Source organism: Giraffa tippelskirchi, chromosome 6 (assembly GCF_054371585.1).
Source record: "Giraffa tippelskirchi isolate mGirTip1 chromosome 6, T2T-mGirTip1v1.2.pri, whole genome shotgun sequence".
Classification (NCBI taxonomy): domain Eukaryota; kingdom Metazoa; phylum Chordata; class Mammalia; order Artiodactyla; family Giraffidae; genus Giraffa; species Giraffa tippelskirchi.
The window spans coordinates 11,208,655-11,352,833 of record NC_137280.1 but is presented as its reverse complement, the minus strand read 5'-3'; the positions used below and the strand labels follow the sequence as shown (position 1 = coordinate 11,352,833).

Below are 144,179 nucleotides of genomic sequence, written 5' to 3'. Positions count from 1 at the left end.
GTCAGGAGCCAGGAGCAAAGACCATTGTATATTTTCTATTATCTCACAGTGTTCCACCATAATTTCTGAAAGGAACTGGAAGCAAGGCATCAAGGCATGCTAGTTAAGTACTGGTAAGAACCCACCTCTGACTTGGGAAGAGTGAGTGACCAAGGGCGCCTGTAAGGGTGAATGAACCAAGTGTGTGTGCTCAGTCACTTGGTCGTGTCCGACTCTTTGCGACCCCACAACCTGTAGCCACCAACCTCCTCTGTCCGTGGAATTTTCTAGGCAAGAATACTGGAGTGGGTTGCTATTTCCTCCTCCAGGGGTTCTTCCTGTCCCAGGGACAGAACCTGTGTCTCTTGCATCTCCTGCATTTGCAGGTGTATTCTTTACCACTGCGCCACCTGGGGAGCCCTTTTGAATCAAGAATAATCAATAAAAGTTATCACATTGGCTTAAAATGTTTTAACTATATGTCCACAGATAAATATATATATATATATATATATCTTATATATATGTATATAAACTTTATATACATATATATGTATATATTTTAAGGGCTTCCTAGGTGGCTCAATGATAAAGAATATGTCTGCAGTGCAGGAGATGAAGGAGACGCGAGTTCGATCACTGAGTTGGGAAGATGCCCTGGAGGATGGCATGGCAACCCAGCCCAATATTCTTACCTGGGAAATCCCACGGACAGAGGAGCCTGGTGGGTTCATAGGGTCGCAAAGAGTCAGACACAACTGAAGCAAATGAGCAGGAGCACATATATTTTAGTAAATGGTAAAGAATGATAAGCATTCAATCCTGAATAGTTATTATTTCTGAGTGACACAGAAGCAATGCATTCGGGGAGCAACACACAAGGGAATCCAACACCATTTGGGAGTTTCATTTTTGAAACTGAGTGATGGACACACAAGTATTATTGGCACCATCTGTTCACAACGATATCTAAGTCTTCTAATTTCTTGGTTTTAATGACTACTAAACACTGATAGATATAACCCACATAAACAAGAGCTCTTTTTGGTCCCAAATTTGTTTCTTGTGCCTGATTAGTCTTTTTTTAAATTGTGGTAGAATATACGTGACATAAAATTTACCATTTTAACCACATCGAAGTTTTAATGGTACTGGCTCACATGTGATAGATGCATAAGGAGTGGTAATAATATAACACAGAAACCAAGCTAGTCTATGTGCGATTGTTTCAGTATGTTGGTATTTTGAAGTCACTGGGGCAGGCTTTCTCACAAAGAGAAAGCCTTCATCACGTTTGAGCATCACAGGGGGAAAGTGGAAACCCCACAGGAGCACCTTCCTGCAGTGGCTGATTTAGTGGCTTAAGATCCTCTACATTTTTCACTCTTCTGATCTGTCCAGGGGAGTTAGGAGTACAGATGAGAAAGTGATGAAGACATTTTTCCTTAGTTTTAAATAAAGTGAATTAAGAAAGCTACCTCTAGATTATATTTTTCGTTTGGGAGAAAAGAGTCCCTTTGGAAGCAAATTTAGGACTCTGGTCTCTAAGGAGGAGTCAGGCTGTAAGGCTGCAAAGAAAGGCCTGGCGTGTGGTTGACTGAAAATGTTAACAGAGAATGAACTGTGCTAGGATAGTTTTCTGAATGGTTATCATTTTTATCAGGGCTCCATTTGCTAGCTTCTTAAGATTTCAAGTGGCCTGTTTCTAGTTTTTCTGTTTTTCCCATAAGCACTTGTACTTTTCATGCATGATTTGGCTAGACGTGAAATTTTTCAAAAATAGAAAAGAATTGTTATTATGCTTTATACATACTTGCATGTTCTAAATATTCAGTTAAAAAAAATTAAAGTTGCAAAGGAGAAATAATCTAAGTTGGGGAATTATTTATAGTCAGCTCTCCATATCCATAGTTTTGAATCCACAGATTTAACCAGTCATGCAGCAAAAATATTTGAAAAAAATTCCAGAAAATTTCAAATAGCAAAACTTGAGTTTACCATGTACCAGCATTTACATTGCATAGGTAATATAAGGAGTTCAGAGGTGATTTAAAGTGTGCAGGATGATGTGTGTAGCTTCTATACAATCTGAGCATCCACAGATTTACGTATCCATAATGGGGGCGGGGGGGGCGGTGGGCTCAGGAATAGCAGGGTTCTGAACCAATCCCACACAGATACAAAGGACAACTGTATTTTCTCTCCTGTCTTCTGGGCTGATGTTAACCAAGGGGTTAAGAAAAACAAAATGACTTAATAAGGAAAACGTGTCAATATCACACAACATAAGCTTCCAAATACAGGGTATCATAAGCAGAGTGGCATAATGATGCCTTCAAGGACTAAATCACTTTTCATCTTCCTCATCTGCCATCCTCAACACCTTGGTTTTCATCTACAGCTTGCGCACTCATTGTCAGAGGATGGCTGCCACAGCTCCAAACCTCATACTGTCATACAACTTTGTTCAAAGGTAAAAAGAAGTTTTTGCTTTAGAGTCTTTTTCATTAAGGAGAAAACTCTTTCTCTAAGTCCGCCTGCAGATTTCCCTTTAGTTTCTTTTGGCCAGAGTTGAATCACATGGCTATATCTTAGCTGCAGGAGAGTCTAGTAATGAATATCTGGCAATTTCAGCCTTTAGAGAGGGAGGCAGTTCTACTAGCAAGGAAAACACATTGGGAATGACTTGGGTAGGCAACCAGCAGTGTCAGGCAAGGAAGAAGGTAAACAGACAGGTCTGTCTGCAGACAGAATTTATGCCTTTAACCTCTGCCCAGTGACGTCAACTTAAGATTCTTCCAGCTCTTAAATTGCCTTCCACCACAAACACTGTAATATAACCACACCCTCAAACTCACCCTGTACCTTCCTGCTTCCCATCTTTGCACACAGTTCCCTCAGCCTGGGATTCTGTCTCCTTCCACATCTGCATTTAGTCGTAGAGTCCACTCCTCAAACACTACTGTGTCAGTGGAGACAGTAAGTACTCAAACTTCACGACTCCTCCTTCGGTCTGCTGCAGCTAGGGAACTCCTCATGGGGTCTAGCACGGGGTCTGCAGAGCCTCAAGTCTGGTGAGTCAACCGTTTTGTCCTCTGAGCTACAGAAGGAAGTGTAATAGAAAACATTTCCCGTCATTTGGTGGTGGTGGTGGGGATTTGAAAGAAGTGATACTACACAAAAGAGCCACCCCAAAGTCTAATGTTATCTTTATTCTGTTTCTTACCCAAGTAATGTAAGAAATTTACCTAAAAGTCATTATTTTCCTCTCCCCAATTGTTTGAATGACTGCTTTAACCCTTTCAAATTCTTTAACTTCTAAGCACTGATCTTTATGGATTTTTAAACTGCTTCTCAAAATTACTGAAAGTTAATAATTGTTGAAACTGGGTGAAAGGTACATGGAAGAATTCATTACACTATTTTATTTTTGTCTATGTTTAGAATTTCCTTAAATAAAATATGAATGGTTCTCCATGTTGAGAACCTTTGAAGCCAAAGGCTATGAATTTAAGAAAAAATATAGTAAATGTTCAGGGGGGATGTTACACATGGGAAATTAACTTCCACTCAATCTAGACACAAAATCTGCAGGCCCCGTGGCAGAGTTTTCTTCTTTGCTTCCCCAGACTCAATGAAGCTTTAGTCTTCCATTTACTTTGGACAGAAGAGTGCCAGTGTAGTGTGTGAACTTATCCTAGCTCATCATAAAGTTCTTTCTTTTTTCAACTGACCAAGGATCAAACCTGCCGCCTCACCCCCACCCCGTCTATGGAAGTGCGAGTCCCAATCACTGGACCCCCAGGGAAGTCCTAAAGTTCATTTTTGATGAGCACTTGTTTTCTTTCAAATAGATAATTCCTTGGCCATTTGGGCCTTTGTCAGGCAGTTTCCACACTTGCTCAAATAAGCCAGAAAACATTCATTTTTAAAAATTAATAATAACTTTGATTCAACTGACACCCAAATTTGGCAACAACGGTTAACAAAATTTTTTTTAGTTGAGATAACAACTGCTCAAGTGATCTAAGTGAAATGTCTTTTCAGTTAATAAACAGGGAACTGCAGAGGCTGCATCTTATCACATTCTGTTGTACAAGATATACAAGTAGAGCTTCCTCCCTGTTTCCTCTCTGAAAAGTTCTGTCTGTTCCCCACGGCTTAGGCTAAATTCTGCCTCCACTGTGAAACCTTCAAGTTTGAAGCTGCTGTTATTAAAAAAAAAAAAAAAAAAAACCACTGTTTATTATAATCTTATCTAACTGTTCAGTTCAGTTCAGTCACTCAGTCGTGTCCGACTCTTTGCAACCCCATGAATCGCAGCACGCGAGGCCTCCGTGTCCATCACCAACTCCCAGAGTTTACCCAAACCCACGTCCACTGAGTCGGTGATGCCATCCAACCATCTCATCCTCTGGTGTCCCCTTCTCCTCCTGCCCCCAATCCTTCCCAGCATTAGGGTCTCTTCCAATGAGTCAACTCTTTGCATGAGGAGGCCAAAGTATTGGAGTTTCAGCTTCAACATCAGTCCTTCCAGTGAACACCCAGGACTGATCTCCTTTAGGATGGACTGGTTGGATCTCCTTGCAGTCCAAGGGACTCTCAAGAGTATTCTCCAACACCACAGTTTCAAAGCATCAATTCTTTGGTGCTCAGCTTTCTTCACCGTCCAACTCTCATATCCATACATGACCACTGGAAAAACATAGCCTTGACTAGACGGACTTTTGTTGGCAAAGTAATGTCTCTGCATAGTAATATGCTATCTAGGTTTGTCATAACCTTCCTTCCAAGAAGGAAGCGTCTTTTAATTTCATGGCTGCAATCACTATCAGCAATGATTTTGGAGCCCCAAAAAATAAAGTCTGACACTGTTTCCACTGTTTCCCCATCTATTTCCCATGAAGTGATGGGACCAGATGCCATGATCTTAGTTTTCTGAACGTTGAGCTTTAAGCCAACTTTTTCACTCTCCTCTTTCACTTTCATCAGGAGGCTCTTTAGTTCTTCTTCACTTTCTGCCATAAGGATGGTGTCATCTGCATATCTGAGATTATTGATATTTCTCCTGGCAATCTTGATTCCAGCTTGTGCTTCCTCCGGCCCAGTGTTTCTCATGATGTACTCTGCATAGAAGTTAAATAAGCAGGGTGACAATATACAGCCTTGACGTACTCCTTTTCCTATTTGGAACCAGTCTGTTGTTCCATGTCCAGTTCTAACTGTTGCTTCCTGACCTGCATACAGGTTTCTCAAGAGACAGGTCAGATGGTCTGGTATTCCCATCTCTTTCAGAATTTTCCACAGTTTATTGTAATCCACACAGTTCATCTAACTGTATTGAACCCTTATTATATGGAGCCAATAGATTGAAACGCAGTTTTCTGCCCACTCACCAAATTCATTTGGGAGGCATGTTAAAAATAAATTCCCTAGTCCCTTCCCTAGAGATCAATCCTATTTTGCTCTGTGGTGAGCCCTGAATCTGTGTTTTAACAGGGTCTTCCCTGGTGGCTTAGAAGGTAAAGAATCTGCCTGCAATACATGAGACATGAGTTTGATCTCTGAGTCGGAAAGATCCCCTGGAGAAGGTAATGGCTACCCACTCCAGTATTCTTGCCTGGAGAATCCTATGGATGGAGCACCCTGAGGTCACAAAGAGTTGTACAGGACTGAGTGACTGACACTTTCAGGTTCACTCCCCTGGTAGTTCTTTAGCCCAGGCAAGTTTGGGAAACTAGGTAGAGTGCTTAAGCCATGGGCCCTGGACACCCTTGAATGCAGACTGCCTGGGTTTAAATTCTGGTTCCACCACTCACAGTGTGGTCTTAGAAAAGTTACTTAGTCTCCATAAACCTCAGTTTTTCTCATTTGTAAAATGATAGTAACAGTAATATCTATCTCACAGCATTGTGGTGAGTTTTAAAAGGGATAATAGTAGTACAAGATTTGGGGGACCTGATTTAAGATAAATAATTGCAAACATTTTGAATTTGCAAATTTTACAAAAACATATGATCATGTGAACACATTACCAGGGTCCCTCCCAGGGCCCTGAAGTTTTATTAGCTTCCTAGAAAATCCTCTGCTAAGTAGCTATTATTTTATTGTGCTCAGGTTTTGTGTGTATTGTTCTCTTTTGTTTCTGTGATGACCCCATGAGGAGAGTATTATCATCTCCTCTTTATAGTAGCAGAATCAAAACAGAAGTTTAGGAGACTTCCCTGGCAGTCCAGTGGTTAGGACTCCATGCTCCCACTGCAGGGGGCATGGGTTCGATCCCTGGTTGGGGAAATAAGATCCATCGTGTTGCATGGCTCACCCAAAAAGACCAAACAAAAAACCCCAGAGATTTAGGGGGGGATGGGATCCTGCCCAAGACTATACCAAAAACAGGAGAATCAAACCCAAGTCTACCATGTGCCAGAACCCACTTGTGCTGTCAGGGCCACATACTAGACGTTCACACTCTGTCCACTTTTTATGTGAATGACCTTGTCAAAGTTAAAAAGAGATAATACAGTAAAGAGACTTTTTAAATTTATTTTTTATTATCACTATAGTTGATTTACAATGTTGTGTTGATTTCTGCTGTACAACAAAGTGACTCCGTTTTATACATTTATACACATTCTTTGCCATTATGGCTTATCCTAGGATGTTGAATATAGTTCCCTGTGCTATAGAGTGGATATAAGGAGACTTAAATTGATTGGCTTTTCTGTGTCATAGTGGAACACCACGAAGCTGGGACTGTTCTCAGCTTTGCAGTCAGAACATCAAGGTTAAGCAACCAATTGTTTAGTTGAACCCACTGGAGGCCAACCGAACATATCATGAATGTGTGTTCGTGGACAATGGGAGGGTGCCTACCCAGTCATCAGCCCACTCAGGGGGCCAAAGGGCAGGTCAGAGGACAGTTTAGAAAATCTGGGATCAGACATCAGAGTTGGGTGCCATGGTGAGACATTTTCATCAAGGTAGGCTAACCGAATGAATAACTGTTTCTCCACAGGGGAGACACACCTGCCCAAGGAATAGGGGTCAGGAATCAGAGCATCAGCTCTCTTGAGAAAGCAGTGGATAGACAGCAACACGTTCTATTCTGTAGTCCTCCTTGTAGAGTGCATGTCAGCAAGCACAGCTTGTGGATCTATATTGGTTGTGTCTAAAAGCCCAACTCAGCCTGACTTAGGAAATGTGTCAACTCACTTACATGAAAAATCTAAGGGCAGAAGAGCCGGCCTCACCAAAAGTTGGGATTCAGATTATCGCCTCCCCTCCACATGTTGCTGAGTTCTTAGGCTCCACTGGGAAACAAGATGGCTATAGCTACTGCAACCAACAAAGTTCAAGTTCAAATTCCACATGGGAAAAAAGAGCCTTTTCATAATTAGTGGCTTCAGTTTAACTGGCTTAATCACTTGCTCACTTCTGGCCAATCACGAGGCAAAAGAAATGCGACACTCTGACTGCTGTGGTCCTTGATCGTGTGCCGTGATTCTTGAGGCAAAGGTGGAGCCCAGACACTTTGTAGTTTGATGACGGGCTGGATGCCCAAACAGATAAAAGGCACTCTTGCTGGAAAAATGGGGAAAAGAGGCAAACAAATATCCACTAAACCAGGGCTTCATGCCCGAGACATTACAGTACAGCTGAGGGTGTTAGTTTTCTTCTGAGATACACCGCCTTCAGGATACACCCCAGTAAGCTTCTTTGAGCCTGGGTGTCTCCCACAGACCATTTCTTAAAGTGGCAATTCCTACAGTTGACTAATCTCCTTTAAAATGAGTGGTTCAACTTTACCACCCATTATGAAAAAAGTATGATCTTTAAAATATACATATATAATATATAAATATATGAAGAATAAAAAGGTAATTATACACTCTCACCATGTAAACAAAAGCACTATTTGTCATGTATTTCATCCTCGTCTGTCTTCCATGGATAGAGTTGGTTTTATGTCACTGTCTTATTTTCACTGCTGTCATCCTCCTGCACATATTTCTTCTTTTTTCCTTGGCAAATAGGTTATAAACATTTTTCCAGATTATTACCTAGACTTTATGAGTAACTTTTCATGAACATATTTTAAAAGATATTACAAAAGCAATACATTTGTGAGGAAATAACTCAAATACCATAGAAGTACATGTGGTTAAAAAGTAAAATCACCAGATTTTAAAAATGTGGACTAAACTCATGGTGAAATTCCCACTTCCTCATAAGACACCGAGAAGGAATTTTTAAAGATATGGAAAGGAAAAAAAGAAGGAAGTCAGGGAGAGGGAAGGAATGGATGGAAGAAAGAGAAGGGGAAAAGCGAGAGATAATATAGCCACTCTTGAAGAAAAGCAAGGGCCCACTTCATCATGGCTGAGCAGCAATCTTTAAGGAGGTGGAGAAGGGAAACCACACGGTAAGCAGAGACACACCATGAAATAACGTCTACATGGAAACTGGTGCAGTCAGACCACAGAGGTGTAGGGAGAGGTATAACCCAGGGGGTAGAAGGTGAGCTCACCCAGCCTCTGAAAACGGCTAACACCATCCAAAAACCTCAACACAAGGAGGAACTTGGACCTGAGAAAACAATCAGCAGCTCAATGAGAACTCGAAAATTAGGGATTTCAGATCCTCATAGACAACGGCCCCAACTGCATGCTGGAATCACCAGAGAGCTGTCATGTCTTCTGCTCCCCAGACCAGACTTAGCTGCTCCCCAGACCTCGCTAGGTGGGCTTCCCTGGTGGCTCAGAGGGTAAAGCGTCTGCCTGCAACGTGGGAGATCTGGGTTTGATCCCTGGGTCAGGAAGATCCTCCGGAGAAGGAAATGGCAACCCACTCCAGTCCTCTTGCCTGGAAAATGCCATGGACGGAGGAGTCAGGTAGGCTACAGTCAATGGGATGGTAAAGAGTTGTACACAACTGAGCAACTTCACTTCTTAGACCTCGATACCCCCCCAGTAAGGTCAGAATTCCTCAGGATAGGACCCAAGCATCAGTATGTTTACTGTTCCCAGTGATTGCAATGTGCAGCCAAGGTTGATTTCAGCTGTTTTGTCGGGAATATTTCCATGAAATGAAAACACGAGGCTGTGAGACAATAGATGATCATAAGCAAGAATCAGCTAAAGATGATGAAAATAAATGATTGTTGACAGAAAAAAATTAATAATGGTCTGAATATCAGACTGGACATGACCCTGAAGGCGGTCTCTTCAGATGATTAACTTCCCAGAATTCATTCAGCCTCTTTCTTCCCTCCTGCCTTCTCTCCTTCTCTTTCTCTGTTCTTGGCCTTACACCCTGTACGTGCAGTCACACAGCACCGCACAGAAGTCTCCAGACAAGGTCAGCAAAGAAAGTTTCCAGGTGACCAGCAGCTGCAGGTCATGGGAGATCTGTGAATTCTATCTTACTGCCCTGGCTCATCTCTGCCTGAGTCTTGGCAGGATTTGAACTTGGGGCCTGGGAGGCATCGCTGGAACTTTCTGTGAGGGTACACCTGGAGACCTTGGGAGAAGGAATAGTTCAGTAGACATCTCACCATGCCTTCATCTTTTCTCCTCTCCTTCCCCACCTACGAAGGTACAATCTGGCTAAAATGATTAATTAGGACAGCTTCATGACTCAAGAAAGCCACGTGCAGTGTGAATGAAAGGGGGACCTCCATCTCACCCACCTCCCTGTCTCTGCCGACCCCAGCAGCTATAGGAGGGCGGAGAGATGCTTGCCCTCTCCTTGGAGTAACTCAGTATTTGGCTGACACAGCTAGGACTGGCACACACACGCACAAGTGATGATCTTGGTAGACCAGGAGGGGTAGCAGCAAGGAGCTGGCATTCTGGAGACCTAGGTTTGACTTCCAGGCTGGCACTTCCTCCTTTTTATCCTATAATGCCTTGGGTTTGAATCTCAGGTCAATGCTAGAGGCAAATGACTGCACTGAAGCACTCAGAGACTCAGAGTCTGCTCTGGGAGTAATATTACCCACCTCCTAGCACAGGGCTGAAGATTAAACTGGATAACGTAAAGCCACTAGCACAGGGGAGGTGCTCAACAGATGGTTACTCAGTCTGCCTTCCAAAGGAACCAGCCACCACTACAACCATGTCTCAGTTACTAACCAGAAGTTGCTCTCTCTCTCTGGGAACTGAGAGCTGAAACACACAGGTGACGCATTCTCCAAACTGTTTTATAGCCATGAGCTCTTGCTACATACATATATTTTGCATATTTACAATACCCTGTTGATTCACACTTTTAGGGCTGTAAGATCATCTGGATTTATGCAGCTTTCTCCAGATATCTTATATACACTGGATTTAATTTTGCCAGTGATAAAGGGAGTAAATTTAGTTTTGGAGGGCCACTAGCACTGTGAGTCTAACAAGACCTTCTGAAAAATTCCATCCACCAGTAAACTTGGACCTGAGGGATCCTGGGCCAGGCCCTCACTGATAACCCACTAATCTGCATGAGATTTCTATCTGGAAGTATAGCAGACATTCCTAGCAATAAGTTTTTTGGTTCAACTTTTTAATTTTGAGATCACAGGCAGTTTTAAGGGATAATACAGAGATCGCAGGTGTCCTTTACCAGTTTCCTCCAATGGTAACACCTTACAAAACCATAGTACAAGATCAGAACCGGGACAGTGACTTTGAGACAGTCAAAACGCAGAACTTTCCCACCATCATAAGGATCTCTCTTGTTGTCCTTTTAAATCCATACCCACCTCCATCCCCTCCTTAACCCGTGGCTACCACTTATCTGGTCTCCACATATATAATTGCATTCTTGTCATTTCAGGAATGTTATATAAATAAAAAAAAAATTCTACAAATTATAAATGCTGGAGAGGGTATGGAGAAAAGAGAACCCTCCTACAGTGTTGGTGGGAATGGAAATTGGTGCAGCCTTCACGGAGAACAGCATGGAGTTTCCTTAAAAAGCTAAGAGTGAACATGTAGTTCAGTGATCCCATTCCTGAACATGTATACAGAAAAGATGAAAACCCGAATTGGAAAAGATACACGTATCACAATATTCATTCAGTTCAGTTCAGTTCAATTCAGCTGCTCAGTCGTGTCCGACTCCTTGCAACCCCATGAACCGCAGCAAGCCAGGCCTCCCTGTCCATCACCAACTCCCAGAGCCCACCCAAACTCATGTCCATTGAGTCAGTGATGCCATCCAATCATCTCATCCTCTGGCGTCCCCTTCTCCTCCTGCCTTCAATCTTTCCCAGCATCAGGGTCTTTTCTAATGAGTCAGCTGTTCGCATCAGGTGGCTAAAGTACTGGAGTTTTAGCTTCAACATCAGACCTTCCAAAGAACACCCAGGACTAATCTCCTTTAGGATGTACTGGTTGGATCTCCTTGCAGTCCAAGTGACTCTCAAGAGTCTTCTCCAACACCACAGTTCAAAAGCATCAATTCTTCGGTGCTCAGCTTTCTTTATAGTCCAACTCTCACATCCATACATGACCACTGGAAAAACCATAGCCTTGACTAGACAGACCTTTGTTGGCAAAGTAATGTCTCTGCTTTTTAATGTGCTGCCTAGGTTGGTCATAACTTTCCTTCCAAGGAGTAACCGTCTTTTAATTTCATTGCTGCAATCACTATCAGCAGTGATTTTGGAGCCCAAAAAAATAAAGTTTGTCACTGTTTCCACTGTTTGCCCATCTATTTGCCATGAAGTGATGGGACCAGATGCCATGATCTTAGTTTTCTGAATGTTGAGCTTTAAGCCAACTTTTTCACTCTCCTCTTTCATCTTCATCAAGAGGCTCTTTAGTTCTTCTTCGCTTTTGCTATAAGGGTGGTGTCATCTGCATATCTGAGGTTATTGATATTTCTCCCGGCAATCTTGATTCCAGCTTGTGCTTCATCCAGCCTAGCATTTCTCATGATGTACTCTGCATATAAATTAAATGAGAAGAGTGACAATATACAGCCTTGACGTGCTCCTTTCCCAATTTTTAAACAGTCTGTTGTTCCATGTCTGGTTCTAACCGTTGCTTCTTGACCTGCATACAGATTTCTCAGGAGGCAGGTAAGGTGGTCTGGTATGCCCATCCCTTTCAGAATTTTTCACAGTTTGTTGTGATCCACACAGTCAAAGCTTTAGCATAGTCAATAAAGCAAAAGTAGATGCTTTTCTGGAACTCTTTTGCTTTTTCGATGATCCAAGGGATGTTGGCAATTTTGGGCAGAAGAACCAGAGATCAGATCAAGATAATGGAATTAGGACCAACAATAGAAAGATCTTACCAGACCCACTCCCATAATATACATTTTAAGATGACAGGATTAGTCAGAAAGTTCTCAAGAAGGAGAAACATGTCCTCAAGCAGTATACATTGTTGTTATATAATCATTGGTACAGAGCTTAAGGCAAAACATATCCTTGAGCAAGATGAGTTGTTTTGTTGTGCAATGATCAGCTCTGGGCTTAAAGAAAAAGAGGTTTGTCCTTTTCTCCTTCTTGAGAATTCCAGACCCCTTTCTCCTCCTCAAGACTCCCCTGGTGGCTCAGACAGTAAAGTGTCTGCTTACAATGCGGGAGACCCGGGTTCAAACCCTGGGCCGGGAAGATCTCCTGGAGAAGGAAATGGCAACCCACTCCAGTACTCTTGCCTGGAAAATCCCATGGACGGAGGAGCCTAATAGGCTACAGTCCATGGGGTTGCAAAGAGTTAGACACGACTGAGCGACTTCACTTAGTGGCTTAGTGGCTTCTCCTCCTCAGGGACCGCAGACTTCTCATCAACCTGCCTAGGAACTGACTCTCTCAGGAACAGAACCAAAAGACACTCAGAAAAGAAACAGATTTGGTTCCGGTTGGACACCAACTCACTCTTGGTGCAAAGGGGTGAGGAGGTGACCCAGTCAAGAGAGCTGAGCCGTGCCCCAGGTGACCCCCAGTTCCTGACCACTGACCAGTCTCCACAGGTGCAGAGATGCCAGTGTCCTGTTGTAGCCCTGAGGCCTAATGGAAGGACTTTCCAGAGTTCCTGTGAAGATATCTTCTTTCCTCACTTCCATGAGCACCCCTTAAAATAAATCTTCTCTTAAAATAACAGCTCACAGCCCAGTACAGGTGTATAATAAATTAATGTCTACAAAGTCTGGCGTGGAAGAAATATCACCTTCTATTAATAAATTCCTTTTTAATCAACCTAACTCTGATTCCCAAGCCCTATTCATTGCCACCCTCCTTGCCTGTTTCACACTGATTTCCCTATAGAACTTGAGCATTTTATCACAGCAGCTGCTGAGAACCCAGCTTTGCAAAGACAGATGGCATCTGAGAGGAGTATAGTTTGGCCTAATATTGAAATGGAACCTCCTTGAATTAGTAGTGCCTGGTGTTCAACAGGCTTCCCTCAAAAATGTAGAACACTCCTTGAAGCCTCCTTGAGTGCACTGCAGCTTGCAAGGATTCCTTGACTCACATTTGGGGAATGATGGGCCTAGTACATGGTAGGCATTCCATAAATACCTCTTGGGTGAACAATTCAGAGTCCTTTTCCCTGTCAGAGTCATACTAGAATCCAGGAAGCTTGTTGCAACCGGGAAAACAAGAGCCTCTAGCCTGGCCTGGCCAATATGGTAGTCACCAACCCCATGTGCCTACTGAGCACTTGGCAATGGGCCCATCTGGATGAGGATGCACTGTAAGTATGAACTCCATACCAGCTTTCATAGGCCCACAGGAAAAAAAAGTAAAATATCTCAGTAATGTTTGATTACATGTCGAAAGGATAATATTTTAGACATAAAATATATTATTAACATTAATTTCACCTGTGTCCTTTAATGTTTTTTTTTAAGGTGTCTACTAGATTCTAGTAGCTCAAAACTTTGAAATTACAAATGTGACTCGAATTATATTTCCATTGGTCAGCACTAACCATTGTGCTCTCACAGTCAAGGCTGACTTTGTCTTAGTCCAAGAGCCCAGGAGTCTGGAGTGCCTAACTTCTGGTCCACGAGGCATGGGAAGATGGTGCTACCTTCCCCAGCACACAGCACAGCCATTCCCCTGAGGGACAGCCACTGCTTGAGGCCCTGCACCGGCCCCCAGCTGCTAGGCTGGTTTCCAGAAAATCTCCCCGCCATCTCCTCTTTTCTTACACTCCCAGGCCTCACCCACCTCCACCTCTCCGGGGACACTCAGTATCACCCATCACTTCAACAGGCCTAGGCTTTCCTTAAAGGCTGGAAGAGCCCCTGGATTCAGTCACCTTCTCATCCCTTGGGCTTCCTGCTCCAAATGAATCCCTCTGGCCAAAGACACAGAGAGCAAGGCTACTTGCTTGAAAGGAGAACAGGACAGCTAGAGCAGGAAGAAACCTGGATGAATAATACCTCAATACATTGTCACTGTGGAGGTACTTCATGGGCTTGTTTTGGGGGTGATTGCTATTTAAACAAGTGATAGCAAGAAAAAATAGCATTTACTTTTAGTTTATTCATGATGCTATTTAACAAGCATGACAGCTCAGTTGGTAAAGAATCCGCCTGCAATGCAGGAGACCCCGGTTCGATTCCTGGGCTGGGAAGACCCCCCTGGAGAAGGGAAAGGCTACCCACTCCAGTATTCTGGCCTGGAGAATTCCACAGATTGTATAGTCCGAGGGGTCGCAAAGAGTCAGACAGGACTGAGCGACTTTCACTTTCACTTTCACTATACATTAAGTGTCATATCAGGTACCACTGAGAGCTATTTACAAAATACTAATTCATTTAGTTCTCATTACAATCTTATGAGGTAGGTCCCATGTCCCCATTTTACAGGAAAACACTGGGACACAGAGAAATTAAGTAACTTGCTCAAGGTCACACAGCTATCAATATAATCTAAGAGGCAGAACCAGGATTTGAATCCAGGCAGTTTGTCTTTAGATGTTTGAGTCCTAATTACATGGTAATTACTGAGAGTTCCTCTTGAGAACTGAATGTTTTAAATGTAACTTACTTTTACAAACAGAAACTCATTTTCCTTCAGATTGACCTTTAGGATCTCTTTTAAAGATCTTGCCTTTGCTCTCTAAATCGATCTTGCTATGACTGAAACACTTAATCACTTTGAAAATAACCTCTTTTACCTTTTCAGAACCCAGCTTTCCAGGAGAGCTTTCTCCCCGATATTATCAGAGCCATTATTTTTCTTATTTAGTATTTGTCAAATGGCTGCAGTTTGATAGGTGAAGGACTCAAGGTTGAGATGGCCCTATCAGAAAATAAATAACAGGATTGGTTTCACGACCACTGACACCCATTCTTCAATTTGCTGGTGAGTCAGAAATTTTTTTTTGAAATATATATAAAGGACTGTAGAAATAGAAGGTATGGTTCTCTGTCTTTTCCACCATGAGAAACCTGAAAACAGTAGCATTCCCAGCAAAAATGACCCCGACAGAACAGTAAGAACTCCAAGCCAATCTTGGTCAAACAGGTGGGATGGAGAAGGTTTCAGGTGCTTCTGGGCACCAGACCTCTTACAGCAGAAGGTTAAATAACACGTCCTGCTAAGAAGCATCAGCTTCATTTTCCAATTCCATTAGCCGTCCCTTGATTCTTCTCTTGGGGTCAAGGCCATATCAACGCCAGCACTTGGTTCTCTGTTAACTGACAGCTAAGTCTGCATGCCCAATGCCCTATTACCTTTAACCCTGGAACAGCAGGTCTGGATGGGGCCACCAAAGGCCCATCTATGTGGCTGATGTTCAGTTTGTGGCTGGACTCATTTTTGCTGTGATATTTTGAGATACCAATATTTCATTTTCTTTTTTCTTTTTGGCCTTGCCGTGCACAGCTTGTCAGATCTTAGTTCCCGGATCAGGGAGGGAAACCAGACCCTCGGCAGTAAAAGCACGGAGTCCCAACCACTGGACCACCTGGGATTCCCCAATTCTTTTCATATCTTTTGAGACTTTATTGTTAACTCCCGCAAAACAGTTTTTTAAAATTTTGATTAGATGCTAATTCCTCGAGGGCAGAATTTTCAGAATTATCTTTGTAATCCCAGGACTTGGCCAAGAGAGATCAGCATAGAGCTCAACAAGGGTCTGCTGTGGGAAAGAAGGCAGCCAGGCTGCCTCTGTGACAGCACTGTGGTGGGTTTCCTTTTTTTCTATAAATATTTTTCCCTTAGGTGAGAATAGAAGATATGCACCATTTCAAGCCCTACTTTTTTTTCAGTTAACATGACACAGGCCTTTTCCGGTGCGCTATAGTCTGAATGTTTGTGTCCCTTCCCCCCAAAATCAATATGTTGAAAACCTATGCCCAAAATGATGACCTCAGGGGGGGTGTCCTTTGGGAGGTGATTAGGCCCCAAAGGTAAAGCCTTCATGAATGGGCTCAGTGCTCTTCCATATGAGGCCCCAAAGAGCTATCTTGCCCCCTCTGCCACCCATGCTGGCACCCTGATCTCAGGCTTCCAGCCTCTAGAACTGTGAGAATTAAATTTCCGTTGTCTGTAAACTATTTAGCCTCTGGTATTTTGTTCTAACAGCCCATATGGACTAAGACACGGTTGCCATAAATTCGTCTCATTTTGGGTATATATGGTATATATGGTTGATTAATATTCCACTTACGAATGTACTGAAAATTTCCAAGTCATTCTTTTGGTATCAGCATTTGGATTATTTCCTCGTATTAACTATTGTAAATAAAGCTATGGCCAGCTCTTTCATCTGCGTTTTGGCTTAGTTTCTTAGGATTCCCTGAAGCTGGAATTACTAGGTTAAAGGGTATAAACAGTTTTTTGCTAATTTGATAGTTTAAAACACGTCATCCTGTGGTTTTACTCTGTATTTCTTTCCTGGCTAATGGTGCCAAACATTTCTCTTTATCTTTGTTTACTTGTTATATTTCCTCATTTGTGAACAGCCTGTTCAAGTCCTTTGTCCATTTATCTGTTAGGGTCTTAGTATTTTTTTTATCAATTTGCATGAGTTTTTTTCCATTATAAAGATTCTAATACTTGTTATATTTACTAAGGAGTTTCCTTCTTTCTGTGGGCTGTTTTAATTTATAGTGTTTTTTGTTGATAGAGACATTTGCCAGGTTTTCATAATTTAATGAGTTTTTTCCCTCATGCTGTTATTGTTTCTAACATTGAAATTCTTGAAAGAGAGGGTCACACCCAATAGGACCCAATGGGTCCCAGTGGGTCTCTTCCTAAACTTCACTCTTTCCAAAATTCACCTTTATCCAGCTGTTGACTCCAGGACGCTTTGCAAACTGTCTTTGCTAATGTCATAAATGACCTTGTACCACCTTTCAATCCTGTGGCCCCACCTGATGGCCTGGAGGCATCTGGAAGGTGGGGAGCACCACTTTCCACGGCCACTGATGTGGAACCTGCTGTCCACCTCCCTGGCACCATCCACTGTTTCTTGTTGGATTCTCCTTCTCAATCCCCTTTACCAGATCCTCCTCATTCTCCCATGTCCAAAAGTTCTGAGGGATGTCTTGTCCATTGCCAGGTGACTAATCTCATCTAGTCCCACAGCTTTAAATGCTAACTTGATGCTGATGACTCTCAAATTTCTATTGCCAACCTGGACCTCACCCCTGAACTCCAGACTCCAACTTCCTCTGCAACCATCTCCACTTGGATATCTAATGGGCATCTCAAACTTCACATGACTCTCCAAGACTTGTCCTCCGTTCACATCCCAGCAAATGGCAAGCCCACAGATGCTCACGCTGGTAGCCTGAGTTGTCTTTGACTCCTCTCTGCCATACCCTAAATCCGATCTATCCACAAGCTTTATTAAACATGTCTGGCATCCAATCACTCCTGCTCACTTCCACCCAACCTGAGACGCCATCATCTCCCACCTGAGCTATCACTGTAGAATCCCAGCTTTCACTGTTGGCCCTTGTGTCATCTGTTTCACACACCACACAGCCTTTAAAAAGTAAGGTGGATCATGTCACACCACCACTCAGAACCTTCCAGTAAAGATTTTACTGTGTCCTCTATGTCCGTCCATAATCCATCCCCTACCCCGCCTCTCTCTCCTTCCTTGCTTACTCAGCTCCAGCCATTTTGGTTGTGTGATTCCTTAAAGACGCCAAGCACCCTCCCGCCTCAGGGAGCGTGCTGCTGCCCTGGCTCCACCTGAAACGCTCCTCCACAGACACGCATGGCTCGCTGCCTCAGCTACTTTAGACGCTACTCAAGTGTCATCTCATGAGGGACGCCTTCCCTCACTCTGCTTTATTTTTCTCCTTCATTACACTTGTTGTCACTTACATAGGATATACTGTGTCTGCTGTCCATTTCCACTGACTAGGACACAGTCCTGGGGTAGAGAGCCTCAAAGTGGTTCTCCATGACCCCCACCTTCGGGTATTCATGTCCTGAGGGAATGCCCTCCCCTTGAGTGTAAGCTTGACCTAGCGACTTATTTCAAAACAGACGGAACCTGGAAAAGGTGATGGGAGGTCACTTCTAACATTAGGTTACAGAAACCACTAATTATCCTTCCTCCCCTCTCCTCAGCTCTCAGCCCAGGGGACAGGCCCAGGTTGCCAGGAACTGATGTCTCTGGCCAACAGTCAGTGAAGACCTGAGGCTAATAAAATGAGGAGGAAACAGGTCCCCCCAGCAGCCCCAGCTGATATCTTAATTACAGCCTTAGGAGAGTCCCCCAGTCAGGCCATGGCCAAATTCCTGACCCACAGAAACTGGGAAATAACAAATGTTAGTTGTCTTATGACACTCAGTTTTGGAATAATATGTCACACAGCAATAGATGACTCAAACAAGATCCAGTGGGGCCAGAATCCATCCGCTTGATTGACATTACCCCCAACATCTAGAAAAGTGCGGTATGCATTATCCAGCAATATTTCTGAGTGAATGAATGAATTTCAGGACTCGTGCTAAAAAGATGGCCTGTCTTGCTCTGGACAGTGTGGCGTGCATGTGTGAGTCTGGAACTATTTCAGCCATTTTACTTCCATTTGTGAAGCCAACCAGGAGGCCAGGCCAATGAAGAGGGGGCAGAGCCAGGAAAATATGCAAAATCAGAGCCCCAACCAACATACGAGCTCTACGCTACATTTTTTTGATTATCTGAGCAAAGTTTAAGCTAGCTTGGGCTGACTTTTCAATAACGTGAAACTAAAAACATCCTAACTATTACATTTTCTATGGCGTCATTCTCTCCCCTGCCCCCAAATGTTCTTTATCTTCTTTCCTCTGCCTACCTCGTTACTGCAGAGATTACAGTTGTTTACCCAGTTTCCATTCTCCCTTCTTCTTGACCAAAAGAACCACAATTTAGGACTTCCCTGGTGGTCCAGTGGTTAAGAATCCATCTGCCAGTGCAGGGTTTGATTCCTGGCCCAAGAACTAAGATATCACATACCATGGGGCAACTAAGCCCACGCGCCATGGCTACTGAGCCTGTGCTCTAGAGCTCGAGAGCCACAGCTACAGAAGCCCGCTCGCCATAGATCCCGTGCTCTGCAACAAAGGAAGCTGCAGAAATAAGAAGCCGCAGAAATAAGAAGCCTGAGCAACGCAACTAGAGAGTAGCCCCCACTCACCGCAAGTAGAGAAAACCTGCTCGCAACAATGAAGACCTAGCACAGCCAAAAAGGGAAAAAAAATTTTTTTTAAAAGAACCACAATTTAGTTGGAGCAGTAAGAGGCCTAGCTACAGAACTGCATCTCCTAGCCTCCCTTGAAGCTAGGTCAAGTAACTAAATTCTGGCCAATGTAAGCAGAAATTATGGACTAAGTAAGTCTCCTAGAAAGACTTTCTTAAAAGCAGGCTCACTCGGTGGGAAGACAGACTTTTCTCTTGGCCTCTTCCATTTTCCCTCTGCCTGAAATGGGATAGTGGGACCTAAAGTGGCCGTTTTGTGATTGAGGTAAATTTGAGGAGGAAATGCACACATTAAATATGGCGAAAGGAAAAACAAGCACCTGGCTCTCTAATGACGCCAACATACTGAGAGCCCCATCAGAACTTCTGTTATGAGAAAAGTAAAATCTGTTGTCTGTAGTGGAGCTGATGTACCCCTTAACTGTGAACTTCCCCAGGGTCTGTCTTTGTCTTCTCTTTTCAGGCCACACACTTCTCCCAGCTGGTCTCATCTGCTCCCACTGTTTCAGGAACCATCTACATAATAAAGACTCCCAAACTGATGCCTGCACCTTCTGCCTCTCTCCCAAGCTCCCAAGGGACTCAGATATCCCCACTGGGGGGCACTTGGAAGCAGGTGGGGATGGCATGGATTCTGGAGTCAGGTAGGTATCACTTCTAACCCTGACTCTGGTACTCTCCAAGCAACCTTGGGTGACCAGCAGCACCTCTAAGCCTTAGCCTTCTCACCTGTGAAATGAACATAATACCACTACTTTCATAAGTAGGTTTCTATGACAAAAATATACAGAAACAATGCCTGCCATAAAACCATTGCTAAATATGTTTGGTTCTCTCCTCCCCGTCACCCTTTCCATCCTCTCCTCTGCCTACTGTCCTCTCACCTCCAGGTAAATGGCTTTCCTCTGTCTCCCAAGCTAGAAACCGTGGACTCTCCTTCAACTTCTCTCTTTGTTATTCCCCGTTATTCCATCAAAGCCCATCAGTGACCAGATTCTGTTGCTTTTATCCCAGAACCGTGGCTGCACTTTTTTCTCCCTGATTTAAATTCTCACTCGCCCTTGTCTGGCTTATTCCTGTGGCTAAGCACAGGCTCTTCACAACTTATCTTCCATCAGAGTTGCCCCTTTAAAACAAACAAGAAAAAAAGATCTTGGTGGTGCCGGGGGCCCAGGTTTGATCCCTGATTGGGGAAATTTCACATGCTGTGTAGCACGGCCAAAAAAAAAGTTTTGTGTCAACACAGCGTATTGACCTTCCCTGAATTCTTTTGCCTACAAAATAAAATCCAGATTCTACAAACGATCCTCCAAGGTGTCCCCTCCCACTCTCCAGGTACTCACCATTCTCCAGACATATCAGGCTTTCCCTGACTCTGTCACCACACCTCCTGGGATATGTGTGTGCGGTCCCTTAAGCCACACCACCACCATTAATATGTGGCCCAATAATTGTTTGAAAACTTAAACTTTTCTCCCTGCATTTCCCCTTTTGCCGTCAGCCACTCTAAAAGGGTCTGCTCCAGTCTCAGGCAAGCAGCGTTAGACTGCAGACGCTTCCCTTCCTGGCTTTTCCCAGCCCTAAATCAGCTGAGCTGAATAGGGATGGGGGTGGGGAGTGTACATCCCTAGTGGAAACTGACCAGAGGGAGATATTTCCCCCAAACCAAGAAGAGATGCCTGTGCCTGGGGAGAGGAAAGGAGGGCTTCTGGGGCCTGCCAGCAGCAGGGACGTGAGCCCTGCTTTCTAGAAGCACCGGAGGATGTATTGGGCAGTGGGTGGAAACAGTCATGATATCTCAGGGTGATGGAGTCCCACAGCCAGGGTTCTTGTGTCACAGAGACAGCAGCAAAGGGGAATGCAGGGCCCTGCTAGCTGAGTAACAGACCAGGATTTCATCAGAGTCTGGGGTGCAGGCGGAAGCCACAGGAAAGACTAAGATTGAATTTCCTGCAAGCCTAACAGGATGGGGGCTGAGAGTGAAAACGAAGTTGAATGATAAGAAATCATGAAATGGGGTGTTTGGTGCCCTGAGTTTCTTACCTGCTTGAGAAGCAAGTCTCTGCCCATCTTATCGGGTTCCTGCCCTGCCCTGCCCTTGCCCTCTGATCTCTTGCTCTGGTCTTTCAGCCCCAGATTTCTGGCTCCCTGAACTGTGACAGGGAGTTCCTGCCAATCCTGACAACTTCACTCCTGGTTCATTGGACTTTGAGTTTCCTGCATAGCTGTGGACTCTGCTGGCAGTTTGTCCCAGCTGGGCCAGCCTCTGGCCCCCAAGGGTAAGGGTGAGAAGGAACACAGGGCATAGAGCTTTTTTTTCCTCCCTCTTCTCTGGCAATTTTATTTATCTTTCAGGACTTTGCTAAAATGTCACCTCCTAGGCGCCTTCGCTGACCTCCCTAGGAAACATTCTTTGTCTGGGTTTCCAAAACATTTTGCTTCTACCTTTGTGCTTGTCTTATGTTTTTTGTTTTTTAAACTCTTCGGGATATAGTTGCTTTACAATGCTGTGTTAGTTTCTGCTGTACAACGAAATGAAAAAATATATATACATATATGTTTACATGCACATATATATGTGCATATATATCCCCTCCCTCTTGGACCTCCCTCCTACTTCCACCTCCCATCCCACCCCTTTGGCAGCAAACTGAGTTCCCTGTGGTATACAGCAGGTTCCTACTAGTTAGCTATTTCACACACAGTAGTGTATGGATGTCAATCCCAATCTCCCAATTCATCCCACCTTCCCCTTCCCCTCTGCACATATCTACATGTGTGTTGTCTACACCTCCATCTTTATTCCTGTCCTTGCATATGGGTTCATCTCTACCATTTTTCTAGATTCCACACATATGCGTTAACATATAATACTTGTTTTTCTCTTTCTGACTTACTTCACTCTGTATGACAGACTCTAGGTTCATCCACATCTCTACAAATGACCCAACATGGTTCCTTTTCATGGCTGAGTAATAGTCACATGTGTTATTATTTGTGTATTTACATGGTGGCCTTTTCAACAGGAGCCATGTCTCATTCACCTAGCACAATGTCAGCTACAGAATAGGGCCTCACAAATGCTTGTTAAGTGCCATTTCTCATGCAGTGCCCCAGATTCTCATTAACCCTTCTATCCTTCTTTCTTTGTATTGAGTAGGTATGCTTTTGACTACAAGTAACAGAGAACCTGACTACAGTGACTTAAATAGAGATCTATTTTTCTCACTTGGAAGAGAAATCTGGAGATTAGCAACTGAGGGCTGTCAGAGACCCAGCCTCTTCCTATCTTCCTGTCCTGCCAGTCTCAGTGTGTTGGTCATAAATGCTGTTGTATCTCCAAGCACTATATATAAGTTCTAAACAAGAAGAAGTAAGAAGGGTGAAGGGCCAAGTATGACCCTTGGCCTTGCATTAGGAAAGCACAGGTTTTCCCAGACTTCTCCTCACATCTCATTGGCCAGAATATGTCACATGGCCACCCCTAGCGGCAAGGGAAGATAGAAGGGGAAGGCAGAGGAGAAAGTGGAGGAGCTTGGATGTGAACAACGTTCTTGGCTCTCAGCCCAGACCTACTGAATCACACATGCTGGGGGTGGAGCTCACAGTCTTTGTTGTATCAAGCCCCCTCAACAATTCTGATTCAGCTGAAGTTGGAGAACCATAGTCATATATGATGGCCAGTGTTCTGGAAGAGGAAAATCCTAGACTAGAATTCAAATCACTCATTTTTTTACTATAACTTTTGTTGCTGACCAGCCAGGAAACCTTGGTTTTCTGACCATTGAGTTGCTGTGAGGATCAGCTTAAATATTGTAGATGGAAACATCTTGAGAGCTGTAAGTCATGGACAATTATACTGATTTCGAAATTATAAATTTCTTAGTTCACAGTTTATGTAGCTGACACATTCAGCAGATTGCAAATGCTTAGGAAAAGCAAAACTACCCATAAAAGGCATAAAAAGATAGAAAAGTTATGACAGTAAGGGACAAAAATAGAAATTGAAACCACAGACGTTCAAAATACACTGTTATCAAAAACAAATGTTTGCAGCAGTCCCAGTGGTTGCTGCTACAGGTGGTTTCCATGAGAGGAAGGAGGACATACGTAGTTTCAAAACAAATATTTTGGAGGATAATGAAATGGAGCATTTAGGGGAAAGGGTTGGTAAGAAGATGTGGAACAAATGTAAGGGATTTGGTGTTCTGCCGTTTGGATTAAACATACTGAGACCTCATTGTCTGGGTTCCAAGCAGAGTGTCCATGCCTCGCTGTAGTAAAACCTGCTCACTCAATCTATTTATTCCACGACAGTCTCCCATGTAACAGACACTGAGTGGTCTCTACCAGTGAACTTGGCCAGTTCATCAGCTGCTCACTCGGCACCAGGGAAGTCACAGTCAGATCTACATTTGCCTTCAGATAATCTTCTCAGGGTAGGAACTGGCCACGATTAAAATAGCAAAGGTGTACCAACACTGGGGATGTGACCTGTCTGCTCAGGTGAAAACCACAGTGTCAGGAAGGAAGTGCTGACAACTCTGTGAATACAGTAAAAATCAGTGAATGTACAATTTAAATGAGGGGAATTTATGACAGTTGAACTATATCTCAATAAAGCAGTTTAAAAAAAAAAGAATGAAGTGTTTTCACTCAGAGACCCCGTGACATAGAGACTGTGAGCAGCTTACAGACTGTGTGTTCATGTGTCAGTTAACTTTGTACAAAATGTGAAGCCAAGGTTTATTTACTGATTGATTTGTTTAACATCTGGGCTCCAACACACACATGCTGTGATAAGAGAGCTTGTAAAAGCAAAATCACAAAGCCACGGGTTCCTTGGGCTTATAAAAGAGGGTAGCAATCTGCATGTGAAAAGCTGATGATGTAACTGGCTGAAACTGGTGGTGACCTGAAGCCCAGTTCAGTTCAAATAAATAGGCCAGTTCTGGGTCACAGATTCCAAATATTCAACCTCGGTGGAATTGGACTTCCTGGGGGTGTTTCAGCTCATTGATTAGTCGGACAGAGCCTCACCTACTTCTCCTCCTTCCCTTTCTGTGGACCCAAGACCACCCAGCCCACCCCTGAGTGCAGGGCTAGGAGGTGGCCGGGACAGCTGTAAGTCCATGCATGATCGTGTTTACTCCATCGTGATCCTCTGCTCCTTTCCTGGGGAATTCCTACAGTTATTGCTGGTATTGAAATGTAGCTGGCGAGACCATGAGTCTCTGGGTCGAGTGCAAGCCCCACCACTCACAAGTTAGTGATCTGGGTAAGTCATTTCACACCTCTTGATCCCATCCCCTCTCAGAGCTTTGAGGACTTTGTACTGAACCCCTCTCTCCCTCACAGTGGTCTCAGCTTCTCTGCCGTGCCTTTCTCACCAGCAGTACCAGCGGCTGGAACTTCTCCCAGAGTAAAAATCCAAAATAAAGACAAAACCTCCCTGTCTCACCTGTCACCTCCAGTGCAGCCCTTTGCTCTCCTTCACAGCAAAATTCCTGAAAAGGAATTGCTTAGTGATAAGTGCCCCCTTGCCCTGAAATCCATATGTTGAAGCCATAAACCCTAGCACCTCAGAATGTGACTACATTTGTAAAAGGGTCTTTCAAGAGGTGATTAAGTTAAACGGAGGCAGTCTGAGTGGGCCTCTGTCCAATATGACTGGTGTCCTCACCAGAAGAGAATATTAGGACATAACACAGAGGGAAGGCCACCACCTGCAAGTCAGGTGAGAGGCCTCAGGAAAAATCAACCCTGCCTGCTTATACCTTGATCCTGGACTTCCAAGTCTCAAGAACTGTGAGGAAATAAATGTCTAGTGTTTAAGCCACCCAGTGTGTGGCACTTTGTTATGATCCCTAGCAAATTGATACACTTAGACCTTCTGCCTCTGCTTCCTCCTCTCCTAGTCTCTCTCGGGATTTTCCCTCCTCTTGTTAACCTATTCCAGTCAGCATTCCATAGCCACCAATCCACCAGACCTGCTCACTCAACGTTACTGCTGGCCGCCATCTTGCTGGATCCAGACGCCAGGTCACCGTCCTCATCAGACTCGGCTTCTCTGCAGTGGGTCACGCTTGCCTTCCAAAGGCATTTTCAGCCCTCGGATTCCAGGTTATTTCACTCTTAAGTTTTCATTCACCCCATCGGCTGCTCCTTCTCAGTCTTCTCGGCTGAATATTCCTTCTTTCTGTCTTCTAAAAGTCAGAGCCCCTGGCCAGGCTTCAGCCCTCTTCTCTGTCTATAATCTTTCCCTTGGTCATTCCATTCAGTTCTTTGGCTTGAAGTGTTAATAAAAAGCTGATAACTCATACATTTGCATGAGCAACCCCTACCTACCTGTTCCTTGAGCTCTAGGCTCAATATTCAACTGTGCAGAACATTTTCCCTGAATATCCAAAAAGCATTTTGGACTCAAGATGTCTGAAACTCCAGACTTTAACTTCTCATCATATTTAGAATGAAATCCAGATTTCTCATTCCTGCTTGCAAGTTCCCTCGTTACCCTTTGGACAGCATCTTCTTCCAAAGCCCCTTCCCTCACCACACTCTCGGCACTCTGCTGGCACTCTATGCACACCAGGGGTGGCCTTTACACTTAGTATTTCTTGTGCCTCTACTCCAAGTCACTGCTTAGAGCGTCACAAGGCCTCTAAGCCCTTTGCATCACTCAGGGCTTGACTCAAAATTCACCTTCTCTAGAGGCTTTTTTTGACTGTTGTCTCAGTATCATTCTCCTGAAGGTTGCAGAACTCAGTACACTCAGGTTACACTAATAACATTTTAATAAGCTCCTACTATAGTGCTGAGCATTATAGTAAATGCTTTATATGCATGATCTCATTTACTTATCAGAACCACCTAATGAGACATTCTTATCATCCTTACTTTGCAGGTGAGGAAACCAAGGCTAAGAGAGGTTAAACACAAGGTCATATAGTTTGCACTAAGGTCTGATTACAGAACTGGTGCTCTTAACCATGAAGCTCAGCTGCTTCTCACTTTAAATGCTATTCCTGATTATGGACAATATGGCTTCCAGGAGTTTACTTTCCAGGATTAATTAGTTTCCACTGCACTTGTGTTTGAGCCGGTAAAGTAACTCTGCTGTATCAGTGTGTGCTAGGGAGGCGCTTATTTTCCAAACTCTGGTTTTAAACAATCAGATAATACAAAATGCAGGTTTCATGGGGACATTCAATTCAAACATGGGTCCAGACCACCTCTGTGGTTCCCGCTTATAGACTTATTAAAGAAGATAAGGGTATGTTCCTCATTTTTGTTGTTTGGAGGTAGGCCCAAGTTCTCAGAAGCTATTAACACTTTTAAACTTAAGTTTTTTTCTCTTGAAAACATCCTATTTCCACAAGGTGATAAGAAATAAAATCCTTAAAATAAAATTCTTAGATAAATGTTAGTGTGCTAGTGAGAACAAACATTTTTCAAATACCTACATGCCCCAAGCACTTTTCTGCTTTCACTGTCTCTCTAAGTAGGTAGTCTTTCCTGTCTTTTACAATTAAGGAAACTGAGGCACCAAAAGATAAATGATCCACTATAGCGCAGGAACTCTGCAATTTCCTGTCCCTTCCTTCTTTACCAGATAGTACATGCCACAAAGTGGTTTTGCCTTCCCAACATGATACTGAATTGACTCCCTGAAGCCATTGTTCTTAGGGCTCTGAAATTTAGTCCCAGGACATAATGATAATCACAAAAGCCACTTCTCAGGGACCTATATGCCTTTGTGGCCAAAACCCAAAGACTAACAGAGGAATTTCAAGATCTGGGCCAGTCCTCTTGAACTCGTGGACTTATGGGTCTGCTTAGGTAACCGTCAGATACCAGGTCCTGCCAAATTCTCAGTGACACTGTTTGGTAAGAGAGCAGTGCTATTCCATGAGCACGAGGACTCTTGTGCTTCCAACCTTTGTGCTGGCTCTCCTGGCTGCCTGGGCTGCCTCTTCACCTCACGTCCTTCTGTCCTCAGAGAATTCCATCTGATCATCCTACTTCCCCACCAGTTCAGTTCAGTCACTCAGTCGTGTCCGACTCTTTGCAACCCCATGGACGGCAGCACCCCAAGCCTCCCTGTTCATCACCAACTCCCGGAGTTTACTCAGACTCATGTCCATTGAGTCACTGATGCCATCCAACCATCTCATCCTCTGTCGTCCCCTTCTCCTCCCACCTTCAATCTTTTCCAGCATCAGGGTCTTTTCAAATGAGTCAGCTCTTCTCATCAGGTGGCCAAAGGATTGGAGTTTCAGCTTCAGCATCAGTCCCTCCAGTGAATATTCAGGACTGATTTCCTTTAGGATGGACTGGTTAGATCTCCTTGCCATCCAAGGGACTCTCAAGAGTTTTCTCCAACACCACAGTTCAAAAGCCTCAATTCTTTGGCGGTAAGCTTTCTTTATGGTCCAACTTTCACATCCATATATGACTACTGGGAAAACCATAGCTTTGATTATATGGAACTTTGTTCACAAATTTTGTCTCTGCTTTGTAATAAGCTGTCTAGATTGGTCATAACTTTTCTTCCAAGGAGTGTCTTTTAATTTCATGGCTGCAGCCACAATCTGCAGTGATTTTGGAGCCAAAAAATTAAAGTCTTACACTGTTTCCACTGTTTCCCCGTCTATTTGCCAGGAAGTGATGGGACCAGATGCCATGATCTTAGTTTTCTGAATGTTAAGCTTTAAGCCAACCTTTTCCACTCTCCTCTTTCACTTTCATCAAGAGGTTCTTTAATTCTTCTTCGCTTTCTGCCATAAGGGTGGTGTCATCTGCATATCTGAGGTTATTGATATTTCTACCGGCAATCTTGATTCCAGCTTGCACTTCATCCAGCCCAGCATTTTGCATGATGTACTCTGCATATAAGTGAAATAAGCAGAGTGACAATATACAACCTTGATGTACTCCTTTTCCGATTTGGAACCAGTCTGTTGTTCCATGTCCAGTTCTAACTGTTGCTTCTTGACCTGCATACAGATTTCTCAGGAGGCAGGTAAGGTGGTCTGCTATTCCCATCTCTTGAAGAATTTTCCACAGTTTGTTGTGATTCACACAAAGGCTTTGACATAGTCAGTAAAGCAAAACTAGATGTTTTCTGGAACTCTCTTGCTTTTTCGATGATCCAACTGATGTTGGCAATTTGATCTCTGGTTCCTCTGCCTTTTCTAAAACCAGTTTGAACATCTGGAAGTTCATGGTTCACATACTGTTGAAGCCTGATTGGGAATTTTGAGCATTACTTTGCTAGCGTGTGAGATGAGTGCAATTGTGCGATAGTTGGAGCATTCTTTGGCATTGCCTTTCTTTGGGATTGGAATGAAAACTGACCTTTTCCAGCCCTGTGGCCACTGCTGAGTTTTCCAAATTTGCTGGCATATTGAGTAAAGCATTTTCACAGCATCATCCTTTAGGAGTTGAAAGAGCTCAACTGGAATTCCATCACCTCCACTAGCTTTGTTCGTATTGATGCTTCCTAAGGCCCACTTGACTTCACATTCCAGGATGTCTGGCTCTAGGTGAGTGATCACACCATTGTGATTATCTGGATCGTGAAGATCTTTTTTGTATAGTTCTTCTGTGTATTCTTGCTACCTCTTCTTCATATCTTCTGCTTCTGTTAGGTCCATACCATTTCTGTCCTTTACTGTGCCCATCTTTGCGTAAAGTGTTCCCTTGGTATCTCTAATCTTCTTGAAGAGATCTCTAGTCTTTCCCATTCTATTGTTTTCCTCTATTTCTTTGCATTGATCACTGAGGAAGGCTTTCTTATCTCTTCTTGCTCTTCTTTGGAACTCTGCATTCAAATGGGTATATCTTTCCTTTTCTCCTTTGCCTTTTGCTTCTCTTCTTTTCATGGCTGTTTGTAAGACCTTACAAACACCTCCCCACCAACCTCTGTCTAATCCTGTATCCAGCTTTGTCTTTCTTCACAGCAGCCAGTACATTCCACACTTATCTCCTCCACTAGAGGGTAGCTTCCTGAGGGCTGACACTGTTTTGTTCACTGCGGTTATCTCCAGTGCTTAGTATAGAGTAGGTGCTCATTAAATAATTACTGACTGAATGAATAGATGCTGTAAACACAGCTGGCCTGAAGGAATGAGTGGGTGACATTCAGTCTTTACAGGCTATACTATTCATATCCTCCTCCTGTCTGAGCTACAAAGGGAGAGACATGACGACTCCTACCAGAGGAGTAAACAGGGAAAGAGGCCCCCAAAGAATAGAAATCGAAACCCCTCCTGCCTCTGATTTCATGCCCAAAGCCTTGAAAAACCTGAACACAAATTAACATTGCAGAATGTAATGGATATTTAAGGTAGTTAATTCCAGCAAAAAGAATAACCCAGTAAACCAGTTTTCCTTAAATAGGCAGACTGGCAGGCAGCATGCAGCTTACATAAGGAGCAATCACACTGTCTACGTCACCCCCTTGGAGAAAGGCGGCAAGACACGTTCTGCTCAAGCTGTCCCCATAACCGAATGATTCATGGTTACAGATCCCACCTGGAGCTGCCTCTGGCACATGCGGGCTGTTGGGCAATGACCCAGAAGTAGCCGTGAGAGTGAAGAGGTAGCTTCAGCAGCAGGAGCGACAAAAGACCTTTGCTCACCCTCCTCAGATAACAGCTGCCTTAGTACTGGGACAGGTCATGTCTGTCCCTCCAGGGTGGGGGACGGGTGTTGTCTTCAGCTTCATGGTACCCTGGTGTGTGTGCTGTGTATAGAGGGCTACTCTAGATCATGGATCTCGGTCACATCCACGGAGGGATGACTCTCTACTCTGCTGTAAGGATACATTTCAACATAATTTTAAGTAATTGGACACTTTTTGTACATTCACCTAGAAACAAAAAAGTCTTTAAAGTCGGGACTTTATAGAAACTGTAGAAAGCACACTAGGTCTGGGGGACCGTCGTCAGTCACTCACAATCCACCCAATGCCACCACGGCTCTTGGGGGCTCTGCTCCTCAAAACACTGGCTGTCAAACAAGGTGGCCCCACCTCCCTTCTCCCTCCTGGAGCCTCAGCCAGAACACAGACCCTTTTCATTTTAAGGATTTTATTTCTAATCATCATTCATTTAAAAAACAAATCTGCTAGAGTAACAGAGGTTCCAGAATCCTGAAAAGCTAGTACACAGTGGCTCCAGTATCATTCCTGACTTCTTTCTGAGATGATAACTGGCAGCCTAGTTGCCTGACTTTTTTCATTTCTTTTCCAGAAAGTGGAGTTCACCAAACCTCTTGCTTCCTTCTGTTCCAGGCTTTCTGGAGACCAAGACAGACCCTTTCTTTCTTTCTCTTATGGCAACAGATTTCACTGGAATTCCAAGTGATTGTTTTCCCAAAATGCACAAACAACAAACAAATCTTCTGTCTTTCCCAGATACTTGACATCAAGCTGGACGGATAGTAGAAGCCTAGCAGACGCTGTGTTGATGGACAGATTGAAAATTACCTGAGCAGACTTCACTTTGGGAGTCTCCTCAGTAAAGACTGAATGACTTGTTGCTTTGTTGTTCCGAGGTTGCCCTGAGCAGCCACCCTACAGGGTTCCCCATCTGCAGCTTGGTAGGAAACAACATTCTTTAGCAGCTTTGACGCAACTGGCAGAGTAATGGCCATAGCCTGCCTTTGTTAACAGGAGGCAGGGGCATTAGCTGTATTGTTTCTGGAAGTTGGCAGAAATGTGGCCCTGCCCTGTGGTCCTTCAAAACAAAACTTGAGGTTGAATCTCTTTTGTTGGGGTAGATAAGGCAGTGCATTGAGCTCCATGGAAAACAGACAGGAGGGCTCTGACAGATGGGGAAAGGGTCACCCCCACAGCAGGGGGTCAGCTTGGAAGTGGGTACTATGGCAACCTACTGAGAATTATCCTGTGAATTAAAGGAAGGTTGGATTCACTGGGTCTGCCCAGGCAGGGAACCTGGCTGGGTCTTTGTCAGCCAACAGACAAGAGGCTGGTTTGCAGCTGTGTGATTTGACAGTTTGGTTGTGTTCAGACAGCTCTGTGCTGTGGAGATGACATTACTCAGTCTCACTGTGAGTGTGTGTGTAAACCAGTGGCACACCAAGGAGGGAGGCAATGGGAGCCACCCGTTCAGGCAACAAGCAGTGGATGTGTGTGTGTGTGTGTGAGTGGAGAGAACTTAAAAACAATAATAAAACTGATGAAAATTCTGTTTGCTTTTTATTATTTTCATGCTCTAACAGTTCCAAACAAGGTACAGTGATAAAATACTCTTCCCTCATTGGGGCAGACTTCTCCTATGTCTCCTCCTCCCACCCTTGGTATAACACTGGGATAAACAAGCACCAGGTGGGACGATTATAAATCAGCAAGAGAGTAAACAGAAAGCAAACGACTCCTGAGATAAGATAAGATAAAAGAAAAGAATTATCCCCAAACTCTGCTTTGTGGAGTCTACAGAAGGTTGAGCTGTATGCTAGGGGACTTTCCCTTGTTTAGCTTTGTCTTGGTTACCTATTGCTGTTTTTAAAACTACCTCAACATTTAGTATCTTAGAACAGCAATCATTTATTTGCTCATGATTCTATAGTTTTGGCAGGGCTCAGTGAGGATGGCTCATCTTTGTTCCATGTGATGTCTGCTGGCCTTGGACCTTCCTAGAGAGGTTTTTCACTCACAAGTCTGGTACCTCAGCTGAGACAGGTTGAACAACTAGGGGCCAGTCAGTCATCTCTCTCTTTCAGGCGGCCCCTCCACATAGCTTAGACTTCCTGACAGCATGGTGGGTTCTCCTTATGCGATGGCTGGCGTTCCCCAGAATGCAAAGCAGAAGCCATCAGGCTCACTTAACGTCTGATCTTGGAAGACCTCGAACACTATTTTTGCCACATTCTATAGGTCAAAGCAGGGCCAGACCCAATTCAAACGGAAGAAAAAATAGACTTCATGATGGAGATACTGTTGTGACCATCTTTGGAATCAGCATCTTCCTCAGTGCCTTGGTTTTCTCATCCCTAAAATGGGGAGATAGGGCCAACATGAGGAAGAAAAAATAGACTCGTTTTCTCCGTTGTAACAAGGTACTGTAGGCTTCCACATTTTTGCCTTTAATGATGATAAATCTTATCACACTGAAAAAAGGTAGGTCTCGCTGTGACCTTTTAAGAAATCAGACTCTTAGAATTATCATCACCAGTGGGTTCTGAATGACAAGACGGTCTCTTGGCAAATTCCTAAGAAGAAACGAGATTTGGGGGCATGTAATATTAGCAATGACAATCAAGAGAAAATATGAGGATGCGCCTGATTTGCCAAAATCCAAGTTAATGCCTTGATCTATCTTCTGAGAAAAAAGTCAAGTGGCCCCTGAATTTTGGTTATTACTCCTGGGTGTCAGACGGTCCCCCGTGTTTTATACCCTTTAAAACTAGTATTGCTGGAAACAGACTGGCCACAGGATACCCCCGAGGGTTAGGAGGCCAGAGTCTTTCAGATCCTTAATGTATGACACACCTGTTCAGGGTCTCTATACACATTTCACCCTGGGTCAGAGAACTGCATCTCAGTCCAAACAAAATCCACGTGAGGGGGGAGATACGTCGAAATGACTACTTTGCCTTTGCCAGACAGTGTGAATCCGTCTATACCCATACAGAGCTTTGGTTTGGAAAATATTTTCAAGCCCCGTCTTACATTCCTCTCACTATAAATAACTGGGTGAGCAGGTAGGATCTCTGATAAACGCCCACGGTTTTGTGCTGTGTAAACAGCAGAACAGAGGCCATCGGCTCCCTGGGTCTGAGCAGAGCCTGGAGGGGGCCCTGTCTCCTTCCTCCGGGTTCTCCTGTCTTCTGGAGCAGAGCGCCTCCAGGCTCCTGGCGTCTCGCCTTCAAGGTCTGGTCTCATGGCCTCTTCTGCCTCGCCGGCTTGCATCCCGAGCCAGTAGACGAGGTCAGTCAGCTCCCAGGGTCAGTGACCTCAGCAAGGTGGGCGCCTGGCTCCTGGTCTTAAACAAGGAGGTTGGGTGGGCAGCACGCCTGTACCCACGGGGCCCAGCCCTTCCGTCCCACGACGGCCAAGACGTGAAGTGGGCCAGCCTCACCGTCTTGGGCCTCCATCACTCTCGAGGCCCTTAGCTTTCCTCTCACAGCACCTCTGTGTCCCTGTGTGCCCCCAGACGCTCGGCCCTCACTCGGCCAAAGGGACAGCTGGGGTCAGGGTTCTTCCTCTCCGCGTCCAGGTCCCCTTGGCCCTCACCCTCCGGGGCGGGTCTCCGTGTTGGTTCACCCCCAGCCCAGCCACCCCCCGCCCCGCGCCTTCCGCGGGCCCCTCTCTGCCCCCTGGGCTCCCGGGCGTTGTTGCCCGGGCTTGTTTCTAGCTCCGGAGCGTCGCCCGGCCTGGCGCCAGGTCACGTGCGTTAGTGACAGCCTCTCGCAGGGCGGCCCCGGGGCCCGCGCGCCGCCGATTGGTGGGGCCGGGCCTGGCCCCGCCCCGGGGCGGGGCGTCCGGGCGGGCGGGCCCGACGGGCGGGCGCAGCGGCGGATCAGCTGTTCCGAGGCTGCACAACAACAAAAGGAACGGGACTCGCCGGCGGCGGACAGCGGCGCGGCCTTAGGAGGGCTGGAGCGGCCCCGCGCCCCGCCGTCTGGGCGCCGCAGCTACCTCAGCCGCTCGCGCGCGGGTCCCCGCCGGCTGCCTTCGCCGCCCGTCCAGCCGCGGGTCGGGCCCACGTAAGTGCGGGCTGGGCCGGCGTCCAGGGCCGCTCGCTCCCGGTCGCCCCTCGGGCCGCGGTCGGTGCGCCCCCCCACCCCGGTCTCCGCTCGCCGCCGCGGGCCGGCTGCCCACCGCCTCGGCGGCCCCGGGGGTGCGCGGGGGCGCGGGGCGGCAGTTGGGTGTTTGGTTTCTGCCGCCCCCCACCCCGAGCGCGGCCTGTGTTCGCGGGGCCGCCGCGGAACCGACCTCCTCTTCCCTCTCCTCCTCACTCCGCCTCTTGCCCTCCGCCGTTGGTCTGGGGCTGCCCGCCCGGGACTGCACGTCGGGGGTCGGGGGCCCCGGGCCCCGGAGGGGCGAGCGCGGCCGCCGCCGCCCCGGGGCGCAGCCCTTCGGGCTCGCGGCTGCCCAGGCAGCCCTCCCGGAGCGTGGCGGCTCCGCTACCCCGCGACCGGCGCTTGCCCGCCCGTCGATGGCAGGTTCCTTGACTCCTACTTTGATCTTACCCATCACTGGTGGAGGTTGCACCTGTGGTAGGCACTTTATCTCCCATCGTAGTTAAAATCCTCATCATTTTGATCACTCACGCTCATTGGGTGCTTAGCGTGTACCACAAACTCGGTGAGGATTTTACGTGCATTAACTCGATTCCCACAATAAGTCTGTGAAGTTAGGCTGTATTACAGATAGGAAACCTGAGGGCCCAGAGAGATGGACTTAACTTACTCAAGACCACACAGCCAGTAAGAAGGAAATGGTGATTTAAGTTGAAGATGAGTTTTCTGTAGGGATTCCTTGTTCTTGTTTTTTTTAATTGTATTTCCTAATTACATCTGCTCATTGTCTCCTGTGTTAATTCCAATTTCGAGGAGATTAAGGAGGAGGGCTTCTCCCCCTTTCCTTCACTGAGACAAGAACCCTTTCTGAGTACTAAGTAGTTTTGAGAAAGGAGAGTGGAAAGTGTCCCCTGGGGTTGCTAAACAGAGGTAATAATGAGGAGCAGCAAGATCTGGAAATCACTTGCTTGGTAACTGAAATACCTTTTTCACTGCAGATGCAAAAAGCACTAGGAAACTTTTGCTTTTAAGGCACGGTCACTGTAACCCTGAACTGGCAGCATAATTTTCGAAGGTTCCAGCCTGGAACCAGGACCTTGCTAATCTCTATGACTAAGGTCTGATTTGTTTTTGTATCTTTATCTTTTGTTCTTTTCTGTGAATGCTTCATCGATTGCTCATAATTCTCTTGGGAATGGACCCACTTTCAAACTTCAGGGTTAACAGGCTGTGAATTACCATTTATTACTGTCTTTGTTCACTGTCATTCAAGGCTTCCGAGCCAACCTGGTGGATCCTGGGGAGAATAACCTCCTTGTAGTTGGCTGAGTAGGCTGGATAGAGTGGAACAAGCAAAGACAACTTTCTTGGCTTGGTTTTTCTACAGCTTAAAATTGATGTAAAATTGCTTGAATCAGCACATTTATTCTTCTAACTAGTGAGAGAGGGTGGGATAAAGAGATCATTTTGAGCTGCTTTTTGATGATGATGTGTTAGTTTGGCCACCTGATATTTCGAAACTGTCAAGAAGCCACAACTGTACACATAGTTAGGAGTTAAATCATCAAAGTTGTGGGATTTTTTTTTTTTATGTTTCTGGAGCCGCCTACTGGCAGCCAAAACCAACTGAAAAGTGCAGTTCTCCAAAGTTCAGAGAGCCAGAGTTGAGGCTGGAAGGAGCCTGAGACATCCTGTGCTGGGGGTGAGGGGCAAGAGTGCAGGGTCCTGGGAACCAGCTAGACTTCTGCTCTAACGCGGGCCACACCCCTGAACAGCTCTGTCACTTTTGAGCAAGTTACTTAATCTCTGAGCCTCAGTTTCCTTATTAATCAAATGGGACAAATAAGTACCTCAAGTCTGTCACATACAATAAACATTGAGTAAATCGCAGCTCTGATGACTATATGAACATTTTGCCAATCAAGACTCAGACCCAAAGATGCTAAGTGACTTGATCACAGTCATACACCTGGTTAGAAATGAACTTGTGGTTAATATTTACTGGGTGCCTGCTGTGTGCCTGCTTCTAAGTGATAAACACACTTATTCCTCATGTTGGCCCTATCTCCCCATTTTAGGGATGAGAAAACCAAGGCACTGAGAAGTTACTATATATCCTAAATACACGCAAGTTCTAAGGAGCAAAGTCAAGATTTCAAACTAAGCAGGCTAACTCCAGAGCCACATGGCCTCAAGGTTGGTTGCCTGTCTCAAAAATGAGAAAATAAATCATACCGACAAACTCTTCCCAGCCTAGTAACTCCTTTTCTAAGTTCTCAAACTAGGATGCTTAACCCCGTGAGTATTAAACTCAGCCACCTTTCTCTGCTCACAGAGCATTTCTACTCATGTAATATGAAAGATATTGATAATGTTAAGTAACAAAGCAGGATACAAAATTGTGCATGCATTGGCCTACAGTTGTGATAAAAAAGAAACTATTGGTAGAAGAAAATGCACAATATACTAACAATGATTGCAACAAAGTATGGAATAACAGTTTCTTTATTTTCTAAACTTCCTGTGATGTGGTTGGTTCATTTTATGATGAAGGGAGGGAATGGAGCTATTTAGAGCCAAGGAAGAGGCCAGAGCTGCCTCCTTGAAGTGGGGGGCACAGACACTTTGTTTCTTTTCTCCACCAGGGTGAGACTGCCAGGCTTGCAGGTGCCCCAGACAACAGCAGCGCCTCCCGCCTTGCCTTCATTCCTCTACCTCTTGGCTAAATTCCAGAGCTGTATTTGTAAATTTTTCCTTTTAGGACACTTGCTTTCTCTGGAATTTTCACCTTAGTTTTATCTTTATCCTAGAGTTGTGAATATCAAAAAGTCTGTGAGGTGCTGAGGAATGCAGTCTGAAGTTCTGCTTTGCCTTTTAGCTGCACAGGACCAGCCCCAAGGAGAGCCTCCATTCTTGGGCCGAAGCCAAGGTGAAGAGTAGCAGTGACCTGGTAGGGACAGTCTGGGTCACTGGGAAGATAGGCCATCAAGACATTAGAACAGCATTGTCCAATAGTAATATACAGTGTGGGCTATATATGTAGGTTTGGATTTTTAAGTAGCCGCATTAAATAAGGAAAAAGAAACAGGTGAAATTAATTTTGTTAATACATTTTATTTAACCTACTATATCCCAAATTAAATAATAAGATTAAAAATCTGATTTCTCAGGGAATTCCCTGACGATCCAGTGGTTAAGACACTGAGCTTCCACTGCAGGGAGCGTGGGTTCAATCCCTGGTCGGGGATCTCAGATCCCTCAGAACCTACATGCCGTGTGGTGGGGCCAAAGAATTTTTTTTTAGTTTTTCAATCCAATTGCATTTCAAATAATCGTTCACCTGATGTTCCCAGAGGCCATCTCACTGAACAGTGTCAGTGTACCGGGGTCTCTCCAGCAGCTCCTTGTCCTCTGTGACAGCTACAGAAAGCGGGGCCGGAGGAACTTGGCAAAGTTGGACCAACCTCACTTTAGGAAACCAAGAGGCTTGACTCGTGCTGTCCTGTGGGAAGCTCCTCCAGAGACCCCCTTCCCGTGGCAGAGCCGCGTGCGCTCCATGCACAGGCTGGCTTCCACGTTACAGGAGAGGTGACAGGCAGAGGGGGCAGTTTGGAACCTGCAGCTGCCCAAGCACAGAGGCCCCGGCATGTTCTCTGCCTTGTAGCTGCCGCTTAACTGGCCTGGGCCTCAGTGACTGACCACATGTGGCATCACAGTTGGGGGGTAGGGGCTTATTCAGGACGAGCTAGGGTTCCCGTGGGGTGTTCCCTCCCCACCCAGCAGCTCTCACTGGTGCAGGGCCTGAGTCCAGCCGGGCACTCTGGAGAATTCATCCAGCTAGATCAGCAGACAGAGAACTGTACTTGGGGCCAATAATTTAAGAGAAATGGGGGAAGGATTAAAGTATCTTTTCTCCCTCCTAGCTCATATGCTCAGAACTTTTACATACACCTCAGCCCTGGGATAGCTGATCTTTTGGGATAATCAAGTCTAGCCAACTACATGGCCCACTTCTCTTGTAAATTCTCTTACATGCAACATAAAGTTCCCTTTGAGTTCTCATACTTGAGCTCCAGACTATATGATTGGCCATACTGCTTTCCAGAAGGGTTTTAGGAAGACTGGTTATGCAAGTGACACTTCCTGTTTACCCATTTTTCATAATTAATGGCTGAGGATGACAGATTGTGACCACAGAAGTATTCAAATGTCATTTATTTAAACACATATTTGTAGTACTACATGAGTAGTAGCCTGCCAAACAGTTGTAGTAGTCCAGAGAACACATAAAGAATTGAACCAGGAGTCTCATCACCAACAGATTCGAACCACATCATTTATAGCTAAGGATGATTGTTTTGAAAGTGAAATATCCACAGTATGAAGTCAGGGATTCAGGGCTGACGCTCCCTGGATGATCTCACCCACTCTTATGGTTCCTGTCACCCTCTTTGTGTTGGTAACTCCCAAATCTGTGCCCTCAGCAGACACCATGCTCTTGGACTGCAGAGCCCTAGATTCAGCTCCTTGCAGACATCAGGACTCCCCAACTTCCCCAGTTCCTTGTGTCCAGAGCACACGGCCTACACCTCTGCTGTGTTCCTCTTCCAGTGAACTATCCTACCACCCCTCCAGTTGGCCAGGCCAAAAACCTAGGACATCCTTGACTTTTTCCCTCCCCTTCACTTCTGGTGCACAACGCCCTGCAGGATCCAGTCCCCACGTAGCCTCCAAGCCTGCTGTCAAGACTCCACTGGGATCTTGAGCCATGTGGAAGTGAGCCACATTCTCACTCATCTGCACGTTTCCACGGCATTCTTTCTCCTTCATCTGTTCTTGAGCTTCTCAACCATTCACGATTAAGGTCATGATTGCAGCTGTCCTTCTCTGACCCCTGTCTGTGGATTTGAGGAACCCCCAGTACTTCTCCTCACATGACACTCATCACGCTGGGTTGGTGGGCTTGCCATGGGAGGGCCTTGTCCGCTTCTGTCTCTCCTGCCCTGAGCACTAGGCCTGATGCATAATAGGTACTCAGCAAATATTTGCATAATAATAGTTGACACTGAGAACTCTGTACCAAGTGCCTGGCTAGGTAGGTTGCATGCATTATCTCACTGGACAAGAGTAGGATCAGGTAGCCATCTAGGAGGTGGTGATTGGCAAAGTCAAACCAGTTGGCTTCAACTGGGGTGAGAGTGGTGGAGAGAAGTAGGCGGATTCGAGCTATGTGTGCAGCTAGAGTCCACAGGATGTGCTGCGAGTTTGGGTGAGGGGTGCGGGGGTGAGGGCTAAGTGTTTGGCCTGAATAACTGCTGCCTCTCCTCCTTGAGAAGGGGGGCGACGGGCAGTGAGCCTGAGTATGTTTGTGGGGAAAATTAAAAGATCTTGCCATTTGTTAGGTTTGGTCTGCCCATCAGGTAACCAGGCAGAAATGGGTATATAAATCTGGAACTCTGGAACAGGATCAGGCGAGGCTGGAGTTCCTCGTTAGAACTCACCAGAACTCCATGGGGTAGAGCCCTTGGAGTCGTGTGACTTCCTCACCCTGGTAGGAAACAAGCCACCTTTGAACCCCGGCACAGTGGTCCCTTCCGGTTCTGCTTGCTGGCCACCTGAGTTCTCTACAGTGTGACTTTCCCATGCCCGCTGTAGGAATGGTTTTGAAGGTCAAAGTGTGCTGTAGTTACAGATTTTAATGGAATTAGGTGTGCTCACAATCATACACAAGAATAGAGCAGGAGAGAAAAGGTGCCAGGGAAAGGTGAGGACCTGGCGCGGTCTCTCACTGGGCACAGGTGCTGGGCGCAATTGGCAGCTTCTGACCAGTTGACCATGAAAACCTACCTTTCGCTCTACTTACGGAAGAGTAGTATTTCAGTTGAAATGTGTTACTCAGTCTATCCCTTGTTATAAAAGCACAGATGCGAAAAAGAACTAACCCCTTCCATTGCGCCTTTTGAGATATTTACAGGTTGCATTTGAGTACTCGATTAATGTTTGTAAAAAGATTTTGCATTCTTGTGTTTGAAAGAAGGGAAGAGCCAAGCTGTAGGCTAAGGCCTATGCTTTTTTTTGGTGGGGTGAGGAGATGTACACATTATATAAACATGTGCTGATTTGAAATAACCTTTTTTCTGTTTTATTTTAGGGATGAGGACTCTCCCTGCTTCTCACCTACATTGAATAAGCACTTGTGCACTTTAACCCCCTGTCAGCGGCATCAGGCTGACCGAAGACAGGTTTTGGAAATCTCAGCTACACAGATATCCAGCCAAAGTCTCAATCTTGCCTTAACAATGTTCCAGAGATTGAATAAAATGTTTGTGGGTGAAGTCAATACTTCTTCAAACCAAGAACCAGAATTTAGTGAGAAAGAAGATGATGAGTGGATTCTCGTTGACTTCATAGGTAAGGGTATTCTTAGCCGTTAATCATCACAGCAAAAGTGGAAACTCTTCTATCGAGTTTTTGCATAAGTAAACCAATAACTCTGAAGGCTTTTAAGCCTTAAAAGTTTATAAACAAGAATTTGTCTAAAAAAAAATTGCAGGAAGCTTTCTGTGCCAGATGATCAGGTCAGTGAAACTGATGTCAGCCCCTCCAGTATTGCAGCTCTTGTGCCCTGATCCCGTCAGAGGCACTTTTATAGGAAACCCCCATCCTCAGAGCAGTAACCCGTTTGGTGCAATAGGTGTTTACTCAGCAGAATAGAAACCAATCTTAAAAGCTGTTCTGCCAAACCAACATCATCCATCCCATACAGTGATACACACCACCCCCAACACACACACATGCACGCACGCACACACACTAGGTGCTCAGAAATTATCTTATGATCATTGTGAGTGAATATGAATGGTTTTGTGTCTGATCTAAATAAAGGGAGGCGTGTGAGCATCAGCTAACAGCATCATCTCTTCTCTTTCTGTGCTCTGATGTGATCTCAATGTGTTACTCATACCCCGCGGGACTTCAACAACGTGTGTGGACTACCATCCAGACACTTGCACGGGTTTCTCAGCAGCAGAGGATGAGGAGGAAGACGACATCGGTGAAGAGTCACCTCCCGAGCACCCTTCAGTCTTTTCCTGTCTCCCTGCGTCTCTCGAGTGCTTGGCTGATACGAGTGACTCCTGCTTCCTCCAGTTTGAGTCCTGTCCAATGGAGGAGAGCTGGTTTATCACCCCTCCCCCGTGTTTTACTGCAGGTGGATTAACCACTATCAAGGTGGAAACCAGTCCTATGGAAAACCTTCTCATCGAACACCCCAGCATGTCCGTCTATGCTGTGCATGACCCCTGCCCCAGCCTCAGCGAGGCCCACTGTGGGACTGAGGAATTTCATAACCCAGGCAGTCCCAGGTACGTTACTCTCTCCACAGACATTAGTGAAAGTATGTGCCTAGTGCATAAGGCAGGTGATGGTGTGAAAAGATGAGCTCATTTGAGATTTTCAAAAAAATTAGTTCTAGCATGGCCCCAGTTATGTAATGGAGAGCTGTCTCGTTTGTAATATTCTGCTACTGAATGGAAAGAAAAGACGGGCATTTCTGCTAAGTATCTTAGAATATAACTCTGGCACTTTATAGTCTGGATTATTTGGGGTCTCAAATTTGACAGGAATGCTATATCTTAAAATAAATCTCATGATCTTTGAAGTAGTCCTAATTAGGTCACATCAAATGGTGCTTGGAAACCTGAGGAATCTGAAGCATGAGGTAAATAAAATGGCAGATTTATCAAAGCATTTTGCTCAGAGAGTTCTTGCAGAGGGAAGCTTTCACACCCAAATACTGTTTTGTGGTTATATGGGCGTCCCAAGTGGTCTGAAAGGCTCTGCTTGGATGGCGGATGGGTTGAGGGTCCGAAACAGTTCAGGGAGGCTGTCTGGTCAGTAATCCGTTCCAGAACAAACTCACAGTCTGTGGCCTTTATCCAGGGACTATATTCAAGATTGTTCCCACCCACTAAAACAAAGCCCGTGGCTGCCTTCAGTGGCTGAAAGCCCCGCTGGTCTGTGGTGCATGTTGGTGGGAGGTCCCCTCTGGCACTCAGGCATTTGTAGGGTGCTGGCACTGACTTAGCTCCCTTCATGCCATCACGGGGACAGGTGAACTGGATTTTGGAGCCGCTCTCAGTGCCCCGTGGTTCGGTGCCGTCACCCGAGGGCCTCTTTTTCAGTTGTCCAGGCTCTGACTCGACTAACCAGGCCACTGTATGTGTATCTCCTTCTGTTTCCTGTTTGCCAAATATAAACAAAGTCCATGCAGTTCATTAATCTGCTAACTTTACCAGAGTTTGCTGCACTTGCAACTCTCAATATTGTAGATGTTCTTGAATGAAGATAAACATACACTTGTACCAGACTGAAAAACATTTGCCTATATAGTTACCCAAGCCTTGTATTAGATAGGATCTTTGATGGGAAATGTTACTTTGACTGGCACTTTATTCCATATTATAAATTTATCAAGAGATTAATGTTTCAGGCATTCCAACAGAAGTTTAAAATACAATTTTTTGAGGTGGTTTAATTTCTTTTAATTGCTTAGCAGTTGATTCAAATTAATTTCTTCAGTTCTTAGAAACTCCTCTCACCTTATTTTGATCTCATCTCTGAGGAGTTCCACTCAAGAATTTAGTGTGAAAAAAAAAAAATAAAAAAAAAAAAAAAAAAAGAATTTAGTGTGATTAATAGCCACTTTAAATTACTAGCATTTGTATATTTACGTTTTCAGTATTTAAAGTATGTGTATTTACATATGTATATTCAGTGGCTTCGTAGACAACAGAAGCAGTCCATATGCACTGCAGAAAATTAGAAAGGGCAAAAATCTTTTAATTTTAAATGACATTTTTCTCACTACTGAGAGATGAATACTGTCAAGACTCTAGCGCATATTCTTCCAGGTGGTATTTTCTGGATGTGCCCAGGCATGGATATATAACACCATTTTTAACCTAAATGGGATCAAGCTATAGGTACTGTTTTATAATCTGCTTCCTTAGGCAATGATCTCGACCTTTTTTTTTTCCAGTAAAATTTTTCTTTGTGAACTATACAAACCATACTCAGATTTGCCCACTAAAGCCCTGAATATTTCATCTAGTTTGTTCAAACCAGGATCTAGTTTAGGACCTTGCATTGAACCTGGTTAAGTGTTTGCAATTTTAATGCAGTGAGAATGTTCAGTTTTTATATCTTGTTTGTCACTGTATCTTGTTATATGTTTTGATATAACACTTAGGGTAGTTAATTATGAATAAAGGGTCAAATGGACACACCTAATTTTATATGAATTCTTTCTGAACATAAGAAAGGACTGTAAATTATTACAGTTTTATAATAACTAAAAAATTTTAACATCTTTATATCTGGATTTTAAATTCTTATAAGAAAGGCCCACTAAATCAAGATAAAAATCAGATGTCACCAAAATTAGGAAGATGGCTATGTAGTAAATATCTGTATTTTCTGAGCAAGAAATAAATCATATGCTTTTCAAAAGTTAAGATTGTTTCCACCCTGTGTATCCTTGGAAAGATTACCATAAAGCACATAAAAGTAAGGTGCTTAACAAGTAAAGATAGGCTTCAGAGTATGTACTTTACTGCATTTTAGCCTTTATAAAATATTGTATGTGAAGGTTTATGTGCTATCGTAATCTTAAGTAATACATGTTCCTCTAGTGACCCATAGTAACCCAGTTTTAATAAAGAAAAGTTGACCACATCCTAATAGTAAAATTAAATAGCATTTTAAACTTTACTAGTGATTTAATAGTTCACCATTTAACATTTGTAGGGCCAGGAAAAGCTGCTTATAAGACTCACTGGCACAGAGTAAGTATATTTCATTTGAGACTGTGTGATATGTGTTATCAGTCTGAGCAGGAAGGCAAAGGACTCAAGGCATCCAGCTGTTAAAAACCACTGTCTTTGTTTTGTTTTAGCTGCTTTCTATTAATTTCTTAATGTGACCTGCTTTAATTCTACTATTTAATAAAAATAATATATTAAAAATATAACTGTTTTCCTCTAGCAGTTGTAGGCAGAATATATAACTGCCTTCCTGTGTAAAATAACCCTTAAAAATCTTAAAGTTCTTCATTACATGCTAATGTAGTTTAGAACTATCTGATTAGCTCTTAATATAGAAAATATATAGTAATTACATTGTTTGTAGCCATATATTAAGATTATGTGCTCTCTAAAGGTCTTTATAACATTGTTCTACAAATGCCATTCCAAAGTGTGCCTGTTGTGATATAAATTTAAAACTTAAGAGTTATGTTTTATAATAAGCAGATATCTTACTGAGACAAATTTTAGATGACTAGAATTTCCTTATGCATGTTTCTATTACATTCAGACTTAAAGCTTGTCTTCCTAGAACATTTTGCTTATAGACAGATAAGGTCTGTGAAGCTGCTGTTGGCACAGTGCATTAGTATCAACCCTGCCTCATAATCAAACCTTGGATTGTGACTTGTTACATTCTTGGTTGAGTCAGTTAAAATAATTGTGACCTTAACCCTCTCTGAGCCTGAGTTTTCTGATTAGTAAAATTTAGGAATTAAAATAGTTTTCTTTTAAGGTTATAGGGAGAATCAAAATACATGTATAAATGTGTTTGGTGTGTACCTGAAATTCACTCAAAGTGTAAAGCATTTTTTTAAAGCTACAGTCCACTTAATTTACCACCTGTGGGTGGATTTTATCACATATTTCAATTGAAAGTTGGTGTCTTCTTTCTGCCATTATCAGTCAGTGTGGTCACAAAATAAAAACTTGTCTGACAGCCATGAGACACTGAGCTCTCATTCAACCATAAACAAATTAGTGTGGCAAATTGAATTGCCAAGTAGCTTTTTCAGTTTCATCGATAACATACTGTGTTACGTAATACATGCCCGATTTTTTCTGTTTCAGAGTGGAAGCTGAGAATGAAATGGGGCAGCACATTCATTGCTATGTTGCAGCTCTCGCTGCTCATACAGCTTTTCTGGAACAACCCAAGAGCTTTCGCCCTTCCCAGTGGATTAAAGAACACAGTGAAAGACAGTCTCTGAACAGAAATAGCCTTCGTCGCCAAAATCTTACCAGAGATTGCCACTCTCGGCAAGTCAAGCACAGCGGCTGGGCTGTCCATCAGCCCTGCCCACGTCAGTACAATTACTAAGAATCTGAAGTGTGTTTGGTTGGTTTCTCGTAGTTTGTGCATATGTGTGGGCATGTGCATGTATGGATGGTGAAGATGCTGTCTCTTCACAGCCAACAGATGACCAATCACATAGTTTTATCGGTGTGTTTAGACACTATCTTGAAAACCAGATTTATATGCTGTGTATCACCTAATGCCTTGCTCTTAACATTTGCTTTTTTGTAAAAATTTTTTCAGAATATTTTTGGAAACATATCAATACAATTAGTGTTTGGGAAGGTCTTTAAATCTATTAAGGTGTACATGAGTTAGCAATTTAAAGACATTTCTTCCCAAGTACGAGAATAGGCATCTTTCAATTTCATTTTATTTGGTATTAATCAGTCTTTTGAGTAAGCAGAAATTTATTCTCAGGGTCAGCCATACACTTTATTGACCAGTACTTGATAATCTTTTCTGTATATAATGAATTCATTTTTACACACTAACATGAGCATTAACAGGTGATGTGGTTGCCACAGATATAATGGAATTATGGCTGAACTTTCTTTTGGAAGAAAACTTGATATATTTCTGTGTGTATGGGGTTTTTATTTCCCAGATTAGCCATGCAGTTCATTTTGGAATTCAGGTACATTAAGTAGTAGTGAACAGTGCATTCATTAATTCCGATGTGACTGTGTAACATGGTACAGACATTACAGCATCATGGGACAACAGCGCCCATCTCACGTGCAGAGGGATTAAATTCGACCTGTGAAATTGTATTTGGGGAAATGTGTATCTGTAAGTAATCCATTGGTCCACTGTTTGTTTGGATTCTTTCCTGCAAGCTCTGCCTACTCACCACCTCACATCAGCTGTAAATTCAGAAGTACGTGTCCTGCACTCGAGTGGCTTCCTATTTATATCTGCCCGGGGAAAAGAGATAGACTTTGTATTTCTGATACAGTGATAGATCCTCTGCTGTGGAGCCTGTTCCGCCAGCTGGCAAGCACCGGTGAAGGGGCTTCCTGGTGACGTCTATTCATAGCACCTACATGAAGAGTGACAGGTTGAGTTTCTCGTTGAGTTTATATATATATATTTTAACTTGGGCTTCAGGCAAATTCCTTAACCACTTTGGCCTTTGGTACCTCCACCGAGGAGGGAGTAGCAACACGTACCTCCCTCCCAGTCGTGAGGACCGTGTACTGATTTGAAGTGGGGCTGCCCTGAACTGATCTTTGGGTGAAATTCCAAGTGGCCTGGGCAGCTCTTCGGCCACAACTCCTCTTCAGAGTGTTGGTGCTTGTGAGGCCAGGGTGCGGGGTTCGGTTCACACCGAGGCCAGTTAGCTCAACGAACGCAGAGAAAACCTATTTCTTTATCTCTAGCCAGTCACTTAGTTTTTTCGCAGTTGTGATGGGTTTTGCTGAGCCATCTACACTCTCACCAGTTTCCTCTGAAATTAAGTTGAACACATTTACAATCCAAAGCACATTCTACTGACAGAGCAATATTGCTATCACCTTCATCATCAAAGAGCTTATTTTTCCAATCTCCTCTGCAATCCTAATTGAGTACAGGACTAGACAGCGTTGTCAAGGAAAAAGCAGCATATTAGTTACGTGAAGCGTTGTTTTATTCTTCAGTAGCCCTGTAGCAGTTGGGCACAGGGAACCAGGGGAGGCTTTGCGGTGAAGAGCTGTGCTCTTTTCTGACTAGACTGGGATGCATGGAGCCGGAAGAGGTCACGCAGCTTAGTTAGATGGTGGTGTTAGGTTGTTCCTCCGCTACCGGCTGTGCTGAAGGGCCAGGAATGTCTCTCCAGAACAAGGGTCTAGATCCCCCTTCTCACCTTAGTCCCCTTCCGTCTCGACTACCCCTTTATTTATTTGTTTTCCTCATAGGGGCCAAGTCTGTCAAGTTTTGTCAAACTGAGCTAGAAGTTGTTACTATTTGTGTTTACCAGCGTTGGGAGATAGAGTGTTCGTGAAGGTGTGTATGTTTTATACCATGACTGTTAAAGGGCCGTATGTTGCTAACTTGAGCATAGGTGTAAGCCTCTGAATACATGGGGGTCTCTCTTTTTCACATACTAAATGTAAGCTGTTAGTACCTCATGAGCTCCAGAAGTTCAGCCATGAGAATTTGTTTGGCAGCATGAACAGATTTGTATATAAAACTTCAATGGTCTTTTTTTTATATGTACTAGTATTTTTTCAGATTTCCTGATACCTTAAATACATTGACATCTCTATCAGTTACTGACTTTTCGTTTGCCTTATTTGGGCCAGGTTTTTTATGCTTTGTACCTGGAAAACAATTGACTTCAGTCTCTGCAGTGTTTTTTCAGGGTAAGGCTTACCACACATCTGTGATGTCATACTGTGGTTTCTGCATGGGTGTCTAAGGCTTCTGTCTAAAACTGGCCCCTGTAAGAACTGAAGAAAGTGGTCACATAATGCAGTTAAGTTCTTGGTCATCACGTGTTTGTTAGGGATCGACTATGTGCAAGTTCAGAAGCCCAATAATAAGAGAGAGTGCTATTGGCCTGTTAAGTATTCTTTGAAACAGGGCTGAAATGCAGCTTATTATAAGTTAATTATTATTTTTGCTGTTGTAAATATAAATGGTTTACAGTGTGCTTTAGTGCATATTTCTTAAAAATTCCAGCAGTGAGAAATCAGACCCCTTTGAATTTAGCGCTCGGGTTCTGAGCTGATCATACAGCGTGTTACCTGGAAAGAGTCTGGAATATGTGGTGCACACGGCAGTGCTTCATGAATGGGTGTCTTAGTGTTTGTAATGCACCGTGTTTCTCAAAGTTTGTGTTTTTCATTTTTAAAACATTTTATGACAGATATCTTATGTTTATTACTTTTCTTCCTCAAATAATTTGATTGTGTACTGCACCATACGTTGACGATTAACCACCCATTATTTATCTTCTGTGGGAATTTATATGGTTTGGTTGGGGAGAGGGGAGGCAATTTTTTGCAGAAGGTGCAGAGTGATTGAATTTATTACTTACTGTTCCAGGGAGCTTTTTTTACATTGATTTCCTGTGCGTTTTTTCCCAGTTCCGATGCAAACTGTTTCTGTTTACATACCTTCTCTGTTGTATCAGTACTTGGATTCTAGTGAGATGACCGTTTACTTAAAACTTGAGAGGGCCGTTCAGCATTGCCTAATGGTTTTGCTTCTCAAATCTGTGTAGGACGCTGGTTTGTAATCTTCGTGTCTTCATTGAATCTGAGTGTCTTTGCTATTTCTCTTCTTCCTCAAAGAAATATATTGTCTTGTATACTCTTTTAAGAAAAAAGAGTAAAGAAGGATATCTTTCTTTTTCTCACTTTCTTTCAGTTGGAAACAAAACAAAAAAAAGGACTCTAGAAGATAGACATTTAAATTTAAATAGCTTAGTGGAAAAAGTTTAAGAGTTTCCAATTATTAGTTTTTGTTTTTAGAATCAGTTAAGAGACTGCTCCTTGTACTGGAGATACTAGCATATGTTTGTAATGTTACCTTAAAATCATCTTTATAAGTCCCATACATACTGGTTAAATTCTTTAAAGAGTTGGGCCACTATCATGGATGGTTTCATTGCCATCGGCCCTGTTGATGTATTATAAATGGCATTCTTCTCTACTTAATGCTTAAAGTTTTATATAAAACGCTTTATTTAGATAACTTACATAATATAGTGGTGTCAGCCTTGCCATGTACCAATTTCACTTGAAATTTGACACCAATTGCAGTGGTCTGGGGTAGAGAAGGCAGTCCTGGAAAGCATACAGATAAGGATATCTTTTTCTGTTTGCAACAGTATCCTTTATGTGGGAAAAGTTACTATTCCAAGGAAGGCAGCTTAAGTGGATAATGTTTTGTGTGTCACTGACATTTTTTCTTAAAATATTTTTTAAAATTGTGTAATTGCTAAATGCCCAATTTTTCTCTGTATTTGCCTGAAGTTTTAGTATTTGTTTTCTAGGTTGACTTCTAAAAACCAAACCAGTGTTTGGGGAGGTTAGAAGTGTCTGTTTCCAAGCTTGGTGTGTGTGAGTGGTTTTGCTTGCTTTCTGGTTGTGTTTTCCTCCAGAGGTTTGGAAATCTTAATCAGTAATTGTGTGTATTATTTTAAGTGGCTTTGGTTTTTTTTTTTTCCCCCCTCAAGTAAAATTGTGAACACATTTGCTTTTCAAGGGCAGGCCGTCAGTTCTAGAGACTGAAGAGTATCGTAAGTTGTACTCTGTGCCTTCTTAATGTGTTTCTGGACACAGTTTTTTGTCTTTTTTTTTTCAACAACTTGAAAACTTAAAAGGGACATTTGGTTAGGTTATATACTGTACATCAATCTATGCATAAATGGCAGCTTGTTTTCTTGAGCCACTGTCTAAATTTTTTTCTGTTTTTATAGAAAATTTTTGTATTGATTGGTTCATAGATGGTCAGTTTTATACACAGACTAAACAATACAGCACTTTGCCAAAAAATAAGTGTAACATTGCTTAAACATTGTGTATTAACACCAGTTCTTTGTAATTGGGTTCAGTGGTGTATTTCGCACTACCTGGAGTTCCGGTTTTTAATCTGTCAATAAATAAAATGTCCTTTACCTTCACATTTGTCAGGTTCTTTTATTTTATCTTTATGGTCATTAGTCTTAAAAACTAGGTACAACTTACTTAAAACGAATGCTTTTTAGTTTTACTTGTCCAAAAGATATATTTAATATGCACTTTACTTTAAAAAACTTGTATAAATTAGCATATTAAAAATTTTCAGCTAAAATGAATAATCATTTACCTGAACATGAATTTGAGAATGATCCCAGCGAGAACTTTTTCCTCCAGCCAATCTGTGTTAAAAAATAAATACAGAATTTAATACACTGGTTCTTAGCCTTTTTTAAGCAAGCTTGGTTGAATTCCTAATGGCTCCTCTCCCGGATAAATGCAGACACAATCGTATGTAAACATTGCAGGACAGTATCCCTGGGGTCCGCTGATGTCCCCTGTCATGGCACTCTAGTTCTTTTGGTTTCTGTTGCACAGCTTGCAGGACCTTAGTTTCTCGACCAGGGATTGAACTTGGGCCACAGCAGTGAAAGCACTGAGTCTTAACCACTGGAGCGTCAGTCGTGTCTGACTCTGCCACCTCATGGACTGCAGCCCATGAGGCTGCTCTGTCCATGGAATTCATTCTCCAGACAAAGAATACTGGAGTGAGTGGCTATTTCCCTTCTCCAGGGGATCTTCCCAGCCCAGGCATCAAACCCAGGTCTCCTGCATTGCAGGCTGATTCTTTACCATGTGAGCCATCAGGGAAGTTCCCTAACCACTGGACCATGAGGGATTCCTCTGGCACTCTAGTCTAAATAGGCCAGTAACATTCAGAATACTTGAATAGGAAGCACAAAGAATAACTCCTGTGTGAAGGGATCTTTGAGGCAGATCAGCATTCTAGAACAGTAGCTTACTGCAGGATACATTTTTGTTATCTCTTGAAACTCTCAGCTGAGATGAAAAGATTGGGGGCAGGGGTGAAGAAAAGGGGTTACCCCAAAGATGAAAATAAGGTTATGAAAGTCAATTTGGGATGGAGCGGCGTGAAATGAAAGCACCTACCTGGGAGGGGCAGGTGGAGGGTCGCTGTTGAGTCTTTAGCAGGCTCACTTCTGGGTGACTGGAACGTCAGGGGAATCCAGCAGCTCCATCACAGCTCAAGGGCAGTGACTGCACGGAGTCTAACGTAGGCGACTCAGAAGCAACACGGGCTTGTGAGGGATGGGTATGTCAGGGTTTCACAGTTTGACATCTGCTAAGATTAGCTCCTTCGTTTGAATTTATATTGACCAGAAGACTAGCCACTGCAGTATTGTCTGTAAAATGTAAAATGCTAAGAACAACCTAAATGTTTACACATAAAATAGTTGAAAATATTGTGGTACATTGCATAATGGAGGTCAGTGCTCATTGGTTTTAAAAAATGAGATCAACTCTGAACTGATTTGGAGTGATTTCCGAGGCTCTGAAGTGGAAAAAAAGCAAAGTGCAAAAAGAGTATTTAAAGTAAGATACCCCCCCATGCAAGAAAGAACGGAATATAAGAAAACACATATGTATCTGCTCATTTGTACAAAATACAGGAAGAATAAACCAGCAGCTAAACCTTCAGAAAGAATGTGAAATAGCTCAGTCATGTCTGACTCTTTGCGACCCTATGGACTACAGCCTGCCAGGCTCCTCTGTCCATGGGATTCTCCAGGCAAGAATACTGGAGTGGGTTGCCATTTCCTTCTCCAGGGGATCTTCCCAACCCAGGGATCAGACCCGGGTCTCCTGCATTGCAGGCAGACTCCTTACTGTCTGAACCACCAGGGAAGTTATTAAACCTTCAGAGGGCAGGTAAAAAAGCCGAAGAGAGGAATTGGGACAGGTTCCTTGAGATGAGGAAAGAGCAACATTTCTCTGAGTGTCCCTTTTGTATAGCTTTGGCTTTTAGAAACCATAGTAATGCTTCCAGCACTCCCACAAAATAAAAGATGAAAATCAACCAGGGTGTGTGAAGGAGGAATCTCAAATTTGGAACCAATTACAATTGGACCTATTACAAATGAGAATATAACCACACTGAAGGTGTGGTTAAGTAACTGGGAATTAGTATTTTGAATGGGTACTATTAATATAAGGTTAAAATGAAAAGAACTGGAGACAAATAAGCCAAGTAGTCATCTGCTGCTCACGAAGGTATGAGTTAGCAATTCTGTCATTTTGTGTGTATATTAGGACTGAACATATGAACGAAATATATGGTGGATAATGAGAGCCGGTTTCACACCCCATGACGCAGACACACACTAAAGTGACCCAGAGCAAGGTCCCAGCTTTTGTAATCCCTTCCCCTTCAGTGAAGACTGAACCAGTGGTTGCTTCTAACCAACAGAATATGGCAAAGGTGAAGGGACTTTGTAGATGTAATAAAGTCCCTATCGGCTGATTTTAAGATCAAAAGAGTCTCCTGGATGGACTGAACAATCAGGCAAGCCCTCTGAAAGAGAGTCTAGAGGTCATGGGCTTGAAGCAGTAGAAACTCTCTTTCCATTGCTGGATCTGAAAAACAAGCTGCTAGGAATTCAACAGTCACAAAGACATCAATCTGCCAACAGCCCGGGAGAGCACAGAGGTAGATCCTTCTGACCTACAGAAGCTGAAATAAAAAGGTGGTGGTCTTAGCCGCTGAACTTGTGGTAACTTATTATGTGGCATGGAAAACTAACTACAGGGAATTTCGGCCCAGCGGTTAGGACTCCACACTTTCACAGCCAAGGGCCCCGGGGTTTGATCCCTGGTCAGGGAAGTAAGATCTCACAAACTGTTTGGTATGGCCCAAAGAAAAAATAAAACCAAAAAACGAAAACCAATTACCTTAGTGGAGAAAGAAGTTACAACTAAGGAAATGGGGAAGACTAGAATGGGCTTTAATGGTGCTAAAATGGAATGAAAGGTGTCAGGGTTAATTAATTTTTAACATGCTGCTGCTACAGCACTGCTGCTAAAGTTGCTTCAGTCGAGTCCGACTCTGTGATCCCACGGACTGTAGCCGGCCAGGTTCCTCTGTCCATGGGATTTTCCAGGCAAGAATACTGGAGTGGGTTGCCATGCCCTCCTCCAGGGGATCTTCCCAACCCAGGGACTGAACCCACATCCCTTATGTCTCTTGCATTGGCAGACAGGTTCTTTACCACTAGCACCACCTGGGAAGCCCAATATATGTACAGATAAATATAGTTTGCCCTGAAACCTTTTCATTCCATTTTAACACCATTAGCCTGTGCTCCACAAGAGAAACCACAACAATGAGAAGCCCGAGCACTTAGGGAGTCACCCTCACTCACTGCAACTAGAGAGCCTGTGCACAGTGACCAAGACCCAGCACAGCCAAAAATAAGAATGAAAAACAAAGGTTAAAGACACATTAACATCATGTACTCCTTAATAAGATATACTGAGATGGACGTTACATCACTTCTGTGACAGTCTTGTCAAAAAGAGCTAACCTTGATCCATGAGAAAACATCAGACAAATCCAAATTGATGCCATTCTACAAAACACCTGACCAGTACTCAACATAAGTGTCAAGGTCATGAAAAATAAGAATGAGGAACTGCCACAGACTGTCAGAGAATTAAGCAGACCCAACAACTAAATGCCAAGTGGGGTCCTGGAATAGAAAAAGGACATTAAGTGAGATTCCAATAAAGTTATGACCTTATTATGTTGTGGCTGTTCAGTCACTGTCTGTCCATCTCTTTGCGACCCCATGGACTACAGCACATCAGGCTTCCCTGTCCTTCACCATCTCCCGGAATTTGCTCAGACTCATGTCCATTGAGTCAGTGATGCCATCCAACCATCTCATCCTCCGTCGTCCCCTTTTTCTCCTGCCCTCAATCCTTCCCAGCATCAGGGTCTTTTCCAATGAGTGAGCTCTTCGCATCAGGTGGCCAAAGTATTGGAACTTCAGCTTCAACATCAGTCCTTCCAATGAATATTCAGGGTCGATTTATGTGATATTAGCGTTTATGTCCTGATTATGATATGTTTTTAACACTAGGGGAAGTTAGATGAGGGTATTATTTTTGCAACTTTTCTGGAAGGCTAAGATTACTTCACAATAAAAAATGCTCCAATGAGTGAAGAGACAAGCCATAAAGTGGGAAAAGATGTTCACAACACATAATCAACAAAGGACTGGTATCCAGAATACATATAGAAATCTGATGAAATGTAAAAAAAAAAAAAGTTCAAAAATGTAACAGAAAAATGGTTACAACCCTTGAACAGACACTTCACAGCAGAGGAAACTCAAAGGGCCAATTAATACTTGAAAAGATGCTAAACTTCATTAATTATGACGGGAGTGCAAATTAAAACCATAATGAAATACAATGATATATTCACTTGATTGGCAAAAATTCAACACTGACAGTGACAAGCGGAGGTGGGTCTACTGTTGATACAACCACCCTGTGTCCTGGCAGTTCCATTCCAGGTACAGCCCACACAGAAATGTGTGCTTCTGTGCATTAGGACTCACGTCTCAGAACTTTGCTTTCAGCATTTTTTTCCCAACAGCCAGAAATTGGAAACAACCCAAATGTCCACCGATGGTAGACTGGATAAATTGTGGTGTACTTGTGCAATACACTGCTATGTAACAGCGACAGTGGACAACCTGTAGCCATACACATCAGATAGGAATGATTCTTAAAATGTGAAAAAAAGAAATCACAGGAGAGTGTGGGAGAGCTGGGCTCTAGGAGCTAGGGTTGGAGAAAGATACACTTTTCACTGTGTACATCCTTTTGTATTTAACACAAATGAAACTAAGTAACTTTTTTTCAACTTCTTGGTTCTATTCCAGACCTACTGAATCAGAATCTCCGGAGGATGCCTGGGAATCTGGGTTCTTCAAGCTCCCTGTGATTTTTAGGCAATTGAAGTTGAGAACCCCTGGTGTCAGAAGAGGGAAGTCAGTGGACTGTGCTGTCAGGAATTCCAAGGACCACATCCCAGTCCTCCTTGTCCCTCCCCAGAAGCTAGGAGCCCTAGCCCTTTCCTTGGCAGCAGACATCCCAGGCACAAGATACTGAGCTCTTGAAGGCTGGTTCCCGTTGCTGCCCTGGAAATAAGAGGCGCTGGCCCACCCACCATAACGTTCCTTCTTGGTCTCAGGTGACCAGCCAGAGAAGAGTGTGACTGCTCCCTGCTCCCTCTTTTCTGTCGCATCCTTCTATCTCGATCTCCTTCCTTCCTTTAGTGGTACTGCCTCTGTTTCATTAGACCATGGATGATACGCAGTTGAGAATTACAGTAAGACTTCAGTTCTGTGTCTTTGGGTTACTTTTAGGTCTAAAATACTAAGGTATCCTTCTTTAGCATGCAAATTTATATTTCGAATAAAAACTTCTGCCTGAACATACGATTTTGGATCCCATAAGACTGTAAACTCTAGACCTGGCCTCTCCAGATGGTAGCCCCTAGCCACGTGTGGTTATTTTAATTAGAATCAAATAAAATTAAGAGTTCAGTCCCTCAGTCACAGTAGTCATATTTCAAGTGTTCAATAGCCACACGTGGCCAGGGGATACCATAATAGACAGTTTCAGATACTGAACATTTCCTTCACCCATAACGTTCTCTATGCCTAGCAACAGTTCCACAGCTCCTGTGTAGCAGTCTCGGGCCACTGTTCTGCCATGCAGCTTTCCCCTACTTTATCAGATAACCTGCTTTACAGGCAATGGCACCCCACTCCAGTACTCTTGCCTGGAAAATCCCATGGACGGAGGAGCCTGGTAGGCTACAGTCCATGGGGTCGCTAAGAGTCGGACACGACTGAGCAACTTCACTTTCACTTTTCCCTTTCATGCACTGGAGAAGGAAATGGCAACCCACTCCAGTATTCTTGCCTGGAGAATCCCAGGGACGGCGGAGCCCGGTGGGCTGCCATCTATGGGGTCTCACAGAGTCGGACATGACTGAAGAGACTTAGCAGCAGCAGCTTTACATTATCAGAACTATACAAGCTGTCATCCTCTTTCTTCAGGGCCGCCCTCCTTCCTACCCAGCCTCAACGCCATTTGCATGATCGCACACTTAACTCTGCACCTTCTCTCTTTCAGCCATGCCTCCTCTGCTGATCTCCAACCTGAGGCCAATCCAAAGGCAGGCCTTTGTTTCTACACTCGAGCCCCCTAAGAGCTACTGGAGGAAATCACACAACTGTGGGGATCGGGACCTTGAGACACTCGGGGGCACAAGCTCGAGTGTCAGTGTTGGGCCATCCTATTGTGTGCCCCTGGTCAGCTCGACACAATTTCCCTTCTCTGCTCACCTCAAGACCCCTATCCCAGTGCTATCAAGCTTTAATGTGTAGACAAATCATTTCGGAGACCTTATGAAGAATGCAGATCCTTCTGATCCACTAGGTCCAGGGTGGAGACTCTGCATTTCTTAATGGGCTCACCCTAGAGAAGTATGTGAAGCTGAAAAGTGGATTAGCAGTTAAAGAGCTGACCAGGCTTTGTTTATGATAAACGAAGCCTCTAAAAATACCAGCAACAGAGTCCGACGTGGTAGCTTCCCTTGACAGTTTCTTTCTCAACCAGCCTTCCCAGGACCCGCTGGTCCCTATTATCTCTGAAATTCCAGGAGGCCTTGGCCAAGGTTTCCTGCTTCAAACCAAGCCTGGACCCCAGGGGACATTTTGTCTCCCTGATGAGCCTGGGCTGTGTCGCTGGCACCCATCAGTATGGGAGTCAAACAGATCAGTACGTTGCACTTAGAAGTTTCTGAGTTTCACAGGTCAGGCAGTAGTTTTTGGGGGGGAAGAAAAGTTACAAATATCTACCCAGAAATCCAGAACAAGTTAGAAAGTCTTGGAACTAGGGAACATCTTACAAAAAGTTTTGCTGATTCAAAAACATGTTGCGTTTGGCAACATGTGCTGCAGAATGAATTTGCAGCCCCAGAGTTCTGCAGAAGTATCTGAGGGATTCTTAACACAAAGAAACTTCCGTTAATGCTCTTAAGCAAAATGACGAAGAAATTGACATATTTCATATGCTTAAAGCAATGTAAATAAACTCAAGAATTCTTTCTTGTATACTTTGTCATAAAATTGGATTGGAGAACTTGCGTGAGGTTGTAACATTCAGGGGAGGACTTGACAAATTAAGATGACATCAGTTTCAGGTTCCAACTAAAATTCTGCACCTCCCTCTTCATAGAATCTGTACATTTGACATTTTCTACAATCTCTGTAGTGCTGACACACTAAATTTCTTCTAGACGGAGATTCTTTGTGGCTGTATTTTCTATTTTAAAACCATAAAGTGGGGGTGCCATTGCTAAGACACTTCTTGGTAATTCAAATACCTGGTGATTATACAAAAGTAACCCACTTCACACCCAAAGACTTATTATGTTTACTGTCAATTTTGGCAGAACTGACTTTTACATCTATTTTCCAGTTGAAATACCCTTGTCAGATCCTGGTAAATGTGAGTTCTAGTCATATCCCATAGCAACACCTGTGCTGTGGCTGAAATTCCAGGAAGTGGGTGAAACTATCCCGAGGAAGTAAAGCTGACTTGAAGATGTGACTAAATGCCTCTGTAGCTCTCACACGGGGGCCCTGGGGAACAGGTAGAAACCAGAGGACTGCAATCCTTGGGGTGTTATTGTAGTATTTTTATTGTAGGAGCTTAAATATTGATACTACCCTTTTCAGTGGTTCATCTTCTAAATTCATTCTTCTGGCTGTTTTTCTGTTTGTTTTTTTTAACAGGTAAGGTAAGCTAAAATTGGGCCTACTCTGTAGTAATTTCTTTAAATGTAAATACTAAATACACAGAAGCATCTGACAGGATAACAGCTGGGATGTAAAAAGAGCCGGGTCATGAATGGGGTGTGAAAGGCAGAGGTCTGGCCTCTCTCCCTCAGATGGAAGGGCCAGGGGACAGTGGCTCTCTCAAGGAAGTTTCTTGCTGTTGGGTGGTATTGATCCCATGGACAAGCATCTGGCTGGCCTCTGTGTGATTCGTTGTGTTGATTCAGTGTTGAGCTGCTATTGAGAAAACAACGGAGGGAAAATACTGCGTCGGGCTCTCTCACGAGGCTTTATTTTTCTTTTATGCCATCTTGCTACTTCCCTCAGCTCCTTGAAGTCTTACAAACTCACCGCACATTCCCGCCTCACTGCCTAAGCCATATACACCGTTTCTGCTTACCTGCCATTGCCGGGAATTTCAGTCGGTGGTCTCTACTAGTTGCAAGGGAGGAGGGAAGTGTATTTGGCCTTTCTTTCAGCCAAATAAGGGGATCTAGCTACTGACGAGGAGCGAGGGCACAGACACCAGGGCGGGGTGCCTAGCAGCCTCTCCACCCGCCCACTGGAAGCTGCGCATCCTACAAGGTCTAGGACAGGCATCACTTTCTCCCACAGGTCTTCCTGTTTCTTCCTGGTCTCCCTCAGCAGACTCCTAGCCACTCATGTCTCTGAAGCCCCACTTCTACTTCTGCTTGCTTTTGAGCCTTCATCACAAAGATCTATGAACCTCCTCAGGGCTCATGCTAAACTGTAAGTGCTGAGCCCTGGACACCTGTGGCTCAGCTTCATACGGGGGCTCCACATGTTACCCACTCCGCGCTTCTAAGAACCATATGTTCACTTTTGTGTGGAGAACCTGGGACATGTGTGGCGGTTTGCAGCCTGAGACCCCCTGGACTGGTGGGAAAACCAGTAAAAGAAATATATGCTATTTTCAATATAAATACCCAGACTGCGATATATATTAAGCTAACAAATCTTATGCATAGCCTGAATTGTATGTTGTTGTTGTTCAGTCGCACAGTCGTGTCTGACTCTTTGAGACCCCGAGGACTGCAGCACGCCAGGCTTCCCTGTCCTTCACCATCTCCCAGAGCTTGCTCAAACTCACATCCATTGAGTCGGTGATGCCATCCAACCATCTCATTCTCTGTCATCTCCTTCTGCTCCTGCCTTCAATCTTTTCCAGCATCAGGGTCTTTTCTAATGAGTCAGATCTTCACATCAGGTGCAAAGTATTGGAGCTTTAGCATCAGTCCCTCCAGTGAATATTCAGGACTGATTTCCTTTAGGATGTACTGGCTTGATCTGCTTGCAGTCCAAGGGACTCCCAAGAGTCTTCTCCAACACCACATTTCAAAAGCATCAATTCTTTGGCGCTCAGCTTTATGATCCAACTCTCACATCCATACATGACTACTGGAAAAACCATAGCTTTGACTATATGGACCTTTGTTGGCCAAGTAATATCTCTGCTTTTTAATACGCCATCTAGGTTTGTCATAGCTTTCCTTCCAAAGAGCAAGCGTCTTTTAATTTCATAGCTGAAGTCACCATCTGCAGTGACTTTGAAGCCCAAGAAAATAACGTCTCTCACTGTTTCCATTGTTTCCCCATGTATTTGCCATGAAGTGGTGGGACTGGATACCATGATCTTCGTTTTTGAATGCTGAGTTTTAAGCCAGCTTTTTCATTCTCCTCTTTCACCTTCATCAAGAGGCTCTTTAGTTCTTCTTCGCTTTCTGCCATAAGGGCAGTGTCATCTGCATAGCTGATATTATTGATATTTCTCCCAGCAATCTTGATTCCAGCTTGTGCTTCATCCAGCCCAGCATTTTGCATGATATACTCTGCATTGAAGTTAAATAAACTGGGTGACAATATACAGCCTTGACATACTCCTTTCTCAATTTTGAACCAGTCTGTTGTTTCATGTCTGGTTCTAACTGTTGCTTCTTGACCTGCACACAGATTTCTTAAGAGGCAGGTCAGGTGGTCTGGTATTTCCATCTTTTTAAGAATTTTCCACAGTTTGTTGTGATCCACACAGTCAAAGGCTTTAGCATAGTCTATGAAGCAGATGTTTTTCTGGAATTCCCTTGCTTTTTCTATGATCCAGCGGATGTTGGCAATTTGACCTCTGGTTCCTCTCCTTTTTCTAAATCCAGCTTGAATATCTGGAAGTTATTGGTCCACATACAGTTGAAGCCTACCTTGGAGAATTTTGAGTATTACTTTGTATACAAGTCAAGATATTTGTTGTTTCTATAAATGAAATTTCAGTGCCAATCAGAAGCTTTGTTTGGCAGTTAGAGCCCCAAGACCAAAGGGGTCTCTGGTTAAAAACAAACAAACAAGCAAACAAAAATGCACTCTCACTGTCCTGGGTGCTCAAGAAACATTTTTTAATGAAGGGAACTGTTATTTCTTTCATTACATGAAAAATATCTTCCAAAAAAAGTAGCCCATGGGATGTCCCTGGTACGGACAGGGACATAATGATCGACATTAAGGATGTCCCTTAATCCAGTGGTTGACTCTGCACTGCCAATGCAGGGGGCGCAGGTTCAATCCCCAGTCAGAAACTAAGATCTCACGTGATATGAGGCGTGGCCAAAAGATTTTTTAAATGGGCCCGTAGTTGCTTATTGGCAATTCTGAAGTCTGAGACCTCTTAAAACCAAAAGTTATTTCATAGCTTTGGCATGAAACTTATTTTGCAGCAAAACCTGGCTTGAACTGACCTAAGACTCAGTTGTGTCCTAACATTCCTCCCAAAATATCTGCTGAATACTGGTGTTTTGTTGCTTTTTTTTTTTTTTTTGCATTCTTTTGTAACAGTAAAAACGTCAAACAGAGTCAAAGATACCCTGTGGTAATAGTGAGAAGATAAAAAGAAGAAAAGAAGTGTCTCTCATTAACAACAGCACAGCACAGCGGCGTTACTACCGAAGCTTGATTCTGCGGTCTGTGAGGCATCTTACTGGAGATTATGAAGTAGAATAGTTTTTAAATATGACTTAAAGAAACAGATGTTGTTTAAGGTATATAGTGATGATGGACAAAAATTAGTAAAAATGAAAAAGCAGAAAACATTGCATAGAACAGAACAGTGAAGACCTTGACCGAGTTTTGGCTCAGTGGATCCCACAAGAAGGGAGTGTGTATCTGGAACACATGCCATGAAGAACGGAGCCTGAAGGTACGTGCGAACATCTACTAGAATTGGCTACAGACACCGAAGAAGTGGGGAAGACCCCCTGGAGGAGGGCATGGCAACCCACTCCAGTATTCTTGCCTGGAGAATCCTGTGGACAGAGGAGCTTGGCGGGCCACAGTCCACAGGGTCACAAAGAGTTGCACCCGACTGAAGTGACTTAGCAAGCACGTTGAAGAAGCATCATTGTGTGAAATGATGTGGAAATCAAGTGGAAAAAGCTTCTAATGATCAGAAAATTATACGGGTAAATCTGATAATAGATTGAAGGGGCTGGATCTGATAGACAGAGTGCTTGATGAACTATGGACAGAGGTTCGTGACATTGTACAGGAGTCAGGGATCAAGACCATCCCCATGGAAAAGAAATGAAAAAAAGCAAAATGGCTGTCTGAGGAGGCCTTACAAATAGCTGTGAAAAGAAGGGAAGCGAAAAGCAGAGGAGAAAAGGAAAGATATTCCCATCTCAATGCAGAGTTCCAAATAGGAGGAGAGATAAGAAAGCCTTCCTCAGTGATCAATGCAAAGAAATAGAGGAAAACAACAGGATGGGAAAGACTAGAGATCGCTTCAAGAAAATTAGAGATATCAAGGGAACAATTCATGCAAAGATGGGCTCGATAAAGGACAGAAATGGTATGGACCTAACAGAAGCAGAAGATATTAAGAAGAGGTGGCAAGAATACACAGAAGAACTAGACAAAAAAGATGTTCACAACCCAGATAATCACAATAGTGTGATCACTCACCTAGACCCAGACATCCTGGAATGTAAAGTCAAGTGGGCCTTAGGAAGCATCACTACGAACAAAGCTAGTGGAGGTGATGGAATTCCAGTTGAGCTATTTCAGATCCTAAAAGATGATGCTGTGAAAGTGCTGCGCTCAATATGTCAGCAAATTTGGAAAACTCAGCAGTGGCCACAGGACTGGAAAAGGTCAGTTTTCATTCCAATCCCAAAGAAAGGCAATGCCAAAGAATGCTTAAACTACTGCACAATTGCACTTATCTCACAACGCTAGTAAAGTAATGCTCAAAATTCTCCAAGCCAGGCTTCAGCAATACGTGAACCATGAACTTCCAGATGTTCAAGCTGGTTTTAGAAAAGGCAGAGGAACCAGAGATCAAATTGCCAACATCCGCTGGATCATCGAAAAAGCAAGAGAGTTCCAGAAAAACATCTATTTCTGCTTTATTGTCTATGCCAAAGCCTTTGACTGTGTGGATCACAATAAACTGTGGAAAATTCTGAAAGAGATGGAAATACCAGACCACCTGACCTGCCTCTTGAGAAACCTGTATGCAGCTCAGGAAGCAACAGTTAGAACTGGACATGGAACAACAGACTGGTTCCAAATCAGAAAAGGAGTACGTCAAGGCTGTGTATTGTCACCCGGCTTATTTCACTTATATGCAGTGTACATCATGAGATACGCTGGGCTGATGTGAAGATCTGACTCATTAGAAAAGACCCTGATGCTGGGAAAGATTGAAGGCAGGAGGAGAAGGGGGTGACAGAGGATGAGATGGTTGGATGGCATCACTGACTTGATGGACATGAGTTAGAGCGAGCTCTGGGAGATGGTGAAGGACAGGGAAGCCTGGCGTGCTGCCGGCCATGGGGTTGCAAGACTGAGCAACTGAACAACAACAACAAGTACCTCAAGTAAGTGGAATCATACGGTATTTGTCTTGTTTGTAGCTGGCTTATTTCACTTAAGCCTAACGTCCTCAAAGTTCATGCATGCTGTAGCATACTGCAGAATTTCCTTCTTTTTTTAAGGCTGACTTGTATGTATATACTACAATTTGCTTATCTATTCATCAGTGATGGATACTTGAGTTGCTTCTATGTCTTAGCTAATGAAAATAGTGCTGCCATGAAAATGGGGGTACAAATATCTCTGAGACCCAGTTTTAAATTGTTTTGAGTATACAGCCAGAAGTGGGATTGCTGGATTATATAGTAGTTCTATTTTTAATTTTTTGAGCAAGTGTCACACGCTTTTGCACAGTGACTATACCATTTTACATCCCCCCCAGCAGTGCACAGGTGTTCCAATCTCTCTGCATCCTTTCCAATACCTGTCATTTGGTTTTCTGATAGTAGCTATCCTAATGACTATGTGAAATGGTTTTAAATATAGATAATCATGAGGATAACAGTGATGATGGAGATGACTTTGTAAACACAGGTGGGAAAAAACAGCCCTACATGAGATGGTGAAAATGTGATTAGTCAGGTGCTAGCCTTGAACCATGCCGCATTTATCAATGAGCGTGAGCTTGTGGTGGTTTTCATAATTTAAGAGGGACTGCTTAGATGGAAGAGAAGGCAATGGCACCCCACTCCAGTACTCTTGCCTGGAAAACCCCATGGCTGGAGGAGCCTCGTAGGCTGCAGTCCATGGGGTCGCTAGGAGTCGGACACGACTGAGCGACTTCACTTTCACTTTTCACTTTCATGCACTGGAGAAGGAAATGGCAACCCACTCCAGTGTTCTTGCCTGGAGAATCCCAGGGACGGGGGAGCCTGGTGGGCTGCCGTCTATGGGGTCGCACAGAGTCGGACACGACTGAAGCGACTTAGCAGCAGCAGCAGCAGCTTAGATGGAAACCTAAATTAACGAAGCTTTTGACCTGAGGAAAAGTACTTAAAATGGCCCTTAGTCCTGATCCTGCCATCAGGGGGCGCTCCGGCTGCTGCTGGCGGCAGGCACTGAGGTTCCTCCCCTAAGACACTCAAGCAACCGGAGGCGACGGATGTTCACGTTTGTCTTTGCACAGGCATATTTAACTGAATTCAAAGCTCTGTATATTGAAAGATTTATAAAATGTTTTCTTAGAAATAATACTACTGGAGTATTTACATTCTGTATTTATCCTACTATTTCATTTTGGTGATTTGTTATTTAAATAAACTACCCACTATTTGTCCTAATAAATACTTCACTACAGAAATAACATATTTGACCATCATATGCTATGTCAGACTCTGCTGGGGTTACTACATTACATACTACTGCTTAAGAAATCTGAAAAATTCTGAATTCAGAAACTGACCAGGCCCCAAGGATTTTCGTTTATAGACTATGGATATTCTTTTAGTCAAAAAGCAAATAATGTACTTGCGAGAGATCATTCCGTTATTCCAAGTTAAAAATCCTGTTTGAACAATTTCTAACACCTGCCACACTTGGCTGTCCAGACTTCTAACTATAGGCAGCTATACTATCTTTCCCTCATAGGATAAAGACCTCTGTTATATTCTGGCACTAATACCAAAACAAAACTTACTTTTTTATACAATAGAACTGAAAAGTTTAATCATCTTTGGAGCTAATACTTCTAGACTGTATCACACTCTAATTAGGGGCCTTTACAAGATTATATGAAGCATGAATTAATTTCTCCCTAATAATTCAGCATCGTCATTAGGAAGACCAGTTATTCATTGTGAAAACAGGGCCTAGCCCCAGACCATCTGGCTTCCTGAGTACTTGTGTTTGCATTTTAGTCTTCCATGTACGCCTGGGCTCAGACCCTCCTGTCTGCTCTCAGGATAACTGCCATAGCATCATTACTGGAAAAGCTTGTTTGGGTTATCTAAAGTAAGAATAAATGATCCCACAGGAGCCTGAACTTCAGACATCTGTTTTGACTATTCAGAGGCCCTCTTCCTTCCTCTCTACTTGGCAGCTGGGTTACTTGTAACTGAGGCACCAGGTAAATAACACCAGAGAGCCATGGCACCATTGTACATTATTCGTCATCTCTGTAAGGATTAAGGCGAGCAAACAGAGACACTGTATCACCCCTTTGGTAGGCCAGTGCCACACTGCGCACATCAGCATAACTCACACTGGTAGCACAGCCAACACTGTTTGCTTGTGTTTCAATATTCTACTACCAATGGCCTGTATAGAGGGAAAAATAAACTAACATTTACAGAGGGACTACAACGTGCTTTGCATATGTTACTGCCTTTAATCACACATGGTGATGTAGGTATTACCCCTCTTTTACAAATGAATGAAAGGCAAAGTCGCCCAGTCATGTCATGGACTGTGTAGCCTGCCAGGCTCCTCTGTCTATAGAATTCTCCAGGCCAGAATACAGGAGCGGGTAGTTGTTCCCTTCTTCAGGGGATCTTCCTGACCCAGGGATCGAACCCAGGTCTTCCACATTGTGGGTGGATTCTTCATTGTCTGAGCCACCAGGGAAGTCCTTTACAGATGAGGACTGAGGTTAAATACTTTACCAAATCTCTCACAACTATTAAGTGACAGAAACTAGATTATTACCCATCTGTCTATGTCTCAAACCTGTTCTCTCAAAATTTTTTCACTTTATTAAAAAAAAATCATAAACTCATTGCGTGCTTGTTATAACAAGACAAGCAACACAGATATGCTGATGTCTCCTTTCACATTCTGTCTGCCCTCGAAGCATCAATTTCATTAGCTGAGTTGGTATCCTGCCGTTTCCCTCTCCATACTCACATACTGATGGTGCCTGACTTACTATGGTTCCACTGACAACGTTAGACTTTACAATACTGCTCAAAAGTGATATGCATTCGGTACAGTCTGTACTCAATTCTGAATGTTGATCTTTTCTCAGGTTCGCAACATGTGATCCAATACTCTCAAACCACAGATCACAGCTACCAGTTAGTCACACCATCAGGAGGGTAAACAGCCAATGCCCTTAAAATCATCCTGTACCCAGAAAACTATTCCAATGGTCACTTTCAGTATTTAGTAAATTACATGAGACATTCAACACTTTATTATAAAATAGCGTTTGCATCAACTTTGCCCAACTGAAGGCTAATGGCAGTGTTCTAAGCATGTTTAAAGTAGGCGACACAAAGCTATAAAGTTCAGAAGACTCACTTCAGTGGCTTAGTCGTGTCCAACTCTTTGGGACTCCATGGAATGCAGCACACCAGGCTTCCCTGTCCATCATCAACTCCTGGAGCTTGCTCAAACTCATGTCCATTGAGTCGGTGATGCCATCCAACTATCTCCTCCGCTGTCTAGGTATGTCATTGCTTTTCTTCCAAGGAGCAAGTATCTTTTAATTTCATGTCTGCAGTCACCATCTGCAGTGATTTTGGAGCCCAAGAAAATAAAGTCTGTCACTGTTTTCATTGTTTCCCCATCTATTTGCCATGAAGTGATGGGACCGGATGCCATGATCTTAGTTTTCTGAATGTTGAGCTTTAAGTCAACTTTTTCACTCTCCTCTTTCACTTTCATCAAGAGGCTCTTTAGTTCTTCTTTGTTTTTGCCATAAGGGTGGTGTCATCTGCATATCTGAGGTTATTGATATTTCTCCCGGCAATCTTGATTCCAGCTTGTGCTTCATCCAGCCTGGCATTTTGCTTGATGTACTCTGCATATACGTTAAATGAGAAGGGTGACAATATACAGCCTTGACGCGCTCCTCTCCCAATTTTTAAACAGTCTGTTGTTCCATGTCCGGTTGGTTCTAACCGTTGCTTGTTGACCTGCATACAGATTTCTCAGGAGGCAGGTAAGGTGGTCTGGTATGCCCATCTCTTTCAGAATTTTCCACAGTTTGTAGTGATCCACACAGTCAAAGGCTTTGGCGTAGTCAATAAAGCACAAGTAGATGTTTTTCTGGAACTCTCTTGCTTTCTTGATGATCCAACTGATGTTGGCAATTTGATCTCTGGTTCCTCTGCCTTTTCTAAAACCAGCTTGAACATCTGGAAGTTCACGGTTCACTATTGCTGAAACCTGGCTTGGAGAATTTTGAGCATTACTTTACCAGTGTGTGAGATAAGTGCAATTGTGCTGTAGTCTGAGCATTCTTTGGCATTGCCTTTCTTTGGGATTGGAATGAAAACTGACCTTTTCCAGCCCTGCGGCCACTGCTGACTTTTCCAAATTTGCTGACACATTGAGTGCAGCACTTTCACAGCATCATCTTTTAGGATCTGAAAGAGCTCAACTGGAATTCCATTACCTCTACTAGCTTTGTTCATAGTGATACTCCCTAAGGCCCACTTGACTTCACATGCCAGGATGTCTGGGTCTAGGTGAGTGATAACACCATTGTGGTTATCTGGGTCATGAAGATCTTTTTTTGTATAGTTCTTCTGTGTATTCTTGCCACCTCTTCTTAATATCTTCTGCTTCTGTTAGATTCATACTATTTCTGTCCTTTATTTCTGTCCTGAAGCTACGAAGTTCAGAAGATTAGATGTGTTAAATGTATTTTCAACTTTTTACAATGGGTTTATTGGGATGCATCATTAATCTGTCCATTTTATCATAGGTGATTAGAATGTAAAACTAGGAAGTCACGAGATACCTGGAATAACAGGTAAGTTTGGCCTTGGAGAACAAAATGAACCAGGAGAAAGGCTAATAGAGTTTTGTCAAGAGAACACACCAGTCATAGCAAACACCCTTTTCCAACAACACAACAGACTCCACACATGAACATCACTAGATGGTCAATAACGAAATCAGATTGATTATGTTTTTTGTAGCTAAAGATGGAGAAGCTCTGTATAGTGAGTAAAGACAAGAACTGGAGCTGACTGTGGCTCAGATTATCATCTCCTTATTGCAAAAGTCAGGCTTAAATTGAAGAAAGTAGGGAAAACCACTAGGCCACTCAGGTATGACCTAAATCAAATTCCTTATGATTATATAGTGGAGGTGACAAATAGATTCAAGGGGTTAGATTCTGGTAGACAGAGTGCCTGAAGAACTATGGATGGAAGTTTGTAACATTGTATAGGAGGCAGTGACCAAAACAATTCCAAAGAAAAAGAAATGCAAGAAAGCAACGTGGTTGTTTGAGGAGGCTTTACAAATAGCTGAGAAAGGAAGAGAAGCAGAAGGCAAAAGAGAAAGGGAAAGATATACCTAACTGAAGAGCAAGGAGAGAAAAGAAGGCCTTCTTAAATAAACAAAGAAAAGAAATAGAGGAAAACAATAGAATGGGAAAGACAAGAGGTCTCTTCAAGAAAACTGGAGATATCAAGGGAACATTTCATGCAAGGATGGGCATGATAAAGGACAGAAGGACCTAACAGAAGCAGAAGAGATTAGAAAGAGGTGGCAAGAATACACAGAAAAACTAAAAAAGAAAGGTCTTAATAACTTGGATAATCACAATGGTGTGGTCACTCACCTTGAGCCAGACATCCTGGAGTGTGAAGTCAAGTGGGCTTTAGAAAGCATTACTAAGAACAAAGCTAGTGGAGGTGACAGAATTCCAGCTGAGCTATTTAAAATCTTGAAAGATGATGCTATTGAAGTGTTACACTCAACACGTCAGCAAATTTGGAAAACTCAGCAGTGACCACAAAACTGGAAAAGGTCAGCTTTCATTCCAGTTCCAAAGAAGAGCAATGCCAAAGAATATACAAAGGGTAAAAGTGTTAGTCGCTCAGTCATGTCCGACTCTTTGTGACCCCATGTACTGTAGCCTGCCAGGCTCCTCTGTGCATGGAATTCTCCAAGCAAGAAAGAATACTGGAGTGGGTTGCCATTTCCTTTTCCAGGGGATCTTCCTGACCCAGAGATAGAAACCAAGTCTCCTGCAGTGCCAGCAGAATCTTTACCGTCTGAGCCACCAAATATCATACAAGTGTGCTTATTTCACATGCTAGCAAGGTGATGCCCAAAATCCTTCAAGCTGAGATCGACAATACGTGGACTGAGAACTTCCAAGTGTACAATCTGGGTGTCTAAGAGGCAGATGAACTAGAGTCAAATTGCCAACATTCACAGGATTATGGAGAAGGCAAGGGGGTTCCAGAAAAATATCTACTTCTGCTTTACTGACTATACTAAAGCCTTTGTCTGTGTGGATAACAAAAACTATGGAAAATTCTTAAAGAGATGGGAATATCAAATCAACTTACCTGTCTCCTGAGAAACCTGTGTACAGGTCAATAAGCAATAGTTAGAACCAGAAGTGGAACAACAGACTGATTTAAAATTGGGAAAGGAATGAGTCAAGGCTTTACATTGCCACCCTGCTTATTTTACTTATATGCAGAGTACATCATGACAAACGCTGGGCTGGATGAATCACAAGCTGGAATCAAGATTGCTGGGAGAAATATCAACAACCTCAGATATGCAAATGATAACACTAATGGCATAAAATAAAGAGGAACTAAAGAGCGTCTTGACGAAGGTGAAAGAGGAGAGTGAAAAAGCTGGCTTGAAACTCAACATTAAAAAAACAAAGATCATAGCATCTGGTCCCATTACTTCTTGGCAAATAGGAGGGGAAAAAGTAGAAACAGTGACAGACTTTATTTTCTCCAGCTCCAAAAGCACTGCAGATGATGACTGCAGCCGTCAAGTTAAAAGGTACTTGCTCCTTGGAAGGAAAGCTATGACAAACCATACCTTAAAAAGCAGACATGACTTGGCTGACAAAAGTCTGTTTAAACAAAGCTATGGTTTTTCCAATAGTCACGTACAGATGTGAGACTTGGAACACAAAGAGGCTGAGTGCCGAAGAGTTGAAGTTTTCACATTGTGGTGCTGGAGAAGACTCTTTAGAGTCCCTCACTCTGCAAGAAGATCAAACCAACTAATCCTAAAGGAAATCAACCATGAATATTCATTGGAAGGACTGATGTTGAACTGAAGCTCCAATACTTTGGCCACTTGATTCGAACAGCCAACTTACTAGAAAAGACTCTGTTGATGGGAAAGATTGAAAGCAAAAGAATGGGGAGTGGCAGAGGATGAGATGGTTGGATAGGATCACTAACTCAGTGGACATGAATTTGAGCAAAGTCAGGAGAACAGTGGAGAACAGAGGATCCTGGTGTGCTACAGTGCATGAGGTCACAGCGTCGGACACGACTTAGTGACTGAGGACAACAACGACATCATACAAAGATTTGTTTTTTTCCAAAGGTAAGATCATCCCATTAATGTTACTCTCTTACTTTATGTCTATATTTATATAATATGGACAGTTTTCCAAGTGTATACATATAATCCTAACTCATTAAAAAATAATTGCATGCTATATTCTGTATTACTAATAAACCATAATTTATTCAACATTTCTTGACAGAAATTCAAATTGTCTTGTTTTTTTGCAGTCACAAACTGAGCTTTAATAAACTTCCTTGGACACAGAAGCTTACAAACTGGACCCTTGATTTCCACAGGATAAAGGAACAAAAATGACATTACTGAATGTAATCTCTGTATTTTTTAATAGGTGGCTGGCTGTATGCCCAAAAGGAACAGCAATTCATATTTACAGCAGCAATGGATAAGTGCTCATTTTCTCACCCTCTTGCCAGATACACTACCAAGGTTCTGATATATTTTGCCTATCTGAGAGTCAAAAATGGTTATTCCATTTCATTTCTTTGATTACCAGTAAAATTTAGATCTGCGCTCTCCTGTTATAAAAAAGAGTGATGTGCAAGGCCAAACAATGGAATCTATCCCTAAGGCTGGTAGTTACTCCTACAAGACAGGAGCAAGGTCTGTTGGATTCTGGGCAAAGCCCACCCTCAGTTAGACAGTAAGGTCTATACCCGGGGCATCAGAGAAAGAAAGGAAGACACAGCTGGACTCTGAGGTGTGAACGGTTCAATAATAACAGTAAATAAATGAAGCGGTAAGTGGGGCCATTCTTACTAACTCTCAAAGGCTGTATCAAAACCAGGTCTTATGGGGGAGGGGTTAAGGAACACTGAAGACCAGATGCCTCTTTTACAGCCCTCGCCCCCCACCTGCAGGGTAAATAAGAAAAAGAAATGACAAAACGAGAAAGAAAAAAAAAACCAAAACACAGTTTCCTTGAGCGAGGGCCAGGCTCCTGTAAGAGAGGGCGGGGTGTCCGGAGCCTCGGATACAGGAAGGCAGACAGAGCGCAGCCTCCCGCAGCTCGGTCCGCCGGCTCCAACTGCGAGTGAAATCTGAGGACCAACCGGAGGCCAGCGTGGAGGGGCCGCCTCGGCCTAACCATGTCTCAAACCGGAGGCGTGCCTTTGGACAGGTCGTAGAAATTCTCCAAAACTTCTTTTTCCACTTTGAAAAATGAGAGAGGGGTTTGGAATTTCTGATATGGAAAGCCACTTCCAACTCTAAGATTCTACAATTCCAGTGATAAGATGTTGATAGTTTTCTAATAATTCCATCTCATCTCCAAGTGGTATCCAGCAATTTGCAGTCTCGGGTTCAGGTCCCAACCTGCCAGCTATGTGATCTTAGACAAGCTCTGTGATTCCTCTGAGACTTTCCTCATCTATAAAACTGACAAAATAAACCTCATAGTGTTGCTGCAAGATTTAAGTATTTGAGAGGGTACTTATACACTGCAAAGGTTAAAACAAACGCAGCAGAACATTCTTACTAAGTCTGAGCCACTTGTTTCCATTTCTTCCCTTAGTTTAAACTTCACTAATCAAATACTTAGATCATTCATTCTGAAAATATTGAAAGAATGTCTTCTGTTTTAGGCACTGGAGATATTTAGTGAATAAGACGCTGGAGGTCACTGACATCACAGGACTTGGACCTGAAGATGTTCTTTTAACATCTGCATCAGACAAGAAAATCTGGACATGTAAATATTTTAGCAAGATACATAAAAGGTAAACAAGCTATGTCCAGTATTGTAGATATGAATTCAATAAATATGTGCAGAGCTCCTACTATAGCCCCAGACCTAAGGACCAGGCACTGTTCTAGGTGTTGGGAGGCTGGGCTCTTCACAAGACAGACCAGGTCTCTGGCCTTATGAAGCTTACAGACCACCAGAAGAGTTGAATCAACCAGACTATCACTAATTATATGAGTACATATGACTTCCCTGATGGCTCAGATGGTAAAGAATCTGCCCGCAATTCGGGAGATCCAGGTTTGATTCCTGGGTTGGGACGATCGTCTGGAGAAGGAAATGGCAACCCACTCCAGCATTCTTGCCTGGAGAATTCCATGGACAGAGGACCCTGGCGAGCTACAGTCCCTGGGGTTGCAGAGTTGGACACGACTGAGCGACTTATATATATATATTTAATTACATATGTAAGACACAGCCAAAGAGAAGTATGAGGATGCTGTGAGAGGTATGAACATGGTTCTGGACCCAGGGCTGTGGGCCTCTTCTCTGGCTACACTCAGGATGGGAGACATCATAAACTCTGACTTGTCCCCCTCATATCTCATTTCTCCTTCCAACTCTTGAGCCTGGACAAGTTAACTGCCTTTACCAAGGAATGAGATGTCTGGGTGGAGAAAATAACTGCAACTATTTTTCAGCTGTGGTCAGTTGTTATGGCTTAATTAGATTTGCAAACAGCCTTCACCCATTCTGCTAAAGGGTGACTCAGCTTCTTCCTTCTTTCAGGTTCCTCTGAATTCACCCGGTGACTCACTTAACATAACGACTCCACAGCCAATAACAGACTACCAGCTGTCCTCTGACCTCTGAAGTATTGATCACTGTGCTGCACACTCAGCTGCTCATTCAACAACTGTGGATTCTTTTACATGCAGCACGGTACTAGGTTCTTGCTTCCAGCATCTACAATCACATTTGAAAACTTAAATCAGCTACAGGTCACTTGCATCTCTCTTTGAAGACAGTAGGAGTGGATACCATTTGATTAAAGGAGATACAGCAGCTCCCACGAAGGAGACATCACTTCTGGCTTGAGTTAACTAGGGAAGGGAAGGCTGCAGCTCTGATGGGAACCCGCTTCATCCGGGACATTTTATGTAGATTCTTGGATTTGATGTGGAATGCTGCACAAAGAACTTGGAGTCGGAGACCTTGAGTAATGGGAAGAACAGGAAAGGCAAAATTGAAGTTTCAACTCAGTATTTATTGACGGCCCAATGCTGGTCAGGCACTCAGGTGAACAGTGTGGATCTTGCAGCAAAAGGCTTTCGTTGGGAGACACACACAAATAAACAGGCAATTACAACTGCGATATGGTGTAATGTGTGCCACGACAGATAAAAACACCAGGGTAATGGGAGAACACAATAAGGCGTATTTGTCAGGATTCGTTTAGTTGCACTTAAGCTAAACTGTGATGGACTGGCTTATGTCACCAGAAACCTCGGTGGATCCAGGACTTAAGGGAAGCTCTCTCTCTCTGTGTCACCACGTCCTGTAATTTGCAGATGGTGTGTTCTTCCAGATAAACGTTGTTTGACACACTGACCCCAGAGGCAAGAGGCAGGCTTCCAGCTAGCTCCAGTGGAAGGAAGTCAGGGAGGGACTTTGGCCCTGCTTGGGCCATTCAGCTTTCCCTTAAACTGTTGCCCGGGGAAAGGGAACTATGATTAACATACTGGGTTTATGCGTCTATCCCTGTTGGTGGCTGGGTAGAGATGGGGGAGAAATACATGCTGGGTCACCAAAAACAGCAGCTCCCATGAAGAGGCCCTGGAGGCAACGCGGCTGGAACAGAAAGCAAGGCAGGTGGGCGGTGAGTTCCGGGGCTGGTGGGAGATTAGTCTGGCAGAGCCAGGGTCACACCCAAGAGCAGTGAGCGAAACCGAGGCCAGACCGGGCAGGGCTTTGAATGCCTGGCCAAGGACACTAGGTCAGCCTGATGGGCACGTGGTGACGGTTTTGTGCAGAATCTTTCCCATTTTCCTGAAAATCATTCAGAGCAACAAGAACAGAGGTGTGAAACACCAACAAGCTTACATCTTTATTAAACCAAGGAAATGAGAAATTTCACAGACTTCGTATGGTGTGCAGCGTCACCCCCCACCACCAACAAACACAGGAAACTATAACGGGAGGTTCAGCAGGTGCCCCAGGGAAGGGCAGAAATGGCACAAGGATCCTGAGGGGGCAGGTCCCAGCAATGCCCAGCGAAAATTCAGCCCAGGAGAGGACTCGGCCTGGGGGGGAACAGCTGGGTGAGCAGGACTAAGGAGGAAGAGGGCAGGGACGCTGGGGAGGAAGAAATAAATCTGTGAGTGACTGGGGCAGCCACAGTTGCAGCTCAGGAAAGCGAGGAGGGCAGGCGGGCAGGAAGGGGCAGGATGCCTGGGAATCAGTGGCTGGGGGAGGAATCAGGGGCACTCCAGACTAACGATAGGAGCTCAGCTGAGCCAGGTTACAGCTCTAAACCGAGAGGACGCCCCAATACATGAAGACAAGGTGGGAAGCCTTGAGCTGAGATATGCGGAAAGCTCCCTCGTTCCCAATAGTCGTTTTAGAAAACTCCGACTCATTCCAAAATGGTAAAAAGGCACTGTCAGGAACACATCTCTACAAAGGTACCGTCAGAAGAAAAATCTGAAAAGGAGTAATGAAACTTCCCTGCAGGCTAAGAAAACTCAACAGAAAAATGTGGCCACAAAGCAGAAGCAAGTTTTATCCCAACGTCCCATGATGAATTTTCACAAATGTAATGAGGCAGTGGCAGCTAAGCAGGGAGCTGACAAAGCAGAAATGGTTCAAGGAGGGGATGGTCAGGTCAAGGTCCAGAAGGGGACAGAGAGCAGGAGGGCAGGGGACAGAAATGGGAAGATTTAGGGAATAAGCGTAAGAAAAATACCAGACGTTTCAGAACAAAAACCAATTACAAGGAACACGAGAGGCCAGACATCACTCTGAGGGACACCGTGGAAGATACAGAGAAATAAAAGTGAAGATAAAATGGAAATGAATAAAAATCATTAGAGAGGGAGAGATGGGGAAGACAGGCAAGGGAAATTGCACAAAGGTCAAGTCAGGGTAACTGAGGGAAAAACCCAAAACAAGCCAACAGAATGGATACTTTAAAATGAGCCCAATTTTAAGTAGGGATTGGAGGGAGAGCTAGGCCCAGGTCACAGACCTAAATTTAGGAGCGAGGCGGGGAGGGCAGGCCTGGCAGTCTTCTGTAAGGCTGCAGTACCTGGGGGCAGGTCAGAGGCATCTTCCCTGGGATCTGGAGTGCTTCCCCTGAATTGCGCATCGCAGGAGGGACACCGTGGAGTGCCCCCCCCGACTCCTGGCTGAGGCCCTTGCAGGGCGGGGGGGGGGGGGGGGGGGAGCAGGGAGGGGGAGGGGGAAGCGGGGGGGGGGGCGGGGGCAGCACCTTAGATACAAGTTAGCAATCAGAGAACCAAAACTACAGAGATTAAAGTAATGAACATGTATCCAGCACCCAGCTTTATAAAATCTTAACACTTTGCCATATTTGCTTCAAATGTTTTTAATGAGAAAAACAAGTATACCGATACAGCTGAAGCCAATTATGAACCCCTGCGATCCTGTTCATCTTTGCAACCCCTCCTGAGCTAACAGTAGCCTGAAATTGATCATTGCTTGCTGGCTTTTATGCTATTACTGTATAAGTAAGTATCCATAATGATATGTGATATATCTTTCATAAGCTTTCAAATTTGATATAAAGGTATTATACTGAATATTTCGATCTAAAAATGGCTTCCCCCAACACCAAACATTATGTTTTTGAAATTTATCTATGTTGACACATGTGGCTCTACTTCATTTTAAGCATAGCACAATATAGCACAATGTATCCATGTGTTCTTTCATCGATGAACCTCTGGAAAAAGGTTTGATGGTTATTTTATAAAACTGAAGCACATACCCAGCAATTCACCTCTTAGGTACTATTCAAAAGGAATGAATATGCTTATCCACAAAAAAGAAAGAAACCAGATACAAAATAGTGTATATGCAAGATTCCATTTCTGTGTATAATATATACAAACACATATACTTTCATATATATTCATAGTATGACCGATCTATGGTGGAAAAAAGAACAGTGGCTGCCTCTATGAAGGTGAAAATGGGAATTAACAAGAAAAGGGAACTGCGGAAGTGACAGTTATAGTCTATAATTTGTCAGGAGTTTGGGTTACACAAGGGTATCTGTTAAGAATGTATACTTAATATTTGTATTTTTCATTGAAGTTTTATCAAAGAAAAAACTAAACAGATATTGAACAATGGAGAAAAGACAATCTCTTCAATAAGTAGTACTGGGAAAACTGGACAACCGTATGTAAAAGAATAAATTTTTAAAAATGTATTAAAAACCTAAATACAAGATCTAAATACCTAAAACTCCTGGAAGAGAACACAGGCAGAATGCTCTTTGACATAAATCGCAGCGATATTTTTTTGGATCTCTCGCCTGAGGCAAAAGAAACAAAAGTGAAAATAAACAAGAGGGGCCTAATTAAGTTTAAAAGGTTTTGCACAGAAAAGGAAACAATCAACAAAATGAAAAGACAACCTACTGAATGGGAGAAAATATTTGCAAATGATATGACTGATAAGGGGTTAATAACCAAAATATATAAACATGTCATACAACTCAACATAAAAAAAAAAAAACAATTAAAAATGAGCAGAAGGCTGAAAAGACACTTTTCCAAAGCAGACAGACAGACGGCCACAGGCACGTGAAAAGATGTTCCAATCACTAATCATCAGAGAAATGCAAATAAAAATCACAATGAGATGGCAATTCACACCTGTCAGAACGGCTGTCATTAAAATGTCTACAAATAACAAACGCTGGTGAGGATGTGGAGAGAAGGGAAACCTAGTACCTGGTTGGTAGGAATGTAAATGGACGCAGCCACTACAGAAAGCAGCGTGGAGTTTCCTCCATAAACTGACAACAGAACTACCACATGATCCAGCAATTCCACCCCTGGGTATAGATCCAAAGAAAACAAAAACACTCATTCAAAAAAGGTAAAGGCAACCCCAAGTTCATAGCAGCATTATTTACAATAGCCAACATATGGAAGCAACCTAAGTGCCCATCAACAGATGAATAAAGATGGATATCTATATATAATACTACCCAGCCATAAAAAAAGAATGAAATCCGCCATTTGCAACAATGTGCCCAAAGTACTAGAGTTTCAGTTTCAGCATCAGTCCTTCCAATGAACACTCAGGACTGATTTTCTTTAGGATGGATTGGTTGGATCTCCTTGCAGTCCAAGGGACTCTCAAGAGTCTTCTCCAGCACCACAGTTCAAGTTCTCTGTCCCCGACGCCCCAGAAATGTAAGCTCTTGTGGACAGTTCACGTCCTGCAGTTAACAGCGCCTGGCCCAGAGGGGGCAAATCCAACCCCCATCCTCCTGCCTGTTTCAACCTCCACGCCGAGCTTCTGGATTTCCAAGGCTGCCGTTTACCCCTGGTCTTTCCCTGCACTGGGAGACAGGCTGGCCCCGCCGGCTTCAGGGCCTGCTCGCGCTCTCACCCCCTAGAGGCCGTCCTCCTCAAGGGCCCGCTTCCCAGGTGACAGACGCGGGCAGTGCGGCCGAGCCGGCGCCCTGGGCCCTGACCCCGCGAGGCTTCTAGAGGGCGGCGCTGAGCCGCGGCCCGGCCAGCCATCGGAGCTGCCCGCGGGGAAGCGCTTCCAGGGAGCGTCCGCCCGAGTCTCGGCAGGAGGGCCGCCCCGGCCGAGCACAGGGCCAGGCCCCAGGCCCAGCGTGAGGGCCCCCCAGCGTGCAGGGGCCTCCTGCAGCCTGGGAAGGGCCGTGAGGGAAGCCAGAGGCGGGAGGCGGAGGGGTGAAGAGGCGCCCTGCCTCTGGCCGCTGGGACACCTTCTAGAGGGGGCTTTTCTGTGTCTGGACGGCTTCCTGGGAGGTAGCTGGGGAAGACAGTGGAGGTGGGGGGAGAGGTGCAGACGCAAAGGTCAGAAGTGAAAAGGGCAGTGCTGTGCAGGACGGCACCCCGTTGAATTTCCTGGGTTTCAGAAGCTGTGTGCGGTAAGTAGGAGCCTTGGCCTTTAACCCAAAGTGATCCACAACAGGCCCTTGGCTGGGTGGTTAGATCTGTGCTTTAGAGAGCTTGGGAGATCACTGGAACACAAAATAGAAGCGGCAACACGTCAGGAAAACCAGTTAGGAGATGACTGCACTATTTAAGGAATGAATGGAGTCCTGAACTAAGGCAGGGTGGGGGGGAAGAGAATTTGGAAATGATGCGATGGTCAATTCAGTTCAGTTCAGTCACTCAGTCGTGTCTGACTCTTTGCGACCCCATGGACTGCAGCATGCCAGGCCTCCCTGTCCATCACCAATTCCGGAGTTTACTCAAACTCATGTCCATTGAGTTGGTGATGCCATACAAACATCTCATCCTCTGTCGTCCCCTGCTCCTCCCGCCTTTAATCTTTCCCAGCATCAGGGTCTCTTCCAGTGAGGCAGTTCTTCAAATCAGGTGGCCAAAGTACTGGAGTTTCAGCTTCAACATCAGTCCTTCAAATGAACACTCAGGACTGATCTCCTTTAGAGATGCAATGGTAATTGGAGACAATACAGCACAGGGGGGGCTGGAATCAGACTCCACTACGGGACTAAGAGGAGAAGGCAATGGCACCCCACTCCAGTACTCTTGCCTTGAAAATCCCATGGACGGAGAGCCTGGTTGGCTGCAGTCCATGGGGTCGCGAAGAGTCGGACATGACTGAGCAACTTCACTTTCACTTTTCACTTTCATGCATTGGAGAAGGAAATGGCAACCCACTCCAGTGTTCTTGCCTGGAGAATCCCAGGGACCGGGGAGCCTGGTGGGCTGCCGTCTATGGGGTCGCACAGAGTCGGACACGACTGAAGCAACTTAGCAGCAGCAGCAGCAACGGGACTAAGATGACTCCCAGCATTCTGATTTGAAAACTAGGTCAGCCTAGTTTTCTAGGCTAATTGTTCTAATTGTTCTCAAAGTGTGTTCCATAGATGTCTGCAGGCACGGGGTCCGAAGACCCTTTCAGAAGGACCAAAAGGTCACAACTATTTTCACAAAAAAAATCGAGACATTTGTCTTTTTCAACATGTTAATGTTGGCTCTGATAATGCAAATGCAAAATCAGTTAAAACCACTGGTGCCCTAGAACAAATCAAGGCGGCAGCAGCAAACTATACTAGCAGTCCTTGTACCATCACTCGCCGTGTCAAAAATAAAGCCAGTGTACTGAAAAATATCCATAATGAAGCAATATAAAGAACAGTCTGGTGCTCGCTTCGGCAGCACATATACTAAAATTGGAACGATACAGAGAAGATTAGCATGGCCCCTGCGCAAGGATGACACGCAAATTCGTGAAGCGTTCCATATTTTTAAAAAAAAAAAAAAAGAAAAAAGAAAAAAGAAAAAAAAAAAGAACAGTCTGAGGGGTAATCCAGTATTACAATCTGGAAGGATTCTTTTCTATAGTTTCGTTTTGGCTAATACAGATAATAAGGAAGTCTAATGAAATGGGGGGAAAGTTTTATTCTTCTCTTATGTGAGAAATGCTGATTATCATTTAGCCACATTCATTGTTGTTTAACTTCAAATCAGCCCTATAACAATAAAAAGGTATTACCCTGACCAAAGTTAGAACTTGAGCAACAAGATATAAAGAAATCATTGGATGACTTAATAAACGAAGAGGAGACAAATTTCCCACATGGAAGAATTCCAGATGAAACGTGTAGATACTTTACCCTGAAGGAGGGGGGCATAATGACCCACTCCTTGGGTATGGGCTGCATACGGTGACTTCCTTCCCAAGAGTAGGTATATAGTGGGGTGTGGGGGGCAACTTTACAATGGGGAAGCCTGACAAACACGACCAGGTGATCAAGGTCAACATCAGCAGTTCATAAACCATGATGATCGCATGGAGCTTTGATATGATGTGATGAAAATGACACTTCACCTCTGTGATCTTCCTCCTCCAAACCCATAAACATCTAACCATGAGAAAAACATCAGATAAATTCCCATAGAAAGACGTCCTACAAAATACTTGATCAGTACTCCTAAAAACTGCCGAGGTCATCAAGAACAAGAAGAGTCTGAGACACAGTCACAGCCAAGAGGAACCGTAAGAAGACATGACTTCTAAATGTGATGTGTGTATCCTGCCACAGTGAAAAGATACTAGGGTAAATTAAGGAAATCTGAATGAAATACAGACTTTAATTGTTCTTAACTTTGCATTATAATAATATAATGCATCGATATTGGTTCATATGGTAACAAATGCACCAGTAAAGTGAGATGTCAATAATAGGGGAAACTGGAGAATCCCAGGGATGGGGGAGCCTGCTGGGCTGCCGTCTATGGGGTCGCACAGAGTCAGACAGGACTGAAGCGACTTAGCAGCAGCAGCAGCAGCCATGGTGGGGGAGGATGGAGGAGAAGAGAGGAGTTTATGGAAGCTCTGTTCTACCTGCTCGATTTTCTGTAAAACTTTTCTGAAATAGTTTATTAATTTTAAAAATCCTAATATTAATTGGGAATAATTCTACCATCCATCACTCTAACCTTACAGAATTTAAGTTCTATAATGAGATATCCTATCCATAATTCAATTCAGTATTTACTAAGCTCCTGTCAACATGCCTCTGAACAGGTGGGTACTGGCTGTAAAAAAAAAAAAAAAAAAAAAAAGAACAAAACAAGGCCCACCACCTAGTTGAAGACAAAAGACATTTTAATTGGTAATTACTGTCCTGAGAGGTAAGCATAACTGAAGAGCACAGAGGTATGGCATAGAAAAGGTGCAGAAGCAAGAAATAATTAGGCTGGGCCTAATTTTTTTTTTTTTTAAATCTGTCCTTCTAAGAATCTTCCCTTTTTTTTTTTTCCTTTTTGCTGAAAACAAAAGCAATGTAGAGGCAACAGTTTATTTACCACGGTGTTTTAACATTGCATGTACAATGGACAAAATATACTTTAGAAAATGCCAAAGTTTCTAAAACTGTTACAAGTATAAGGAATTTCATACATTTCAAAGTTAAGTGAATATTAAAACTGGGATGAGTAGAAAAAAGAGGGAGCTAAAAAATGAACATATACAAATACAAAACAGAACATATTGAAAGATGATACCTAAAATAGGTATCCAAAAGGACAACTACAAGAACAAAACTCAGGGAAACAGCAGTTTTATAATCTGCATGTCTATGAGTATAAACTAGTAAGGAGGGGTGGATAGGAGAGTGAAGATAGCACTTAGCATCTGCTCTCTGATACGTATACATGCAAGAGAGGGTCTCTATTGTAGCTGTTCAGTGGCTAAGTCGTGTCTGACTCTGCAACCCCATGGACCCAACCATGCCAGGTTCTTCTGTTCTCCACTGACTCCAGGAGTTTGGTCAAATTAACATCCATTGTGTATACAGAGGGTGTTTATACACATTTTAAAATTTAATCTGAAACAGCCCTTGAAACGAGGGTCTGTTATCTTTTCTCCATGAAACTCATGTTCACAGGGATTTGATGACTTACAGCAGGGCAAGACTCCACACTCTGTCCACCTGAAAGGTCAGTCCTGTTCATTTTGGTCCCATCTGACTAGTGACCAGGTCCTGGTAATATGGCAGAATTCACCCTGTCCGTTTCCACACAAAGCAGTCTTAGGATTTTAATGTCTCCTCTACTAGGATCCCACCCTGTTCACTTCATAAACAAGGCATGGTCCACAGAACACTTCTAATTATGGAGTCTCATTTACTAGTTGGCCCAGCGTTGGGCTTCCAAACTCCTGAGAGTGGTTTTCAGTTTCACTACCAAATTCATTCACGGAGGCCACCAGTTTTGCTTATGTTCGGGTCATAAGCCTGTTGGAAGGCCTCCCATTTCTTACCATCACACTATTAGCTCCCTAAGCTTTACAGTGGAACAGCACAGCGTTTTGAGGTGACTAGAAAAAGGAGCCAACTCCGCCTCCATCGAAAAAGCCATCGTAAACCATAAGTGGTATGAAGTCTCCTGGGCCTCTTCTGACCCCATGTCACCTTTTTGTGTGCTAAGTCACTTCAGTCGTGTCCGACTCTGTGCGACCCGACGGACTGTAGCCCACCAGTCTCCTCTGCCCATGAGGACTCTCCAGGCAAGAATACCGGAGTGGGCTGCCATTTCCTCCTCCAGGGCATCTTCCCGACCCAGGGTTCCAACCCAAGCCTCCTCTGTCCATGGGATTCCCCAGGCAATAAGACTGGAGCGGGTTGCCATTCCCTCAGCCAGGGCATCTTCCCGACCCAGGGATCGAACCCACGTCTCTAATGTCTCCCTCACTGACAGGCGGGTTCTTTACCACTTAGCGCCATCTGGGCAGCCGGTGTCACCTTAGACAAGACCCTTATTTCCTCACGGGTAAATTTGGGAAGAAAAAAACAAATTATTTGCCGGCGTTCGGAGACTGTGGGGGGAAAATGGTGAAGGAGGGCTTTGCCTGAAGCGCACGCGTGATTTCGACGCTCTGCGGGCCGCGCGGCACAAAAGGCGCGGAGCCGAGAGCCCGGGGCCACCGCCTCCCGGTGCATCTCGGGAAGGCCCCGGGCCGCGCCGGGGCTCAAGGCCTCCCTCGGCGACTCCACTCGGGCCCGGGCAGAAGGTGAGCACGGCCTGCCGGCGTCCGGCGCAAGCCGCCGCGGGGCCTAGGAAGCTTCCGCACGGCTCCTCCCGCCCCGGGGGTCTTTGTTCCCGCCGGGCGTCCCCCATCCCACTTTCTCGCCCCGCAAATCCGGGCTGCGGGAGGCTCCACGGCTGGTCCTACTTGGAGATACCCCGATCTTGGGGGCGCGACGGGGCAGGACGTTAGCAGAGGCAGCGAAGGGAACCCCAAACTTGGATACTAGGGGAAAAGGAGCGAAACACGCGCCGGACCGCCTCCTCGCCTGACCGCTCGGAGGCGGGCAGCGAGCTCCCGCGCTGGCGGCTGGCGCGGGCTCCGCAGGGCGCGCTGGCGGCTGCAGCGGCGGGGCGGGGCGCGGTGGGCCGGCCCCGGGCCTGCACGTGGTGGAACCGCTGTCCCCGTCGGGCATGGCCCCCGGAGAGCCACCGTTCTCTTGGGGAAAGGGGCAATGCCACCCACCCACCCTCGGCCCCGCTCCGGAGAGATGTCTACGCTTCCTCTTGAAGGGCTCCAGAATTGGAGGTTGGGAGGAGAGAGGGATCGCGCGGCTCGGCGCGAGCGTTTTGTTTCCTGTGCTGGGACCACTGAATGGGGAAGCTGCCAGGCAGGGACTGGGTGGCAAGGGGTGGAGGGGCCCACCCCCACGAAGAGCCGTGACCGAGTCCACGGAGCCGAGGGCGGGGGAAAAACAGGGTTGATGCATACCTCGGAGGGCTCACTGGAGCAAAGTGCAAGATGCGTCCCTGAGCGTGGCCGTCGTGGGGTCCCAGGGGTCCCAGCGGGCCCGGGTGGGGCGCTCGGCGGCACACGCGGCCCGCGGCGCGCGGCGCTGTGTTTACATTCTGCAGCAGCTCCACGTTGTGCCGCCGTCCCCGCCTCCCATTGGCCAGCTCGCCAGGCGGCTCCACGCTGTGCGGCCGTCCCCGCCTCCCATTGGCCAGCTCGCCTGGCGGCTCCACGCTGTGCCGCCGTCCCCGCCTCCCATTGGCCAGCTCGCCCGTCCCCCCGGCGCCGCGCTCCGCCCGCAGGGGGCGGGTCCTGCGGGTTCTCGCATCTCCTCAGAAAACCCGGGTTCCTGGAGGCCTACGCTGGACAGCCAGCCTGCTCCACAGGATGGCCATTTCCTAGCCGCTCTGTGCCTCCCGCCCCTCACCCCCACCCCCGAGCCGCCTCCACAGGGCCGTACGCCGGGGCCGGGGACTGCGGCCTGACACCCCCAGCCTTCGAGAGTTGAGGGAGGAGGGAGGGAACAGAAACGTACTGGCGGGAGATGACGAAGTCGAGCGGCGGGGAGCAGGGCTGAGGCGGCGGCGGAGGAGCGGAGCCCTCTTGAGAGGATCCCTCCTGCCGCCGAGCCGCGCGGGCAGGGGAAGGGCAGGGGGCCGCGGTGAGCCAGCCCTGCGGGCCCTCGAGCCGGGCGGGCGCGGACGGAGGCCAGGGCGCGGCGCGGCGCGCGCGGGCGGGCGGCGGGCGCGCGGGGGAGGGGAGCGCGCTGTCCGGAGGTGTCAGTCTGCGGCGCATGCGCGCGGGGCGGGCCCGGCCCGGCCTATATATTGGGTTGGCGCCGGCGCCAGCTGAGAGCCGAGCGGTAGCGGGTCTGGCGGTGAGGAGGTGCCGGGCGCAGGGCGGGATGCGGGAGGAAAGAAACCCCCCACCCCTACCCCACTCTTCACCCCCGGGTCGATCCATCTCGCGGGCGGGAGCCTGGGGGGCAGGGAAAGCGGGCAGGGCTGAGAAGCAGGCGTCTGGGGACGCCGGGTTCCCGCGTTTCGCGTCCCTGTCAGGACCCTTGGCAGGGGGCCTGGGAGGTGGCAGGGGATGGAGGGCTGCCCCTAAGCGGGAGGCCCGCGGAGCAGCCTCTCATTCTCGGGGCTTCTCTGTGCCGCCTCCATTGAGGGAGCTATCCCCTCAGGAAAGAGGGTTGAGGGTCAGGGTCTCCTTCACGGGGAGAGAAGTTCCCAGAGCCGACCGGTTTCCCCACACCACCCCGATTTCTACCCCCTCCCCCCACTTTTTAAATGGAACTGCCTTTTCTTCGTCCTCACCTCTAATCTGGAGTCGGAGTCACAGTGCCCCTCCAGGCGGTGGGCAGGGGCCGGCGAGGCCGGGAAGGAGGGAAAGGAGACTGAGGGACGTGACACAAGTTCCCTCCGCCCCCTGCTCCCCCGCCACCGCCGCTCTCCAAATTGGCGCGGAACCGGCTTCTCCTCAGCGTCTCGCCTCCACAAGCCCCCTCTCCCCTCGACTTGTGCAGGATGGGAGGGGGGGGAAAGGGGGGGCGCTGCCCAGGCCCCGCTCGGGGTAAGGGGGGGGTCCGGGGGAGAGGGGTGCAGGACGCAGAAAAGAGCCCATCTGCTTCCCTGCGCGTTCTGAGGGGCTCTGAGGGAGCTTTGCAAAATGTTTTTTGAAGACATTCCCGTCCGGGCTGTACTTTGAGTTGAAGGAATACAGGCATGTGTCTAATAAATCATGCGCTAATATAGTGCAGAAGTCATAGCGGTAAAATGGCTCAGGTCATCTCCTGAGGAACCTAGGTGTAAACCTCTGACTGGCATTTGGAGAGTATGCATGACCATGTATTTGACTCTGGTTCCCCCCCACCCCCCCGCAGAAGTTTCCTTCACCTGAAAGAAGAGAATGTCAAGACGCAGGTAACATTATTTGTCTTGGAAATATGTTTCAAAGTTAGTTGCTGCCTTTGAGACGTATCACTTTCTAATTAAACTTCCTTCTTAAAAACTCTATAGTAGCCGTTTACAAGCTAAACAGCAGCCCCAGGCCAGTCAGACGGATTCCCCGCAAGAAGCCCAGATAATTCAGGCCAAGAAAAGGAAAACGGCCCAGGTGAGTTAAGGAGGAGAAGAGAAGAGAGAGAAAATTCCTTGCTGGGACCTTAGTGTAACCATGACTTTTTTATTTTCCAGGATGTCAAAAAAAGAAAAGAGGAGGTCACCAAGAAACATCAGTATGAAATTAGGGTAATACAGAACTGGGCTGTGTTTAAGGGATACAAATGCAGGACAAAAAAAAAATAAAATTGTGTTATTGCTTTGCGGTAGGAAGATTCCTCTCACACTTTCAATGCCCCTAGGGGACAGCAGGAAGGCGCTTGTCTTTGGGTGGTTTTTATGTCCCTGAATCCTACTACAGCTGCAGAGTAAGTTTGCCTTGATGCAGCTGGTTCCTCTTTGTAAATCCCTCCCTCTAGGAGCTGCCTGGTGCACCAGGGCCCGCCTAATCTGTCCAATGTAGTGCTCTTTGTTCCCTCTCTGACTGAAGTGGAGGGTCCTAATAGCTGTTCCTAGGGCATAAATAGGATGTAAAGTCGGTGACAGACTGGCACCCAGCCCTTTGCTATCTACTCTGCCTATGTGTTGTACAGAAAACACTGTAGAAATAGTGGTTCTCTTTGAAGCCAGCATTGACTGGAGAAAGGGCCCTTTAGATATTTAAGTAATTGTTTCTACTTTCAAGGTTTTGCCTTCGTGTATTCTCAAGTTGAAGGCCTGAAACAGGCCTTAAAGGAGTGGAGAGGGTGGGGAAGTGCCCTGGACACTATTGCTAAATATAGAGGGAGAATTTTATAATATTGAAAGTGGTATTTGACTACAGATGTGTTTTGTTGTTTTCTCCTCTCCCTCGATACCTGTCTTGTATTTCCAGAGTTGTAATTTGTTGTCTAAAACATCCTGTTACTATTTATGAACACTGATATGAGTTATAGGACTAATTATTAAATATGAATGTCAGCTTAAATTAACTAACTAGACTGTCAGCACTGTTAGCTAATGATGGTGTTTGGGGGAAACTATAGACTGTTTAGAAGTATTAGCTTTCATTTAGAAAAGATCTTGGACAAAAGCTGGTTTCTTACTGTACAAACATATTGTTTTTATTTAAATGACAGAATTGTTGGCCACCTGTATTATCCGGGGGGATCAGTCCTTGCATTATCATTGAAACACCCCACAAAGAAATAGGAACAAGTGACTTCTCCAGATTCACAAATTATAGATTTAAAAATCTTTTTATTAATCCTTCACCTTTACCTGATTTAAGGTAAGAAAAATTTCAGTAATTTAATGTGAAAGATTAAAATTTACTGATGTATATATGGTGCTATTTTGAGTTATTTTTTGCCTTCATTATAAGATAGAAAAACTTGTGAAAACTGCTTTTTTTAAAACTAGTCTTTAAGCATATGTTTTCTGGCAGTAGTGCTATTGCAGATGACATAGGTATTTAAAACATTGATTTATAACATTATTTTCATTTGCTTGCTGAAGACTGTAAGCCTTACCAGAAGAACTGAATCACCTTTTTAATGGAGTCTAAGTAATTTATGTACGTTGTTAAGCTGGAAGTATTTTAACATGTACAGCATTTTCATTTGATAGATTAGCTCCTCTTATTTCTTACCAAGATTAGTTATTAAGGTCTATACTTCTTTTTTATAGTTAATGAATGACTAAGAGGTACAGCTTATATAAAATGTGTAGTAATTTATATTTGGCTTTAATAAGCAAATTAATGGACTCAGATGTTTAAACTCACCCATCTTCCTTTTGTCCTGTCCCATCTAATTCCCACTGCAGAGTACTGACAATCTGTTGGAGGTGATTGAGACTATCTCTACTGGGATCATACGTTCTAAATATTTACTTTTTTTATATTGTTCTCGAGAAGACATGGTTATCTTAAATCGGTACCTTTGTAAAATATAAGTAAATGGGGACTAGAAGGCATTCTTGAAATCTATCAATTTAGATTATCCTAGTCCAAGTTCTTTGTATAATTTCATGTTAAAGAAATCGTTTCTTAAAGTAGCAATTTTTCCTAATTTAAGACCTATTCCTTCCAAATTCTAATTCAGTGTTTGGAAGTTGAGTTTACTCAATGTGAAACAGGTAGCTGAATATTATGTAAATCACACAATATTTTTCGCTTTTCCATAGCTGGGGATGTTCACAAGATGTTTGGCTGAACATGTTAAAAAAAGAGACCAGATATGTTCACGACAAACATTTTGAAGTTCTGCATTCTGAGTTGGAACCACAGATGAGGTCAATACTTCTAGACTGGCTTTTAGAGGTATGTTCTAGCAGTACAAATTTCCTTTTTCTCTGTATGATGGGAAAGTATTTAAACATAATATGCTTTCCATGTGCCCTCATGGTATATTACCTACTGCCAGGAGCCTTTTTGTTGTTGTTGTTTAGTACTTATTTGGCTGTACTAGGTCTTAGTTGTGGCATGTAGATCTTCAGTTGCAGTATGTGAACTCTTAGTTGCAGCATGTAGGACCTAGTTCCTTCAAATCCCTACATTGGGAGCACAGAGTCTTAGCCATTGGACCACCAGGAAAGACCCCAGGAGGCATATTTTGGGTGCTGTTCACCAGCAGATGATACCAAATTATAAGAGTAAAACCTTGACACAGCCACTATATCCCATACAACCCAAACCCAATTTAGAAATCCTGGTATCTGAGTATTGCTGTGTACTAGGCACTGTTCTAGGTGCCAAGGATACTAGAGATGAACAGAATTTGACAAGGTTTTGAATTCTGCCATGCAAAGTGAAGAACCAGGACTAGGCTTCAGGACTCTCAGAAGTCCTTCATCACCAAAATCAAATTATGATTTGGAATCCTAATTTCTATATCCTAAATGATAAGGAGGCTTTGAATATCCAGTAGCCATAAGCCCTCAAGGCTCCAAGTAACTTCCTGTTACTATATCCCTCTCTTCCTTTCAGAAATAAACTGTACCATTAAAGAAATAATTAGTGATCCAGAAGTCCCTAAAAATCGGTGCCAGAATGTCTGCTCTCGTTTAGGCCCCATATCCTTTCTGGATAGTAATTCTGAAAGAATCTCAAATGATTATTGAGAAAATGATTACCTGTATTGATAACAAACTGATTTTCCCACAATCCTTGGATATTTGCTCTGTAATTTCCCTGTTTTGTATAGAGACAGTGAACTTTAAGGGGGAAGCACCACACGGCAGAATAGATCTCAGAAGCTATCAGAAGAGTTCTTACGAGTACAAAATGTTGTCCTTCTGAATCCGGTCATCTTATTCCTTATTCTGACTAGAAGGGAATATTATATTTCAGTCGTATGTGTACAAGACTGTAGTTGATTTCTGACTTTTTCTGAATGTCTAGTGATCATGAATGCAACTTTTCAGCATGATTATGTTGATTTTATTTTTCCTTTTTATGTTAAATTGATTTTTATTCAGTGGTTGTCTATCAAATTTATCCCTATTTTCCTTTAAATATATGATTACATATACAAAACCAAATAGAATATAGTAAGTCAAATCCAGCAGAGCACTAATCTCTACTTTGTCTTAAAAATGGTTCAACATTTGAAACTCTATTTATAGTTTAAGGAAGAAAAATCATATGGTTATATATCATGGATGTAAAAGGTATTTTTTGTAATTCAATATACATTCCTGATTTTAAAATGTGTAATAAACTAGGAATAAATTTCCTTAACACGTTAAATGTTTATTAGAAACACATTGATGTCTATCCCTCTGTTTCCTCCCTGCTTCATGAAATTATTTTGAGAATTAAAAGCTTTCCCTGTATTGTGGAAATGACAGATACTACTTATTAGTAATAGTAATAGTGTAACATTAGGGGAACTCCCATTACAGTCAGAAATAAGGAATACAATAAAAATTTTGACTATCACCAATGTTATCGATTCAGTTTTCTTCTTTAATTGTTAAATGAGGTAAGAACACTGAAGAAACACGGTTGTCATTTTGTAGTTAAATGTATATCTAGAATGATGAAAGGAATCACTTGCAACTATCAGAGGACAAACTAAGCATCATGAAAACACCCACCCATTTATCATCAATAAAATTAAAAAGTTAATAGGAAAAAAGTTCTCATCCATAGTTAGCAAAAGGTACCTGGGAATAAACACATTAAATCCATGTGGGGAAAAAACCTATGAAACTAATTAAGAGTCCGTGAGGATCGTAATAGATTTATTTACCCTATTAGCACATGTTAATTTTTTTCCTGCATTTGTGATTTGGTATCCTGAAAAAGTTGGGCTTCAGGAAACTGTTCTTTAGTATGCTAAGAGGAACTTTGTAATTTGGAGAAATTAATGGAATATTATTTAAATGTTTGGATTCTTCTCTAGGTATGTGAAGTATACACACTTCATAGGGAAACATTTTATCTTGCACAAGATTTTTTTGATAGATTTATGTTGACACAAAAGGATATAAATAAAAATATGCTTCAACTGATTGGAATTACCTCATTATTCATTGCTTCCAAACTTGAGGTAAGCTCTCAGTTTATCCCTAGATATATTTACCCCAAACTCTTAAATTATAAGTCTCTGGTTTGAAACTAGAATCTAGGTGAAATATTCCATGACTCACTGTGCCAAACAAAAGCACCAATGCTGTCTCTATATACCTAGTTATGGTGCTTGGATTGAATAGAATGGTCTCTGAAACCTACTTAACCAATCAAATGCAATAAATGCTATGTTGGGTTAGAATAATGATCTATATCCAGTCTAATATTTCTGTATCTGGTAATAGTGCCAGGATAGAAGGAAATAACTTTTCTGCCTGAAATCTTTTTGCACAGTTTCAACCTACTTTTCTTCAATTCAACACAGATCATTAGTAACTCCATCTGATGTTTTCAAAGATTGTACAGTTTTGAGAGTACGGGAGGGACTGAATCATGCATTTATTTCCTTAAGTGTATTTTTCTTCCACATTTTGTCTTTTGAGGTTTATGGGCTATCCCCAAATTTTATAAGTTTGTATTCATTATCTCCTTACCTGAAATAATACTGTATGTTTCAAGTATTTTTCTAGACTGACTCTTGATCTTTAGCCTGTTCTCACCTGTGGCAGGCATCTCTTCTACTCCTCTGATCATTCTGGTTCTTGTTCTCTGAACTATTAAGACAGATCTGTCATCAACAAACTGCACAAATTATTGTTTGACTAACCATACTTTTGTGCTAGGGTAAGGTTAACATTTTCAGTTTCTAGACTTTGTTGAATATCCTGTTTTAGTCTAGTATACTGCTGCTGCTGCTGCTGCTGCTAAGTCGCTTCAGTCGTGTCTGACTCTGTGAGACCCCACAGACGGCAGCCCACCAGGCTCTGCCGTCCCTGGGATTCTCCAGGCAAGAATACTGGAGTGGGTTGCCATACTAGGCAGTCCTAAAACCAGTTTGGCTTTTTGTTTTAACCAGTCACTGAAATCACTGGTTAAAATACTCTGTTTATTAACTAAGATTTTAAGTCAGTTCTATAAAAATGTTTCTATCAATACAAGTTGGATACCTAGATATGAAAATATTAAATGTAAGGTTGCTTTGGCTATCATAGAATTATTTTATAAGGATTTATAATCACTTTGTGAAGCTGTCTTTTAAAAACGAAGCCTAGATGTGGTTTGTATATGTGTATATATGTGGTTTGTTTTAGTCTCAGTCTCAACTGTGTTTGATATTAATTAAATCCATTTTAAAGGAAATCTACGCTCCTAAGCTCCAAGAGTTTGCTTATGTCACTGATGGTGCTTGCAGTGAAGAGGATATCTTAAGGATGGAACTTGCTATATTAAAGGTAATAATAATTATATCTTTATTATTTCTACTTGCAATTTAGTAACTAGTTTACTAAATCTCAAAGACTACAATGTAAGTAGTGAAAACTGAGATATTAATATTAGGATCCAGTTCTAAGATGGGAGGGGAATTTGCTTAACCTGTAAACTATTTTTCTGCATCTTTCAAATTTTCCTATATTGAGAATATTATTTGTTAATTTGAAAGTGTTTAACAACAACTTTTAAAACTTACAGGTAGTTAGCACAGTATGTGTACTAAATGAATCTCAACAATGATTCTAAAATCTTGTTTTTCCACTTCTTCCAGCAGATAGAGAATGAGAAATATTTCACTGCCTTTTTTTCTTCTCTATATGTATGGCAAGAGCTATTAATAGAAGGGTAGAGGAGAGAAGCATAAAGGTGTTTAATTGGGCCTTGAATTAGAAATTAAAGGGTGAATGTTAGCTACTAGAAAGTATGTTATGAAATTTGAGCATCATGGCTTTATAAATAGACATAGGGGAGAACACAACATGACTTTCATTTCTAAGTTATCTATAAACTATATGCATTAAAGTATAAATTACAAATTTGTTATAAAATATTTATATACATTCAGATTAATAGTTCTATGTTAGAATGTGATCTTGTTGGCATGCTGATACTGTTCTTTTTAAAAAAATTTTATTGAAGTATAGTTGATTTTCAATGTTAGTTTTAGCTGCATAGCAAAGGTGATTCAGCTTTATATATATATACACATGTTCATATTTTTCAGATTTTTTCCTGTTACAGGTTATTATATTTAGTATAGTTCTGATATGTTCTAATAATTAAGTTATCTAGATTCAGACTTGAAGTATAGTGTATGCATGCATGTATGCTAAGTCACTTTAGTCATGTCCAACTCTTTGCGACCCCATGGACTGTAGGCCAGGCTCCTCTGTCCATGAGATTCTCCAGGCAAGAATACTGGAGTGGGTTGCCGTGCCCTCCTCCAAGGGATCTTCCAACCCACGTCTCTTGCATCTCCTGCATTGGCAGGTGGGTTCTTTACCATTAGCGCCACCTGGGAAGCCCAAAGTATACTATAAGAAGGATATATAAAGAGAAGATGGAATTCTCTGGGTGATCCTACAGGCATTAAGACTCTGTTCTATCCTAATTATTGTAGACTTATAAATGATAAAGTACCAGGGCTTTGTGGAGGGAAAGATATCATAAATTAGGATTTGTCTTTTTTTTTTTTAACTTTTTACACTTTGACTAGAAGCCACTGGAGATCACAGAAAGAAAGAACAAGTGTAGAATCAGTTCTTGGAAGATTTGAATGGAATTAGCTGTGGAGTCATTGAATACAATTAAAAGGGCAGTTTCAATAAAGTAGAGAACTCTTTTGGAAGACAAGGGGCTGCAGGAAATGAGAAAAACAGGAATGAAAAACAGGCCCAATGAACTTTGTAAACAAAGATAACTAGAGTATAATAAAGGGGTCTATATCAACAATAGACTAAAACACAAGCCACTTTAGATGGTGAGATACCTATAAATATTTTCATTAAAATAAGAAGAAATAAGCCTAAAGCAGCAAGTTTCTTAAAACAGCTATTTAAGGATCTACCTATATAACGTGGTGTATATATAACTACACTCATTAACAGGCATTTTAATTTCATTAACAGGCTTTAAAATGGGAACTTTGTCCTGTAACAGTCATCTCCTGGCTAAATCTTTTCCTCCAAGTTGATGCTCTTAAAGATGCTCCTAAAGTTCTTCTACCTCAGTATTCTCAGGAAAAGTTCGTTCAAATTGCTCAGGTATTGATATTTTTATGTATATATGCCGTTATTAATTACAGGTTTTGTTTAGTGTATTTCTTTAGTGTTAAATAGGCTCTACAACAAAATAACAGCATACTGAATTAAATTCACTCCTTAACTGACTAGAACAAAGCTCCTCATGTATAAAATTCTGTCCCAGTATTTACATTGCTAACTGAAAATTCTATAAGTTTTTAAACTTGAGTTTAAGTATAGCATGAGCACTTTTCTAGGAGTATGAATGAGGTAGAGTTAAATATCTCTTTTTGATTCAACAGAGAAAGGTATTTTTCGGCCAGTTGTTTTAGGTTTTAAATTATTCCAATATTCCAATATAATTATCTTACCATCTTATATTTGAATACATATGGAACCTATTTTACATATTGGAATTAAAATCACCTAATTTAGTTATAACATTATTTAAAAATTTAAGTTTAAATTAAACTTTCGTAGGCCAGTGTGTAACAAATATTCTAAGAAAGTACAGGAGGAGGGTACTATTCTTTCCTGCCTGCTTCTCATAAGTAGAATAATCAGAACTATAAAGGTCTGACTTCTTAAAGACCTTTTCTAGGCCATAACTCTCTAGCAGCTCCCTTTTTAAAAACATGAGGGAAAGATATTCTTTATTTCATATTTGTTGTGTTCTGAAATACTGGAGTTCCACAGAAAAGTAATACTTTCTCACTTACCTTTGTAAATTCTGTTTCCTGTATCTAGAACATTCTCTATCCCCCAGTCTCTCTGGCTGCCTCCTCTGTTAAGACTGATTTAAGCAGTCTTCCCTGCTCTGGATCAGGGCACTTCCTAATAGGATATGCATGCTACATTGTAACAGTCCTTTAGTTGTCTGTTAACAAGACTGGAACTTCCTTGAACGGTGGTTTCTTTCTCTCTGGATCCCTGCAGTTTTAGCAATTCTTGGCATACGGTCTACATCCTAAGCACTCTAAAATGCTAGCTAATGACATGTAGTACACATTCCTTCCTAAATTCTTACACTTTTTCCTCTGTTAGCTTTTAGATCTGTGTATTTTAGCCATCGATTCATTAGAGTTCCAGTACAGAATACTGGCTGCTGCTGCCTTGTGCCACTTTACCTCTATTGAAGTGGTTAAGAAAGCCTCAGGTAAGACAGTGTATTTTGTTCTTTTCTTACTCATTTACAACTCTTGAAGGGACTATTTATGAACTTAGCATCCTGCTAAACAAGACTTTAAAGTTTTAATGGAAAAAAGCAGTTTAGCAATTCTCTTCCCTTATGTTGTAAGTAGTTTCTAATCCAGTGTATATCCACAAATAAAAATTAAGGTTGGGATTTCCCTCATGGTCCAGTGGCTAAGATTCCATGTTTCTGATGTAGGGGCCCAGGTGCATCTCTGGTCAGAGATCTAGATCCCACATGCTGCAACTAAGACCCGGGGCAGCCAAATAAGTATTTTCTTTAAAAATCAGGTCAAATGGAATTTAAATCCATTAGAAGTTAAGTCAGTGTGATTACAGCTCTGCCTTAAGTTTTTGGGTTTTGACAGTTTCAATTCCCTATGTAGCATGTACTGGCTAAAAAGCTCTAAGTCTTTTTCTCCCTCAAAATAGTCACATTATAAACAGTTTGAGAAGAAAAATCTGTTTTGACTTGCTAAACTTGTTGATTTTGGTTTATTTTATGTGCTTGTTTTGGTTTCCTTTTTACATGAGTTTTTAATTAACTGTCTTTAAATTTTGAAACACAAGCAAATACAGTAATCATGTTTCTGATATAACAGAAACATATGTATGTATTTTTCTAATGATACATGTATTTTTCTAACTTTTATCTAGGTTTGGAATGGGACAGCATTTCTGAATGTGTAGACTGGATGGTACCTTTTGTCAGTGTAGTGAAAAGTACTAGCCCAGCGAAGCTTAAGATTTTTAAGAAGATCTCTATGGAAGACAGACACAACATACAGACACATGCAAACTATCTGGCTATGCTGGTATGTTTCTTGTATTTTTTGGTCTATTTGATAAGGCACTGAACCTGACAGTAAGGATACTAACGGAGTAATATTTCAGGCAGTTATATAAGATAGTAAGGGGATAGAAAGTTCCAATGAGGACACTGATTTCAAATGTAGAAAACCTAATAAAATAACTTTGAAGTCAAATCAAGATTTGTTAAGTATCTCAAGATTAATACCAGTACTCCAGGTAAGAGTTTAAAAATACAAGTTGCAGGCAGTTAATATTGTTGAAACCTCTAGAATATGACTAGTCACAGTTGTAAAGACATAAAGAGACCATTATATTAAGCCTAAGAGTCTGGTTTGACTTTATCATATCAATGCTTTACCTTAGCTGTTAATCTCTGCATGATTTCTTCACATGTACAGGATGAAGTAAATTATGTAAACACCTTCAGAAAGGAGGGACAGTTGTCACCAGTGTGCAATGGAGGCATTATGACACCACCGAAGAGCACTGAAAAACCACCAGGAAAACACTAAGAAAGTTAACCGAGCAAACAGCTTGAACTGATGAAGTGCTACACAGCATTTCATGGAACTTAACTACTTAAGTTTTACAGGAAAAGAGTGCTACGGCTGTCCTGCCAATTCAGAAGTTTCACTGCCATTCTTTGATTTAAAAACCACTTAAAATTGGCACTAAGGAGGAAATGTATTTAATTCCCATGTTAGCTGTTTAAAGAAACAGCAGGACTTGTTTACAAAGATGACTTCATTCCCAATACTGGCTGGATAAAAGCCAGCCATGATTTATGCCATAACAAGTCTTTGACCCAGTGTTGCTATGTTTATCTTGATAAACTAGGAATTTCATCATTGGAATTTTCAACTAGATAACTGTTACCTTAAAGGGTATATTAAATGATACAGTACTTTGAATCTAGTTTTTAGATTCTCAAAATTTATAAACTCTTAACTAGTGCAATTTGGTTCTTGAAAATAAAATTTAAACTTGTTTACAAAGGTTTAGTTTTGTAATAAGGTGACTAATTTATCTATAGCTGCTGTAGCAAGCAAGCTATTTTAAAACTTGAATTTTTAAAAAATGGTGAACTTTAATCTGTTTGACTATTTTTATTTGCCTTGCTGTCTAACACTTTTAACCAGTAAAGCTTAGATGAACATGGTGTTTAAACTGTACTCTGAACAGTGGGAATACCAAAGAAATTATAAACAAGATAAATGCTGTGGCTCCTACTTGGGGCTTTGACATAAAGGTTGCTTTATAATAACTCTTTTGTACATCACAATTGGGGTGAAAAACTTAAGTACCCTTTCAGACTATTTATATGAGAAAGTCACTTTATTACTCTAAAAAAATCTTTAGGGTTATCTTAATTTAGTGTGACTAAGGCTTTATTTATATTTGCAAAACTGCTAAGGTCCTTTTTAAATTCTTACATTATGAGTTAAGGACAGTGTCAAAGTGATAAAGCTTAACACTTGACCTAAACTTCTATTTCCTTAAGGCAGAAAAGCAGTAAATGTATACTGACTCCTAGAAATCTATTTATTTTTAAAAAAAGCAACAAAATCTTGACATAAGAACTTACTGTATATAGCTACTCCTACATAAATATTCTAGTTTTTTTTTAAAAATGAAATGTCAGCCTCAAAAGTAGATTACAAAAATTATCCTAGATTTACTAGTTTATTGTTATTGAACATGTGACTCTTTGTCCTTTGAAGAAATTATAAATTTAAGCTATTGTTATGGTATGAAGTCTTCTGTATAGTTTTCATTTTTAAACTATGTTTCAGTATTCTGTCTGAAAAGAAAACGCCACTAAATATGTACATATGTATTATATAAACTTAACTTTTAATACTGTTTATTTTTAGCCCATCATTTAAAGAATAAAAGTTGAAAATTGTAACTAAGTGCTTAAAAGTAAAGTTTCGCCATTGCTTGGAGAAACTTTTTTTTCCTTCTCTGCGCTGCCAGCTGTAACACTTCTTCTGGGTTGCTTGCATTCAGTTCTGTCTGGCCGATGGCTTTGATCTTCCAAAACAGAAAAGTGATGTTGTTAGAGGTCTGGTCAAAAACAAAGCTTTGCTAGTATACATAATATAAAATTACCTACTTGCTAACAACGATAACTGAACCTCTAATTGTAGATGCTAAGAGGTGTAGAAGAAATTAACATAAAGACTGGAAGCACTCAAGGAAAAGACCAATTACCATAGTTTGTGGAATTATCTTCAGAATATTAAGTAAATTCATTTAAGTTTATCTGACTAAAAATATCACTAAATAAAGTCTGCATGTAATCTGACACTTTTTAAAAAGATTCTAAAAAATAATTCAAAAAAATAAAAATTCATGTTTTGGGGCTTCACTTTTTATATATGCAAAAATAGCTAGTTGCTCAGCACTATATATAGTGACCCATCTCTTTCATGATTAGAAAGAAATACTTCAGCCTGATAAAAATCTTTAGTAGTATTCTGCCATGGAATGTTTTGTGAGAGCATGTTTTAAGACCTTAAAATTACCTTTAGAGAAGTTCTAAGTTTTTTGTTTTTTTTTAAACAACAGACTATTTGAAACATAGCCTGAAGGAAGCTAAGACTATTCAGAAATGATCATCAGGTTAGTGGGTTGGAGGACTTGCTGATAATGCTATTTCAATATGAAAGAATGCATGTGAAAAAACATAGTAGTGGGGAATAACTCAAGAGTTATTTCAAACAAAATATCCTGAAGACAACTGGCTAAAAAAGTCCAAAGCATAAGACAGAAATTGGACAGAGAACAAACTTATGGATAACGGTATGGGGGGGGAAGAATATGGAAATTGGGATTGATGTATATACACCACTACGTATTAAAAAAAAACTAATAACCTACTGAATAGCAAGGAAACTACTCAGTGCTGTGATGACCTAAATGGAAAGGAAATCTGAAAAAGAGGGAATACACATATAACTGGTTGACTGCCGTAGAGCAGAAACAGAACACTGTAAAGCAATTATATCCCAATAAAAATTTTAAAAAGACAGAATAGGAAGCAGATATTTGAGAGAAATAACACACCCTAAGTGGGTAGTGGTCAAAACCATAAGTGGACGAGGTTACCAAGGGAGAATGAAGGGCAATCCTGAAATACCCAAGGACTGACTAACTTCTTGAGAAAACCAAGTTTCGGGGTAGACGGGAAATATCCACAAAGAAGAAAAGGCAGAAGAGTCGGAGAAGAACTGAGTAAAAATGATGTCAAGGAAGCCAAAGGAATGAAGAATTTCAAGGAAGGAAGGAGGTGTAAACAATAGAATAAAGATTGAAAAGTATTCACTGCCTTTGGCATTTGGTGTCCCTTGAAAACAGTGGGGGACAGGAGAAATCAAACTGTACTGGGTAAAAGAGCTTCAAAAAACCAGGCAGACAGGACAGAAAGAGGTAGAGTCACAGTCAAGAGAAGTTTTTATTAAGGATGAAATAGTTTATAGGTTTAATGGGAGTGCTCGACAATATAAGAGAGGAGATAACCAACTGAAAGGGATAGAATGACTGAAGGGATAGAATCAAAAGCATAAAAATGTATCTTCATAACAGAATAGCATAAACTTATACTGAGTACAGTTGACAATTATTTCAAAGGTGGAAAGTAGGGATCTGAAACAATTTGAGGCTGGCACTCACAGGGCCGTAACTCCCAAGACTATAACTTTCACAAGGACAGGAACTGATCAGTCTTTTTTTCTTGTCTACTTCAAACACAAGGAAGTTACTGAAAATGGAAAAAGGAGAGAGAAGATAGGGCTCAATAGGGCAAAAATCTAAAATATCCCCTAAAAAGAAGGCAGATCACTGACTACTGGCAGGTGGACAAAAGAAATCAGGGGCCAACTGAGGTTGCAGGCCATGGAGTACACAAGCCAGTATCTGCTGTACTCCAGGCCAATAGGAAAGAAGGCAAGTTGGGAAAGGGTTGACAGATTGGGGAATACTTGGTCATGAACTTGAACATCCAGTGATGATGAGAAATATTAAAGTCAAGAAGTAAGAAAGGGACAGATTACTGGCAGAGAGATCTTAATAGAGCAATTCTGTCAAAAAGGCCTGGCTACGGATACTGGAGGCTGATGAAGAGTAAAGGTGACAGTGGAACTTGGAATGCTGGGAAGCTGGATAAGTCGATTATACATCTTTTGATGCATGCAGAGGAACAACTAACTAGGTTAGCGTTTAGATGAGCTAATAAGGAGGTAGGTTTAAGCTTCCAAGAAGGGGCTAAAAAATGATACAAGTAGAGGTAGTCTGGAAATCTCATCAGGGTACTGAGAAATTTTCAGCATTACCTTCCAACCCTGGTTAAGTTGTAAATGGAAGAATGAGTAGCTTCCAATAAAGTGGAACTGGCACCATATTCTCTTTTCTCTTTAAGATGCTGTTGTCACTCTGTCGCCTCTAAATGATGGCCATACAGTTTAGTCCAAGTAGAAAGCTTTAATATATCAACAACCTCAGATACACAGATAATACCATTCTAATGGCAGAAAGAACTAAAGAGGAACTAAACGGCCTCTTGATGAGGGTGAAAGAGGAGAGTGAAAAAGCCAGCTTAAAACTCAACATTCAAAAAACTAAGATCATAACATCCAGTCCCAACACTTCAAGGCAAACAGAAGGGGAAAACATGGCAGCAGTGAAATTTCATTTTCTGGGGCTCCAAAATTACTGTGGATGGTGACTGCAGCCATGGAATTAAAAGACCCTTGCTTCTTGGAAGAAAAGCTATGACAAACCTGGGTAACGTATTAAAAAGCAGAGATACCACTTTGCCAACAAAGGTCCTCATAGTCAAAGCTATGGTTTTTCCAACAGTCATATATGGATGTGAGAGTTGGACCATAAAGAAGGCTGAGTGCTGAAGAACTGATGCTTTCGAATTGCGGTGTTGGAGAAGACTCTTGATAGTCCCTTGGTCTGCAAGGAGATCAAACCAGTCCATCCTAAAGGAAATCAACCCTGAATATTTATTGGAAGGGCTGATGCTGAAGTTGAAGCTACAGTACTTTGGCCACCCGATGGGAAGAGCCAACTCATTAGAAAAGACCCTGATGCTGGGAAAGACTGAAGGCAAAAGGAGAAGGGGGTAGAGGATGGGATGATTGGATGTCATCACCGACTCAATGGACATGAACTTGAGCAAATTCCGGGAGACAGTGAAGGACACAGGAGCCTGGCATGCTGCAGTCCATGGGGTCACAGAGAGTGAGACACGACTCAGCGACTGAACAACAGGAAAGTAAGGATTTCTAAGAAGGTGACATCTGAGGAGAAACCTGAGTGAAGTTGAAAAAAAATGTTCCTGAAAGAGAAAATTTAACAGACACTTCAGTGGTGAATGTTTTTGGCATGCTCAAAGAACGGTAGGGGTACTAGGGTAGCAGAACTTAGCAAAGGGGAGTCAAGTGACTAGCTAGAGGTCAGGTCACTCTCGACCTTGCAGACCACTGTAAGGACACCAACACTGTATGAGACAAGAAATGGTTTAGTATTAGGGAAATTAAGTATATCATTGAAGAATCAAAGCACAAAATAACTTACTGCAATTTGTCTTTTATCTGTTTCTCCTCTTTTATGATGAAGATCTAAATGAATCAGTTAAGAATAATAAATTTAATACTATTACATATCATGATAGAGTCTCTGTTCTGTTCATTTTTTATTTAGAAAATACACAATATTAAATACTTCTTTAATTTACAGAAAATGAACTGTTCTAGTAACACACACATATGTTAATGAAAGGATACAAGTCAAATATTCCAAAATGGTAACATCCCATATGTAGTCATAGTAGGAGTCCATTGCATCATGACTGAAAAACAGAATTCAGTTATTCCATCTTCCTTAAGCAGAAAATTTCAACTTCATTTTAAAAACCATTCATACCTGTTTTGTTCCTGAAGTGATTTAAAGGCTGTTTTGTAGTCAATCTCTCTGAGGAACTGACATAAAATTGCCACCTACATAAACAAAGAATTAAAAATGGTTTCACATACTGAACTTATGGTTGCTGTGGGGAAGGTATAGTTAGGGATTTAGGGAAGGTCATGTACACACTGCTGTATTTAAAATGGATAACTAACAAACAAGGACCTATTGTATAGCACATGGAACTCTGCTCGATGTTACGTGCCAGTCTTGATGGGTGGGGGCTTTAGGGGAGAATATATGCATGGCTGAGTCCCTTCACTGTTCACCTGAAGCTACCACAACACTGTTAATCAGCTATACTCCAATTCAAAACAAACAGTTAAACGTTTGGGAACAAAATTAGATAATAAAAATGGTTTCATGTGTTCGGGGTCAACAGTGACTCCTGGTCTTGGAGGGACAGTTTTTAGTGACTCTTATGTCAAGGATGTGTGCTGTGTCACTCCGTCGTGTCCGGCTCTTGGTGACCCCGTGGTCTGCAGCCCACCAGGCTCCTTCCATGGGATTCTCCAGGCAAGAATACTGGAGTGGGTTGCCATGCCCTCTTCCAGGGAATCTTCCCAACCCAGGGATCAAATCCTGGTGTCCCACAATGCAGGAGGATTCTTTACCATCTGAACCACCAGGGAAGCCCTATGTCAAGAATATATTCTCTAACTTAAGAGGCCTTTACAGATCAGGCTGAATGAATCAGCTCGTATGTATGGAATCCATCCAATTTTAATGGTAAAAATCCTTACACAAGTGTCTGTCTGCCCAATATTTTCTTCACCAGTGACTTAAATCATAAAATTTTTAGAGTTTTACTTGAATGAGAGGCTAGCAAAAAGCAGGTTTAGAAAATCAAAGGGAATGGAAAACTGACCAAAGTGTTAAATGTTCAAGGACATACCAGAACATCCAATTAAACCTTTCACAGCTGGCAAGTACAGAAGCTCATTTTGGCAAAATGTAAGCTGCCAGTGTGCTTAAGATTGAAGACAGATCCATTTCAATCAGGTATGTAGGTCATAATGCTGATCTCTTTCTTAAATATTTATAGAGATTTTAAATTATTCACATACCAAAATATGAACCCTTTCAAAGTATAAAATTCAGTGGTTTTTAGTATATTCACAAAATTGTACAACCATCACCACTATCTAATTCCAAAACATTTCATTACCCTACCCCAGGGGAAAAAACTCCATATCCATTAGCAGTCCCTCTCCATTCCTCTCCTACCTCCTCATCTCCCAGTCTCTGACAACCACTAACCTACACTGACTGTAGATTTGCTTATTCTGGACATTTCATATAAAGGGGATCATACAAAACAAAGCTTTTGTATCTGGTTTTTATTTACTCAACATAAAACTTACAGGATTCATCCCTGTTGTAGCATATATCAGTACTCCCTTTTCATGGCTGAATAATATTCCACTATATAAATATACCAGATTTTGTTTATCCATTCATCAGCAGATGAACATTTGGGTTGTTTCCACTTTTTGTCTATTATGAATAAGGAATTCTGCTATGCTATAAACATTTCACATATGAATTCTTCTGTGGACATATGTTTTCAGTTTTGTTGGTTATATACTTATGAGTGAAACTGCTGGGTCATATGGTAGTGAATTTGATGTTTCCTTTCTTGAGCAGGCAGCAAACGGTTTTCCAAAAAGGCTGCCCCATTGTATATTCCTACCAGCCACATGAGGGTTCTAATTTCTCCACAGCTTCACCAATACTTGTTTCTGTCTTTCAATTACTGCCTCCTCATAAGTGTGAAGTGATATTTCACGTGGTGCTGATTTACGTTTCCCTAATGATTAATGTGGAAATTCCCTGGTGGCTCAGATGGTAAAGAATCTGCCTGCAATGCAAGACTCCCGGGTTCAATCCTTGGGTTATGAAGATCATTGGAGAAGGCAATGGTTATCCACTCGAGTATTTCTGCCTAGAGAATCCCATGGAGAGAGGAGCCTGGCAAGCTATAGTCCATGGGGTCACAAAGAGTCAGACACTACTGAGAGACTAACACACACACAATGATTAATGCACATATCTACTTTTAAATATAAGACATACTTGAGAATGCCTTTTCCATCTATAAGGTTCAAAGGCCAATGTTTCGTAACTCATACTTTCATTTCGGTTAAAATTCTGTAAACTATTAAAAAAAATTTAAGTGAAAGTGAAGTCACTCCGTCATGTCTGACTCTTTGCGACTTCATGGACTGTAGCCTACCAGGCTCCTCCGTCCATGGGATTTTCCAGGCAAGAATACTGGAGTGGGTTGCCATTTTCTTCTCCAGGAGATCTTCCCGACCCAGGGATCGAACCCTGGTCTCCCGCATAGTAGACAGACGCTTTAACGTCTGAGCCACCAGGGAAGTCTCTATTAAAAAAAATTTAAAGATCATACCATATTCTTAAATGCCATAAACTTAAGGAATTATGACATGGAAAATACTTCCCAGTGCAATGCCTTGTATTTACTAAAAACTCTAACTTACATGACAATAAAGCAACATCATAATTTCATGAACTAACCTGTGTGTGGCAATTCAGCAAAGAACAGCACTTTATCATTCGCTTTATTACCTACAAAACAAAATTCTGATTATTTTAGAAAACTAATTGGTAACAATTATAACAAATGTACCACTCTGACGTGGGATGTCAATCATAAGGTAGGTTGTACATGTGCAGGGATAGGAAGAATAGAAGAACCCTATTATTTTTCACTCAATCTTGTTGTGAATCTAAAACTGCTCTAAAAATAGAACTTTCAATTTTAAAAACCTAATTATTAAAAGATTTTAAATCCTATTTCAAGTCATTATTGTAAGTATTAAAAAAGCCATTTATTATATTATGATATTGGCAGCCTAAACCAGAGGACAGAGTAGAGCATATTGGGAGAAAATGAATAAAATTTGAGATTGAGATTGAGATTGAGGAGACAGAATCAACATGCCTTAAAGGTTGAGTGGATACTGGTGGAAGGATTAGTAAAGAAAAGAGGATGACACTCAGGATTTATGCTTGGTCAACTCAAAGGGCAAAACAAAGTTGACTGATATTTCAGTGGGGGTTTATGTTTTTGTTCTGGTGTGGGAAGGTCATCAGGAGGAGAGACTGGTAGAGTAAGATGCTGAACCAGCTGTGGAGAGGTTGAGTTTGAGGTGTTTGGGGAAATCAAATCAGCAATGGCTTGTAGGCATTGGAACTATGAAGCGTGGTCTGACCTAGAGCATTTGGGAGTTATCACCACATTTATGGAAATGAAGAAACTCGGACAAAAAGAGGCCCAGGAAAAAGAAGGTTTTCAGACACTTAAGTAGAAAGCAAGCGCACAACAACAACTTTTACCTGGTCTGTATAAACATCTGGGGGCACAGCCTTGTTAAAGAAATCAGAGCACACAGCTCCTGCCTGGAGGTAATAGTGAAGAGCCGCTGAATACTGATTTGTTGCTTGAAGTAGAAAACAGAGATAAAGATTATCTGTCATTAAATATGCAGCTAGAAAGACAGGGCCTCTTTTGTGAAGGGTCAGGTATTACTACTTCATGTGTGACAAAGCAGATTCAAACCACAGACCTAGGGGTAACGCTTAGCCAGGCCAAGAATGAGAAAAATTGGCTTTATTATTTCAACCACTTTAAAGAAGCCCTATATAGACTGTTCCCATCTAAGACTGATTAGCCAAAATTTTACCTCAGATTTCTTGTCAAACTTACTAGTACAGAACTTAGTACTTGGAGGCATTTATTTCCCAAATGCCTATACTAGAAACAGACCTTATTTTTCTGAGATAGTTTAGAATCAGAAAATTTACTCTGAATAAAGATATGAAGATCCTGATAATAAATTCTTCGCAGGGCTAGGGTAAACATGAGCATTAAAACTGGCAAGTATTGGGCTTCCCTGGTGGTCCAGTAGTTAAGATCCCACCTTGCAATAATGCAGGGGACACCGGTTCCATCCCTGATCCAGGAACATCCCACGTGCCGGGGGGTGACTATGCCCAGGCCCCCCACCCGCTGGAGCCCGCGCTCCGTTACAAGAGAAGCACCGCACAGAGAAGCCTGAGCACTGCAGGTAGAGAGGAGCCTCTCCTCTTTGCAAATAGAGAAAAGCCCTCAAACAGCAACGAAGGCCCAGCACAGCCAAAAATAAAGACGTATTTTTTAATTGGCCATTGTTTGTTTCAAAACTGATCCAGAAGAGAGCAGGATGATGTAGGTGAGGGTACAGATGAAATAAGACTGGCCGTGAGTTAATTACTGCTAAAACTGGGTGGCAACAAATCTCTTCCCATGAACACAAATAATCAAGAGTGCCCGGACATATCTTAGAACTTTTAAAATAGCAATTTTGCAAACTAAACTTTAACCTCTTAAGAATGTTTTACCAACTTTTCAGATGATCACTTACTATGGGGAAAAAGAAAAGGTGGTCAACATAAAATTTAAAAACATCTAAATCAAAGACTCAGAAAAATGTATACATGTAACAGTAACAATTACTCTCAAATTCATCTTGGAAGAAGAGTTAGAGAATGTCAAAAAAAGACTTAAGTTTAATAAAGTACTGTAATAGTAAGTGTAATATATTTATTTTCACTTCTAAAAGTGCTACAAAAACAAAACACAAAGCAGTGATACATGTCACTTACCAAAATAAATGTCCGCCTGAATAATTAACCAGGAGTGGTTGTTTGGGTTTATACTGAGGGCATACCGAACTAGCTCTTTCACTGTAATCGCTACAGCTTCAAAATCCACTGACTGGAGGCTACAGCAAAGACAATAAACATAAATTTAGGAGTCAACTTCACATTCTATACATCAAACAAACAAACAAAAAGTCAAAATTTAAGTGATCATAAATACAATGCTAAATATTACTAGCATTAAATATTTTAAAACTATCAAAACAACTCAATCGGAGGACGTGTGATAAGCCAACTTTTTATATGGGGTTGAAAGCAATCTGATTTTTGTTTCCTTTCCCCAAAATGCCAAAGAAGGTAAACCAGGCCACTCTAAGGGTATCTGTAAACATTCTACAATGTAAAGCACAAAAAGGTGCTATGATATAACTCTATCTCCACTTTTTATGCATAACTTACAGGCAACAAAATTATAAAGAGATACACTGATAAAAATTTTCCAAATGATTTTTAAGTTCTGTTATCTAGAGAAAGCTACAAAAAACAAAGGTTCAAACACCAACAATACTGCTATATGTGGCCTTAAATCCATCTTGTGGCTTCTTGTAAGAGTAACTAACTCCTCTGGATTAGATGTTTCACTGGGTTAGAGGCGAGATATGGCAAGTGTCATCTCTGCAATACATTTGGAAGCAATGAAGAATCCAAAAAGCGAGAGGGGAATGGGGCCAGCTGCTCTGAGCCCAGTTAAACCTGGAAATTCTGAGACACAGAATAAGGAGACAGAAGTGTGAGGATAAAAGCCAGGCCAGCACCCAAGAAACACAATCACAGCGCCTACCTCCCAGAAGCAGTGAGACCCAGCGGTAGAGAAAACAGGCTTTTGATTCAGAAGCATACCACAGTTCAAGTCCTGGCTCTATCATTTACAAGATGAGCTTGGACAAGGACAATCTCTGTTGCCCCGAGGAGCTAAATTTTACCGTAATTCACCACTGTTACCAGTGTAGTGGGAAAGTATCATGGTGCTACTAGCAAACACCCAACTGTCTGTTTACAATTTATTTATTTCTGGCTGCACTAGGTCTTCATTTTTGCAAGTGGGCTTTATTTAGCTGCAGTGAGCGGGAATTGCTCTCGAGTCGAGGTGCGCGGGCTTCTCATTGTGGTGGCTTCTCGTTGCCTCTTGCAGGCCCTAGAGCACACAGGCTTTCAGCAGTTGCAGCTTGCAGACTCCGTAGTTTTGGCACACCGGCTTAGTTGCCCTTGGCACGTGGGATCTTCTGGGACCAGGGAACCTTCCTTAACCTTGTCCCCTGCACTGGCAGGCAGATTCTTAACCACTGGATCACCAAGGAACTCCCTGTGCCAAGTCGCTTCAGTGGTGTCTTACTCTTTGAGACGCTATGGACTGAGCCCGCCAAGCTCCTCCGCGTCTCCTGCAGCTCCTGCATTGCAGGTAGATTCCTTACCGCTGAACCACCAGGGAAGCCTACAACTAATTTATTTACAATTATTTAAATAAGTTAAGGGTTTCCTTGGTGGCTCAGATGGGAAAGAATCCACCTGCAATGTGGGAGACCTGAGTTCAATCCCTGGGTTGGGAAGACTCCTGGGAGGAGGGCATGGCAACCCACTCGAGTATTCTGGAGAATCCCATGGACAGAGGAGCCTGACGGGCTACAGTCCATGGACAGAGGAGAATCCCATGGACAGAGGAGCCTGACGGGCTACAGTCCATCGGAGAATCCCATGGACAGAGGAGCCTGACGGGCTACAGTCCATGGGATTGCAAAGAGTTGGACACGACTGAGCAACTAAGCACAGCACAAATAAGTTAAACTAGTTTATATTTTCTAGAAATTTGTAAAATGTTAATCTAAGAATTGGTTCTATATCACTAACAATTTTAATAAGGCAGTAATATTTAATCTATGCCATCTTCACACACTATTCTTGGACTCAATAAAGACCCTTGCTCAAGAGAAAAGTCTTCTCTGGTCAAACATTTGGTCACATTTTATTTTCTCCATGTTAATTTACATTAAAATAATTTTATCATGAAAATAAAAATAGATAAGCCTACTATGTAGCAGTAATTATTGTAAACACCTACCTTAGAACATGTATTATCCTCCCAGGGTAGCTACTATTCTTATATCCATTTTACAGGTGAGGAAACTGGCCCAGAAAGCAACTAACCCAAGGTCATATTCCTGGTAAGTGGACAGGCTGGGACTCAAGCTCTCTGAGTCTGGCTTGGAACCTATGACAAACCACTGCCTCATTTATAAACACACTGAAAAAAAATCAATCAGTACTTTACAATCTAAATTCAGGCTGAAGCAGTAACATCTAAGACTTATTATAACCAAAGGCAAATAGGGATTTCCCCAGCACCCCAAAGCAGGGGACACGGGTTCGATACCTGGTTGGGGAACTAAGATCCCATATACCACAGCACAACTAAGCCCGCACACCACAACTGATGAGCCCGCAAGCTCTGGAGCCCACGCTCCGCAACAAGAGCACCCGCACCACCACTGGAGAAAGCCTGTGCACCACAATGAAGACTCAGCACAGTCAAAAAAAAATAAAAAGGTAAAACGATCTCTACCTGATTACTGGACTGTTATCTAGCACACCAAATTTTACATAAACAATCTGCAGTTATTTGTTTCAGGAAGCATGGTGCTGCTTTGGGAACCAAGCCTCGCAAATGGAGGCAAGGGTCACACACCACTTTGGATCCTCCAAAATCCTTGTCCCAGAGAGCTTCCCATCTCTAAGACTGCTTACCTATCTACAATCTTTTCTTCTTCAGAGATGCCTTTATTAAGAGCAATAAAATATGGCCTAGATTTCTGTGCCTGCCCTTCAGGCACAAAGATGACTAGGGGATAGGGGAGAAAAGGAAGAGTAATTTCTGTGAGGAAATAAATGGACTCTCCTGAATAAGAAGCTGGCATCTGTGGGACGAGAAAAATGTAAGTGGTTTCTTCTTCCAGAAAAGGAAGGACATTTTCTTCTCCCCTTAGTTGTCCTTAGTCGTCCAGCTCTTCCTGTGGTTCTCAGGTGATAAAAGAAAGAAGAGTTCTTAAAGTAACTAAAGAATTTCTTAAGGTAACTAAAAAGAGTTGGGGACCTCTGACAATCAGTATTAGAAAAACCAGATAGAAAGTCATCCTTTTATAAGCCTCCATTTTCTAATTCCACCACTGACAAGAAATGGGGACTACTGAGAGACAGTCTAGATCCAACCTAAGGCTAGTACACTTCAGCTCTTACTTAGTTACGCCTGATGCAAAATTTTTAGGAAGATCATTACTGTAATAGAGAAATAGGAAGTTGGCTATAGAGTTGCAACAAATTGCAGTCTTTTAATCAAATTATTCAAGGTTATCTATATCAGTCAGGATAATTTATATATACATTAAATATATAAACAATTTAATAAAATGTAAGCTATAATACTTCTTACTTGGGAATGGAGGATGGCCAGATAGAAATATGTTCAGCTGTAATATCATTCACAATGTCCTCCTTATTTAAAAAAAAAAAAAAAAAAAGGTGTGATTTAAAAAGAACTTTCTTTCAAAGATCTTTTAGATGAAATTATGAAATACTGACCCGAACGTTGTGAAGTTTCACAAAGAGTGACAAAATAATAGTCAAAACCAATGGTTCCTATGAGAAAGAAAACAAAGAATCCTTAAACATTATATACATCTTGATATTTCTCTATTAGCCTCAAGGATACCAAGTACTTTCCTTCAAAAGATTCTTACCCTTTTGAACGTTATCACCTGCTTTAGTTAAGAGTACACTAGAGATTAACATTATTTTTAATCTCATGAAAAAAATCACAACACACAATTAACACAAAAGTGACCAAATTTAGGTGTCTGTCCTCCCATGTCTTTTGAAATTGAATATAAATAGAACTCCTTCCCACCAGTACTTCCAGCTATCTCTAAAAAAAATTGACTTTTTATTCCTCAAACTAATATTCAGGGACTTTCCTGGTGGTCCAGTGGTTAAGACTCCATGTTTCCACCGCAGAGGGCACGGGTTTGATTCCTGGTGGGAGAACTAAGATACCACAAGTTGTGTGACACAGCTATTTACAGAATGGAATTTAAAGAGTGGAATCTATGTCCAATGAACACATATGATATTAATCCTATCAAGAAGAATTAAAGTTAGGATTCACACATCTAGCCCTATTACAAAGACTTCTTTACAATTTTAAAACACTTACTCTACTCACTAAAACAGAGTAAGGTAAATGCAAAATAAACTTCTCCATTCAGACTATCCCAGCCTCAAAAAAAATGATCACCAAAGATAAAAAGCACATTAACAGATTACTTAAATAATCAGCATTTAAACACTCAATAATTCTTTTTTATCATATCCTCAGAAATCAGCAATACTAGTTAGACTCACTTTTACAAAACTTACCCTTAATCTTTTGAGGAAAGAAAGAAGTTCACTCCTACAAAAACACAAATTTTTGTATACACATTTAATACCAGAAATTTAAAATAAAAACAAGAAAGTAAATTCTAGGTGAAGGTCTAGTTCTAACTTTCCAGTTCTGCATGTATAAAAGAGTGTAATATTCTATTGTTAAACCAAGCTAACAAAATGTCTTTCCTGATTTAATTACATGTGATATCTTCAGTACTATCCAACCACACACTGTTGATTTTGAATTCAGGTTTGATTATATTAGATGATTAACAGGTAGTTCCTTAAAGTAACTATATATAAACAGGTATTTCCTAAGGTGGTGCTATTAGACAAGTCCATCCAAGATCAGCACCAGAGAATTCTTACATTGTCCATTTTTATGATACACAAGGATAATGACAGATGTTCTTAAAATAGTACAAAATGGTATAAATAACTTAAAAAACAAACTGAAAGAAACATACCGATACATTATACCTAATGTAGATTCCCTCTGCTTTATTAAACTAACTCTGCCATCATTTCCTCGTTTGTGTTGACTGGACACACTACAGATCTGAACCACAACTTCCCAAAGGTCTTTAGCAGTCCGTCTGCTTTCTTTAGGGCCTGGAAGTTCTTTGCATGTAGCTGCTAAAAGCTGCCCAAGCTATAACATGAAAAACAGAAAACACACAAAAGATAATCTGTAATGTCATACATGCTATTTCTATCACTGAGGTACATTTGAAGAAAGAAGGAAACTGCCCGCACATACAAAGCACAGTTACTTGATGCTGGCCTCTATCCAACCACTGGGCAATTTAGAGTTCACTGTACACTGACAGATCTGAATCAGATCTGGAAAGAGGATCCTCTGGTTCCACCACATTACAAACTTTCTTGTTTCTAAACAACCAGTCTAAGGAGAACAAAAACAGCATAGTCTAATGAGAATAAAACTGCAACAAAGCAAAGAGATATGCTATTAAGTAGGGGAAAAAAAGTTGCTAAATTCACTATGCTCCCACTTGAAAAAAAAAGCGTGTAATGGTATACATGAAAATGTTAACTGTAAAAACCCAGAGATTAAAATAGTAGTTAAATTTCATTCACACCCACACATTTTTTTTTTTAATGAAAAAAAATGAGGAAAAAATATGGACACTGAAGTTGGCAAAACAGAGGAACAAGATTTAGAGCAACTTTTCGCTAAGGAAAATAGCAGCGACTGGGGATATAATTACTGTTGATGTGAGGAGGCAGAATTAAGGGAGCACAGATTACTGAAAAGGACTGATCTGAAGAAGGGCAGCCTTCAGGACCGAAGGTGGAGGAAGGATCCAGAATGAACACGCAGCACACACCCCGGCAGAAGTGCAGGAGCGGGAGAGAGAACCGTGAGGACGGGGCTGGAGCGCGCTGGCGGCGCAGACAGGCTGGAGGGCAGGCGAGGAAGGAGAGGCTCCCGCACCTTAAGAGGCCTGGCAGGCTCAGTCAAAGCCAGGGCCTTTGTCCTGCACCACTGCGACCTAACTGAGCACCAACCTCTCCTCCTCCTCCCACCAGCCAGTCTCCTATAATCCAAATGCCCATCAACGCTGTACATTTCCAGCAGACTACACTACCCCCACCCTGATCCGAGAAGGAGGCTGGACAGCTTTCACTATTTCAAAAGGTCATCTTTAGACACATGCTTAAGAGCCTCTTCTTTCCTTTTTGTGATAAACGGATATTTAAAGAAATAAAATACGTAACAGAATGGAAAATAAAACTGATTTAAATCACTGTTTCACTACCCAGGGATAATGACTATTAATACCCTTCCAGACTCTTCCCTATGCATGTGTATTTATATTCCACATGAAATTCAAAGTCTGAAAGGTGTATAATTTTTAATACACATCCCACACTCTAGACTTCTTTCTCTCCTTTCTCCTCTACGCAAACAAGGGAACAAGGGGCCAGCTAGGGAATGGAGCAGGCAAAACGCTAACCCAGATGAGACAACGAGAGGCCTGAGTGGCCCTGCAACAAGGTCACCCCTCACCCTTCCTCTTCTGCAGCCAGATGAGGGGGAAGTGCAGGAAGCAGGGGCTAAGCGAGCCCAGGGTTAGGTAACCGACAACACACCCTTCTGCACTGCGGGCCCTCCTCACACGTGCGGCCAGCCTCTCTGGTGCAAGGCTCCACCGAATTCACTGCTAAGATGAACAAAGAGAGAAGCTACCACACTATCTTAATACCAAGCCACCATTCTAAGTGGACATGACAATCTTGAAATAAAACGGTTCCCTCATCTGAGAGCTTACTAAGGACCAAGAGACTGCCGGGCATAAACAGAAAAATTTCCTAAATATGAGGAACTCCCATCTCAGAAACTTGACTAAAAAACACAGATATAATCCAAAGTCTGAAATTACAAAGAAAAGGATAATTCAGGTACAATATATTTTTATGAACAATCAGAAAACAAAAAAGGAGGGAAAACCAAAAAACTCAGTAAGTCTCCAAAGGGCTGAAATAAAATGAGCTCAGTTTTTCAAGAAGGAAGAAACAAATAACCGAAGACAAATGTAAAAAACTAGTACTATCTTGCAAGGTTCCCAGATAGCCATCAATTTAAGGGACTATGTACTAAAGATGAGATGAGGGCAGGTAAGAACAACAAAAGGTAATACAAGCATTAAGAAAAGAATAAGGGCTTCCCTGGTGGTCCAGAGGTTAAGAATCTGCCTTGCAATGCAGGGGATACCAGTACGATCCCTGGTCAGGGAAGATCCCACATGCTGCAGGGCACCTAAGCCCATGAGCTGCAGCTACTGAAGCCGTGCGCCCTAGAAATTGTGCTCCGCAGCAAGAGAAGCCACCACGATGAGAAGCCCCCGAACGGCAGCTCGAGTAGCCCCCAATCGTCACATCTAGAGAAATCCCAAGGGCAGCAACAAAGATAAATAAATAAGTATTTTTAAAAAAGAATAAGGAAACTTGGGATGAAATGCATACATAAAAAAGTCTTATATCATAAAACTCCTTCTTCTTTTTAAACTGTAAGACCAGAAAAGGAGAAAAGCTCACTGCTTCTTCGGGGCAAACATAGTATTAACACACGAAAGATATTTTCTTAGGGAAAACATCCTCCATATTTTTTAAGTTCTCTGCACAGAGAAGCACTTTCAGTGGTACAGGAGAAATGCAATTAAGAAAGAAGAATAAACAACATACCATCAATTCACTGAATTAATTCTTTCACACGGAAATAATTACTAATAACAAACATGCAAACTAATAAGGGGGCTTCCCAGGTGGTGCTAGTGGTAAAGAATCCACCTGCCAATGCAGGAGACATAAGAGACTTGGGTTCAATCCCTGGGTCGGGAAGATCCCCTGGAGGAGGGCAAGGCAACCCACTCCAGTATTCTTGCCTGGAGAATCCCATGGACAGAGGAGCCTGGCAGGCTACAGTCCATAGGCTCACAAAGAGTCGGGCACGACTAAAGCCAACTTTGCATGCACACGAACAAGAATCAGGCATCAACTTAAGAGAGTTTAATAGGCTTTGAAGAAGGGAAGGTGCTTACATGGAAATGGGTGCAGTTCATCCCCGGGGGTTTCCTCAGGTCTACCCCAGGTACTCCAGGGCTAAAGTCAGGGTCTGACTCAAAGCAAGAAAAAGTAACTAACTTCTCACTAGTTTACAATTAAACCAAAATGTTGTCTGTTAACTAAATAATTTTTGCTTATATTTTCATAACTATATGGTACTAGAAAAGGTCAGTTTTCATTCCAATCCCAAAGAAAGGCAATGCCAAAGAATGCTCAAACTACCGCACAATTGCACTCATCTCACACGCTAGTAAAGTAATGCTCAAAATTCTCCAAGCCAGGCTTCAGCAATACGTGAACCGTGAACTTCCACATGTTCAAGCTGGTTTTAGAAAAGGCAGAAGAACCAGAGATCAAATTGCCAACATCCGCTGGATCATCAAAAAAGCAAGAGAGTTCCAGAAAAACATCTACTTCTGCTGTAATGACTATGCCAAAGCCTTTGACTGTGTGGATCACAATAAACTGTGGAAAATTCTGAAAGAGATGGGAATACCAGGCCATCTGACCTGTCTGTTGAGAAACCTGTATGCAGGTCAGGAAGCAACAGTTAGAACTGGACATGGAACAACAGACTGGTTCCAAATAGGAAAAGGAGTACGTCAAGGCTGTATATTGTCACCCTGCTTATTTAACTTATATGCAGAGTACATCATGAGAAACGCTGGACTGGAAGAAACACAAGCTGCTGGGAAAAATATCAATAACCTCAGATATGCAGATGACACTACCCTTTTGGCAGAAAGTGAAGAAGAACTAAAGAGCCTCTTGATGAAAGTGAAAGAGGAGAGTGAAAAAGTTGGCTTAAAGCTCAACATTCAGAAAACTAAGATCATGGCATCTGGTCCCATCACTTCATGGGAAATAGATGGGGAAACAGTGGAAACAGTGACAGACTTTATTTTCTTGGGCTCCAAAATCACTGAAGATGGTGACTGCTGCCATGAAATTAAAAGACACTTAGTCCTTGGAAGGAAGGTTATGACCAACCTAGATAGCATATTTAAAAGCAGAGACATTACTTTGCCAACAAAAGTCTGTCTAGTCAAGTCTATGGTTTTTCCAGTGGTCATGTATGGATGTGAGAGTTGGATGGTGAAGAAAGCTGAGTGCGGAAGAATAGATGCTTTTGAACTGTGGTGTTGGAGAAGACTCTTGAGAGTCCCTTGGACTGCAAGGAGATCCAACCAGTCCATCCTAAAGGAGATCAGTCCTGGGTGTTTATTGGAAGGACTGATGTTGAGGCTGAAACTCCAATACTTTGGCCACCTCATGCCAAGAGCTGACTCATTGGAAAAGACCCTAATGCTGGGAAGGATTGGGGGCAGGAGGAGAAGGGGACGACAGAGGATGAGATGGTTGGATGGCATCACCGACTCGATGGACATGGGTTTGGGTGGACTCAGGGAGTTGGTGATGGACAGGGAGGCCTGGCGTGCTGTGATTCATGGGGTCGCAAAGAGTCGGACACGACTGAGTGACTGAAGTAAACTGAATATGGTACTAGAAAAAAATATTAAGAGAGGGCAATCTCAAGTGCCTTAATTATCAAAAACTATACTTTTACATACAAACCAACGACATTTGTCCAAACTTATATTCAATCTTAGAAACTGGACAAGTTCCCTAAGGAGTATAGATCTAAAGAAACTGGTCCAATAATCCCACCCTAATAATTCTTTTATTTAGATTAAACATGAATTACCTTCACAAACGGATTACTCTGAAGTAGAAATGCAGGAACTTGCAGAGTAAGGTATTCATTTTCCCTCCAGTTTAACATAAAAGCCACACACTCCTCAGAAATAACTTGACGAAAAGGAATATCTATAAAGCAAAGAAGAAAGTAGTTAGACTTACTATTGTAACATTAAAAGAACAAAGCAAATAGTTGCTCAGATTCCAGTTGAGTAAATGAAAAACAATAAGTTAGATGAAAAAAATAGAAAAAAACTAACATTTTATACTTTTCTTCTAGAAAGTCTAATATTTTACAATAATAGATTGTCAGTTTCCACTACTAATCAACAAAATTCTCTACTAATAACACCTTAAGATGCCGAATACCCTCCTGTAGAAGTGTAGGAGTTGGTATCTAGCCTCTACAAATTTACAATTTAAATGTGTGGAGAATAACCACACAAAGAAAACAAATATATGATGGTACAGTATAACCTTCTAGCATATTTAGAGTGCAGAAATAGGTAAACTATGTGTAAAACCTGCAACTAGTCTAAGCTAATGTTTTTCATTTTTAATAATTTTTCTGAGTAAAGCATGATAAATATTCATGACACAAATCATTTACTCATTCAAAAAATATTATACCGGTAACAATTTTAAATAAAAAAGATATGAGGAAAAAAGTCACTTAGAATTGTTTGACTATTATTTCGTTTGAAATAAATGTACTTTAATATTAAATACACTTGAATTTTTGTAACTCAAAGTATATAATACTCAGGTTTTAATGTATTTCAAGAAAGAGGGAAAGAAACCTATTGAAAACTAAATAACAATGTTGACACTTAAAATGGGGAGAGCTAGATTTTTCAGTCTTTCTAAAAACTCTGTACCTGTGGCTATTTGTTTAATACCTCACTTTATTCCAAAAAGCAATTGGAAACGACAAAAGACAGATACAGGAACACAGCAAAATGAAATAAGAATACACTCTTTGCATTGTCTCCTTAAAGAAGGAATGAAGACAGAAGTGAATTTAATAACCCAGCGCACGCTTCACTGCGCATTCCTCACTATACACTTTGCCAAAGGAAAGCCAGACAGCATTTGGCTCCGAGGCTTCCTTTCTTCACTGGGCACTTCTCATTAGAGAGTCCACAATTGTTCTTAGAGAAGAATTAGCATCTAGAGTGGGGATCAACCATTTTCTCATTCTTCCTAACAGTACATCCTTTCCCTTCTCATTTCCAACACTGTTTACAACACAAACTACGGGAAAAACAGATGAACATTCAATAAGTCAAGGGAGGGAAGGAAGTAAGGATGAAGGGAAGGAAAAGTATGTGAACCCCAAACCACTGAAATAACAACAAGGTAGTAAAAAGAGACTGTAATTATTTGAAGGCATTTCCAATCATTTCGAAGAGTAAAAGCATAGGGTTAAGTTGGACTGATGAGTTCAAAACACAGTTTTGTTCCTTACTTTATGGCCAAATTCTTTAACCTTCGTTTCTTGATTTACAAAACAGGGATAATTAAAGAAGAAGTTACTTTATAGAGATGCCGTGAGGACTAAATCAGTCACGTACTAAGTTCTTAGAACAATGTCTGACAAATAGTTAGCAGCACTCAATAGAGGTTAGGTTTTTAAAATTCTTTTTGCTTTTCATTTTAGAGAAATCATGTATGAAAAAACCAATCTTCAACCTTTAAAAAGAAAACATTCTGTTGACAGTATATATTAATTAGATCAATTCTTATTAAGATACTGAAGGGCACTGACACATTAAAACTCAAAGGAATTCTATCCTTAGATTGCTAAAAAGTTGTAATGTCTTTAAGAAATCACAATGTTAACAATTAATTCAAAAGACCCCAGAAAACCAGCAGCCATTTGTTTGGCCACGTATTAGCACCTTCCTTGATACTTCTATAACATAAATTTTACGGTTTATAGTATTAAATGTGTACAGTATGATTGAAATGCTCTAAATATTATTAAAACACATAAAATTAAGAAACTGCTTTAACTAAGCAAGATTACATGTAACACAGATGATAATTCTTATTTAAGCCCCTTTTCACGATATGACATTTTTGGCCTGGCCAAATCTGTTCCTAAAGTGACCACAAGTGAGTTTCTGACCCACTGGCAATCATTTTGAGGGCTGTCTATGGCAGCAATGAGGAAATAAACCTTCAACATGCAGCTTCAAGGACATTTTGATTCTTCTAAAAGAATACCTTAAAACTGCAATATAATTCCTATAGTGTGATGAAAGGTGTCTCCTCAGAATTTATGTCCACCTGGTTTTAGAAAAGGCAGAGGAACCAGAGATCAAATTGCCAACATCTGCTGGATCATCGAAAAAGCAAGAGAGTTCCAGAAAAACATCTATTTCTGCTGTAATGATTATGCCAAAGCCTTTGACTGTGTGGATCACAATAAACTGTGGAAAATTCTGAAAGAGATGGGAATACCAGACCATCTGACCTGCCTTTGAGAAACCTGTATGCAGGTCAGGAAGCAACAGTTAGAACTGGACATGGAACAACAGACTGGTTCCAAATAGGAAAAGGAGTACGTCAAGGCTGTATATTGTCACCCTGCTTATTTAACTTATATGCAGAGTACATCATGAGAAACGCTGGGCTGGAAGAAGCACAAGCTGGAATCAAGACTGCCGGGAGAAATATCAATAACCTCAGATATGCAGATGACACCACCCTTATGGCAGAAAGCGAAGAAGAACTAAAGAGCCTCTTGATGAAAGTGAAAGAGGAGAGTGAAAAAGTTGGCTTAAAACTCAACTCTCAGAAAACTAAGATCATGGCATCCGGTCCCATCACTTCATGGCAAATAGATGGGGAAACAGTGCAAACAGTGGCTGACTTTAGTTTTTGGGCTCCAAAATCACTGCAGATGGTGACTGCAGCCATGAAATTAAAAGACACTTAGTCCTTGGAAGGGAAGTTATGACCAACCAACAGCATATTAAAAAGCAGAGACATTACTTTGCCAACAAAGGTCCGTCTAGTCAAGGCTATGGTTTTTCCAGTAGTCATGTACGGATGTGAGAGTTGGACTCTAAAGCAAGCTGAGCGCTGAAGAATTGATGCTTTTGAACTGTGGTGTGGGAGAAGACTCTTGAGGGTCCCTTGGACTGCAAGGAGATCCAACCAGTCCATCCTAAAGGAAATCAGTCCTGGGTGTTCATTGGTAGGACTGATGTTGAAGCTGAAACTCCAATACTTTGGCCACCTGATGACAAGAGCTAATTCATTTGAAAAGACCGTGATGCTGGGAAAGACTGAGGGCAGGAGAAGGGGACGACAGAGGATGAGATGGTTGGATGGCATCACCGATTCAATCGACATGGGTTTGGGTGGACTCCATGAGTTGGTGATGGACAGCGAGGCCTGGCGTGCTGCGGTCACAGGGTCGCAAAGAGACAGACACGACTGAGCGACTGAACTGAACTAAAACCTCAGCAGGTGATCGTACTCAGAAACTGGGTCTTTGAAGACGTGCTAATGAAAATGAAATCACACTGAATCAGGGCAGACCCTAAATCCAGTGACTGGTGCCATTATGAGAGGACAGGGGATGGGGACACAGACGGACACATACACATACACACACACACACGAGAAGGCCACGTAGAGAGACAAAGACGAGTGCTGCGGCTGCAAGCCCAGGGATGTCAAAGGCTGCTGGGACCCACTAGAGACTACAGAGGAGCAACAGCCTTTAAAGGAAGCACGGCCCTGAAGACTCCTTGATTTCAGACATCTCATCTCCAGAACTGTAAACGAATACATTTTTGGTACTAATATATGGCAGTCCTAGGAAATTAACAGTTTTCTACATTTCCCTCAATGTTTTCAAGTGAACTCCACATCTGAATTGTTTTAAAAGAACATTAACTTTTTCACTGATGGTTAAAAAGTCCAGTAAATATTCTTCTAGAATCTTCCCCACAGTTATTTGAATACCGAAGTCCTGAAATCTGGCTCTGTGAAAGTGTCTTACCAGGAAGCCTCATTTCCAGATATCCTCGCACCCTACTAATAAGATCAGAAGGAGGTCTCTCTCCTGACTGCCCTGTTCCAGCTTCATGCGTATAAATATCCAAAAGCAGCATCTCATTCAGCATGACCTGACGAAGTTTTGGTGAGAATTCTGTCACCAACTCCAAACAAGCAGCAAACAGCTGTTTGGCATGGGAGAAGTCCTATAAAAAGAATAGCAGAATGGTCTGAATCACCTTTCCTCTGAAGTGAAAAAAATATGTCTTTATAAGTACAGAACAAAGAGAAGAATAAATTTAAATGGTGAACACTGGTTATCTCGAGGAGTAAGGCTAGATTAACACCTTTTTACTTATCATCTCGGCATTACTGATTTATTCCAATAAATATTAATTCTTATACATATATATACACATTTTTTTTTTTTGGCTGCACCACATGGCATGCAGGATCTTAGTTCTCCATGGTGGTGGTACGGATATATATGGTGGTTTAGTTGCTAAGTCATATCCAACTCTTGCGACCCCATGGACTGTAGCCCACCAGGCTCCTCTGTCCGCGGGATTCTTCAGGCAAGAATACTGGAGTGGGTTGCCATTTCCTTCTCCAGGGGATCTTCCTGACCAGGCATCAAACCCATGCCTCCTGCAATGGAAGCATAAGTCCAAACCACTGGACCTCCAGGGAATTCCCTGTAATTTTTTAAAAACATCCAATAAACAATCAGTATAATACACATGTTATATTACTAAAGAAGTTTTACACAAACTATAACAAAACTGAAAGGTTTATATAAATGTTACATACAATATACATATACTATACAGGTATAAAATTCCATGATTAAACACCCTTCTCCACCTAAGACAGTCAGAATTAGACCTTACCCCTTCCACAAGGTTTCACATTCTAAAATTCTGCACACAACCCTATTAGCCTATATAACTGACTAATAAATAAAAACAACATCAGCTATGATCTAAGCCCTTTCCTACACTAATTTTTCCAAAACGTAGCCTTTGCTTATTCTCTCTCTCTCCACGTGCTCTTATAATCTGGCTTCTATCCCCCACGTCAAGAAGAAATGGCTCTTACTAAATAAGAAAGTTCTAATGGCACACTCTACTGAATACCTTCCAGTTACCTGACTGGACTTTGGGGCTAGAGCCCAGTACTGTCCATTCCCTCTATCTGACATCCTCTATCCCCTTAGCTATTAAGACTCCACGAGCCTGGTTCTCATACCAGACTCTTCCGTGCCACTGTTTCTTGGATGCAGTGCCAGACACCCTAGTATATCCTCCTAGGGTGATCTATGATGATTCCCAAAACTGTATTTCCAGCCCAGACGACTTCCCAAATAGATTACAAATTCCTTATGTAAAATCTACAAAAGTGATTTTAAGGATCCTTGTTTTTTAGCTTGAAATACAATCTTTTACTAATGTAATACTAAATACAAATAAGAACTATTCACGTTCTCTAAGTTTTTAAAAGAAATAGAGAAGAAGCCATATGTCCAAGACTATGGTCTTGAATAGTTATGAGGATAAAGGGAAAAGAATAAACCAAAATGCCTTTTCAAATATCCTTTCAGACCTACAATGATGATTTTAAGAAAAACAAAACTGATCCTGATTCCTGGTTTCATGCTAAATTAATAAAGCATATTCTTAACCAAAGGTCAATGTATACTTTTACTCACCTTAACAGTACTGCAGTGTAGACCTTTGGCCATTAGAATGTAAACCAAATCTCTTGTTAAATTGTCTTTAATTCCCAGGATGACACTACTATAGACAAGAGGTAATTCCCACTAGAAGAAATAAAAATACATAAACACACACACACAAAGCCAAATCTAGATAAGAATCCTTCAGTAATAGTCAACTCCATTTAATAAAATCATTCAAAGGTCATTTTTTAAAGAGAAAGGAAAATGATAGCCGCAACGAACTGCTAATCTAAGTGAACATATTCACTATAATAACCAAGTAATAAATAATTAAATGGAATGGAACTTTCTGAAGGATAGCCTATAGAAATAAAGAAAAAATCTAGGAGTGTAGCAGGTATTAATTCATATGATCCTCACAACAGTCATTATTAAATAGGTACTATATCTCCATTTCACAGATGAGAAAACGGAGGCACACAGAAGTTAAATAACTTGCTGAAGACTATACAGCTAATTAAGTACAGCACTGGGATTCAAACTCAGGTACTTAGTACCAGAACTCTGGCTCCTAACTCTTAGGCTATACACTTCCTCCTCCATATAAATGAACACAAATAATGATTTCAATGCTATGAAAGCCCAACTAAGGTTCAGACCAGTTTTTCATTTCACTTCACTTGTACATTCAAATCCCACAAAATACACATCAATTTCTAGCTGCTTTTTATCACAGCAGAGATAAAAAAGCAGAGATAGCTTTTTTATCAAAGCAGAGATAGCTGCTTTTTATTCAGCAGAGAGGGAGTATGCAGCTATATCAGAAGCACATGCATATTATTATAGGGCCTTTGCTAGTGGCTCAGCAAGTAAAGAATCCTCCTGCAATCCTGGAGACGTGGGTTCAATCCTTGGGTGAGGAAGATCCCCTGGAGAAGGAAATGGCAACCCTCTCCAGTATTCTTGCCCGGGAAATACCATGGACAGAAGAGCCTGGCGGGCTGCAGTCCATGGGGTTGCAATGAGTTGGACATGACAGCATGGATGAACTACTACTACACCTACTGAATAAGAGGCATGTGCTAAAGGCAAGTTCCCCATATTATTATACTTCACCTGCATCTGTGAACTATTTCCCTTGTATCTCTAGTTACTTTCCACTGAATGTTTAAAAAGCTATTTCATTTGCACTTTCCATGCAGGAACACTTAAACAGACAACTTCAGAAACATTATCTTGGCTTTTTTGGGGGGGATGAAGGGGGCATTTTAAAAAAATTTTTTAAAAATTTAAAAATTTAAATTTTTTAAAAATTTAAAAAAACCACTCCAGTACTCCTGCCTGGAAAATCCCATGGACGGAGAAGCCTGGTAGGCTACTGTCCATGGGGTCGCGAAGAGTTGGGCACAACTGAGCGACTTCACTTTTAGTTCTCTCAATCACAGAAAACCAATCTTCTCTTAAGAAAGGGAGACGCAGCCGCTCTTTTTTTTGGCTTTGCATTTTATTTTCTACGTATCATCATTGAATTTATAATTAACACTGGTCACCTTGAATTCCTAGTTGGAACAAAGGAACAGACCTGAGACATCGCCAGCACTGGCCTAAGTAGAGCTGCCCCCTTCTCTGCAGTTATGGTTTACTACTTCCTGGGTTGGAAGGAATAACTGGGAGCTCTGCAGTGATCAGACCCTTCAGGCAAGAACCAGTGTGTTAACAGTGTGAATTAGATATACTGACTACCTGCTCTGCTTAATTGTTATGAAACTGAACTAATCAGCAGTTATAAAGCACATACTTTGTTATGTGCTAGGCTCTGCCTCCTGGCCTGTAGATAATTTAAGAAGACCTAGGGAATACCATCAGATGTGCTAATTGTATTTGGGTGTTAACAAAAGCAGATCTAGACAAGCTGTCCACTTAAATGGTACCTTTTGGTCAGAAAAAATTTAAAGATTGTGATCATGTAAAATTACTCAAACCTTCTAGCAAAAATATTTTTTGAAAAATAAACTAAATGCCTTTAAAAAAAAAAAAAATTATCTAAAGCCAAAAATGTTCTATAAAGAAGTTTTAGTGAGGTGATTCTAACCTGCAGGCTTCAGACTTAGAGAAGACATGAAAAAACTAAACCAAAAATACTCTGTATGGCAAGTATTAGCTACAGACTGCACAAATATCATACCTTATACACATATTTACAGCTATACTAAAAATGCATGTAGATGCTATAACAACAATGAAATATAAACTCATTTTTAGTTGTTACTGATTTAATATTATCTTTTTTGCCTATTTCATATTTTCTCTGTCAACAGATGCTCAAAATACAATGTCATGTGAAGGTCTTTCACATTACTGATGAATCATTAACAAATAAAAGGGCTTCTTATTCCCAAAAAGGCCAAGGAACAGCTCTTCTATTAAATTACATAAGAAAACAACGGTAATTGCCTTATCTGTTCTTAAAAGAGGTTTCTTACCTTATTAGACACTGTCCAGAACTCACGCTCTGAAGTCATACCATGTAATTCAATTAAAATCTGTCGAATCCTCCATGGATCCACTGACAATATCAGTTGATGCTCCAACTGGCCAATGTTGACACTTGCTGAGGCTAAGAAAGGAAGAAGAGATTTTCATTTAAATAATTATTTGATACGTTACTCATTTGTTACTCATTCATAATCACATAAATATGAGAATGGTAATTTAGTGACAGAAATTGTGCATGTTTATAAATATTAAAAGTTAAAAGTCTCTCTCATCTTGAAAACTGATTTATCCAACCTGATGCAAACTATGTTTTAACTTCACTCTCATATAAAAAGCCTAACACAACTTGTATTATGTCTTCATTTAACAAATACAGATAACGAAAATATAAACCAATAAAAATCAGTAACTTTACATGGAAAGAATTATGCGGGATATACTGAAAAATTTAACTTACACAGACAGTCCATTTTTGAATGTCCTGTGTTAAAAGCACTTCTAAAATGTTTTGAATAGTAAACGTTAAGAATGTTTTTCGAAGGGAGAGAATCAGAAGGTAGAGGCTTTGCCTTCCCAGAGAACTAAGAATTGATCATTAAAATTCCTAATTACAACTCAGCTTTCAGATATAGTCTTCAATAATGCATCTCCAGCATTTTGTCTGTGATAATATTATTCTTTTCCTTTACGACTGACAGTCACAGCAGCTTAAACCTAGTGAGGTCCAAAGTACAAGTTCACTCAGTCAACTGAATTCTATCTCCCCCCATACTGAAGTGTTGAAGCTTTTATTTCTTCTTAACAAACCAGCACCATACTTTCTTATTACATTTATAAAATAAGAGAAAACAATGGAAGAAAATCATCAGATAAATCAGGCAAAAATGGCAATGTTGCCAAAGCTGAATGTTTAGCCAGCAGACAGTGATATAAAGGCTGAAATGCATGCAAGGCTGCACCATTTTTTGCTTGTAACCACTCCTCTTCCCTCTTGGTTTTATACCTTCAAGAGTACAGCAGCAGAGTTACACGGATCTATTTCCCCAGCTAAAATCTTTTATGTATCCAGGCCTACATCTCCATTATCCACAGACTCAGGAGACTCCCAAAATTTACTGCTTAGGCAGAAATATGACCTCAAAAGACAGGTTTTCTATTAGTTACCAGCATTAGTGTAAATAGAAAAAAATTAAGAAGATAGCCTAAAATACACTGAGGGGCAAAATACGCCAAAATCTGAGCTAGGAAATCTAACCTGGGATATCATAAAATGAAGTTACGGGTTTAATGCACAGATTGATTCTAGGGGACCTCTTCCTCATCTGATCAACAAGTAGCTTTCGTTCTTCATCTTTCAACAATGTGATGAAAAGCTCGTGTGAAGAAATCATGAAAACATACTGCAGGTCTTCCAACCCCAGACATACATTCCTAGATCAGTAAGAAATATTATAAAACAAAGAAGTGTATAATTTTAGTTTGGGGAAAACAATCATATTAACCAATTTTTATTAATAAACCGTTTAAAAGCCACCATTCAATAATTACACAATAATAATTTGGAACAGCTTTTTAAAATTTCTCTTTGGTACTTATCTAAAGTCATGATTTTAATGCCACAATATACAGAGAGTAACAGCAAGAATCCTAAGTTTTATGTGGCTACACAAATTTAAACTGTTAAGTGTTCCCAACTACCAATTACTGCCTGGTTATACGAAGACAGGCAAGGTAAATGTAAAATGATAAGGAATAAAAGACATTTTTCTCACAGACCTAAGTTCAAAATTAAGAAGAAAAGAAAGGCACTTACTTCAAAAAAGCAGCCATGTTTCCTTTCAAAGTATCTGAAGCTTTTTCTAAATTTATTGATCTTGAACAAACCTAGGAATTTGAGTAATTTTTATTTGAATATGGGTACTTCAAAATAATTATAACAGTTTGAAAGTTTAGATTTAAAAACAATCAAATTGTTCTTTCAAACATGGATCAGTCATAGATTTGGTTACAAAATTTAAGAAATGAGACCAAAGAATAAGATTTCATTACGGGAAATGGGAGTGGAATGTGACCATTTCAAGAACTGCAGGTATTTATATGCAGTAAAGAATAATCTAGCATATGAACAAGCCCTGCCCAAATTTACAAAGTATGTACCCAAATTAAATGGAGTGATAAACTTTAAGAATCAGTAGTTCCTGTCAGAAAAATGAGAGAAAAAACTCATCTTGGTTAGCTGAAAAGAATGATCCATAATAGCTAAAGAACACAGAACCAACGGTTAAGGAGGTAACCAAGGTTTAGAAAATAAACAATGAAAATAAAGAGCAACTTAGCTATGAAAATATTAGTCATCTAAAAATAATATTCTTTAAATATCATTCTGAATTTATTAGGTTAGGCTTCCCACATATTATTTACAAGAAGTCAAAAAATTATTAGTATAAAAGATCCTAACCTCAACAAATAGTCAATTCTCTAATATGTTGACACAAAAGCTAAATTATATAATGTGTACAGCAGTACTATTCCCAAGAGCCATAAAGTAGAAACAACCCTAACGTCCATCAAGGGATGAATGGACACTCAAAACAGACACTGAAGAGGAAGTGTATCCGTTCAGTAGGACACTATTCACCTATAAAAAGGAATGAAGTACTGATGGACACTCCAACATGGATGAAATGTCTTCAATACCAAGGGAAAGAAGTCAATCACAAAAGATCATATGTTTTATGATTCCATTTATATGACATGTCCACAACAGGCAAATCTACAGAGACAAAAAACAGATCAATAGTTGCCTGGGGTTGCAGGGATTGAGAGGAAAATGAGATATGATTGCTAATGGTTAAGAAGTTTTCCTGCAGGGGCAGAGAGGAATGAAATGTTGGCAAACTGGCTGAGGTGATGGCTGCACAACTCTATGAACATACTAAAAATCATTGAATTGTACACTTTCAATGGGTGATTGTATATTACTAGCTGGAAACAAAGTCAATTATACAAATTCAATTATAGTTCATAAAAATAAAAAAAAGACTTCTATGGAAAAATTATAAAGCTTTAAAGACATTAAAGGGCACCAAAACAAATCAAGAGCCATACCAGTTCATGGATTAGGATACTCAATATGATAATGATACTAATTTTTCACAAACTGGCTTTTAAATGTAATGTAATTTCAAACAAAAATCCAACAGGCTTACTTCTGAAACTTGACAATCTGAGTCTACTGTCTACAAGAAAATGTAAAAAGATAAGCAGAACCAATACAACTTTGGAAAATAAGGTTTGTGCTTCAGATGATACCAAGACAGGGTATGGGTATGATGGATGGGTAAACAAACAGAAAAGCTGTTACAGAATAGAGCAGAGACAGGCCCACACACGTGTGTATGTCTGACACTTGGCATTCAACGGAGGCAGCACTAGACACTGGTAGAAAAAAGACCAAACTTTCAACAACTGGTACTAAAACAAGTGAGGAAAAAAAATGACACCAGATTCCCTACTTCCCATGATACACAAAATTCAATCATAGGTGGATTAAAGACCTAAATGTGAAAAGAAGGCTAAGCTCTAGAGCTTTTAGAAGATAAAATACAGGATAATTTTCACAACTACAGGATATGAAAAGGGGATACAACTGTAATGAGAAACGAGGAAATAGCTATCACAAAAAAGCAGGGTAGTGATTTCCTCAAGGAGAAGCAGAGAGGGTGTGGGAAGACGCATTAAGGACTTTGAGAGTGTTGGCAATGTTGTATTTTTGGAACAAAATGGTATTAACTGTATTCTATGTACTTCTCTCAAGGTCTGTTACATTAAGACTACTAAAGAGAGAGAAAGGTCTGGGAGAAACAAATTATGAAGCTCACATGAGAGGCAAAAAGTATGATCTGAGCGTTTTTAGTGAGCAGGTGACTGAAGTTTTGGAAGAGAATAAAAGTGGTGAAGAATAAAAGAAGTTGAGTGAGTCAAGGAAAAAACTTTTGTAAATAAAAACATTAAAGGGAGATCAAAAGAGATGTCAATGGAGGACTAAGGAAAACCCAGCGATGGAGAACCAAAAGAGAGCTCCAACAGCAGACGCAGTGGGCAAGCGTGGTCTGTCGGCCGTACCACCTCTGAGCCAGAGAGGCAAGTTGGACGAAGACAGTAAAGGGGGCACTGGATTTGGCAGCTAAGAGGTCACTGCTAAACTTAAAGCAAAATTATAAATCAAAGGGGGAAAAAAATGTCTTACCTCAAGAAGAAAGTCTATTTTCTCTTTATTAGGTCTAAGAAATAGCTGGTTAAATTGAACACTAATCGTTCTACCTTCTAATACATCACGGACTGTGTTACAGGCACAGACTTTAAAACAGATGTCATCTAGGGATTCACTTCTGTCAAATACAAAAGTAGATACACTCACTTATTTTTTAATAGAAAGGTATATATTATAAAACTAAAATCACAAGAATGGGCCATTTATTCTTGAGAGGTAAGATTTTTACAATATTCAGGCACATTAGTAAATACCTAAGTCAATGGGGGAAAAAAATAAACAGGAAAGTTTTGAATTTACCAAGGGATAATTTAGGTATACAGATTAATCTGAATCAAACTAACAGAATCAAACTCTGCTGTGTAAATTTTTTTACCCAAGCACTTTTAAAAAAAGGATTAGATGAAAATTAAAGTGGCTCCTCTGATCATGTTAACTTTCCATACAGTAAAAATAAAGTGAAAGCATTGTGACAGACATAGAGGTAATCTAGAGGTACGTTTTTGATAAGTCAGAAATGCACATTTACTCTTTTACATAAAAATCAAAAAAAGTAATTCACTTACTTACCCCTGTTGAGCTTTCTGAAAGAGTTCCCTTAGGACAGACTGCCGGAACTGGACAGGTAAACTGAAGGTTAAGTTGTCTTCAACAAAGATCTTTATTACCTCCTAGAACACAGACAAAAAGTTTCAACTATTTCAAAAATCACCAAAGTCTCTTTAAAAAAGAAAAGTTTTTAAAATAAAATTTTAAGTCTTTTTATAACAGAAATTACACAGTGAAGAAAATCATTAAGATACCTTGCTAGGAAAATCTCTTCCTAAAATTTTAAAATTACATTAAGGGTAAAAATAGCACCCCCCTCAGTTCAACTCAATGGCTCAGTCGTGTCCAACTCTTTGTGACCCCATGGACTGCAGCATGCCAGGCCTCCCTGTCCAACACCAACTCCCAGAGCTTGCTCAAACTCATGTCCATCGTGTAGGTGATGCCATCCAACCATCTTATCCTCTGTCGTCCCCTTCTCCTGCCCTCAATCTTTCCCAGCATCAGGGTCTTTTCAAATGAGTCAACTCTTCGCATGAGGTGGCCAAAGTTTTGGAGTTTCAACTTCAACATCAGTCCTGCCAATGAACACCCAGGGCTGATCTCCTTTAGGATGAACTGGTTGGATCTCCTTGCAGTCCAAGGGACGCTCAAGAGTCTTCTCCAACACCACAGTTCAAAAGCATCAATTCTTCAGTGCTCAGTTTTCTTTATGGTCCAACTCCCACACACATACATGACTATGTGGGGAGCAGTGTCCCCACAAGAGACTGAGGTAGACTTGCCTGTGAGTGTCCAGGAGTCTCGGGTGGAGGCGTGGGTCAACAGTCTGGCCTCAGGCCAAACTAGAGGGAGGGAACACAGCCCCGCCCATCAACAGAAAATTGGATTAAAGATTTACTGAGCATGGCTCTGCCCATCAGAACAAGATCCAGTTTCCCCCCAGGTCAGTCTCTCCCATCAGGAAGCTTCCATAAGCCTCTTATCCTTATTCACCAGAGGGCAGACAGAATGAAAACCACAATCACAGAAAACTAACCAAACTGATCACATGGATTACAGCCTTGTCTAACTCAGTGAAACTATGAGCCATGCCGTGTGGGGCCATCCAAGACGGACGGGTCATGGTGGAGAGTCCTACAAAATGTGGTCCACTGAAGAAGGGAATGGCAAACCATTTCAGTATTTTTGCCTTGAGAACCCCATGAACAGTATGAAATGGCAAAAGCACCCCACTACCCTTCTTTAAAATTGGTGATCATGGGCCAAAAGTGAGAGATGAGAAAAGAATCATTAAGTAGTAATTCAGCTGTTATTAGACAGAAACTTTTAAAATTCCTCTCCTCCACTTTAAACATGATTTCATACGATAAACTTTTTAAAATGCTAAAACAAAGAGAAATATTTCAGCTAGAAAAAACGTGTGCTAAGAAACTAGTCTGATCAAGTTAAATGGTTTAAAATATTAGTGAACTGTAGAAAATTTATAATTCTAATAAATGATATTACCATAGTCTTTTTATAGCCTTTTTCTCAGTAGTTTATCAGCTCTTTATCAAGCAATGGAAGAAAGTAGGGGTGACAGTGTGGGGATTTCTGGAAACAGCTAAATCAGCTCTACAACAAGAGCACTGACAAAAAATGGTTTCAAAACTACAGAGCGACCACTATTTCACTTCCATAGCAAAACATGAGCTACATGGGAGCAAGCAAGTCACTTCCCAAATGTTAGAAGACCTATTTGTTACAACTGTTCAATAACTCATCAGCTACAGATAGAATCCTAGTCTCCCCCCACAAAAAAGCTAAATATGATTTCTAAGACACTCCTGCATATATAGCTAAAGTGATAAATTCCAGAGTTGCAACAAAATCGTTCTTTCCCCTTTCCTAGCTACCATTTACACTACTTCCTAAGTTATACATTTGGCCCTTTATTATATCTATGGTAACATGTGGGCTTCCCTGATGGCTCAGCTGGTAAAGAATCCAACTGCAGTGCAAGAGACCTGGGTTCAATCCCTGGGTTGAGAAGATCCCCTGGATAAGGGCATGGCAACCCACTCCAGTATCCTCGCCTAGAGAATCCCCATGGACAGAAGAGCCTGGTGGGCTACAGTCCATGGGATTGCAAAGAGTCAGACACGACTGAGCGACTAAGCATGGCACACATGGTAACATGTGCCAACCTGTGAACATTCTTGCCTGCACGGGTCTTACTCTGCCAGGGACCTTCTTAAAGATTCTATATCTTATCATAACTGATTACCACTCCCCATAAGCCTGTACTAGGGATATGTAACTGAAAGATCTCTTGTGTTTGGTAACTTCATTTATATCCGAAATCCACCTTCAAGAAAGTTTACTTTTCTTCCCTAGGGCAAATCAGAATTGGCAAAAAAGGGGGCCAGAGGGAGGGGGAGGGAGCACCGTCCCCTCTCTTCTTCTATTTTCTCTGAAGAAAAAAAACAAACCCAAAACTCCAGTTGAGAAAAGTGAACTAAAAACCTAGGCTAAAAGTCCACTGTGGAGACATAAAACTAAAGGTATGTTATAGCACTGTCGTTTCATAATGTGTTTTGAATTTAATAAGATGAAGGCACTGTTCACTTTCTAGAATAAAGGCTTTTTGAGAAAGATTTTTAAAAGTACAAATCCTAACTCTCAGTGATTTTCATTACAAAGCTACAGATATATACTCAGAGGGGGCAACAAAAAAATCTTAACAGACTAATTTAAGCTCTTTTCTTGAGTAAAACTGAGACGACGCCCAGCCTCCTGGAAAAGTGGGCTGTGTGATAGACCATCCAAACCACCCAAAACCGCCCTGCTCACCCGCTCCTTCAGTCTCACTGTTCGCAGTGGCTAATAAGGTCAGGCTGGAAGACCATACTTCCAAATCTTTAGCCTCCCTAAAACCAAAAGTTCTCTGCCTATAATTTTAAAAGTTAAAAGTTCTGCCTACAGAGTTTCTTACAGAATGTACTTAAAATGGGCAAATTTTATACCTTCAAGAAAGGATAATTATCAGTAATATGAGTCAACATCTATCCAGTGCTCTTGCCTTAAGAGTTTATAAACTATAACTTTTCATGTGATTCTCATAAAAAGCTTAATTATTACAACTATTTTATAGGCCAAACTGTTTGACGTGCCCCAAATGGCACAACTGTAAATGGTGATGTCAGGATTTAAACTCGGTTGTCTGGCTTCCAATGCTTTCCAATGACACTATTGTATCCCCATCATACATCTTACCTGATAGTTGCCAGATCGCAAACAAATATGGACCTGACTATATGGAGTCAATTGTTGAGTTGTACTATCAGAGGAAGGTACGAGAACATCACATGCTTGACAATAGCCAGCTAACCGCTTCTCATCTATGGTACAATGAAGAGACAATGAACCTATCTGTAAAGTAAGAGGTATATATCATTATCCATCATTGTAATAGAAACAACAGTCTAGCACCCATTTATTGCATTTTAACAGTATAAGAAAATACCAATGGAAATTAGGAACCATAAAAAAATGAAAAAATTAAAGGTTTAGAGCAGGGGTCAGAAACTACTGCCCACAAGCCAAAATTAGCCTATGTCCTGTTTTTATAGATTCTATAACCTAAGAATAATTCTTAGTGTTGTAAAGGGAGGGGAAAAAACCCCAACAAATTAGACTATGACACAAAAACTGTATATGGCCTACAAAGCCTAAAATAAAGGGCTAAATAATAAACAATAATAAAAGTTTACTGACTCCTGGTTTAGAGTTTTCAGGCCAACATAAAAAGGTAGACATTATTATCACTCTCTGTAGGTATAACAACAATTAAGATACTAACAAAGAATGAAAACTGTAAAAAAAAAAAAAAAAAAAAGATTAAAATATCTTAAAATATTGATACATGCTCTTGGCAGAGATTTAAAGGGGGACAACAAAGAAAACTCAATCTTCATTCAACCAGAAAAAATAGAAATGCTTCCACCAAAACAGAAAAAAAAATTTTTAAAGACATACTTTTTTTAAAAATTAAAGCTTTAAATTACTATACCCATAATGCCATAAAATTAGAAATCTGATGAGTTCCCTAGGCAAATTAAAATGAGAATTCCCAATAAAGTATATCTCTAGTGTATTTATTCAATGTTTCTGGTGAAGAAAGGAAAAATTGAAGTGGGAATTTTCCTGGCCACCAGGCATATAAAAACCTAGTTATATACTTTAAAATTCAGTTGTGTGAATCATAAAAAGAAAAATGCAAACAATAAACACATGAAAACATTTGCCCTACTAGGAATTAAGGAAACACAATTTTTTAAAAGGTAGTCTAGATAAATTATCAAATTAGCAATTAAAAAAACTTCACTCTAATAGCAGAGCCCTCAGAGAAATGTACCTAGAAATCAATTTGGTTTTGTATATTACATCCTTTAAAAAAATTAATGACCACTGACATGGTAATTCTACTTGCAGGAATTTAACTTCATCTAAAGTCCAAACAAAAATGTATGCTTGGAGATATAAATTTTGTATCTTTATAATAAACAGGAACAGCAAACTATCTAAATGTTCAAACATTAGGAAAATAAAATCACAGCACATCTATATATAAAAGAATAGGATACATTTAAAATATCTATTTCAACATTTTAGCAAGATACAAAACAGCATGAGCTTAACTGTATAAAAACATAAAGAACAAAAACTGGAACAAAAAAAAAAGATAAAACTGCAAAAACGGCTATTTCCAGGCAGTAGTATTACAGATTTTAAAAATGTTTTCATTAGTTTTTTGAACTGTCAAATTTACTACAATGAACACTGTTTTTTATCATCAGAAAAATGAAAGCCAAAAAACACACAGATGTTTTAAAGGATTGAAAATCATGTGCCAGTTATGACTGTATTTACCTCTGCAATTAGTTCTTTGGTTCTAAAAAATTTTTCTCTGGCATTTTCATAGACAGCTGGATTTGTAGAGCCTTGCTGGAAGTATGCTGCACCCAAATCATAACACACCTAAAATGGTAATGAATATCAATTTGCTCAGTGATTTTTCATGAACTTAAGGGCTGACAAAACTCAAAGTCATCTTTATCTCGACAACCTAGTTACACATGTAGCAAAAAAAGAAAAAAAACACTTCAGTGAGCAGTAAAACAGTCAATTTTCTTAGTCACAAGCAACAGAAATCAACTCTGACTGACTTAAGGGGACTTACTGGTAAGATGTCAGGCGGCCTACAGAATTATTGGGAAAGCCAAAGAATCAGGCCTGGAAAACAAACGGGGGATGGGAGGCAAGCAGCCAGAAGAAGAGCCGCAACTGATGCATACCAGGCAGCCATCTCAACACCCAACTCCACAGCTCCTGGCAACTGCAGCCACCAGGACCCAACACTGAGAGCAGCAGCTCCCCTCCTGCCAGGGCTGCCCGGGGACTAGACTTTCCTGTCACTGTTGCAGTGACTCACCATCACGATGGATTCTCCATCATCCCACTTCACTGGCGAGCTCCTGCGTGCATGCTAAGTCCCTCAGTCGTGTCCAGCTCTTTGCGGCCCCATGGACTGTAGCCCGCCAGGCTCCTCTGTCCACGGGATTCTCCAGGCAAGAGTACTGGAGTGGGCAGCCATGCCCTTCTCCGAAGGATCTTCCCAACCCAGGGGTCGAACTCACATCTCCTGTGGCTTCTGCATTTGCAGGCAGATTCTTTACTGCTGAGCCACCGGCGAGCCCAGCTAGCTCCTAATTCAGTCTATATGTCTCTGTCTGTCACACCGATGTGACATGTCTGCCCTCCAGCAGGATAAGGCTAGAGAACACGAATATTTGGAGTTGTCAGTTTTATTATAGGAAACAGGCTCTCCCTCCCATCAAGTCTCAGAAGGTAGGGGGATTCTTCTAACAATGAAAAAGGGGACAGCCACGGGGGTGTCTCCAAAAGGGTAGGCGGGGCAAATGTCTACTATCAAAGAACTGGCCAGAATACAATACTGAGAAATCTGAACGAATGAGTATAAAATGACAGCGCATTTCCAGTTGTCTTTTTCTAACAGAATCTTTATATTTTTCCAGAAGCATTCTTAAACAGACACCTAGATTTACTTAATGCAGAATTCAAAGACTGAGTTGAACTTGGCCATTTTATGAACAAGAATACTAAGGCCCAGAAAGCAACATTCCTACTTGAAAGCATATAACCAAGCTCTGGCAGAGTCCAGACTTGAAGCCAGACCCTGAGGTTCCTAATATTCTATCTCAAATTTACTCCTCACAAGGTTGACTGGTATGTCTTCTCGATCTGACTTTTTTAAAAAGCCTTCAACTTACTCCCCCAAGTAGGAGAAAGTTCAAACCCCACAGCCTGAATTTCAAGGATCTCAGAATCTGGACTACGTTCTCTCTCCAAAGCTCTCTATTCTTCTCTATTTCAATCACACCAGTTTTCTCAACTCCCCATTCACATCAGATGCAGAAATAAATTTCATTCCACACCATTTATTTCCATTTGCACCAAACCAACCTGAGCCAACAGATACTTATTCCTCTTTCAAACTCCTAGGCTGTAAGTCTCTGATACTCCTGACCAAACTACTCTTCACTGATATGGACTACAGATACTATTCTGTCCTGTTCAACAAATCAAGATTAATTCTTCCTCAGCCTCTAGAATACTGCTTTACCCTATTTAATCCACACTTGATGTTGGGCAGATTTTCATTCTAAAGTGCTTCCTTCCATCTAGGATAAAGGAGTGCTAAAGTTTAAAATAAAGTATGTGTGTGTATATAATAAAGAAAGATTTATATACACACAAGCACACCTATATATGCACACATATTATAGATACACATAATTCCCTTTTCCAGACAAAGACAGAGTTGTTGTTGTTGTATAGTTGCTAAGTCTTGTCCAACTCTTTCACAACTCCATGGACTGTAGCCCACCAGGCTCCTCTCTCCATGGGATTCTCCAGGCAAGAATACTGGAGTGGGTTGCCATTTCCCTCTCCAGCAGATCTTCCTGACCCAGAGATCAAATCTGCGTCTCCTGTACTGGCAGACAGACTCTTTCCTGCTGAGCCACTGGGGGGCCCGTGAAGTGGTTACCAACTGCCAATGCCCCATGACTCCTCTCCTACTCTCTGAGACTCCATCTCAGCGAGTCTTGAGGAGGGATTCTCTTTAACTCCAGAACCAGCTCATCTGAAAAGGCACCTCTCAATCCTTTTTTAAACTCAGAGCTATTTCTGCTCTTTCAAGATTGGGAAATAGTGATAAGAGAAGTTATGCCAGACATTCTTGGTGGTCCAGTGGTTAAGAACCTGTCTGCCAATGCAGAGTATGTGGGTTGGACCTCTGGTTCAGGAAGATTCCACACGCCTTGGGGCAACTAAGCCCATGCACCACAAATATTAAGCCTGTGCTCTCAAGTCTATGAGCCGCAACTACTAAAGCCCAACAGCCCGTGCTCCGCAAGAAGAGAAGCCACTATAAGCAGACAGTAGCCTCCACTCGGCACAACTAGAGAAGGCCCGCAAGCAGCAACAACGCACCAGCGCAGCCAGAATGATTAATTTTTAAAAATGTTATGCTAATTCACACAATGAAGAAAATACAGAATGTAAAAGGCTCTATTGTAGTGGCCCTCCGTAGGCAATCATTAATTCTTTTAAAATTTCTATTATACTCAAGATTCTGTGCTAGCAAGTAAGGAAGATGCAAATACAAATATATTTTAAAACAGAGAGACCTCAAAGAGTTTACAATCGAGCAAGGAAAAGGAAGCTATCAATACATAAAATATCTAACAACAAAAAACAACTGAAAGCAACAAAGGAACTAGGGTACAGAGTTACAGAGAGCAGGCAGTCTTAAGATCCTTGAAAAACTAGGTATTTCTTTAGGCGCCTACATTTTTCAAAAGCTAGCACAGTATTAGTTTTGTTTTGTTTCTTCGGTGATTAGATTTTTTATAATGTGAATAAATTGTCAGTCAGTTCATTCATATTATTACTCCCTGCATTGTCAATCTCTTAAATATAACTAGGAAACTAGTTTGGAGACAAAGGATCCTAAGAAATTTTCCTTCCATTTCTTTCAGAAAAATTTCAAGGGAGGTCTTATAAAATTCACAATTAACTACAATGCAAAGTTTTAATAACATCAGAAGTAAAATCAAAGGGACAAGGGCAAAAATAAACTCTAATTAAAAATACAAGGATGATTTTATGTAAGATTTCCCAAAAATCTGCCACGCATTGATTAAACACTGAAATAAATACCTGGCACTGCATCTCCTCGGTTTTGATTTTCAATCCAGCAGTCGAACTCTCCGTTTCTCCATTTACCATGCCTGGCTCCACAGCCAGTAAGTCTAGCGTTCTCATCGTGTGGACATAAAGATCCCTGTTTAACTTAAGGGCTGCCTCTAGTACCAGAATAGAATCAGAAGCTTGTTCTTTTAGCTACAAAAGTTCAATAAACAAAATTTTAAACCACAAAAATGGCAGTACTGGACTATATCAACCAAAAAATATTTACAAGATACTTAGCAGCTTAATGTACTAGTCTATTTTAAAAATGCATCTAACATAGAAAGAGTGAAATTATATTTGTTAAAATTATCCTAGATTTTAAAATTCAGAAGGTTCCTATTGTGAAATTGAATACACAAATTGGAAAAGATTGACATCTTTCTTTTATATAAAAGTTACTGATGAAAAATGTTTTAAGATTTGCACCATTTCACTGATGTATTCAATAAATGTTTTGTATGCTTCAGTGTGCCAGTCATTTTTACTAGGCATTAAATAATAACAACAACACAGGTTTTTTGCTTCAACATTGAAAATACATTATTTGTTGAATATGATTGAGATAGTCTGTTACCCTCCTTCTCCTTTCCCAGTCTCTGCACTTTGGGTGTTATCTCATGTACATTGTAGGTATTAAATAAAGAATTAAAGAGATCATTTTTAAATTATGGTTTCTACTTTTATGTTGACTAAAAATAACTGTATTTTTCTGAACATAAAAATAGTTTTAGGGAATTTCTGGCAGTCCAGTGGTTAGCACTTGGCACTTTCACTGCAGTGGCCTGGACTCAATCTGATTGGGAAACTGAGACCTCAAAAGCCACACAGCATGGCCAAAAAAAAAAGTAAAGTGTCAATTTAAAATATTATCAAATTACTTTCTAATAGTCAAAGTCTAAATGTCATCACATTGAGACCATGCCAACTCTTAATATATAAGATTAAAAGAAGCACCTATACATGCTCTAAATATAATACATCCCAAAAAGGTTACAGAAAAACCAATACCAATACTCACCACTTTCAAAATATTTTCTGTTAGCTCTTTCTCCTGTTGCATCTGATTCATACTTAAAAAGAAATGATGGAAGAGTATCAAATATTACTTGAAAGACTGAAAATTCAAAACTTAAAGATCATTCTTGACAGTGAGGCTGAATTTAAATAAATAAAAATGCCTTTAATGCTAGTTCTTTTCATGCTTAAAAAGTAAACTCAATTATGATGATGCTCCTTTATTTACCATTATTTTTTTCATTTGCTTTGCATTAAAAAAAACCCTCAATTTAAAAATAAAACTTTCTGGCAGCAAAAGCTCATTTATATCAAGTTAGAAACTACACCCTAGGTCCAAATTTGGGTAAGTTGCTACTACTTGGAATTTAAGAACTAGGTTTAAAACTCCAGACCTGATCAACCTATTGTACTTAACTTTTGCACTCTAAATTAAAATTTCCCACATGCGGAACAAACATATCTTTTTCAAGTAAGTTTAATTAAATGAAAACAATCTTAATTCCTGGAAGCAGGTCAGCTAACGTTAAGATGAAAGGCACAGTTTACAAAGTGCTCCCCTCCGTTTTCAGAGCTCTCTACTCTAGTTATCCAAAGCCCTGATTCTCTCACCCTTCTAACCCCTCCAAACCTACCTGCATGCAGGCCTTCTGCCCTCTGATTTCTGCTTTATTCCTTCTGTACCAAGAGTTCTTAAAAACTTGCAAAATTTAAAAAAAAAAAAAAAAACTGACAAAAAAGTGCCAAGTAAGGGTCTTTACTGGCCAACTTACACACTTAACTGAGGAGGTCCAGGTTTTGCCTGTTTAACAGGAAAACTACTTTGAACAATTGTCCTAATTGCCCTTAAAAAAAAAAAGACAAATAAAAACAAAATTTAATACATTATAAATGTCACTTCAAGTATTTTTTTAGTACTTCCTAGAAGACTTATAAACTATCCAAAATTCTGACATATAAAAAAAACTTTATAAGTCATCCATGTCTCTATCAGAATGCTTTTCATCTATGCAGTCATAATTTTCTCCACCATCAGATTCACTATTCCCAAGATCCTCTGAGAGATCCCTAGAATGACTTAAAAGCACATCCCTGAAGTTAGAATGCAATTAAAGAAAGGCTGCCCAACATATTTTAGGTTTATGAAAAATTTACCATCTATTGTAGAGAAGTATGGCCATGGCAGTGGTTGGAGGTAAAGTGGCCAGATCCATGTCTACATGTTTTGTCCCAGGAGGAACTTTACTGATGCACAACAGTTCATTCAACAACATATTCAATACTGGAACAGACAAACTTAAAAAGGAAGAATCAAAAGACACATAAGTTGTGCAAATACATGATCCACAATTCAGTATCTTTGCTAAAAATAGTTATACTGTTTAAGTAGTAAATCCACAGGGCCATTCTATTAATGTCTCAACAACGTAAATGAAAATTTACCAAAAGATTTTTTAAGCTTTTATTATGAAAACAACTTAAATATATATAAAAGTAGACAGAATAATATAATACACACCAATGTGCCCATCATCCAGCTTCAACAGTTATCAACTGATGGCCAATCTTGTTTCATCTCTACTCTCACCCACTTCCCTCCTTTCCATATTACTGTAAAGCAAATTCCCAATAGTAAATCATTTCTTCAAAAGTATCTCAGAATATATCTCCAAAAAATTACCTCCTGACATAATGACAGCATAAATTTCACATCTAAGAAATTGTTTATCATCAAATATCCAGTCAGTGCTCAATTTTCCAACTCTATCATATACATCATACTGTTTTGTATACATTGCTATCTGTTGATAAGCCTTCAGTCTATTTACAGATAAGCTCCTCCTTAAAGAACAAATCTTTTTTTTAATTCTAATATTTAATGCTGGAACATATATGGTAAAAAAAGTATTCAAATACTACTAGTGTGAGTATAAACTAATATAACTCTCTTGAAATGAAACCCAGTATATGTGTTACACCACTTGACCTGGCAATTCAACAATCACGGATGTAACTCAAAATTCACATAAAGCTTATGGACATTTTCAAGCTCTATGATTTATAAAAGTGAAAAACTAGAGAAAAACTAAAAAACTGTCAATAGAGAAACAATTAATAAATTATCTATACAATGGAATGATCTCCAAAAACCAAAATGGGGCAATGTTCATGATATCCTGCTATATGAAATAAAACAAAAATCAAAACAGTATATAAGGTATGTTTACAACTTTGTTTAAAAATATAGGGAGGAAAACAAAAAAATTACACAAAAATGTTAAAAACATTCTTTCCCCTACCCTATTATTTCTTATTTTCTGAATTTCCCCAAATATTCTATAAGGTATTTCTCTTTAAACTGTGAGAAGGGGGTGAAAACAAATCATTATATAACTACACATTTGAAAATATTTATTTATAAACAAATAACCACTGATTCTAATAAGATAGTTTAAAAGTTTAAGAGACAGTGATTGATTTATGACCAGTAAAACTAAATAAATTATTCAACAGAGACTCGTCCATAATATTATGTACGATTCATCGTTAGTTTTTATTTATTTTCTTCAGATATGTAAAAGTAAAATGAAGATTTAAAACTGTTTAGGCGTGGATTTTCTCTACTTATCACATCAAAAAAAGAATAATAATAATAAACTGGCTCATTATTGATAACACCAAGTTTATATTTAAAAGGTGATTTAAATTCATTTAACAGTCAAATATTTTCTTATACTTTTTGAAAAATACTTGCATATTTTACCAAGAATACACAGAAAAAAATAGTTTTCACTTTAAAGACCAGTATTATAAGAACACATACTGAAATAAACCAAAATGTCTAACAGTTCTCAAAATAAATTCATTTAAATTTTTTTTTAATTCATTTAAATCTTGTATACCTTTTCTCTAATATGTCTAAGTCCCACTTCAAATGTGCAGCAACTTTAAGAGCAAGTAGCTTTAAAACACGATTTCTCTTGTTATCAGGTGGAGGTTGAACTTGGTTTTGCTCATTAACTGAAGGTTTGGAAGCCTGTTCCAAAAACTGGACTATAAGCTGAACTGGTGCAGGATCTAGGATTTAAAAGAAAATAGTTTTTGAACTTAAGGTCTAATTACAAATATGCAAAAGGATTCACTGTACTGGTTTCTGGCCACAAAAGGAACCCAAATAGGCCAATAGGCACATGAAAAGATGCTTCATATCACTATTTGAGAAATGCAAATCAAACTACATTGAGAAAATCAATCACCTCACAAGGGTGAGAATGGCCATCATCTCAAAGTCTACAAATATAAAATCCTGGACATCGTATGAAGAAAGAAACCCTCCTACCCTGTTGGTGGGAATGTAAATTGGTGCAGCCACCATGGAAAACAATACAGAGGTTAGTTAAAAAATTAACTATTTTTTAATAATTATTGGAATGGAAATAATAATAATAACATATAATGGGAAATAATTTTAATTACTATTATCCAGCAATCTCACTCCTGGGTATATGTTCAGAAAAGATGAAAACTCTAAATTCAAAAAGATAGATGCACACCAGTGTTCACAGCAGCACTTCTTACAACAGCCAAGACGTGGAAGCAACCCAAGAGTCTACCGACAGACAGATGGATAAAGAAGGTGCAGTTCATATACACAGCGAAACAATACTAAGCCATAAAAAAGAATGAAATTATACCATTTGCAGCAACATGGATGGACCTAGAGATTATCGTACTAAGTAAACTCAGTCAGAGAAACACAAACGTCATATGATATCACTTTTATGTGGAATCTAAAAAATATATAATACAAATGAACGTACTCACAAAACAGAAATAGAGTCAGAAAGAAAACAAATTTATGGTTACCAAAGGGGCTGGAGGGCAGGGATAATCGGGAACTTGGGACTAACAGATACACACTACTATACATAAAGGAGACAACAAGGACCTACTATATAGCACAGGGAACTATATTCAATATCAATATATTGAACTATATTAAATATCAATATATCAAAACTACATAGCACAGGGAAATATACTCAATATTGAACTATATTCAAATAGGTTATTTTAATAACCTATAACAACCCACTCCAGTATTCTCGCCTGGAGAATCCCATGGACAGAGGAGCCAGGTAGGCTATAGTTCATGGGGTCGCAAGAGTCCGACACGACTGAGTGACTAAGCACATGCACAATGGAAAAGAACCTAAAAAGGATCAGGTGTATACATGTAACTGAATCACTTTACTGTACACCTAAAACATTATAAATCAACTCTTCTTCCATTTTTTTGAAAGTTAAGGGGTAAAAAAGGGGATCCAAACAGTGGTGTAGTTACAATGACTAAGGATTATGATTCACAATGTGTGCCTGGGTATTAAAACGCAAGATCAGGAGGGATGTAAGGAGATAGCAGATAACAGATTCTTGCAGAGGAAAGCACTTTAGAGGACAGAACACAATGGTTACAGATTCCAGTTGAGCAAACAACTGTCAGTTAGGGGAAAGAAATGCCATGTTTAAAATCACTGCTTTAACGCTTAATTAGTGGGACCTGCATCAAGTTACCTCTCTGCACCTGTTTCTGTCAGTGCAAAATAGAGGGTCACCTACCTCACAGGATTATCATGAAGTCGGAATTAAACGAAATGACAGATATGAAGCACAGAATCTGGCACCCAGAAACACTCAACAAACGTTAGTCAAAGGGGTTATGACCAACCAAGATAGCATATTTAAAAGCAGAGACATTACTTTGCCAACAAAGGTCCGTCTAGTCAAGGCTATGGTTTTTCCAGTAGTCATGTATGGATGTGAGAGTTGGACGGTGAAGAAAGCTGAGTGCCGAAGAATAGATGCTTTTGAACTGTGGTGTTGGACAAGACTCTTGAGAGTCCCTTGGACTGCAAGGAGATCCAACCAGCCCATCCTAAAGGAGATCAGTCCTGGGTGTTCATTGGAAGGACTGATGTTGAAGCGGAAACTCCAATCCTTTGGCCACCTGATGTGAAGAGCTGACTCACTGGACAAGACCCTGATGCTGGGAAAGACTGAAGGTGGGAGGAGAAGGGGACGACAGAGGATGAGATGGTTGGATGGCATCACCGACTCGATGGACATGGGTTTGGGTGGACTCAGGGAGTTGGTGATGGACAGAGAGGCCTGGCGTGCTGCGATTCATGGGGTCACAAAGAGTCGGACACGACTGAGCGACTGAACTGAAAACTGCCCACGTGAAGTACACCAACTTCTGGCACAGGAATCTCCACCAGTTCAGGCCAGTGGATTAGACTGAACAAGCCACATGTGGATCCGAACTCTGTCCGCAAAATTTCATCCAAGGAACTCCCCTTTTCAGGTCAGTACCTCTTTCCAGAAATACCTGTTATTTCCAACCTTCGCTAAACAGCACTTCTGAACTGCGTTATCAATCATGAACACCATTATACAATAACTACTTTGCAACTGTGACAGCATTTTCTGCTTTCAGAAGTTTTCGCGTTGATTTTACAGCCCAACTTTGGAATAGATAATTGAGTCACAGAATCCCCTCGTTGAGGAATAAAACAGCTAAAATACGGACCTAAGATAGTTATTCAGCGTCAGGACCAGCCTCTGAACAGCTGATGTCTCCGCAGATCGCACCCCCCCACCCCAAAACTGTCTGGGGTTCAGCCCCAGGGGAGGGCTGAGGCCCCAACCCGAGTGCGGTCACAAGGCCACCTGAGAGGTGACAAGACTGCAAACACGAAAAGGGGGCGGGGGCAGGAGGGCCTCTGTTTCCCGCTAGGCCTCCGGGAGCGGCGCCCCGCGCGGGCACGTTTGATGCCCAGTCAGAGACGGGGCGGCGCCAGAGCTCGGCCTCGAGGCCCGCCTCCCGGGGCCGCGGGGTCGCGGCTGAGGAAGGCGCGGAGCGGCGGGAGCCCCGAGGGCAGTCCTCGGGCCGCGGGCGCCCCGCTTACCCGGGCAGGGCTTGCGCAGGTGTTTCTCCAACAGCGACTCCTGCAGCAGGAACTCGAACCAGGAGGTCTGCGGCGGGGTGCAGGGGCGGCTGGAGGTGGCCGCCTCCCGGTCCGCCGCCTCCGCGCTCATCCTGCCCCCGCCGCCGCTACCCCCAGGGACGCTTCCCGGCTCCAACCTGACACTCGGACGCGGGCCCCGGGGGCCTCTGACGTGCGGAACTGCCCGGAAGCGAGGAGGAACGCGGAGTGTACCGGAAACCCACACAACCCAAAATGGCGGCCTGACCCCCCGCCGGGGCTGGCCGTCCTGGACCCGCCCCCACCCCACCCCCGCCGCGCCTCCAGACCAATCGTTATTCGAGTTGGAGGAGGGCGGGACCGATGCCCGGGCCACACCTCCTCCCAGTTACCCTCGGAGACGGCTGGCGGGTTGCGTCGCTCAGTTGGCGTTCCCTGTTCCCTGGGAGATTCTTGGTTA

At 41.8% G+C, this 144,179-nt stretch overlaps 3 protein-coding genes, 2 long non-coding RNA genes and 1 other non-coding gene across 39 annotated transcripts; 3 read left to right on the top strand and 3 right to left on the bottom strand.

The window, feature by feature from the left end:
* The first annotated feature begins 34,186 nt into the window (after positions 1–34,186).
* On the top strand, positions 34,187–50,175 carry TP53INP1 (tumor protein p53 inducible nuclear protein 1). 24 transcript variants are annotated; one of them, XM_081497011.1, is made up of 8 exons: positions 34,187–34,367; positions 35,402–35,521; positions 36,482–36,599; positions 37,282–37,332; positions 40,555–40,814; positions 41,407–41,767; positions 44,211–44,248; positions 45,338–50,175. In XM_081497011.1, the coding sequence occupies exons 3-7, from the start codon at positions 36,589–36,591 to the stop codon at positions 44,230–44,232; spliced, it is 705 nt and encodes a 234-aa protein (XP_081353137.1). In that variant the 5' UTR covers positions 34,187–34,367; positions 35,402–35,521; positions 36,482–36,588; the 3' UTR covers positions 44,233–44,248; positions 45,338–50,175. The 24 variants fall into 24 exon arrangements, with proteins under 24 accessions (XP_081353137.1, XP_081353146.1, XP_081353136.1 ...); XM_081497020.1 differs by having other exon boundaries at positions 37,282–37,353; XM_081497010.1 differs by lacking the exon at positions 35,402–35,521.
* On the bottom strand, positions 49,835–95,380 carry LOC145509052 (uncharacterized). Of its 2 annotated transcripts, XR_014055817.1 has the most exons (6): positions 95,342–95,379; positions 92,076–92,252; positions 91,434–91,568; positions 90,400–90,519; positions 51,182–55,388; positions 49,835–50,412 (listed from the first exon to the last, which is right to left on the bottom strand). It is a non-coding gene; the product is annotated as an uncharacterized LOC145509052 (long non-coding RNA). The 2 variants fall into 2 exon arrangements; XR_014055818.1 differs by lacking the exons at positions 49,835–50,412; positions 51,182–55,388; positions 92,076–92,252 and adding an exon at positions 72,199–72,975 and having other exon boundaries at positions 95,342–95,380.
* LOC145509051 (uncharacterized) lies at positions 75,353–84,050 on the bottom strand. The gene is made up of 2 exons (XR_014055816.1): positions 83,267–84,050; positions 75,353–78,014 (listed from the first exon to the last, which is right to left on the bottom strand). It is a non-coding gene; the product is annotated as an uncharacterized LOC145509051 (long non-coding RNA).
* LOC145511879 (U6 spliceosomal RNA) lies at positions 79,167–79,273 on the top strand. The gene has a single exon (XR_014058238.1). It is a non-coding gene; the product is annotated as a U6 spliceosomal RNA (small nuclear RNA).
* Positions 82,344–96,892, top strand: CCNE2 (cyclin E2). Of its 3 annotated transcripts, none has more exons than XM_081496995.1 (12): positions 82,344–82,540; positions 85,173–85,212; positions 85,309–85,405; positions 85,486–85,539; positions 86,469–86,620; positions 87,517–87,652; positions 89,739–89,885; positions 91,102–91,197; positions 92,866–93,000; positions 94,024–94,135; positions 94,828–94,985; positions 95,382–96,892. In XM_081496995.1, exons 2-12 carry the CDS (start codon positions 85,199–85,201, stop codon positions 95,493–95,495), a joined length of 1,215 nt encoding a protein of 404 aa, XP_081353121.1. In that variant the 5' UTR covers positions 82,344–82,540; positions 85,173–85,198; the 3' UTR covers positions 95,496–96,892. The 3 variants fall into 3 exon arrangements, with proteins under 3 accessions (XP_081353121.1, XP_081353120.1, XP_081353119.1); XM_081496994.1 differs by lacking the exon at positions 82,344–82,540 and adding an exon at positions 83,604–83,948; XM_081496993.1 differs by lacking the exon at positions 82,344–82,540 and adding an exon at positions 84,138–84,164.
* On the bottom strand, positions 96,817–143,971 carry INTS8 (integrator complex subunit 8). 8 transcript variants are annotated; one of them, XM_081496990.1, is made up of 28 exons: positions 143,702–143,971; positions 140,636–140,810; positions 139,252–139,343; positions 138,888–139,028; positions 138,368–138,577; positions 137,737–137,788; positions 136,686–136,868; positions 133,311–133,418; positions 131,655–131,810; positions 128,418–128,518; positions 127,824–127,965; positions 125,388–125,458; positions 124,830–125,005; positions 123,562–123,695; positions 121,109–121,219; positions 119,405–119,606; positions 115,394–115,515; positions 110,568–110,752; positions 110,092–110,125; positions 109,258–109,314; positions 109,109–109,170; positions 105,631–105,749; positions 104,323–104,426; positions 103,501–103,551; positions 100,918–100,991; positions 100,779–100,843; positions 100,570–100,613; positions 96,817–97,017 (listed from the first exon to the last, which is right to left on the bottom strand). In XM_081496990.1, the coding sequence occupies exons 6-28, from the start codon at positions 137,785–137,787 to the stop codon at positions 96,901–96,903; spliced, it is 2,469 nt and encodes an 822-aa protein (XP_081353116.1). In that variant the 5' UTR covers position 137,788; positions 138,368–138,577; positions 138,888–139,028; positions 139,252–139,343; positions 140,636–140,810; positions 143,702–143,971; the 3' UTR covers positions 96,817–96,900. The 8 variants fall into 8 exon arrangements, with proteins under 8 accessions (XP_081353116.1, XP_081353112.1, XP_081353118.1 ...); XM_081496986.1 differs by having other exon boundaries at positions 138,506–138,577; XM_081496992.1 differs by lacking the exon at positions 143,702–143,971 and adding an exon at positions 143,323–143,448.
* Positions 143,972–144,179: the final 208 nt, after the last annotated feature.

Coding starts and splice junctions, on each gene's coding strand:
- TP53INP1 (XM_081496996.1), top strand. Junction 40,815..41,406: donor GATTCTCGTTGACTTCATAG/GTAAGGGTATTC, acceptor ACTACCATCCAG/ACACTTGCACGGGTTTCTCA. Junction 41,768..45,337: donor CATAACCCAGGCAGTCCCAG/GTACGTTACTCT, acceptor TTTCTGTTTCAG/AGTGGAAGCTGAGAATGAAA.
- CCNE2 (XM_081496995.1), top strand. Junction 85,406..85,485: donor AGAAAAGGAAAACGGCCCAG/GTGAGTTAAGGA, acceptor TTTATTTTCCAG/GATGTCAAAAAAAGAAAAGA. Junction 91,198..92,865: donor TGGAACTTGCTATATTAAAG/GTAATAATAATT, acceptor TTTCATTAACAG/GCTTTAAAATGGGAACTTTG.
- INTS8 (XM_081496984.1), bottom strand. CDS start 143,831: ATGAGCGCGGAGGCGGCGGACCGGGAGGCGGCCACCTCCAGCCGCCCC. Junction 131,811..133,310: donor CCAAAGAACTAATTGCAGAG/GTAAATACAGTC, acceptor CTTACTTTACAG/ATAGGTTCATTGTCTCTTCA. Junction 110,753..115,393: donor AGAGTAATCCGTTTGTGAAG/GTAATTCATGTT, acceptor TTCATGTTATAG/CTTGGGCAGCTTTTAGCAGC.